This window comes from Lemur catta, chromosome 1 (assembly GCF_020740605.2).
Source record: "Lemur catta isolate mLemCat1 chromosome 1, mLemCat1.pri, whole genome shotgun sequence".
In the NCBI taxonomy this organism is placed as follows: domain Eukaryota; kingdom Metazoa; phylum Chordata; class Mammalia; order Primates; family Lemuridae; genus Lemur; species Lemur catta.
The window spans coordinates 35436665-35580843 of record NC_059128.1 but is presented as its reverse complement, the minus strand read 5'-3'; the positions used below and the strand labels follow the sequence as shown (position 1 = coordinate 35580843).

Sequence of the window (144179 nt, the reverse complement as noted above, 5' to 3'; positions counted from 1 at the left end):
TAAGAACTATATTTCATAAGGCTACTGTTGCCATAGGCGTGATTCCTCTGACAGATCTGGGCAAAGCAAATAAAAAACCTCTTGGAAAGGGTTCACCATTCTAGATGCAATTAAGATAGCTAGAAGTTTTCAAATGCTTCCAGCATAAAGCAGTGATGAATGTTTCAGGTGAATCTTGTCCCAGTTACCCTGATTTGATCATTGTATGTTGTGTGCTTGTATCAAGATGTAACATGTAATCCATGAATGTGTACAATTATTATGTATCAATAAAAAAATTGAAAAAAAATCTATGATTCATGGGAAGGGTCAAAATGTCAATATTAACAAGAGTTTGGAAGAAGTTGATTCCAACTGTCATGTACTTTGAGGGGTTCAAGATTTCAGTGGATGAAGTAACTGCAAATACGGTGAAAATAGCAACAGAACTAGAATAAGAAGAGGAGTCTGAAGATGTGACTGAATTGCTGCAATCAAAACTTGAACAGAAGAGGAGTTGCTTCTTATGGATGAGCAAAGAAAGTGTTTTTTTGATATGGAATCTACTTCTGGTGAAGATGCTGTCATTATTGTTGAAATGACAATGAAGGATTTAGCATAATACGTAAACTTACTTTATAATGCAGCGGCACGGTTTGAGAAGACTGACTCCAATTTTGAAAGAAGTTCTATGGTTGGTTAAATGCTTTCAAAACAGTGTCATGTGCTACAGAGAAATCTTTTGTGAAAGGAAGAGGTGATCAATGCAGAAAACTTCATTGTTGTCTCATTTTAAGAAATTGCCACAGTCACCTCAACTTGCAGCAAACACCACTCTGATCATTCAGCAGCCATCCACGTCCAGGCAGACCCTCCACCAGCAAAGAGTATGACTTGGTGGAGGATCAACTGATTATTAGCATTTTTTTTAGCAATAAAGTATTTTTAATCAAGTTACACACTTTTTAAAGACATAATGCTATTGTATACTTCATAGACTACAATATAGTATAACATATGCACTGGGAAGCCAAATTTGTGTGACTCACTTTATTGCAATATTTTCTTTATTAGTCTGGAACTGAACCCACAATATCTCTGAGGTAGGTCTGTATTTTCAATTCTCTTGAATACATCCTTAGTGGAATTTATGGGCTATATTTGGAATTTTAAACACTTATAAACAGAGTAGTTTGTGTGCAACCCTTGTCAGGCAATTCTTTTTTTAAATTTTTATTATTATAGGAACATAATAGTTCTGTATGTACATTTAAGGGCTGTGGATAGGAAGGTCAGTGGAAATCTGGGTGAGGGATACCAGTGGCTTTGGAGGGAGGTAAGAAAGTGGATATGAGTGTAGGAAATACTTTGGAGGTGGTTGGTTATGAAGGGAAGAAGACAAAGGGATGTGACTGAGGAGCATGGTGCTGATGAGGGGATTTTAAAGGGTGAGAGACATTGGTGCATTTTTAACACAGATGAGAAAGATACTGTATCTACTGGGGGAAGTAGATGAAAATACTAGAGTAAAGGGCCAAAAGCTAGAGAGGGGGAGGGATGGGCTCCAGAGCACAGACGAGTACAAAGCAGCATATCCATCCCACATTTGACGGCTCCTCGATATTTTAACAGCTCTGGAGTGATGGTGATGTTGAGAAAAATGGTTACTCCTATTTAAAGACACTCTGTGTGCCAAGTGCTACATAGATTACTTTCCATATATTACCTTGTTTAATCTTGGATGGAGCTGTATTTATTTTCACCTTTTATAGTTTAGGAAACTGAAGCACAGAGAGGTTAAATAATTTACCCAAGGCCACACAGTAAGGAGTAGAGTATGCTTTCAGCCCAAGCAATGTGACTGCTGAACCCATGCCCCTAACTACTGCTACTGTGTACTGCCTCTGAGGGGAGAGGGCATAATTATTATGTACGTACTTCATTTGTCATGGTGGGTTTTCATTTTGATAGCAAGCACTGTTATCATTTTGCAGACTCCGCAGCTATTATTTTGCTATCTCCGCAGCTACTTTTTATTTTGTTTGTACTTACGTTGGCTTACTACTGGGTCGATTAGGTGAGGCAGTATCATTTATTTCTTTATCTTTTCACGGGGTTGGGATTGGTTCAATTTATCCTTTCTCTATTTGTCTGGATAGTAGAGGGAGGTGAATATTATCTCTTAATATTATTAAGTCTTTATATTATTAAATCATATATTAAACCTGCTCAAGGATTAAATCTGCTCTTAGAAGATTCATTTTCATAAGCTTTCACGTATATCCAACTCTCCTGAATCACTCTTATTGACACTTGCTCTGTAATTGGTCCTTTTGTACAAATTAATTTCTGGGTTTCTTTACTGAATGTTATCTTGCCTCAAATGTCACTTCCTTAGAGGAGTCTTTCCTGGACCCTGAGATAGCTCTGGTCTTCCTGTTAAATGCGCTCATAACTGAACTCAATGGCTGAGGCTCTTTAAGGTATACTGAATAGTACTTAGCCAGGGTCACTTAAAGCTCAGGGTTTTATGGTGATAATGATGATGATATGATGATGAGAAGGAGAAGAAGGAACTGGAATTTTATCTTCCAAAATTCTAAAATATTAGTAGTCAAAAACTATAATTTCTTGTATGTATGACATGGATTAGTAATTTTCTTATTGCCATTGACAACCATCATCATATTACATAGTTGGATTTGTAAAAATGTATCTAGGAAATGACTTTCCTCCAATTGCAAATATTGATAGAAGTATCCATCTGGAAGTTTGTCCCAAGTGATTATTTTGTAAGCTTTAGGCAGCTGTATTTTTAAGAGACTTGCTTTTACAATGGTGATCAACCATTTCCAGCTCAACCCATTTGTTTGAAGTTGAATACTAAGCTGAGGATAAGAGCAAAATGAGTTGTACTCCAGGCAGAAGAAACTACATATGCAGAGGTTGTCATCTGAGGAATCAGCCTGGCAGAATGTACTTGGCAACAGTCCTTTTCCTTTCCCCTCTACACGGTTTTGGGGATGTCAGCCAGAGTCAGGACTTATAGGAGATTTGTCATTTATAATTAATGAAAGTAAGGATTCTGAATAGCCTTGATAATTTGTTAGAACCAAAACTTGGATCACTGTAATAGTGATGATATCTTTTCTTTTGTGTCCTCTTGCCAGTCACTCCTGAGGCCATTGGCTTCTTGTCTGCTGTTGGGGTCTTCATTGTTCTTCTGGCTGTCCTCTTCCTCTTCATCAACAAGAAGCTGTGTTTTGAAACATTAGGAGGCCTGCCATGCCTGGAGCAACGAGGGAAAAGAAAGCACTCAAAAGACAAGACCGGGGTCTGCAAAGGGTTGGGTAAGCATTATGCTTTGAATTCTCCGGAGCTTGACAACTTGCTGTGGTTTGGGTCAGGGAAGGAGTCACTGTTTCCAAGATGGGCCCCATTAAGAAATCACAAATGAGCTGTTTTGCAACCTCTGTGGTGGACATGATGAATGGACATTACTAAAGAATGCATTATCTTTATGAAAGAAATGCTCTCTTTAGTGTCTGAGGAGCAGATGGGAAGAAGCTGATGACCACTTCCTGTCCTCTTAGTTCTTTAGAAGTCTATGTTGAGTTTCCCTCTGACTAATGCTTGAAAGAAGAAAAAGTGTTTTGATTCATAAGAGCCTTGATGTGTTCAGGATCATGATGTCAGAACCATGTTGACATTTTGCTTGTCAGCAGTGAGACCCTGTTGTTACAAAAAATAAAAAGAAATAGTTGAGTGCTATAGCATGCACCTGTAGCCCCAGCTACTTGGGAGGCTGAGACAGGAAGGAGTTCTAGGCTGCAGTGAGCTATGATGATGCCACTGTACTCCAGCCTGGGTGACAGAGTGAGACCCTGTCTCTAAAAAAATAAATAAATAAAGACAGTATTCTGATCTTACAGGTAACAACTTTGCTCTGTCACCCTTCTCTCGCATACCCCACATAGTATGGGGCATGATATAGCTGGTCAAGGAACAACCTTACTTTTTTTTTTTTTTTTTTGAGCAGGGGTAAGGTCCCAAAGAGATCACCTTTTAGGCATCCTGCATTCTGGGTATGTCCTAAGTGCACCTGTATCAAAGAGAATATTTGACTTATTGATGTGGCAGCTTTTGTAGCCACGGATAGTTCAGCTTTTTTGTTTTGTTATAAGAAAGGGCATAATTTAGGAATAAAGATGTATTAATTATCTATTGCTTCATAACAAATTACCCCCAAACTTAGTTTAAAACAGCAAATATTTATTATCTTAAACATTTTAAATAAATGTTTATTTATCTTAAAATATCTTAAATATTTTTAATAAATATTTATTATCTTAAATATTTTTCAAGTTCAGAAATTTAGGAGTAGCTTAGTAGGGTGGTTCTAGATCAGGGGCTTTCATAAGGCTGTGGTTAAGAATGTCAGTGGGGGCTGCAGTCATCTGAAGGCTGACTGTGGCTGATGGAATCTCTTCCAGGATGGCAAAAGGCCTCAGTTCCTGTCCCTGTGGAACATTCCACAAGGCTACTTGAATTCTTTCCAATATGGCGGCTGGCTTCCCCTCAACTGAGAAATCCATGAGAGAGCAAGGAGGAGCCACAGTTCCTCTTATGACCTAGTCTGGGAAGTCACACACTCTCACTTCTGCCATGTTCTGTTCATTCACTGAACACAGCCCAGGCTCAGGGGAAAGGGAATTCAGCTCCACTTTTTGAGGGGAAGAGTATCAAGGAACATTTTGAAAAATCACTATAGAATATAATAATGGGGGAGGTGTAAATTGCAGATTTGGCAATGGATTCAGCATTGCTGCTGCTGCAGTGGCCTTTCTTTTGAACTCTTCATGGGACATATGACTCATCTTCTGAAAATAGGGTGGAATATTTTAAAGAGAGTTTGTTGTGTAAAATCTGGGACTTATGAATGGTTTGGCCACCACTGTCCCAGCTGGGACATAGGGGAGTGGAATGAGCAGATGTCTGCTAGGTCATGGGGTGATATGGAGGGTAGGATTCATAATAATTCTATTTCCCCCCCCTTTGGCAGTTGGCTGCCACGCATTATGTGACCTTGGCAAATTATGGAACCATTATAAACTTCAGTTTCCTCATCTGCATATTAGGATTATCAATACATCTCTTGCAGGATTGATCTAGATTAAGTGAATTAATTTTGCAAAGATGTCAGTATAGTGCCTATGGTAAAGTCCTAACAGAACTTTAGCCATAGCTGTGCAACAATAACAAGTCACAGTAACAGCTGCTGGGAATGATATCACACATTAATACGTTGTATTCATTACTGAAATTGGGAGATTAAAGTTGGTGATGTTTTCTCCTTTGCAAACTATAATGGGTACAAAGAACTAAGGTTAGAGCTATTTAAAATATTTCCTTTTGTCTTGTTTGACATATCTGAATATTTTAAAGACAATTATGAATTATACTTGCAAATAAGTTGAGGTTTGAAGATAATTTTGAGACAGTAACAATAAAGCATGAACCAGAAGCTGTTAGCTCCACAAACACTGAAAAATACATGTCTCAAACTCAGAGTGGGGTCATATGAAGGGAGATAAAAATAGTTTATTCAGGAGAATCTCCAAATTATAATGTCTAAAAAGCAAACACCTTCATTTTGACATTTCTCCCTTTTAAAAGTTTAATTATCATTGATCAGAAGTCTTTGAAAAACACGCTTCTATCCCAGATTTCTTCTAACCTTTGATATTTGCCTTAATTATCATCCTCAGAGCACTGATTTCTCAGTGAAGTTGGGATGTTCTTAACATATTTTGACAAACGTAAAGAAGGCAGGCAGGCGGCCTGGTGTGGTGGAAGGAGCATGGGGCAGACAGTCAGAGCTTAGTATTGCCACTAATTGGCCGTGATATTTTGGGAAACTCACTTCACCTCTCTGGGCCTTAAGTCCTCATTTGCAAATTGATGAGTCTGGACTAGCTTTCTCCCAATTCTCATTTTGTGATCCTGTTTGATTCTTAGGGTTACCATAGCAACTCCTTCTCTAGCTCTCAGTCTATGAATGGAGACTTAATAAAAATGATTATAAGTCAACTAGACCATCCTACTCGTAGATTGAACCATATGAAATTGCCACTTTTGTAGAACAAAAAATCATGGAGTATCAGCAGCCTAATTAATCATTATAATGCAATCTATGTGAAGTTCTGAGGAATAAAAAAATTCTTATGCTTATGTGGTAATATCAGAGAGTAAGCAGTAGCAATTTATTTTCTGAACCTACTGTGCAAAGTAATTTACCTGACAAAAATACCTTGCCTTCCTTTAGGGTATATATTTTTCAAAGTTCAAAGAATTTACACATATCATTCTATCTGGATTTAAGTAAGGGGAGAAAGAAACTGAACAGTTTCTTCCTAATAACATAGGATATAATAATGGAAATATAGATGATGATAATTGATAGCTATCATTTATTTAACACTTATTATTGCCATGCACTTGCTAAGTATTTTGCATGCATTATTTGATTTCTTTATGCAAAGTACTTGTCTTGTTCCTTAGTAGTGTTTGCTTTGGGGGAAGGGTGGATACCACTTGGAACAAAGAAGCCATTGTTCAGCTTTGAGATAAAAAATTGATTAAAAATAAAAATCCCATCGTGAGGTAATAGTTTTTTAAAGAATCCTAGCTTAGAGAGAGAGAAAAAATTTGTTTGCTTTTCATTTTTTTTGTTGTGTTTGTTTCCCCCCAAAGCTTTCTTTACGTATCAAGGGCAAAATTTAGAAATAGGAGCAGTGATATGAGGGCATTTCCTCCCAGTTAGATTCCCAGTTAGAGAGGGAGAGAAAAATGCCCTCCCCTTCTGGAAAGGGCAGACTATGACTTGAAAAGATGACAGGGAAAGAGGTTTGGAGGACTTGGAATGTTTCCTGAGCAGGAGGGCAGGTGCAGATGTGGGACAGAGTTGGAGCAGTTGTGGTAAGAAGATTGGAAGCCCACGTGCCTGAGGAAGGCTCAGAAAGCGGAGCAGTGCACTTCCGGTGTAGAACTGTGGCAGGAGACTGCCTCACGGGAGTCCCACGTGGGCCTGGGTGGCTGCGGTTGGGGGTGCGGGGGACAGGGGTAAAACATAGTGGTGGTGCTGGAGGGAGAAAGAACTTGAGAGGATGCCGCTCCTGCAATTCCTCGGGGGAGCAGTTCATGGCAAACAGGTGTTTTAGAAGTTTCTGCATGACCTTGGGATAGATGGGGGCAGAGCAGATAGCAGAGGAATGAGTTAATAATGTGCCTTCTGGAGAGTTGTTGCAGCTTGCGATGAGACGGGCCCCTATTGGAGAGTGGGGGTGAATAACTCAAGGCCTTTGGAATGAGGGCTGGCTTCCTGGGCGTGCAACCTGTGCAGTCACAGGGAGCCCCGTACTTAGAAGGGCCCCTGTGCTTGGCTTAATGCTCTGCTGTTGCTGTCTGGAAATTCTTAATGATCTCTAAGGGCCCTGCGTTTTCATTTTACACTGGAAGTTATGTAGTTGGTGCTGCCTGGCACGATCACCAAGAGCTACTCCAAGCAGGGACACTTCACGGGGACTGCTGTAAGGGCAGAGGTTGATTGCTCCGGAGGTCAGCAGGAGCCAACAGAAGGGGACAGCTCTTCATGCTAAATAAGCCCGTATACCTATTCCTGCACGCTCCCTGGTGTAAGGGAACATGGGGTGGGAGTGCAAATCCCAAAGACTGATTATCCCAAATGAAATTGAGTTACTTTGAGTGGGCATGTTTAAGTTTAGTTTCTCAGCACTGAGCATAGGAAGTGGGGGGTGCCCTAGAGAAAGATGAGAGTAAGTAAGGAGGCAGCTTTTGTACATTGAAGCAAAGCTGGTGTTCAGCAGGAGCTCAGAGTAGGGCTGTGCCAGCTGGAGCTGAAACGGCAGGTTGTTGAAATGTGACAGTTTCTCCTTCCAGTTCGGAGAAAGGCCCAGCTTCTTGCCCCCACTTCCCTACCTGCAACTAAATGGCTACCTTCTGATCTAGCAATTCTGCTTGGGCCAAAACGGCTGTGGTTGTCAAATATTTTTAATTTCCTATCTGCATTTAGGTGAGAGTTTGTTCAAGTACGGATGCTCTTCGATTTATGAGATAACCCCATCGTAAGCAGAGGAGCATACAGAATGCTTTTGCTTCATCATAAAGCAGAAAAATTCTAAATTGAACTATTGTGGGTTGGGGAGACTATCTGTACAACTTTCCCACTACCCAATTCAATAAATAGGGGCTAGAATCATCTCCATTTTACTATTAAGGAAACCTAGGCTTAGAGAGATGAATTTTTTCCCAGGCTATTAAGTGGCAAAACTGGGACTTAGACTGAAGACTGCCTAACCCCAGAGGCCAACATCTTAATTGCCCTATTTTTTTGCCCACCTAATCTTCCCAGCTCAATCTACTACTTTATGCTTTTAAAATGAAGAAGAACTTCTGGAGTAAAAAAAAAATAGAGGGAAAAGGAGGATTTGGTGGATATGTTAGTTTCCTGTGGCTGCTGTAACAAATAAGCACAAACTTGCCTATCTTAAAACAATATAAATTTATTCTTGCACAATTCTAGAGACCCAAAGTCTGAAATTGAGGTGTCAGTAGGGCCACACTCTCCCTGGAGGCCATAGGGGTAACCTGTTTCATGCCTCTCTCCTAGCCTCTGGTCCTTTTTGGTATTTTCCCTTGGCTTGTGGCTACATCACTCCAATCTCTTCCTCCGTCTTCTCATCCCCTTCTCCTGTGTGTGTGTGTCTGTCCTCTACCTGTCCTTCGTCATTGGGATTAGGTTTCACTCTGATAATCCGGGAAGGCTTTCTCATCTCAAGATCCTTAATTACATCTGCAAAGACCCTTTTTCCAAATAAGGTAACATGCACAGGTTCTGGGCATTAGAACATGGACATATCTTTCTGGGGCTTGAGGGAGGCATCATTCAGCCTATTATAGCAGGAGAGGAGGGCAGAAGCATCACGTGGGAGTGGTTTTCAACCATTCCAAATAGGGACAGTTGATGAAGAATTGGATGCAAAATTCTCTTTCCTCTATTTTCCTCCACCTTTGGCATTCCACACCCCCCAACTGGGGTTAGAATGATTCTTACAAAGAGGTAAAACAAAAGCTTTATGTATAGACTGTAATCAGCAGTCAGGATGTTTTCCCCTGGTAACCCCAGTTGAACTACACTGGATCTCAATCTTGGGAAGCTTTTAAAAACTACCAGTGCCCAAAGCTTCCTGCAAATTAATTAAATTAGAATGGGGAGTGGCAGGGCAAGGTGATTTAAAGGTGGGGCTGGATGGAGTACACACTGGTGGAAGTGGGTAGGTTCATTGCTAAATTCTCTTCTCAAGTCAGGAAGGGAAGCACTTGAGCAGGGTGTTAACACTGGCCCAGCCCACCTTTGTTTCTGCCCACACCACGTATCCGTCTCATGGTTGCCCCACCTAGTTTTCTGCCTCCCACTGCCGCCTGCCCCCGCCTCAGTCCACATTGGTGAGAAAGCCAGGTTTTTCCTTCATGGTCCTTGCCCTTTCCATCACCCCATGTATCATGCCACTACCAGCAGTTTACTTCTGCACAAAGATTAGGAAAATAAGTTATTTGGAAAAGGTGCCTACTTTATAAAATTATTCAAGGTTGTCAAATTACAACTAACTCTAATTAAAATTCAAGATTTTGAGAGTTTTACAAGTTTGCAGTGAATTTGGCCAAAACAGAAGAGTCTGGCTGTCCCATCTATGTATCTTCCAGTGTTTTCTCAATGATTTTGTTAACATTTTATTTTTCTTTTATGGTATTAATCAGGATCTGAAACAGTTGTAAAAATAAAATTATATAGTATAGTGGCAAGCATATAGGGATATACGAATGGTCTGATTATTTTTTTGGCTTTTTAAAATGGAGAGGGACATTTAGCCTTGTGCCCATCTTATATTTGTAAATAACCATCATCAGCTTCCTCACACTTCATATTTATTAATAGTATGGTGGAAACATTAAATATAGGCAGAGGAGGCATTTTTCAGGATAATGTAAAAGCACTATGATTCATGCTCTCTTTTACTTGCAGGTTTTGTTGCCTTCTTAGCACTGAATTCTCTTTTCTCTGCACCCAGAGCCTGGGTTCCTTCACCTGCATGTCTGTGCAGTGGCTTCCCTCTGGGCTTGTACTGCTCAGATGAATTTTAAATGAATCAAATATTTTGAAATCAAGAAAAGACTCAGTATTCCCTTCCTCCCCTTTTTAATAAGATGGTTAAAAACTATAAATGGCACTGAGGTACTTTTTTAATAGTCTACAAACTTCAGATTTGCACAATAATTTGTTTTAGAGTTAAGGATTGGGTAATCTTTAATAAGTTGATATCTTCTACTCTCCTGACCTCTCTACTTTGTGCTTTTTTATCCTAACATAGTGGGATGCATGAAATATCCGCTTTGTACTTCTTGGGTCAACCTTTCCCCACTGGGGCATATGCAAAACAAGACCCAACTTGTAAGGGTGGTATCTAGAGAAGGAAGCACACTTATTAGTAATATTATGCTGCAAGGTATTTTCTGTTCTGATTTTAATACCTTAATTTGCATAGAATATATATTGCTCTAATGATGGGTTATATTAGATTGAGTTCTATGAAATTGTTGTTTTTATAGGCCAGAAATTTCATATGTTTCAACCTAATATATGAGATTAAAATTTTGAGAATTGAGAAACTATAAAAGTTTGTTTGAACATTAGGATGATCCTTGATATATCTCATCGTAGTGTCTAGTTACTGGTTTTGGTGATTTGATTAAGGCACAAATAATTGAGAATTGATGTCAATCTTGTACTAGTGCTTTGAAAAAAATCTATAGGCTTGTAATAATTCCAATGGGCCCATTACCTATTTAGTGGGTGCAAATTCCAAAAATCTCAACGGAGAGGTTAATGGTTTGAGAATATTCATCCATTCAGCATTATTTATTGAGAATTGCCATGCCATACACTGTGCTAAGTGCTGGGGACATAAAATGGGTGAAAAAGAGAGCTATAGTTCTGACTTTCTTGGAAATTACATTCTTATGGTGAAGATAGACAGCCAAAAACAAAATCTAAAGTTAAGAGGTGAATATATAAAATAATTATAGATTGTTATAAACACTGAGGTTTAAAAAAAAGACTAATTCACTGGACGGGGAGATTTACTTTAAATAGAGCTGAGTACAGCTTCCTTATTGCTGGTGTCAGGTGTGGTTAGGGAGAGTTGTCCTGGTTCTTTGGCTTCTTGCTTGGAAGAATCGCAAGCAGGGCTGGTGCTATGGGGTAATGACAGACACAAAGCACTTCCACACAAGTAGCTTTTATTGCAAAGCGAAAGTAAGTTCCAGAGGGAGGAACAGGTCTGTCCCCATGAGTGGAGACAACCCTGAGTTTAAAGACAGAGTATAGAAAGTATAGTATACTTTCAGGGTCAGTAGAGAGTGGACTGCTCCAATAAGGAAGAATGTCATCCCTGAACTAGGGTACATCCTTTATGCTAATCCCTAATAATATGTTAAGCTGGGGGTGGGATATTCATGTTTTTTCAGGGAAGTGGGTAGAGATTCCCACATTCATGTACCCTCCCATTTTCTGCCTTTACATGGCTGGCTCCAGAACTGTCATGGCGCTAGGGCATGTGAGTTTTACTATGTTAATAAGGGAAAGGTTACCTTTGGTCAGAAGCTTCTAGCTTCTGCACATGCTACTGGTTGGGAAAAGTCCCTAACCTTGAGTTCTTGCTGTTGTGGTTTATTTTCTCTGTTTCTATTAGTCCTGACCCTTGGCCCTTGACCACATCCCCTATCACTTGCCCTGCCACCTGCATACTCTCATCCCTACCTAATACTGCGTAGGATAACAAAAACTCTGTAGTGGCCATAGGAACCTTTATTAGTGAGGGTTTTCCAGAGAAGCAGTACTAATATAGTGTGAGTGTGTGTCTGTGTATGTGTGTGTGTGTCTGTAGAGAGAGAGGAAGAGAGAGGGGGGAGGGGGAGATAGAAAGGGGGAAGGAGAAAGAGAGATTGAATTTAGGAATTAGCTCACATCATTATGGAATCTGACAAGTCTAAAATCTGTCAGGTAGGCTGGTGGGCTGCAGACCCAGGGAAGAGCCAATATTGCAGTTCAAGTCCAAGGCCATCTACTGGCAGAATTCCTTCTTCCTTGGGGCAGAGCAGTCCTTGTTCTAGTCAGGCCTTCAACTGATTGGGTGAGGCCCACCGACATTACGGTGGGCAACCTGCTTTACACAAAGTCCACTGATAGAATTGTTAATCTTATCCACAAAAAAAAAAAAAAATCCTCACAGAAACATCCAGAATAACGTTTGACCAAATATCTGGGCAATATGGCCCAGCCATGTTAACATATAAAATTAATCAACACAGGATCTTACCTTCCATCTGTGTTCGTGTTCTTGTTTCCTTCAATGCATTATGGTAGGGCAGTTGGGAAAAAAACTTCATTTTAAAAACTTTTTATTATGGAAATACTCACACATACAAGAAAATGGAGAGAGAATAGCATCATGAGCCCCATGTGCCCATCACACAGCTTCAATAATTATTGACAGAAATGACTCATTTCTAAATTATACCCTCTTGTCTCCATTTCCTTATTTCTCTTGCTTAGGAGAGAATGTCACTTTAAAATCTCCATCTCTTCAGCCAGCAAAGATTTAGATAGGGAAAAAAAAAAGTAAAACCTCCATCTTTTACTATTGTTTTCTTGCAGCTTAGATAATGGGTTATAGTCCCTTGCTCAGGAATTTGACCCCCTAGATGAACATGTTACACAGCCAGCCTATCGCTGGAGATGGAGGCGTTAATTTAGAGGTTAGGAGGAAACAAAAAAGTCATTCTACAGATCTGGGCACGTTTACAGTTGGAATATGAGCAGCTCTGCTTTTTGGGTTATTTACATAATGGTGCATGGTGAGTTTCCTTAGAAACAGATTCTTCTTGGGGCATTTGAGCTTCCTCTGTGATGCTAGGATAGTAATAAAAACAAATCTGAGGCTCTCTTTAAGTATGAATTGCTGTGGGAATGTTTAACACCTAAGTATGAGAGCTCCCTAAACACACATCACTATTTCAAAAGCTGCAGAAGAATTCCTGCATGATTTTTCACTTTCCCAATGACTGTGTAACATATGGGTATGTATATTTAACATATATAGTTCTGAGTCTTATTTTTAGTCCAAGCTCTGGAAACTTTCTGTGTTTGAAATAGTCATAGCATGGAATTTTATGACTGAGAGCTCTAAACAGCCCTCAGTAAACCTTGGTAGTCCACATAGAAACACTTGGTAAATGTTTATTGCTCAGTTGATTGAAGTTCTTTCTTTAGTTCCGCAGCATGGGTCTGCAGGGTGATCTGGGGAGGCCTTAAATGCACGTCCTTTTGAGGGATTTTTGATGTAATGGTGATGAATGTGTCATTTTTAATTATAGCTGGGGAAATTTCTTGTAAGTTTAAAGCTGTGTGTTTGTCCGCACATGCTAAAGAGTGGCATCACTAACAGCAGTTGTTCTGTGACATCTAGAGAAAGCTCTCTTCAAGATACATTCTGTCTGGAGGATATCATAGGTGGTAAAAGTTATTTATCAGAGGAATATTGGAGTTTTGTGCTTCTCTTGTCAGCAAGACGGTAATATTCATTACACTTTAAAGAGACATATGCTTTAAATTAAAAAAAATCAATTGATGGGTGGGCAGAAAGGAAAAGAGATTGTTGTTTGAATAGACTAGAGTTAGTAGCACAGGTCACCATTCCTGCATTGAAGTGGGGGCCCATGAGTTTGTATGCTTAACTAGCTATTTGAGTAATCAGTTTTAAATTGGTTATTAGAGTAATAGGTTAAAAATCTCATCACTTTTCTTAGCCTGACAGATTAAAGTAAAAGAAAGGGCATGTCTATGTTTATACATTTCCATTAAAATATCCGCATTCCTCCAAAAGCCACTTTAAGGAGCAAATGACATATTCATAATAGCTCTTGTAATCATGGCAAGCCTATGTTATTTCAGGCTTTCTGATGCAGGTTTAATGACAAGGTGAAAGGTATTATTTGAAGTGTGTGAATTTAGGAATTCCAGCAAACATTTTTATTCTTATTTTCTTATTGTTTTTCTAGTCTGGATCCCCTGAACAATTACTAATACTTAGGAACAATTAATGTCAGTTTTATAGAATGAAATTACTATCTGCGTATCTTTTTTGTTTCTCTCCAGTAGGCATTGACAATAGAGTGGTAATTTACCGTTGTCATTCCACAAAAATACGGGGCATTTGATGGGAAAGAAGCTGATGGAATAAAACCTCCCTTTAGGACATTAACACGTTGGGTGTTTCTTTTTAAAATTATGTTGAAGCAAAATCCAAATCATGGTAAGACATATTACAAATCATGGTAAGACATATTACAAATCATGGTAAGACATATTACAAAAAGTATGGTGAAGCTGTTCAGTGCCTTACCTTGACTTTTGAGCAGAAAGCTCATTTTTTAAAAGTTGGTCTTTGAGCTTTCCAAATCCCTCCATCACTCTTCTGTCCCTAAACAAGTAAAGCCTATTAAAGCTGTATTTGGTATGTCATTATTCTATGTTGGAAAGATGTCAGGGTCCTTTTAAATTTTTATTTTTCCTATAGTTTGGCTTTGTAGTCAAAGACCTAACCTGGTATTAGTTTTAAGGACATTTTAGGGCGAGAATTCCATTTAGAATTTCCCCAAAGCTGAAATTAACCAAATGTGTATTTTATATGAGACCGTGTTTAGAAAGGGAAGCCAGTGTGATGTATCATTTTCATATCACTTGGAGTATTTTCCTTTACATTAGTTGCTCTATCATGGTACTTATGTGTACATTAAAATTCTTTTTAGAATGAAGTGTTAGTATTTTGCCATCAGAAAGTCGAATGTCATTTGTTATGGGTTATGATCGTAAATCTTAGTTGAATATGAGTTGAACTGTGCTGACAAAAGATTGCAATGTATTTGCTGCTCCTCAGCAAGCAAGATTCTAGGTCTTTTAGTGAGAAATTGGAAGGATTGAAAGAGAAAGAGACAGAAAAAACAGACAGGCCCTGTTGGCTTAAAACACAAATAGAACTAGCATTTTGATTTAACTGAATAGATACAATCTGTATAACTATATATAATGCTATAAAATAGGTCACACGTATGTAAAATTAGTTAAGAAACAGTTTGGTTCCACTACTGTGCTTAGAAAACAGTGCTTCCCAGTTCTTATGTGAAATTCCCTGCCAGTGGAAAGGGAAATGTAAATGGAGTGTTTTCAAATGTTCTTTGATTGGGGCCACTTTGGCTGGGCAGACCTGAGAGCCATCATGTACTACCCACCTAACCTACTTACGCTTGCAGCCGCAAAGATCCCATTAAGGCTGCTGTTTCTGATGGGATCCCAGGGGCATCTGATTATTAATGTTTGCGAGACAAAGAACTATAGATATTGTCATGTTATTACCATTACTATTCTAACAGCCCCGTCATGAAGGACCCCAGGAGACCTCATTTCAATAACCACTAATGAAGAAGATAAAATGTGTAGCAATAGTCATTTTAGTAATGAACAATTTTACTACCTGCTTAGTTTGAAGCTTGTGTAAACAAACAAAAGGAAAACATAAGGGAAAATATCAAACAGTTGTTAGCATTGATTTATATTGAGAATTTCAATTTAAGAGCACTGATGTGTTCATTCATACATGGGAGGGGGCCAGCATAAATAAGAACGTGGCTTAGCAGAAATATGTGCAATGGACAAGTAACTGGTGATGGAATGGTTTTCTGCCTATGAATGAAAATTCCATTAGATGAAAGATGTATATTTCTATCATCACAAACATAGTGGGGACCAGATTAAAACCCGTTAGGTAATTTTTGGTTGCAGGGTATGTATGTTTCAGAGACACAGCAAACTCAGCAATCTGTGCTGTTTATGGAAATGACAGTGGGAAAGAGGGACCCTTTTGAGACTCTGAAAAAGACACGAACATCATCTCCAGGGAAAAGCTCATTCATTCAACATTTTGCCAACAGTTTACAATTTATAAAATCCATCCCTAGATTTTCTAGGCGGTTAGCCTTCTGACTGAGCAAACCTAATTTACAGGGGCCAATCTGAATTCAGTTCAGTTTGATTCAATAAGTGTTTCTTGAGGGATTTCTAGATGCTCGACATGGTTGCTAGATGCCAGAGTTTGTGATGTCTGTATCATAGATATGTTTGAAGCACAATGAATTTTATGTGTGTTGGATACCAACAGTAGTAACAAGTCCAAAGAAGGTGGCTTAGGGAAGCTCCCCCAGATGCTGCTTTAGATTGTTATCTTCAGGTTACCAATTATAATCCTATCATTTTGGGTTTCCAGGATATGGAAACCCAAGGACTTAAACATCTTTCTCAAGGTCATATATAGTTGCAGGGGTGGAACTGGTTCATAGTCTCTCATGTCTATTTTAGTGTCATTCCACTATCTCTCCTAATATCTTAAGGAAAACAATAAGAGTAATTGTAAGTAAATAGTTTTTTGATTTTTTTTTATTATTATCTTGTTTAGCCAGCTATACTTTTTTGTTTTATTTTAATGGAAATTACAGAAGTAAGCCTTAGGCTAGTTCCTGTCAAAAGACTTATAAATGTCAAATTTATGATGTCTGAATTAACATAATTTAACTATACTCTCATTCTGATGGGGAATACTGGGTGTTTTTCTTCAGATGTAAAGGATTACGTATTATTACAAAAATAGGCACTTTCATAGATTTGAATTTGGGAAAATGTATTTAGGCCCTTGAGTAAAAATGGTAAACATAGAAGACTATAGAAACATGAAAGATGTGTTAAAAATAATGAAAGAAACAGTATGTAATATTATATGTGTGTGTGTATGTGTATATACACACAGATATAGGGATATGTGTTCAAATATTCAAAAATATTGATTGCTTATTCTATGGTAGTCAGTCACCCTGCTAGGTGCTGACAACATGGAAAAGACAAAAATTAACTTGCTTTCTGGTCTCATGGAACTTCTAGTTCATCTGTCTTACTAGCCAGATGTTAAAAGAAGTAATTTTATAAGTCACCAATAAGCTACAATTATAAGAAGTGTTAAGAAGTAAGAGATGTTGTGAGAATATTTAAGGGGGGCGTAATTTAGTCTGGATTAAGGCAGGATGAGGGTGGGGTTGCAGGCAAAACTTTCTGAAAAGTGAGGTGTGACCTGGGACCTGAAAGGAGGGGAATGGGCGCTGGTGGGGGTGGGGAGCCTGGAGGGAAAGATGTGGGAAGAGGGAGGAGGGAAGAGGGAGGCGGAAGGAGAAGCTTTCTCAGCCTGTGAGAGGAGCATGGTGAGGTAAGGAGCTGAAAGGAGGAGGTGAAGAGCTCAAGTATAAAGAACAAATATAGAAAGTCCTTAAAGACAAAAAGGTGCCAAACCAGGCATGGCCTTTCCAGTCCTGTTGAGGATTTTTTGACTTTGTCCTAAGAACAATGGGAAGCCATTTTATTTTATTTTATTTTATTTATTTATTTATTTATTTTTTTTTGAGACAGAGTGTCACTTTGTTGCCCGGCTAGAGTGAGTGCCGTGGCATCAGCCTAGCTCACAGCAACCTCAGACTCCTGGGCTTAAGCGATCCTACTGCCTCAGCCTCCCTAGTAGCTGGGACTACAGGCATGAGCCACCATGCCCGGCTAATTTTTTTGTATATATATTTTTTAGTTGGCCAGATAATTTCTTTCTATTTTTAGTAGAGACGGGGTCTCACTCTTGCTCAGGCTGGTCTCGAACTCCTGACCTCGAGCGATCCACCCGCCTCGGCCTCCCAGAGCTAGGATTACAGGCGTGAGCCACCGCGCCCGGCCAAGGGAAGCCATTTTAAACATTGAATGACATGATTAAATATGCAGCTTAGAAAGATCACAACGTTCATTCTGTGGAAACCGGATAGGAGTGAACACAGGGAGATCGTTTAAGAGGCTGTTGAAATGGTTCAGGTGGGAAATAATTGTGACTTGGACTCAAGTGTCACCTGTGTGGGTGGCACAGGCTGATAGAGTCATGAGTTACTGAGAAGGAAGATGTGGTAGGCCTTGGTGATGAATTCTAGATGAAGGAGAAGGGGTTGTCAAAGATAATTATTAGGTTCCTATATAATATGATTACAACTCTGTACAAATTACAAAGGATGATAGAAGGAGCATGCAAAAATAATTGGAGTTGTGTTAAGGTGGAGGGATTATGAATGATTTTTTCCCATCTCTCTTTTTTTTTTTACCAAGTTTTTGTAAGGCTGATATTACTTATATAATTAATAAAAAAACTTAGACCAACACTGAATGATTACTGATATTTAGAGTATTATGTAATCTATCTCAGGAAGGCTACAATTACCTTAGTTTAATCATTTTTGCCTTGTTTTTGAGCCTAGTGAGTTTTCAAGTGATACGAATGATGTTTCTGTCTCTTGGGATAAAAATCAACAGTCTTGTATATCTCTTAGTCTGGGAGTAATTCCTGTTAATTGTGCCTGCGTTTTGCCTTCCTCAATTTCATTACATTATCTCCTAATTATATTACTTTGCACTGTGGATGTTATTTGGGATTTCAGAATTTCCTTTATTGGGGGCCAGTAGATATGTACCAATGACCCTGGAACATAGGTGCTGCCTTGTAGGGGAGTCTGTAGTGATCACTTTGGACAGGATGATGCAAAATGAGATTCTTCTTCATTTTGGTTGGGTTTTTAAAAAGGTAAATATTAATTTAATAAAATTCATTTTTTAGTTCTCCATAAAAATTTTATTATATGTGAGTCTGAAAAGGGTTTCTGTGTAAGAGCAGTGACAGTCTCTTCAGAAAAATTGTGTCATTAAAGCCATGTTAAATAGTCCCCCTGGAGATGCTGAAGAACTTTATGTGTTTATATAACCACTGAGTATTTGTGGAGCATATTTAAATCTCTGCCTTGGATGCAATAGATATTCAAAAATACTCAATGGGCTTATGAAATCTGAAGACTATTTAAAAGGGGCTATTGCTGCAACGGCATACACCTTGAGCGTTGTAAAACTTTTGTTGAGCCTATCCTAGTTTGTTTGAGATCATCATGCTCAAATACATAGCTATCTGTTGGGTAGAGTTTAAAAAACATGCTTAAACATAAAACTCTTTTGACTTAAGCAGGAGTTTGGAATTTTTTTTTTTTTACTTTATTAACTTATTTTGGAAAAGTAATTGCAACCATTTTCCTTATTTAAAGAGTTCCATTAGTGAAATAGGCAGTTGTGGTATAGTAGAAAGAGAAGGAGAATTAACTTCAGAGCCAAACAAGCCTGGCTTTGAACCCCACACTTGCCACTTACTAGGAAAATCTCTTCATGTTTCTGATTTCTAGTGTCTCCACTGTCTTAAAGGCATTTTGTGAAGATTTGAAGTAGTGGTTAAAGCAAGAACTTGGAATTCAACAAAGGAGAATTGAAATACCAGTTCTACTCTGTATTTTAGCTATAAACCTTGGGGCAAGTCCCTTCCTCTTTCTGAGTCTCAGTTTTTTTCCAGCTGTAAAATAGGAAGGCTAATACCTTTCACAAAGAGTTTGTATTTATAAAAGTTGGCAAAAAGCATTGTATACTATAAAGCAGCAGTCCCCAACCTTTTTGGCACTAGGGACCAGTTTCATGGAAGACAATTTTTCCATGGATGGGAGTTGGAGGGGAGGGGAGGAGACGGGGAGTGGCTGTAAACACAGATGAAGCTCAGCTTGCTTGCCCTGCCTGCCACTCCCCTCCTGCCGTGCGGCCCAGGGCCTGACAGGCCACAGATCCATACTGGTCTGCAGCCCTGGGGGTGGGGACCACAGCTGTAAAGTGTTTGGCAAATGTTAGATATAATGATAGTACCATTTTCCTAAGGTATTAGCTCATCAGGGAAAAGATTATAGGAGTTTAATATATTTTTACCTTTTAAAATGTCATAAATTTTAGTTTAATAACGAATACCTGATGCTGTGTGCCTACTATATATTGGGATCTGTTCTAGATGCTTTAAAAACATTGCATAACTTTTTTTCCATGGTGAATTGCAAGATAGGGAGTAGTGATCCTCATACTATAGATGAGAACATTCAGGGCCATCCAGGTTATAGGATTTGCCCCGTGCTATGGAGTAACTGACAAGCAGCTCCAAGATAGCCTTGTTTTGTGTGATTCCAAAGCCATTGCTATTCTTCACACTGTCTACTGATGAAAGTATATTTTGATTATAGGGCAGTTTCACATTCTGCTGTACCTTAACTACCCCCTGCCTGGAAGCCCAATGTTAAAAGGTCTATCACATTGCTTATGCTCAGCCCTGAAAATATGGCTGTGTTATATCCATATTGTTGCTGTAAAGAGTCCTCCGTGTCCATTTTTATATTTGCTAAGATGCCAACATTTAGAATGCATTTTGAACAAATGTTACAGAAGATATTTCATCTCAAAAGCACACATATATATCCACATAACAAATTTGTTCTTAATAGAAAACACCTGTAGACTCTTCTGAATCATGTTAAAGATAAATTGCAGCCCATTGTATAGTTCTTGTTTTGACTCCATGCATTATTCATCTTCCTATGCCTTCTTATTCATATTAGGTATATCCAAAAAGCCTTTCTCCAAAAGGTGTGATAATCATCATAAAAATGATAGAGTTAATTAGCTTCATGACTACTCTAGTAAGTCAATAGTAAATAACCATTTTATAGATGACACAAGGAAATTGACTGACAGCTATGAGAAGACACTTGAAAGAAACCCTGTATTCTTGACTTTTACTTATGGCTGCCCCATGGGTCTTGGTAAAGAATGACAGGAGTGGATTTTCCAAGTGATTTCTCCTTCAAAAAGTGATGAACATCAACACACTTCAGTAGATGAACTTGTATAAGATTTTGATTTGGGCCTTGGTTACCTGGGGACCATATTATTGGAAACATTTTCTTGTCTCTCAGAATGTGTCTGACTTTCTCTAGGAGTTGATAATCCTTTAAAAATCACACAGGCATAAGGCTTCTGCTTTAGCTTTCACCAAAATAACGTAGATTTCTAAGATATAGCTTCTAGAACCTGGTATTTCTTTTTAGGTCGTAATTCTCCCCCTTCCTGCAAGCAGTTGTCAACAGATAGACAATGGGGTTGGACAGATTTAACTAACGGCCTTTAAAGAACTATGCACATTATTGTTCTGAGCATGGAACACTTCTTCTCTGTTCACAGTTACCTTTGGTGAAGATGATCAAAATATATGATAAACCCTATGGCTCAGGAATTTGATAGCTTTTCCTTCTACAGAAACACAGCTCTTTAATGTTTACTGCTCAGTCATTTGTTATGTTTAAAATGATCTTAGTCAAATTAAACACTTTTATAATTATGATATAATTCTGCCTAAAACAAGATTTAAAAAAATATGTATCCCTTAGGTATATACTGATGGCTTTCCTTTCATCTTTATTTATCAATCATTACTAATTCTTTCTTAGATTGCTAGTACTCCGAGTACTTTAAGAGGCTGTAAACCTTCCCAGGTCATGTTTGTGGTAGAAGCTTGCATGATACACACAAACACACACACACACACACACACACGCACAGCACACATGTAATTTTTGTTGTTTTGTTTTATACTTCTCATAATAATGAAGCATCATGAACTATTTTAATAATGAGCTCTCTCAGCTATGACAAGACTATAATGTATTTTTCCTTCTAATCCAGGGCCCTGGACTGTCTTTTTTTCTATTTTTCTTTTCTCATGTATGTGTGTGTGTGTTTCTGTAATATCAGAAGCTACTCTGTCTTCTGATTAGCTATGAGAAGGCACTGAAGAACTAAGATACTAGGCATGTATCTAGTATTACCCTTGGTGTACTCTGCCAATCAAGTTGAAATTTACATTAGCAAAGTTATCTCCATGGTTACTCTGCTAGCACTGAGCTCCATTGGGTTTAGGCTGATTTAGTACAAAATAAAAGGTCTCTACTTTAAACATTTTAATTAGTAACTTCATTCATTCATTCATGAACATGTGGAGTCCCTGTCCCATGTGGATTCTGGAGCTACAAAGTATAAACATAGTCCCAGTTCCTTGGAAGAGGAGGATGACAAATATTTACCATACTGCGTGAAACATTATATCATAAAGGAACATTCAAAGCACCCAAGGCCACACCTTTAGTTGTATTAATAGATGAATTGTTGACAGTGGAAGCAATAAGAGTTTCTTTATTAAAAAAAAAAGTATTTAGCAGGCAGGGTTAGGGAGAGAAGACATCCTCAGCAAGTGTGTTAGCTTGATGGGCACATAAGACTTTACAAGGAGGAGAGGTAAGAAATGGCTGAGTCCCCACTGTATGGCAGTATTGTTAGAGACAGTTCCTACACAGCTGGACATTCACTTAGGACAAAAGGTAGGGCTCTGTGAGTTAATTTATGGAAGTCATTCTAGGCTGGAACAAACTGAGGCTGCCTCCCCTGTCCTGTTTCCCCAGACCACTTCATGCCCAGGGATTCAGCAATTAATGAGTTTATACTTAAGGTCCTCTTTAGCAGTAAACCCAGTCATATGGTACTGATTATTAATTTTTTGAGCATCTTTCCTCTTGCATGCCATAGTAAAGAATTTGAATTTTATCCTATAGGGTAGGGCTTGGAAATTCAAATGCTTCCATGGGTCAGGCAGGACATGTAGCAATGAGTGAAGCAAGTGGATACAAACAACATAGGGGTGAGGATTCTCATAAATTGGAAGCATTCAAATTAATTTTTAAAAAACACTGTAGCAACAAACATAAATGAGTGGTGATTTTGACAGGTGGGCTGCCAGTGCTTAAACTTTGCAATATAAGCAATAGGGAGCCATCGTGGATATTTTTTTAAACAGGAGAGTGATACAAAATTCATTTTTTAGAAAAATCGCCATGGTGGTTTGATGGACGGAGATTACAGAAACAAGGGGATATAAGGCCAAGAATATGGGCTGTACTAATTCAAAGATTGGGCAAGAAGATGCTGGGTCAAAGTCAGAGGTTTTGGGTTGCAACTTGAAAACAAAATTGTCTCTGTATAATAAAACAATAGAAAGGATTATTAAGGGAGACATGTCGTTTCTGTCTTAAAAAGTTACAAGTACAAAAAGGACATTCCTGGAAGCAAAAGCCACTGATGTCTCAGAGAAAACCTTCTAGGCCTGTGATGCCCTGACACATAGTGACTCATACAAAATAATTGTGGATAAAAAAACAAACAAAAAAGCTGTGGGTGTTGAAATGGGGTGGAATAAATGCTGAGGGACTCTTTAATGTTACCAAGCAGGGCATCTGTGTGGATCTTTTCAACAATTCAACAATTCTGGTAGGTTTTATTCACTAACTTAACAAATTTATTGAGGACATAACATATGGGAGGTATTGTTTTATGCATGGTTTTTATCATGCAGGATTTTTTAATTTATTTATTGAGAATTTACTATGTGCTGGGCACACTTGTAGGCATTGGGGATAAAATGGAGACTAAAACAGACACTGTCCTCCATGGAGCCTCCATTCTAGGGGAGGAGAAAGGCGTGAACCTGATACGAGGTCAGGTCATAGTGAGCAAACAGGGAATGGGAAAGACTTAGAAACTGAAACCAACTAGGTATGTAATATCTAAGGGAACCAGAGTGTGAAGAAAGGTGATCGCTACACAAAACATGGTGGAAGAGAGTCTTGTAGGCCAAAACTAACAGAACTGGGAATGGAAGGAAGGCATGTCAGAGAGAAACTCACAATCACTAATGTGAATCTAGAGTGTTGAATGTTTGCAGTAAAGTGATGTATGTGCTAGGTTTGGATGAGCTGAATCTGAGATTTGGTGGGACAGCCAAGTGTAGCTATTTCCTTATGTCAGTATTTCTCAGACTTTGGTGGGTATCAGACTTACCTGGGGAACTTGACAAAAATGCAGATGTTCAGGCCAGGCTCTATTCTTTCAACCAGCCCACAGTTCCTTTGTGTTCTTTATTAGCTCACTCGGTGATTCCAACACACCAAAGTTTGAGAATCACTGGCTTAGATAGCTAGAGATACAAATGTGGAAGGAAGGATTGAGCAAAGGACTGGAGGTATATATTTTGGAGTTTCTAAGAAGGTATTAATTGAAACTTAGGAATGGGCCAACTCTCCCAGCTGAGTATAAAGGGGAAGGAGGAGAAACCACAGGGACAGTGGGTGGTTGTGTACATGTGGTTGGGGTGAGGACAAGCAAAAGCCTGACATAAAGACACATGAATAATTCAGCACAGGGGAAAATGCAGAGAGCTCAGTTTCCCTTTAACTGAAATGTGGGCTCCATGGAGACAGAGCTCTCAGGGTTACCTTATAGCTGGCATTGTGCCCAGTGCTTAATAGGTACTTAATCAATATTTGTTTATTGAGTGAATCAATGCATCTGTGAATGGCTAACCAGAAATTTTTGGAAGAATGTAAGCAGTTCTATCAAATGCAGTAGCCTGAGGGCAAAAGAGCCGAAACCTAAGAGATTGTTAGTAGATTTAGTCAGAAAAAACTATTGCTATAAAAGAGATGGGGTAATTAAGTTCAAGCAGTGAGTTCAGGCTCTGTAGTTATTTATAACATTCATCTTTAGCTGTTGATGAGTAGTGAACAGCAATAAAAATATACATACACACATAATATACATACATATGCATATATATACATATATATATATATATGTTGGTCTGCATGTATACATGTAAAAGTACAGATATTTAGCTCTAGGGTCTTCATAGTGTCCTATTGTTCTGTTGATGTCCTGTGGCTGCTTCCTTCAGGCTGCAAGTCTCCTGGATGCAGTTGTCTCAGGAGTCTCAAAGGTTGTAGAGGGCTATCTTTGGGAGGTTGGAACATAGACAAAAGCAACGAGATGCCAGGGGCATGTCTCCAGTAAGCTAGATAAACCATTTGCTACCCTTAGTTTTTCAGTGATTGCTCCCCAGGAATAGATATAATTTCTAGAAATTGCATAAAAATATAAAATCCTATTTTAAGATTTATTTAAAGCTTTTTAATTCCAGACACACATTTCCTTTGAAAGGATAAACCTTTGTGTTACAAAGCAGAGATGCTTATTAGTCATCTCTGTAGGATCTGCGGATTCATAGATGAAACATCCAACTTTTCATGTATTTTGAAATGTCATGCCTAACTGGATCTTAATGAAGATTCCTTTATCCTTTTCACACTGTTAAGTGTGGTCTGTCGGGGATAGACTTCTCTTGGTCCACGTGAATGGAACCCATTACTGCTAATGGAAGCTTTGCACATGCCTGTGAGGGCGAATAACCTACATCTAGACTTTCACAGTCATTTTTATTTAGCTATCTTAAGATTTCAAAGGTGATCTTTTTGTCCCCAAGTGCTGTTTGAAATTGATTGTAGGTATCTGGTGATGGGCCTGAGGTGGTAACTTTAACAGGTATAAGTATTTCTTTCCTCTGTTTCAGCTGAGAAGTTTTGAGAATGAAATATTCAAAGCCATTAAGAGACCTCCAATTAAATTTCTCATCATGCTTATTCTGTAGTTCGCATTAAGTCCAGAGTACTGAAGGAACTGAACCAGTGGACTCGGTAGACATCAGGTAGCTGGCCATGGTGTTGGCCATGGCGTCTCAGGAGGCTCAGAACTTCTTCCAGCCTTTCTCTTCCTGGATATCTCGGGTTTATGAAGCTCTCCAGCAAGCAGGAGATATATTATCTGCTTCACTGGTTAACATAAGCCAACAAGACTCTAAATTGAGTGACAAGCTAGACCAGGAGTTAGAAGATATTACCATTCAGGAAACTTACTATGGAGATGAAGAACAAGACAATGATTGGAGTCAAGAGGATGAAAATTCCATGTTTCTTGAAGTGGATCATTTCTCATGTTGTAATAGTGATTTGCAGAACTCTGCCCAAAGCCCAAGCCCCAGACTTAGCCAACATGCAAAGGACTCATGTTCCACAATGTCCCAGTGGCCCAATGAGACCCTTGATGACCAAAAGTCACCACATGTGCTTTCTTCTATTGCTGAGGAAGAGCATCACCTCGAAAAGCAAAGAAGTGGCCTTCAACACGGCTTTGACAGTCAGCTCCCTGGTACTTTAGAAACTGTTAATGGAAAAAAACAAGGTAAGTTAGCCGGTCATTTTCTCTGGGTTCTTCCAAAGGGCATTTCTACTTATTTTATTTTTGCTTGTTTTTAGTTCTCACAGGGATTTTATTTTTCCCTCTCTCATACCTTCCCACATACTGGCTTCTGATTTCGGAAGCTCTATGTCTGGGGGCTCCATATTCCAAAACAATAGTTCTGAGCAAGTGAAATGGTGAAAATGAGTCTGTGGCTTCTGTTTGAGAAACCCCTTGTGCACATGTCATGCTTTTTAAAATATCTTTTAAAATGTTCTTTTTTCCTCTAGGTTAGGAATTTCTAGATGTTACTATATTATTCAGTGTGAAATCCTGTGCAAAAAGCCATACTTACTGCAGAATTTTTAGTTGATAACACTCCAAGAACACTTCTCACAGTGTTTTACTGAGATGTGATGTGAGATGACAGGAGATAAGGAAATCTTTGAAATGAGAATAGCTTGCTTTTCTTTTAGCCCTGAATGGTAAAGGACATATTTGATAAAAACTGCCTGTAAAGCTTTATGCATTCAGAACTAAGCACATACTGGGCCTTCAATATATGCATAATGAATATGATGAAAAAGTAATTAACTCTGTAAAAGTAGCTGTAGTGTGTTCCGGCATGAATTCTCATGCTTCTAATCCTCTAACCCTGAAGTAAGTACATTCTACCTAGCTAAGGGAGAGGTAAATGAGAGGCAGGGAAGTGTGCACGTGTGGTTGTAATGCATACATAGCTCATGCAGATTAGTGGATCATTTAAGTGATATAAAGACTAAGTCATTAATTCCCTTTTTGTTGGAGAGAGAATTTTCTAAAATAGTAAAATAGCTCATAGGCTTTTCATCCATTTTCAATGATCCCTCTTAGTTTTATGTTTTTAGGAAATGGTTTCTTTGTTTGTTTGTTTTGAGACATGGTCTCACTCTGTTGCCCAGGCTGAAGTGCAATGGTGTCATTACAGCTCACTGCAACCTCAAACTTCTGGGCTCAAGCAATCCTCCTGCCTCAGCCTCCCAAGTAGCTAGGTAGGACTGCAGGTGCACATCACCACGCCTGGCTAATTTTCTTATTTTTTGTAGAGATGGGATCTTACTATGTCACCCAGTCTGGTTTTGAACTTCTGGGCTCAAGCAATCCTCCCACAGTTCTGGGATTACAGGTGCGAGCCACTGTGCCCAACCTAGGGAAATATTTTATTCAGATGTGTGAAGTCTTGGTATATAAGGAAACATACTTTCATATGCTTCTTATAATGCTTTCTTGGTACTGTTATTCCAATTAAAGTAACATTGAAATGCTAGAATAAATTGGAGGAAATGAGGTAGGCTGATATTCTTTCTGAACCTGATAAACCATAAATAATTGCCATTTTGAGTCTTTAAAAATTATCTATAGAGATAATGCTAGAAATACCTGGGCCAGCAGTAAAATTTCTTAGATTTGAGTTGAAATTTCAACTTCTAGTTTGGAAAATTCTTGCCAAAGTTGAACTATATGTGCAACTGATGTGAATCTGGCTAAATCAATGCTTAACACTAGTTTTGTTAATTTTTGTAGTTGTTGCAAAATCTAATGGCAGTAAAACAATTGTGTTAATTTTGCCATTAAGGGATGCTTGCTTATTCACTAGCTTGTGGCAGGGACCATGCCATAGATTCGTCTCTGTATCCTTAACAGTGAGCACAATGTTAGGTATATAGTAGGATATCAAAAAATAATTAATGATGGAATAGCAACAAGGAAAGCTAACAACTTTAAGGAATGGAATCTATCATTATTCTCACTGTATAATTGAGAAAACTGATGTTAGAGAGTTTGAGAACATATCCAAGATCCACATTTAGCAAGAGGCAGAGCTCAGGCTGTCTGATTCTAGAGTCTGTGTACTCTTTTTTTTTTTTTTTTTTCCTTTTTGAAGGCATAATGTACATATACTAAAATTCATCTTTATTGTACAGTTCTGTGATTTTTGACAAATAGACATAGTCTTGTAACCGCTGCCACAAAGTATAAAATGGTTTTATTATCTCAAAAAATTCCCCCATATCCCTTCATAGTCAATCCTTTCCCCCATCTCCAGCCCCTGGCAAGTGCTAGTACATTTTCTGTCTCTATTGTTTTATCTTTTTCAGAATGTCATATAGATAGAATTATGTAGTTTGTGGCTTTTTGAGTCTGACATCTTGTACTTATAATGTGTTTGAAATTCATCCATGTTGTGTGTTTCAGTAGTTTGCCCTTTTTAATTGCTGAATACTATTCCCTTGCATGAATGATTGATTCGATCACTCATTTTCATTGATTGATTATTGTTGATTTCATCAGTTGAGGGATATTTGGATTGTCTCTAGTTTCATGTCTTTCTTTCCAATATCAATGTATATCTCTTTTTCTTGATTGATTATACTGGATAGAACCTCTATTATCAGGTAAATAAGAGTGATTAGAGTGGATATCCTTGCTTTGATCTTAAACTTGGTGTAAAAGCTTTCAGTCTCTTACTATTACTTAGTAGTTAGGTTCAGGTTTCTGTAGATGGTCTTTATTATGCTGAAGAAGTTCCCTTGCATTCCAATTTGCTGAGAGTTTTTATCAAAAAATGATGTTGAATTCTGTCAAATGTTTTGCATCTATTAAGATGATCATATGATTTTTCTTGTTAAGTATGTTGAAATGCATTACGCTGATAAATTCCTGAATGTTGAACCAGTCTTCATAGCTTAGATAAAATCCACTTGGTTATGGTGTATTATTCTTCTCATATGTTGCTGGATTTGATTTGTTAGTATTTTATTGAGGATTTTTTCCATTTATTTATTTATTTATTTATTTTTGAGACAGAGTCTCGCTTTGTTGCCCAGGCTAGAGTGCCGTGGCGTCAGCCTAGCTCACAGCAACCTCAAACTCCTGGGCTTAAGCGATCCTCCTGCCTCAGCCTCCTGAGTAGCTGGGACTACAGGCATGCGCCACCATGCCCGGCTAATTTTTTCTATATAGATTTTTAGTTGGCCAGATAATTTCTTTCTGTTTTTAGTAGAGACGGGGTCTCGCTCTTGCTCAGGCTGGTCTCGAACTCCTGACCTCAAGCAATCCACCCGCCTCGGTCTCCCAGAGTGCTAGGATTACAGGCGTGAGCCACCGCGCCCGGCCTTTTTCCATTTATTTTAATTAGGGATATTGGTTTGTACTTTTCTTACAATATCTTTGGTTTTGGTATCTAGGTAATGTTGACTGCATAAAATGAGCTGTGAAGTGTTTTTCATTTACTATAGTCTGGACAAATTTGTGTAGAATTACAATTATTTATTTCTTTAAATGTTTGCTAGAATTTTTCAGTGAAGCCTCTGAACCTGGAATTTTCTTTGTGGGCCGGTTTTGAAACACAAATTCAATTTATTTAATAGGTGTATGATTATCTGAGTTATTTATTTATTTTTTCTTAAGTGGTTTTGGTACTTTTTGCTTTTCAAGGAATTTTTTCATTTCATCTATTTTGTTGAATTTATGGACATAGTAGTTCCTGATATTAGTAATTTTTGTCTTTTTTGTTGTTGTTGATATGTCTGGTAGAGGATTTTCTATCTGTCTATTTTTCCCCCCCAAAAAACTAGTTTTTGCTTTCATTATTTTTTCTCTACTGTTTTTCTACTCTTGATTTCATTGACTTCTGCTATTACCTTATTTTTTCTTTCCTTTTTTGGCTTTGGGTATAATTTGTTCTTTTTCCTTTTCTAATATCATTTAATGTATAAATTTCCCTCCAAGTAGTGCTTTATATGCATCAATAAATATTAATATGTTATGTTTTTATTTTTATTTGATTAAAATATTTTCTAATTTCCCTTTTTATTTCCTCCTTCACACATTGGTTATTTAAAAGTGTTTTGAATAAGTTCCAAGTATTGGGAATATTCTAGATACTTTTCTGTTGTTGATTTCTAGTTTAATTCTATTATGACCTGAGCACATACTTTATATTATTTTAGTTTGAAAAAATTAAGAATTGTTTTATAACTCTGAATATGTTCTGACTTTTTAAATGTTTAAAGTGTACTTGAAAAGACTATATTCTGTTACTGGGCAGAGGATTTGATAGATTAAGTTGTTTGAGGCTGTTTTTCAGATTTTCTAATGTTTATTTTTTATACTGATTTTTGCCTACTGATTTTGTTCTGTTGATCACTGAGAGAGGAGTACTGAAGTCTCTGACTCCACTTATGGATTTGACTATTTCTGTTTTTCATTCCTATGAGTTTTTGCTTCATGTTGTCTGAAGCTCTGTTGTTAAGCCCATACACATTTAGAAATATATGTCGTCTTGGTGCATTGACCTCTTTGTCATTATGGAACGTACTGTTTTTATCTCTGGTAATATTTCTTGTCCTAAACTCTACTTTGACATTAATATGGCTACTCCTGCTTTCTTTTGATTTACTGTTGGCATGATATATTCTTTTTCATTCTTTACCTTTAAACCTATTTTATGTCTGTGGTGAGTTGCTTGTATGTAGGGTATAATTGGGTTTTACTTTTTAATCCAATCTGACAATCTTTGACTTTTAATTTAACTGTTTGTATTTAGTGTAATTATTGATATTGTTAAATTAAAGTCATCTTGCTAGATTCATTTGTTTCATCTTTTCTTTTTTTTTTTTTCCTAATTTTTTCCATTTTCTTTTGGATTAAATATTTTTGTGATTCCATTTTATATTCATTCTGGGCTCATTTTTAAAAAAAGTTTAATGGTTATTCTAGGATTTTAGTGTATGTCTTAAATTAAGTCAAGTCTATTTTGAAATAATACTATACTAATTCATACTATACTATACATACAGTATGATGATATTACAATAGTATACTCTCAATGTGTCCTTCCTAGCCTTTGTTTTATTGATGTCCTATATTTTACTTTTATACATGCAATAAACACATACCACACTGATACTGTTTTGCTTTAGACCATTGGTTATCTCTTAGGATGGTCAAAATAAGGAAAAAAATTATATTTACCTAATTTATGCCGTTGAAACACTCTTTAACTTTACTGTGCCTATATGGCACTAATGAATTATCTGAACTTTTCTTTGAAAAATATTTGTCACTTGTTTTAAAAAAATATTTTAGTTATTTTTATTTACCTTTCTTTATTCAACTTGAAGCACTCTTCATTTTTAACATTTCTTATAGTACGTATATGCTGCTAATGCATTATCTCAGCTTTTGTTTGTCTGAAAAATATTTCTCATTTATTTGAAAAATATTTTATCTAGGTATAGAATTTTGTGTTGGCAGTCATTTTCTTTCAGCTTTAAGGTTGCCATTTAACTGCCTTATGGATTGCATAATTTTCACATGAGAAATTGTAATTCTTACCTTTGTTTCTCTGCATGTAATGTGACTTATTTCCACTGGATACCTTCAAGATTTTGCCTTTGTCTTTGGTTTTCAGCAGAATATGTCTAGGAGTGTGTGTGTGTGTATGTGTGTGGGAGGGTGTGTGTGTATGTTCTGGTATTTGTTTTTCTTGGAGTTTTCCAAGCTTGTTGGATCTGTGGGTTTGGAGAGTTTCATTACTGTTGAAAAATTTTTGGCCATCATCTTTTCAAATATTTTTTCTATTCCATTTTCGTTTAAACCTTTTTCTGGTTTTCCAGTTATACAAATGTTATATTATTTGATGTTATCCCACAGCTCTTCAAGGTTCTTTTTTCCAACACTCTTTTTTTCCTTTTTGTGTTTTAGTTTGGGTAGTATCTACTGACATATCTTATTTAAGTTTACTAATATTTTCTTTTACTGGGTCAAGTGTATAAAAGCATTCTTCAAATCTGTAATCATTTTTTTTTCATTTCTAGCATTTTGATTTGATTATGCATTTTTTAATAATTTCAGTCCCTCTGCTGAAATTCCTCATCAATTCATGCACGTTTCCCCCCTTTTCTACTACAGCTTTTAACATATTAGTCATAGTTATTTCACATTCTCTGTCTGATAGTGCCAACATCTGAGTCATGTTTGAGTTTGGCTTTCTTGATTGCTTTGTCTCTTGACAGGGTGTTTTTCTTCCTTGTTTTTTTGTTTGTCTTGTAATTTATGACTGAAAATAGAACATCATATGTAGGGAAAGTATGTAGTATCTCTGCCTGGAAATGAGCAAGTCTTTTCTAACGCGGGGCGTTTAGTGTGAGGGAGTCGAGTCAGTTTAGTCAGAATTTGAGCTGGGTTTGGTTTTGTTGTTATTGTTAATGTCAGCGTAATGCAGACTTCAAAATCGTCTCTGACTACATTGTGTGTAGGGTAGGGGCTTGTTGCTGTGGAGATTTGTCAAGATTGGCTCCATTTTCAGCTTTGTTTCCTCTTTTTTTCCTGTGCTTCAGAGAGAATCTCTCTTTTCAGCCTTTTGTCCTTTTCCCAGAAGGAGCCTGCTGTTCATTCTTAGTGTGGGCTAGTGTGGTATGATTGGGTTGAAACTTGTGTTTTCTGGCTGGGCGTGGTGGCTCAGACCTGTAATCCTAGCACTCTGGGAGGCTGAGGTGGGAGGATTGCTTGAGGTCAGGAGTTCAAGACCAGCCTGAGCAAGAGTGAGACCCCATCGCTACAAAATAAATAAATAAATAAAAAAGAAAACCAGGCATCGTGGCACCTGCCTGTAGTCCCAGCTATTTGGGAGGCCCAGGTAGGAGGGTCACTTGAGCCCAGGAGTTTGAGGTTGCAGTAAGCTATGGTGACAACACCCCACTCTACTTAGGGTGAGAGAGCAAGATTCTGTTTCCAAAAAAAAAAAAAACGAAAAAAGAAAATTGTGTTTTCTGCTGCTCTGGGGCAGCCTCAGTCTTAGGCAGGTGAGTTCTCCACAGTCCTGCCCCTGCCCTAGAGGTAGGGGATCTCTACTGGTCTGATCTCAGAATTCCTTCCTGCCCCTTCCCCAAGGGTAGAAATTTCTATTCTGTTCTATTCACCCATCTTACTATGTCTTTACCTGCGGTCTGAGAGAAACAAGGATTTGCTGCCTTTCCCCAAGTGACTTAAAACTTTTGTTTCATAGGGGAAATATGAGAGAGGAACCTTGATGGGGCTTTATACTTTCCCTGCAGTGGCTGTTCTTCCCTCCCCATGACTGTACCGGTGAGAATAGCTCTCCCTGCTGCTGCTCTGCTCCCGGTCTGGGTCTGTCTTGTGAGCTCCTGGTGACTCCTGTGAAGAAGAGCTTCTAAGTGGACTTGAATTTACCTTGAGTTTGTGGCTACCATAGGTTCTATACTCTTGTGCTACTCTACACTTGACCTTTGGAAATTACTTGAAAATATTAGCTTAATAATTCTTATCAGCTTGTATAAATCCAGTATCTGCCCCTGGCAGGCAAGTGCTCGTGTCTTCTCTCCCTTTGAAAGAAGTTGTCTCTTCTTAACTTCCAAATTAGTTGGTTTCTTTATGACCTTAGCTCTCTGCTGAGTTTAAGACAATATGTCATTTTATTATCTAGATTTTATTGCTGTTGTTTAAAGAGTGGGAACATTATTTACAACTTTCTACATCTTAAGTGGAAGCTAGAACTTAGAGCATATATACTTAAAACTACACCTTGACGTTAAATTGGACATTCTTATTAAATTGGGTAGCGTGTTTGGGCTGAGAGATAAATGTGTAAATAAGATACTGGTCTTCCATTAAAGAATTCTGCAAAACATAAGAGATATATATAACTGGCCCTATAAAAAAAGTCTGTGGAAAGTTATAGTTTTGTACATGGTAACTTTGGAGATGATTTTACCATAGGAGTTGGAATAAAGTTCCACAGAGCAGATGATAAAGGATTGCAAACAGTGAGGATGAGTCAGAATTTAAGAGGGAGTGGAGGGAGAAAGGTATTCCACTTGGAGGAAATGGCACGCACATGACATGTGGATAAGCCTGCCATTTTCAGGGATAGATCATGAGGCTAGAGCTTAGGCTACAGTTAGGTAGGTCTTTGTTTTTCTTGTTAAGAATTTAGCTTTTATCCTATAAACAGTTGGGAATCTCAAAAAGATCTTAAGAGTAACCAACAGAGCTCTGTTTTAGAAGGATAACTCTAGCGTCAGTTTGGAGGCTAAATTGGAGGACAGAATATATATGTTGGGGAGCTTTTGTAGTAGCTTGTGAGAAGAAATCTGTGTAAGACAATATGAACTTACAGATAGATAGTTGTCATTATTTTGTCATTTCTTTGCCACAAAGACATCTTATGAAGATAGTCTTTGACATGACTCTGGCATGCGGTGGGGCACCCCTTCACTACTGCTAGGTGGAGGTAGAAGTCCAGGTTCCCCTCTTGGCCTCCTTCACCCTTGAAGGGGCACTGCTCAGTGATGCTGAGTGGGGACGGGGGTTCCATCTCCTCAGGTCTTCTTACTGAAGTGGAAGTGACCTCATTGCTGCCGAGTCCTGGTAAAAGTCTTGGGTCTCTGTGAGACCTCCTCTGACATCACCTAAATGGGGAGGTAGAGGGGCCCCTCCTTACTTCCAGGTGGAGGTGGGAGACCAGGCTCCCCATGTGGTCTCCACTGACATTGTAGGGGTGGGGGATGATCTTTACTTGTCACCAGGGATGAAAGTTCCGGTTCCCAACTTGGCCTTTTCTGACACCCCTGGTGGGGGAACTGGGGTGCCTCATTACAGACTGGTGAGGATGGAAATCCAGGCTCCCTTGTGTGGCCCGTATTGTGGGTGAAGATGGGGGACACAATTTTTTCTGTGGTGTTTGGCCAGAGTAGAGTAGTTACTCTAAAAATTTTCTGTCTTACTAGGCTGCCCCTTTCATGGTCCTTTGGGCAGAGAGAGCACACTTTTACTGAGGCTTTTTTTTTTTTTTTTTTTTTTGTCTTTGTCTGTTGGCATTTTTGTGTTGCCAGCTTCTTCAGCTTCAAGTCTAGGATATAGGAGGCAAAAGAACTCGGGGAACTCACCTCTGTGACTCTGAAGGAACAACACAGGTCCACTAGGTCTTCCTTGTACTTTTGGCCTTCTTATCTTTGTTTTATATACGATGTCTAGGGCTTTGGGTTGTACTTGCAGAAAGAGGGAAAAATATGCACTCTGTCTTCCTGGAAGTCTTCACTTTAGTCCTTAACTGCATTATGACTTTAAATCCCATTCACTTCTTTCCATTTCACAGGGAAAATGAAAGCAATAGAAAATGCTAAAGGATGGTGTGCATGTGTAGATAGACATAAGGAGGAATGGTTCTCTATAAAGAGAGGTCTTGTACCCTGGCTCCTCTTAACCAATCAAATATGTATCGGATGCCTCCCATGTACAAAGCACTGTGGGGAACAGACAAGTATACACAAGGATAAGCCACAGGCCTCTCCTTCAGACTATTCAAAAGCTTTTATCATTTGTTTAATCGGTTCCAGAGGATGCAAAAATGTTTTTAATGCCCTGGCTCTTTGGTGGCAGTGGGAATTGGGAATGCAACATAGGTTTAGAATGAGACAGTCTCAGCCTAATTCACTCACAACTTTATAGATGGAGGAACTTTGCTAAGTTGCCCCTAGGGAACCCTATTCTTCTCTCTCTCCCTGATGTGATGTAGCTCACTAATTTGCTTCAAATGCCTTATAGCCATTGAACAAAAACTCTTATTTCTCCCTTTCCTTAAAATATTTAAATACCCTGAGGACCCTATGAAAGTAGGATAAGTGACTGGACTCTCGGATGGATGGATGTTAAAACACTTGTTTGTTTTTTTGTTTTTGGATTTTACCTGGGAGCTAACAGTCTTAAAGAATCTTCATGTACTCATTTGTTCCTTTATACCAAGGGGTAATGTGAGCCCTAGTATGTGGGCTGCTGTGCAGTCTGTTGAAGAGAGGTATTTGGAGATAGACTAGGAAAAGGCAGCATTTTAATCAGTGATTTATGTGCACGTTTTAAAAAGCCTTGTCAAGCCCATTTTTCCCATTTAACCTTGAATTCTTTTCATAACATTGTATCTTGATTTTATGTTCCTTAATGTGCCATATTTTTCTCCACAATAGATTTTAAGCTAAATTGGCCCAAAACAAGAGGGATGCTGAATGCTTTTTGTAACCATGGAAACATTTCTGGGCACTTACTGAGGACCTGGTTGCCAATAGTAATGTAACAGAGAAAATAGATACACTTCATTTAGCAGTTGCTGATGATTAAGAGGCAGAGAGACTACTTTTAGTGCCATCCCAAGATAGGCTTTTTGGTTTAAAGACCCAAATCCAAAACACCACCTTCTCAGTAGAGAAGCAGCTATGACACTTTTGATATGTGATGTGAAGGAGTTCTAACTGAGTTTAAAAATCATCTTTGTTTTCAGTTTTTCACCTCATACTTTTTTTTTGAGGCTGTTTTTTAACCACATATATTTGTTTCCAAGAAATATGCTCACTATTTCCTGAAATAGCCTGCTAATGGAATTAATGTGTTCCAAGTACATTGGTATATAGAACTTTAGAAACAATCTCTGTTGGATAGAATGTATTTAAAAAACAGAACAACAGGCTTTGAAATGACGGTGATATAATTTGACTTTTCAGTTGGATTGCTCTATGAGGCTAACGTAACATAGAAGGGAAAACTCTACAGTGTTCTTTGTTGCTGGTTGAGTTTGACCCTTTATAGATTGAAGGTACTTTGTTCTGTCAATACTCTTGGGATTGCTTGTGGCAATTGTGACTAAATGGTATCAGACATTAAAATGCACCTGATTCATAAGTCATACAGGCTTTATTTCTCCTCTATAAGGTATGCTATAGCATATGAGATCTTCCATTCTGCCTTTCCTTCCTTTGCAATACTGGAACTTTGCTTTACCATTGCATGTGTGTTTTCTTGAAAGTAAGCCTACCCCTGGTTAAATTTGTCTTCATTTGTTAGTTCTTCATTTGATAGCATTTGCCATCATGTTCCTTGGTTATCCAGAATTGTCCAGGGAAAAAGATTTAATATTCTACTATAGCTTCAGAATCTATTTTCTAAAAGCTTTATGAGGTTAATTTCCTTGATATTTTGATTTTCATGTTTTAGTAAAGCTAGGCATTAATGAACATGTTAGAAGCTGACATACAGTTTTCAGAGCCTTGATATTTAAGGTAAGATTGTTATTGCCATTGTTACTTATTTTGCAATTTTGTGTCATTTTTAGAGAAAATGTCAGGGATATAATAAAATCCTATAGGGACAGATGTTAGGACGTATAACTTATACAAATAATCAAAACACGGATTTAATCTTTACCTTAATTCTTGGGTGTTATTATGCTAGAGTGATGGAACATTTTTAAGGACACTTTAAGGTTCAAAATGAGAAAATGGAGTCCTTTTTTTGTTTTTCCACTCTTACCCCATTAGGAAAGGATTAGAGGAATTAGAGGCAAGTTATACTCCAAATAAGCTTAAATCTCATTTTAACAGTTCCCAAGGAATCAGAAATTTTTCTTTAATAATGGAATCACTTGATAATAAAAGTTCAGAAATTTCTCTTGCCTTGTAGAAAATAATAGAGCCAGGGGTATCTTTTTTCCAATTATCCAGCCTAAAGGGGAAGAAGCTAGAGCCAAGCAGGAACTACAAACTTGATAAGATCTTTTCTCATTTATTTTATTTCTTCTTGCTGACAGAGATTCTTACCTGTGTGTTGTTTATTAATTTTTAAAAATACTCTGAAGGTATTATCTTTTTCTTTTCTTCCCTTCTTTTTTCTTTGGTAAGTCCCCCTTCTTCCTCCCCTGGCACCCTTTTCCAACATCCACTCTGGGTCTCTCCTCCAGACTCTGAGGGGAGAGAGTCTTGTTTCTGAAAAGGAGCCTTATAAAGGGAGGAGTTTCTGAAATGTGAGCTCCTGTCGATTGTGCTGGGGAGTGGTCGAGGTCATAGCAAATGGAGCTCTTAGTGCCCTTTATGTTTCCTGTTTTTAAATTTATGAAGCAGTTTAAAAAATTTTAAAAAAGTGATATTACAAAGTCACAAACCCACAACTTAACTTTTCCAAATCTTAATATTTTCCCGTATTTAATTCAGATTTATTTTAAAGAAGCCATCTAGGTAACAAGCCATGTGGTGCTTGTTTTTCCATTCTTGTGATACTTCACTTAGTAGAATGGGCTCCATTCTATCTCTATCCAGGACAATACGAGAGGTGCTAGATCACCATTGTTTTTTTGTGGCTGAATAGAACTTCATGGTACACATATACCACATTTTATGAATCCACTCATGTATTGATGGGCACTTGGGTTGTTTCCACATCTTTGCAATTGTGAATTGTGCTGCTATAAACATTTGAGTGCAGTTGTCTTTTTTATAGAATATCTTTTTTTCCTTTGGGTAGCTGCCCAGTAATGGAATTGCTGGATCAAATGTTGGTTCTACTTGTAGCTTCCTGAGGTATCGTAACTGATCAACACTTAAGTGCACATATAGAAATAACATTCCTTGGGTGTCGGGTAGATGGGAATGGGGAGGAAGGGATGGTTATATATACACCTAATGGGAGTGGCGTGTGCTATCTGGGGGATGGACATGCTTGAAGCTCTGACTTGGGCGGGGCAAAGGCAATGTATGTAACCTAAACATTTGTACCCCTGTAATATGCTGAAATAAAGAAAAAAGAAGCCTTCTAGGACAGATAGAGTTGAAGTCCCCCAAAAAGCCCTTTTTGTTTTCTTTCTCTTCTCCACTCAAGAGGGGTAAAACAAACCTAAATTGGGAGGGTGGTTATTCCCGTTGTGTTTTTATTCTTTTGCTGCAAACATGTGTATCTATGTACATATACATACATAGATTTACATGTTTAGAAAATTTATACAAATGATATACTATTGAACATATTGTTCTGCAACTTATTTTTCCTTCCCACTCAATGTTATGCTTTTGAGTTATGCAGATACATGTAAATTTGGTTTAACCTCTACATTGTATTTGACTGTATTAATTAATATACCATTTTTCCATTTTTTATGTTGAACATTTATTTTTCAGATTTTCACTATTAAAAGTAATTCTACAATATAAGTATCTCTTTGAGCACATATACTGGAGTTGATTTAGATGAACTGTGTGAAGAGACAGTCGTGTTTCAAGCCCCTTTCTTAAACTAGGTAATTTTTTCCATAGTTGAGGTCCCTTGAATAAATTCCCTTCCCTTCCCTTACTTTTTCTTAAAGTGGTTTAAATTGACTCCTTTTTCCTGTAACCAAGAGAGTCATAATCATATATATTTAAGGCATTAAAAGAATCAAAGGACTGGAAGTTCTCTGTGTTTTTCATAGCAGGTTTAAATAATGAAATGAGAACATGAGATAGTGATACCAAATTTTAGGAGGGTTATAGTCTTCTTTGACACTTTAATGAAAGTTACAAACCCACTTATCCATAAAGACACATATATAACAGAACAATTTCATAATGAAATTTCATGGATTCATGGACCTCCTGGAGTTCGTCTGTGGTACTTCAGACTCCTGGCTGGCTCGCCAAAATTAAAAAAAAAAAAAAATGTACCAAGTTTACAAAAATAAGCTAGTGATAACACAGTCAAGAGTAAACCATTGTACCATTTCATCTGCAATTTGGCTTTTCTCCTATGACAACAAAATTGGTGGGATGTATTAGGATCTGTGATGGTTCTTAAACTATTGTCTCTCAGCTCAAATCCATTCTTCTATATCCTGTTTTGGATGTTGGGTTTAGAATTCTGCAAACTACAATTCTCCTTTGCCTGGGGACATTCTCCTATCCTGCACTAAAAAGAGCAGTAAAGGAATATTGAAAGATGGGAGGAGGGAAGAAGGGAGTGACTTATTCCTGTTTTACTCACTGTTCTTGTTGTGGGCACCCTAGCACCGCCCTTCAGTTTGGGTTCTAGTCTCCAGCTTCTTTCAGCATTCCAGAACCACTTCATTGCGGCCCCTCAGAGGTAACAGCATGGCCAGGCAGTTTCCCCTCCTCAGATACGTGAGCCATGATTCTGTGGGGCTTCTGGTTTCTGATGACATGACCGCTTCCCTTTGCTTCCTCAGCCCTAGGGGTGGTAGCTGCTTCCTGCATTTACAATCTTTGGGCTATTTCAATGTTTCTTTTTCTATTCATTCAACACCCAAAATCTGTGAAACCAATTCCCTATATTAAGTTCCCTCTGCTGAAATAGTTTCTGCTTCCCTGACTGGGACTTGACCATTATCGTAATTAAAGTATTGTCAAAGGGTTATGTAGATCTTAAAACAGTCTATATTAATTGTGCAAAGGCTAGAATCTGCAGGTAAACTGAGGGTTTCTGGAGATTATAGGTAACTTGTGAAACAGACATCTAAGTCTTACCCATGTCTGATATTCACCAACCAAACAAATGGATATAACATGTCAGGCGATGATAAGTGCCATGTAGAAACATAAAGCAGGATAAGGGGATACACATTAATTGGGTGAGTGCTATTTTATATAGGGTGGTCCTATATTTCATATAGAATGACCTCTCAGATAAGGCAGCATTTAAACAGAGACCTGAATGAAGTGAGGGAGTTAGCTGTGCATATATCTGAAGGAAGAACATTTTGAGTACAGGGAAAAGTAAGAGTACATGTCATGGAGTAGGGTGAGGAGTGTGTTTTGTGTTTGATCGTAACAGTGGCCTTGCCCAAGCTTATCAGTAATACTATCTAGTTGTTACTGTGGAATTTCTGCTGTCCTTGCAGTTTCCTAATGTATAAATTTTCAGTTAAGGATGTCAGGTATGGAATTATCACAGGAGACATTCTTGTTCATGGAAAGACTTCAAGAACTTTTATATCATTTAAAAAATCATTTTGGTGGTGGAGGGAAGAAACAATTACAAGGTTGCACGTAGAGTCTGAGCCAAAGGAATCTCATATTATGTCATATAATTGTGCATGTGACATCCTATCACCTTTGCCATACTCTACTAGTTATAAGCAAATCACAAGTCCCATCACTACTGAAGGGGAGGGGATTATCCCACGTCATGAACACTAGAAAGTGGGGTTCAGAGGGGTCCACCTTAGAGTCTTCCCTTCACAGGATCCTAGATCGTCCATTTAAATAAATAGAGAAATTACACAAAAAGGAGAAGCTACTTATATACTTTCACATATTATTTACTCATATAGACTTTTTTTTTTTTAAATGAGGGAATTGTATTTTTATCTTAAAAGGCAACTGCTGCTTTATCTTGGCTGCTCTACAAATGGTATATCCAGGAACTGTTCTTAAGAAGATTTTGGTTAGAAGCTAAATCTATAGACCTGAATTGATTTTTAAATTGTAAAGAGTGTAGAGGGAGTGCAGACTTCGCAGGAAAACTCACACTGGCATGTGCTTTCTCGTGGAAAGTGCCCAAGACAAGAGACCTTGCCAAGAGTCTCATTGATTTTGTAGCTCACGCTAGGTGAAGAACTTCTCAATTGCTCATATCAGTAATAATAAATATACCAGTGACAGGTACTCAATAAATTGTAACCTTAACTATGTGCTAGATATTCTATATAGATTGTATTTTTTAATCATTATAATCGTGTGAGGTGTGTCCAGGGTGGTGGTGGATTATTATTCTTATTTTTAAAGAAAAGGCCACACCTACTCACTCCTTTCCAGTCACCTTCCTCTGCCCGTCCCTTCAATGTCTGGTTCCCTCTTACATACTCTCCCGTGACTTCCACTGCAAATCTTCCTCTCTAGGCTGGACCTCTCTCTTGAACTCTGAGCTCATATATCCAACTGCTTTTTTGTGGATAGAAGACATCACATAACTCAAATTCAACATGGTTAAAAACATAACTAACATCTTTCTTTCTTATCTCTGTTCTGGAAACCCTGTCATCAAAGTAAGATAGAAGTTCTTCCCTACCCTTATCCTCCACAGCTCCCCTACCCTGCCTGCATTTCTTCAGTATATACCAAATCCTGTTGATTCTGTCTCTGCTACTTCTCTTGTATCTGTCCAACTCCACTCCATCCCTACTAGCTTCATTCAGATATGCATCCTCTTCTGCTAGGTCTATTCCAATGATATCCTAACTGGTTTCTCTATTTTTATGTTATTTCCACCTCTTATCTATCCCCCCAGGTTCCCCTGAGTATGTTCATTTTAAACTCAACATCAGATTTCATATCTTCTCATTCAAAACACCTTTTGGGATGACTTCCTTTGAAAAACACATAGCCTTTAAGGATTTGGGCCTGCCGTCTTCCCACATCCTGAAATACTAAGCACATTTTATACCTAAAACTTTTGGTTTCCTCTCCTTGCCCTTGTGCCTGCCGAGTGAAAACTGCTCATCTCTCGAGAGTCATCTCAAGCGACGTTTCCTGCAGGATGTCCTCCCTGTCTTCCTTCTCCAGCTTCTGTTACTTTCTGCACGTTCGCCCTCCCCACCTTTTTCTGGTAGTTAGCTGCTTCCATTTCTGTGTTCTAACAGCATATTGCATTTCCCAATAATATAGATTTTATATTGTACTTAACTTTTTTAATGAGTGCACACCCCCAAGTTTATAGCCTCTTTGATACAGGGGTTTGTGCTTTTTTTTTTTTTTTTTTTTTTTAATCTTTACATTCCCTGCATTTAGCACAGCATCAAGTTTCCTGAGTGAAAAAAATGAATAACTTAATGAACATAAAGCCTAATCTTAGCTGTCACCACTCTGTCTCATCATCTTCAGAAAAATGATCAGCCTGTAAATATCTTACAAGTAATTATAGTTTACAGATTATTGGAAGAGTCTGGCCAATGACATTCTCCAAGGTTCTTAACATTTTTGACTCTGTGTTTGCCTTATGAAGACAGTATTTTAAGAATTGCTTTGACTCCTCCAGAAGGACATTAAGGAGGACTTAAAAGATAAGTGCTATGCTATGGCTGTTTTTTGTACCGCCCCCCAACAATTCACATGTTGAAACCTAATTGTCAATGTGATGATATTAGGAGGGGGGACCTTTGCAAGATACTTCTTCTACCATGTGAGGACACAGTGAGAGGGCTCTGTCTATGAACCAGAAGTTGGACCTCAACAGATATCAAATCTGCTGCCACCTTGATCTTGGACTTCATAGCCTCCAGAACTCTAAGAAATAAATTTCTGTTGTTTATCAGCCACCCAGTTTATGGCATTTTGTTATAGCAGCCTGAATGGGCTAAAATAAGTGAAAATAAGTTGTGGATATTACTGTGTCAGCCTTCACTTTTAGTTGTTAGTTGTTTCCCTGAGCTATAAGGCAGGACAGGAGAACACTGTCTCTGGGATTGAAGTCCTGGAGCTCCCGCCGTACAGGTGAGGACACTGTGGCATCACCATGCAGAGCAGCTGCGAACGGACTCATCCCAGAAAGTGTGGCAGTAGCAAACCATGACAGCATCTCTTGCACAGCCATTTGATATGTGCTGGCAACAACTGCTGACTATGCACCAGGGACAAAAGATCAAGGGAACAGGAACTCTTCTCTGGCACACCACCTGTGGAAATGAAGTCACGATGTTTCAGTTTCCATGGCACAGTCCCAGGTCAGCTTCACAAGAGGTATCCTCTTGTTAAAAGATTTTCAGCTAAGATGGGTGAGATATTATATATACCAGAGAGGTACTATCATTCAATATTAGTACAGTAGAATATTTATTTTGTTTGTCATCAACTGAGACTTTGAAATATTTCAATTACATTTGTTTCTTTAAAGTTGTGGCATTGATTGTAATGGAGTTCATGTGAAACTATAAGTATCTGACCCTTAACTATGTTTCCAAAACTGCTATGATTTTATCTATGTTAACGTTGTATCATTATTTCTGATGTACATGTCTGAGCTCCCTTGCTAGACTGTAAACTGCTTAGAACAGGGACCATGTATTAATCATCCTTCACCACTACGTGTAACGCTATGACTTACACAGGCTAGATTCACAATAAATATTTCACAAATTAAGTTAGTTGGAAGGTTATGCTTTGCTGAGGATCTGGTATAGCTTTGTCAGGTAAAATAGAAGACTTGGGGAGGACATGTCAAAAGAATTCTTGATGGCGTGCTCTTTTGGCCTGTTCTGTATTAAGGAATTTTTGAATTGTGGGGACTTAAAAAAATTGCAGAAAACTATTATTTGTTAAATATCTGTTTTATTAATAATTCTTTAGAGATCCAAAGTTTCATTGTTGGTTTAGGAAATCAGTGCTTCCTCCTACTTAACTGGTCACTTTCTCTTAGTCTCCTTTGTTTGATCTTCAATATCTTTCTGACCTCTAAATGTCATCATGATCTTGGGCTCGGTCTTAGGATTGGTCTCCCTCCCTAGTATCTCCAAAACCCTAATCTCATTCACATGCTGATGAGTCTCCAACCTACTCTTTAACTATCCAAGTGTCTGCTTTGCAACTCTACTTGGAGGTCTAATGGACATCTCAAACTTAATGTGTTCAAATCTGAATTTCTGATCTCTTCTCAAAATCTTGTACTTCTCTCAGTCTTGCCTATCTCTGCATAGCAACTTCATTCTTCCAGTTTCTCAGGTTAAAAATCTTGGCATCATTATTCACACTTCCCCCTCTTTTTCATCCATATAATCCATCAGCAAATCTGGTCGGGTCTACTAAAAATATATGTAGAATCAACCTGCATATTCCCACCGTCACTGTTATCATGGTGCTTTAAGCAACCATCATCACCTGTGTTATTGAACTTACCTCCTAACTGATTTCTCTGTGTCCACCTTTCCTCTCATATGGTCTGTTTTCAACCTAGCACTGAGAGTGTTTCTTTTAAAACTTAAGAGTGTGTCATTGTTTTGCCATCAATAATTTCTAACTCACTGAAAGTAAAAGCCAAAGTCGTTGCATTGGTTACAGGGTCCTCAGCAATGTACCTCTGGTGCCTGTTTGCCTTCATTCTGCTATTTTCCAGTTGTTCAGTCTGCTTCAATGACTCCGGCCTCCTGAGGTCGTCTTCTAAAACACCAGCTTTGCACTAGCTGTTTCCTCTGCCTGAAATGCCTGACCCCTAGGTGTCTCCAGGGCTTGTTCCCTCACTACCATCAGGTCTTTGCTCAAATGTGCCCTTGTCAGAGGCCTCCCTGACCACATGGATTTAAACTGTACCTTCCTCCACTCTCCTGCTGCCTTTCTGAAATGCCTTATTTTTTTTTCTATAGCACTTTTCACTATTGGACCTGTTTTACTGACTTGTTCATCTGTCTCCATGTGGGCAGGCATTTCCACCCATTTCTTTGACTGGTATATCCCCTGAATCTAGAAGTGCTTGCCTTATGGTGGTAACAAATAAATATTTGTTGAATAAGTTAATGATACTTAAAAAATTTGTATATTGTTTCCAAATAGTTCATTCTGATAGCATTCACAAATTAAGTGGCTGAATTTGCTGTGAGATGCTTTTAGATTTGTGACAAGTGGAACTCTAAGCTATTGAAATATATGGGAAAGTAAAGCTTCTCTTCTCTTCACAATGCATTAGAAAGAAGTAGGCTAAAACTTGGACAGAAGAAACAACACTGTAGGAATACAAAAGGTTTTATTTTGAGACTTGGATTTTAACAGAAAATTAAGAAATAGAATGTGGCTATTTAAAGAATCTTGAAACATGGGAGAAAAACATCCAGATGAAGCTATTTATATCTTTTTCTTCATGGAATGAATCAGTCCCATTTTTGGATTATTACAGTGTGCCATATGAGAAGACCCTGGTCTTTGGAGCCATCTGGGTACAAGTGGTGACACTGCTACTTTCTTGCTGTGTCCATGTAGGAAAATACTTAATCTAAAGAGGCTCTCTTTCCTCATCTGTAACATGAGGATCACAGTATCTGGTTAAATGTGAGAACCTACACAAAAGTAGGCATACAATTAGGCACGCAACAAATACGTTTTCCTTTTCACATATTGCTACTCTTTTTTTGTTTTCTTTCGTTTTGTTTTGTCTTTATGGTTTTTTTACAAAATGAAGGTTGGCCTACAATCAGAGGAGATGCTTCTAGGTATTTCTTTCTTCGTTTGATACATTTGCAAACACTCTGCATGTTCTTTTGCTAGTCAGCTGTATAATCAGGTAGTAGCCAAAGTGGAATCTAAGTCACGGGAAGTCCCTGTTCCACTCTGTGGGCAGTGATCCCAGAGGAGGGGGCACCAGCCCTTTTTCCTGGGGCCCCTATGAAGATGAGCCAGCTGGCTGTCCACTGCATCATCTGAAAGTGCTGATCTGATACCCAGTTCTACCTGGTGGCCTGACCATAGTCCCATTCAACACTAGAATTGCTGTCTGAAGCCCTGCAGACATGCAGCAGTAGGAATTAGTGAAGCGAGTTCTTTTTTTAAATAAGGAAATTCTTTCAGTTTTTTTTCTAACTTATTAGTTAGAGATACACCTGGATTAGCAAAGGCAGTTGATTTTTATCTGGGTCATTGTATAAATTACATTTAATGGTTCCTGAAGAAATGGGATTGACAATCTTGACAGGAGTTCTTACGTTGAATTCCGATCCCTTATTTTGTGGTACCTTATTTTAGTGGGTTGGAAAGAACTTTAGCAATTCTAAAACCTTTAAAACCCTCAACTATTTCATTTTCTTAGAGATTTTTCTCCCCTTCTCAGTAGATGGGGAGAAGTAAATTAACATGCTACCTCACTCAAGTTACTACCTTTATATATATATAATTATACATATATATTTTAAATATATAAATAATTATATTTTATATATATATATTTTCTTTTTTCCCATCCCTGTCACCTTATTTCTTTTTTAGGAGAGCAGCTATAATCCTAACACTTGTACCTCTTTTTCTCCAGCCTTTATTCTTCTATAGCTCTTTGGAGAGAGTTCCTAAAGTTATCTATACATTTGCCCTGTAAATGTTGAACTGAATTTAGAGGGTTCAATTTGGAAGTTTCCCACATTTTCCAAGAAAGGATGGGGACAGGACGTAATGGAGATTCCCTTTCAACTCCCAATAAGCTTCCATATTTTCATTTCCCCCTCCACAGTTTGCTTTCATCAGCCAGTCTGCCTGGCTCTCAGCAGAAAGTGCCCACCTCGGCCTTGCCAGCAGTAGGCTCTGTCCATCTGGCAGTGACTTCGTTTAAACATGAGGTGTCTTAGTGAAGCTTAGCTAAAATTCCTGGTGGAAACGAGGAGACTCCCAGGATCAAGCTGGATGTTTCCAAGTGAGCTTGGAATTTGGTCCTGAGGCTTCAGTGGTGAGCAGGGCCCCTGCACTGGCAGGGAAACCCCTGTTCCCACAGTTTGCACGCGTTGTGTGGCGGTGGCTGCTGGCATGCAAGGCACTTCATCCACGCAGCCAAAGTCTGCTGACTTCTCAGATGCAGGTGGCTTTAGAACGAGAAAAGTTGTGAAGGTTCACAGTCCTGAGTGGTGGCATTTTATTCTTTTTTGGAATGTGAGCTATTTGTGATTTTTAAAGACATGTGTGCTGATGGTCCGTGTAGGAGCCGTTCCTGTGGTTTTAGTCAGCGGTGGGGGTTTTCTTCTTAATCCCCTTCCTAAGAACTCATCTTGTATTATAACTATTAAACCTTTTTGTCATGTTTTGCAATTATTTTTCCAAATATGCTTTTATATAGTGTTAGTTAATCATTTGGGGGAGGGGGTGATTGTTCCATTGGTTTATGTTCAGAATCACTCTAGAAGCAAGAATAAAATCCAAAATCGATTTCATACCAAGTCCTGTTTTCTACGGCATCCTCTGAAGCAGCAGGATGCTATGGTGAAAATGAGCTAGAGAAATTTGGATCTGAGTTCCGGTCCAACCATTTATTTCCTATGTGACCCTTGGCAGGTTGCTTGGACTATCTGGCCCTTAGTTTTCCAATCCATGTTACCTCGTTTTAAGTATTTAGTGAGCGCTGTATGCAAAGCATATGGTGGTGCCTGGCTTATGCTAAATTCTTAATGAACATTAAACATATGAAGTTCTGTCAGTTGAATATTCACCCACTTTTTCCTTTAGATTTTTGCCATGGGGAGGAGAGGAGTGGGAGGGGAGTTGTTTTTACAATTAACTTTTTAATCCCTTAGGAGTTCATTTTGGTGTATGGTATGAGATGAAGTTCTGCCTTGGTTTTTTTTTTTTTTTTTACAATTGGCCATATTTTTTGAAATGCCATTGTTAATCAATTTCTTTCTTCCCCATTGATTTTTGCAAAGCTATAGAGCTTCCTTTATCACTTATCAAGTTATGTCTGTTAATCCGTTTCAGTGATGATGGATATGGTCCATTAGCAGTTGGTCAATACCTGTTCTGGTATGTAGTTGGGTTTTTTTTCCTTCTTTATTGAGGTATAACTTATATCTAGTGAAATAAGTGCAAAGTCTTAAGAGTGCCGCTTTAAGAATGTTTATGTGTATTGCCACTCTTGTAATTATCACCCACATCAAGTTAGAGACCCCAGACAGCTCCCTCCTGTCTGCTCCCTGAGCCAATCACTGTTCTAACTTCTATCATCATAGATTAGGGACATTTCTCTCTATTCCTAGTTTGTTTAGGATTTTTATCACAAACAGGAGATAAAATTTATTATATGCTTCTTCTGCATCTATTGAAATAACCATGTGACTTTTTCCCGTGTTCTTTTAGCTGAGGTGGGTTATGTTGGTTGATGTTTTTCGAATGTTAAACTAAATTTGCATTCTTAGAATAAATCCCACCTGCTAATGATGTGGGTTTTTTTTTTAACGCCATCTTTTTTTTTTAACTTCAGGAAATTATGGGGGTACAAACATTTTGGTTACATGTTATGGCTTTGCCACATCCCAACCATGATTTGAGACATGCCCTTCCCCCCCTACAATGCTAACCATTAGTTGTGAGTTTATCCACCCCCAAACCCCCTACCCGCCAAGAATATTACCACTGTGTGAGCACCTTAGTGTTGATCAAACGATGTGTTCTATTCTTCTGTATCTAGGGATTTGATTTTTAAATATCTTGATAATGATTTCTGCATCTTTGTTCATGGAAGATATTAGGCTGTCATTTCCCTTTCTTGTAATGGCCTTTTCAGATTTCAGATTTTAGTGTCAAGGTTGCAGTTGCCTCATCATGTGATTAAGGGAATGTTTACTTCCTTTTCTATTCTCTTGTTACATAAGTGTGATATTATTTCTTCTTTTAAAATTAGGCAGATTTCACCAGTGAAGCCATCTGAGACTGGATTTTTCTTTGTGAAAAGAAATTAAATAATTGATTTAATTTAATTTAATAGATAATGGATAAGGAAGACTAAGAATTCTTTCAGATTTTCTTCTGTCAGGTCTTTTCTAATGTATTTTTCTCTAATATATATGTTTAAAGCTATACATTTCCTTTAAAACACTACTGTAGCTGCCTCCTACAAGTTTAATATGTTGTGTTTTCATTGTAATTAAGTTCAGTATATTTTTAATTTGATTGTTTTTCTGCTTTTTTTTTTTTTTTAAAAAAATTGATTTCTAGTTTAACTGCGCTGTGGCCAGAGAATACACTCTTGTGATTTCCATCTTTGCAATTTCAAATCTATGATGCTTTTTTATGGCACCCCATATAGTCCATTTTTGGTAAACATTCCATGTTAACTTGAAAAGGGTGCATATCATGAAGCAGTGTGTGTGTGTTTGTATTATATATTTTCTATATATTTCTATATTAGGGCAATTTGGTTAATTACATTCAATTTTTACGTAATCTACTAGTTTAGTTTTAGTTTTAATGTAAGTTTTAGTAGGAAGATTGTTAAAATCTTAAAATATGATTACATTTTTTCCTATTTCTGTATCTAATTTGAAGTTTTACTATTTAGGATTATTATGTCTTCCCACTGAGTTAACCATTTATCATTATGAAATATCCTTCCTTATTTTGAATAATACTTCTTGCCTTAAAGTTTACTTTGGCTGATAATAGAACTACTGTATTACTTTTGATTACTGTTTGCAGGCTAGATCTTTTCTCTTTCCAGTTTTATCATATTTAAAGTGTGTCTCTTATAAAAGATAAAGCTGGTTTTTTTTTTTTACTTTTATCTAGTATGGCAATATTTATATTTTAAGTGGAGTATTCAGTCCATTTACATTTAATGTAGTTATGATATTATTGGGTTTAAGTCATCTTGCTGTTTGTTTTCTATATTCATCCTATATGTTCTTTTTTTTGAAAAATCTCTTTTCTTCCCTTTTGGATTAATAAAACATTTTATTAGTGTTTTTTCTTCTAGTAGCTTTTTGCTATGCATTATTTTATTGTTCTTTAGGTGATTATTCTGGAGATGATAATATTCATCCTTGACTTTTCAAAGTCTATTGTAAGTAAGTACTTTTATTACCTCCTGAAAAATGCAAAAATTTATAATATTTTAATTTAATTACCCACCTCTGTATTTGTATGTTTCTGTTGTCATATCTTTTACTTCTACATATATTTAGAATTCCCAAGGACGTGTAATTTTTGTTTTTTGAGATATAATTTAAATATTTTACCATTTTGTGTAGTGTAAGGACTTTACAACTCAATACTCCTAATTTTTCCCATCCTTTGTTGTCATACATTTTACTTAAACATATGCTCTAAATACACAATATATTGCTATAATTTTTGTTTTAGACAGTTACTTTTTAGTTATAGTTTAGAAAAATTAAAAATAAGAAAATGAATTTTTAAATTTACCTTCATTGATGTCATTTCTAGCATTCTTCATTTTTTAAGTGTGGGTCCAGGCTCCTGTCTGTATTATAGTTCTTCACTTTGAACTACATGACTTGTAGTGCAGGTCTGCTGCAAATGAATTCTGGTTTTGTTTGAAAATGTCTGTTTCTACTTCATATTAAGAAGATATTTTCTTAGTTTTAAAGCAGGGGTGGGGAACCTGTGGCCTTCTAGGTCCTTAAGTATGGCCTTTTGACTGAATCCAACATTTACAGAACAAATTCTTTTATTTCTATTAATACATTTTTAATTTTATTCATTTTTTATATTTTTATTTTATTTTATTTTTAAAATGACCCTATTTAAAACACCAAAGAATAAAATTAGTTTCCACAAAATAATCCTGCCAGATTGACTGGCACAATTAGAATTTAGTAAGTCAGAAGGGCTAACTGCTATGCTCATGAATTTTTAAAAATTTTATTAAAGTTTTTATTTGTTTATTTATTTAATTTAAGAATATTATGGGGATACAAACATTTTGGTTACATGAATAACTTTTGTACAGTTTGAGTCAAAGTTATAAGTGGGTCCATCACCCAGATAGTGTGCATTGTACCTATTAGGTGTGAATTTACCCATCTCCTCCTTCCCCCTCCCACCTGCTTGATTTCCTTTGAATTTTACCACCATCTGTACACATGAGTGTTGATCATTTAGTTCCAATTTAATAGTGAGTACACTCATGATTTAGTTCTAACTTCCCCTGCCTAACTGGCGCCACTACTGCACGAGGCTGCTTGGCGAGAGTTTATGTGGATCAGCTACACCGGTCTGTTACCAGCTTTTGACAACGATGCACTGTGTTTCTGTTTGAAGTGGAATTTGTGAATGGTTGCACAACTCGACAGTATTTTTTCATTCTGTCTGCTTAACAGCCCATCATGTCAAAGAAGACCAAGATAACGCTGAAGAAAGAAAGAAGACTTTTTAATGAGGATTGGGAATTGCAATATTACCTTGTTTCTGCTAAAAATAAGATGATTTTCTTGCTTTGTGATACTGCAACATCAACATTAAAGAAATTCAATGCTCATCAGCATTATAACACTCATAAGGACCACAAATATTTTAATTTAGAGGGAGAGGCACAAAAGGTTATATTGTAGAAATTAAAAGATGAAAAGCAAAAGCAAAGACAGTTCTTTCAAGCTTCAATAAGACCTGGAAATAATGCCACTGAAGCAACTTACAAAGTAGCCTATACACTCAGGGGGAAAAAGGGAAGCCATTCAGTGATGAAGAAATTGTGAAAGAATGCATTGTCAAAGTTGTAGGATGCTTGGACCCTGATAATGTTTCAAAGTACAAACAACTGCCTCTTTCAAGGAGAACTGTAACCGATAGGCAGCATGAATTAGCCTTCAACTTAACAGAACAACTTCATGCAATACTTCAAAAGGAAAATATATACTATTCAATTGCTTTGGATGAATCAACTGATGCTACTGACTTGACAAAGATTTTATACTTCATTTGGGTCACAATAGAAGATTTTCTTTGCTATGAAGAGTTACTCACTTTGGGCACTCTTGTGAACAGAACATGGGGAGTAGATGTCTTCAACTTTCAAGATAAATGTCATGAAGTTGGACTGAATTTGGTAAATTTAGTGAGTGTATTCACAGAAGGTGTACCTTCCATGACAGGAAAACATGAAGGGTTTATTGCACAGATTAAAAAGTATTAATAGATCCGGATGTTCTTATTTCTTTTCATTGTATCTTGCATCAGCAAAATCTCTGTGCTAAATCTACTATTTTAAGTGACGCTTTGCAACAAATTATAAATATTATTAACTATATTTGTGCAAATGCAACACAGCATCATCAGTTTTGTAACATGCTCAAGTTGAACAATGAGGTATTCAGTGTGAATTTGCTGTATCATTCCAAAGTGTGTTGGCTATCCCAGGGACAGGTATTAGCCAAAATTTTATCTCTGCAGGGGCAAATGTAAGCCAAAATTTTATCTCTGTGAGAACAGGTAGTTAAATTTTATGAAGAACAGAATCAGCAATGTGAATTATTGAAAGAAAATTTCTGTAGGAATCCAGCATTTCTGTGTGAGATCATGTCAAATCAAAATGACTTTAATATTTATTTGCAAGTTAAAACTAAGTCTGTATATGATATGTGGCAAAAAATCCAAGCATTTCGAAAAAAAGCTACCATTTTTCAAAACACTTCTCCTTCAAAAGGAAATTTCAGATGAACATTTTCCCCTGTTAGCAAAGGTCATTGATGAACAGGATGATATATGTGAATCATTTGAAGAATATGCAACTGTTATAGACCTATTAATTGGAGAATACAATGCAAGGTTCACTGACTTTGAGAATCATGACATCACTCTCAAATTAGCATTTCAGTTTCACCTAGTTGATATCACCAAGGCACCTAAAGAAATACAAATGAAATTAATTGAGTTCTCAGTAGATGACATTTTAAAGGCATTGTTTGATGCTGAGAAAGATTCAGTTTAAATATGGAAAAATGCAGTAGAATACCCACGCCTTCAGCAACTTGCCCAAAAAATGCTTTCTTGCTTTTCAACCACTTATTGCTGCCAATCTGCATTCTCCTGCCTAAACCAAATCAAGATGGCCTTAAGGTCACAAATGACTGATACACATTTAGAGGACCAGCTGAAACTGGGGACCTCCATGTTGCAACCAAATATTCAAATGCTTTCCAACAAAAGGCAGATATGACAAAAATCATCAAAAATTTAGTTAACTTTAAAATTAACAAATAGTTTTCATTTTTTTGAAATTATTAAGTACATAATAGATTTTTACAAAATAAGGTACACTTTTAAGTATATCTAATTGAAGTTTCTTGAATGTGGCGTTGTTTGATTATAGCTATTAATAAATTAATGTAGCCTTCCACCATGAAAATGTTCTCCATCTCTGGTTTATAGGTTTTTTTTTCCCCTTTAGCACTTTAAAGATATCATTTCAATTGTCTTTGGTGTACAGAGTTTTTTGACAAAAAGTCTGCCATAATTTTTTGTTCCTCTGTTTCTAATGTGTCCATTTTTCTCTTGCTGCCTTCAAGATTCTTTTTTACATTGTTCTTATGCAGTTTGAATATAGAGTGTATATGTGTTTAATTCATCTGGATTTGTGTTCTCTAAATTTATTAGATCAGTGTTTTACTGTCTATTAATGTTGGAAATTGTGTTCTCCAAATTTATTAGATCAGTGTTTTACTGTCTATTAATTTTGGAAAATTCTTGGCCATTGCTTCAAATATTCAAAAATATTATAATAATTCTATTACAGGGATTCTTCATTTCTTATAGTGTTTTTCATTTCTGGCATCTCCATCTGATTCTTTGCCATTGTTTCCATCTCTGAAATACCTCATCTGATAGTACATGTTATCTACCTTTTCTGTTAGTCTTTAACATATTCATCATTGTTATTTTAATTTCCACGTCTCATAGTTCTGGCATCTATGTCAAATCTGAGTCTGATGTTCTTGATTGCTTTGTCTATTGATAGGTACTTTTTTTCCCCCTTATTTGTATATTGGCTCTTGTGTGCTTGCTTTCTTTGTTAATTTGTTTCTGAAATTTAGACATTTTTGTATAGGATAAATAGATTGAGAACTAAGTTGAATATTCTTTATAGTTGAAAATAGGTACACTTTGTATTTTGCTAGGCTTTTTACAGTTTTTTGTCTTGAAATCTATTTTATGTGATAGAAGTATAGCTACTCCTGCTCTTTTTTGGTTTTTTTTGGTGGCATGGAATATCTTTTTCCATCCATTTATTTTCGGTCTATGTGTGTGTTTATAGGTGAAATGTATTTCTTGTAGACAACGTATAGTTTGGCCTTGATTTTTTAATCCATTCAGCCACTCAGCATCTTTTGATTGGAGAGGTTAGTCCATTCACCTTCAATGTTATTATTGATAGGTAAGAACTTATTACTGCTATGTTGTTATTTGATTTCTGGTTGTTTTGTGATCCTCTCCTTATTTCTTCCTTCCCTCCTGTCTTCCTTTGTTAAAAGTGGTTTTCTGTGGTAGTGTTTTAATTTTTTGCTTTTTATTTTTTGTGTTACCTGTTGTAGATTTTTTGATTTGAGGTTAGCGTGAAGCTTGCAAATAACATTTTATAACCAATTATTAACATATGATAACTCTGCTTACAAACAAAAAAAAAAACAAAGAGAAATTTAATAGAAATTCTACCCTTTAATTCCAGCCCTTTCTCACTATTTTTTTTCCTTCTTTTTTTTTTATTCTTATTTCAGCATATTGTGGGGGTACAAAAGTTTAGATTACATATATTGCCCTTTCCCCCCACCCCCCTTCTCACTATTAACTTTTTGTTTTTTTCATCAATATCTTTTTATATTATCTCTCAAAAAATTATTGTAGCTATTTTTGATAAGTTTGTCCTTTAGTCTTCCTGCTCAAGATGTAAGTGGTTTATATAGCACAATTACAGCAACAGAGTATTCTGTATTTGTGTACTTACTGTTACCAGTGAGTCTTATACCTTCAGATGATTTCTTATTGTTAATTAACATCCTTTTCTTTCAGATTGAAGAACTTTTAGTATTTCTTGTAGGACAGGTCTGGTGTCAATGCAGTCCCTCAGCTTTTGTTTGTCTGGGAAAATCTTTATTTCTCTTTCATGTTTGAAGGATATTTTTGCAGGATATAATATTATGTATAGGATTAAGGTTTTTCATCTTCAGCGCTTGGATACATCATGCCACTCTCTCCTGGCCTATAAGGTTTCCCTGAGAAGTCCTCTGCCAGATGCATAAGAGCTCCTTTATATATATGTTTTTCCTTTTTTCTTGCTTCCCTTAGGACCTTCTCTTTATTTGTGACCTTTCCGAGCTTGATTATTAAATGCCTTGAGGTAACCTTGTTTGGGTTAAATCTGCTTGGTGTTCTATGACCTTCCTTATCTGAATATTGATATCTTTCTCTAGGTTTGGAAAGTTCTCTTTTATTATTTCTTTGAATAAACTTTCTACCCCAATCTCTCTCTACCTCCTCTTTAAAACCAGTATCTCTTAGATTTGCTCTTTTGAGGCTATTTTTTAGATCTTGTAGCCATGTTTCATTCTTATTTATTCTTCTCTTCTGACTATGTATTTTCAAATAGCCTGTCATCAAGCTCACCAATTCTTTCTTCTGTTTGGTCATTTCTTCTGTTGAGAGAGTTTGTCCATTGAATTCTTAAGCTCCAGAATTTCTGCTTGAATTTTTTTTTATTTCAATGTCTTTTTAAAATTTCTGTAATAGGCTTCTGAATTCCTTCTCTATATTGTCTTGAAGTTCATTGAGCTTCTTCAGGACAGCTATTTTGAATTCATTGTCTAAAGGTTACCTATCTCCATAACTCCAGGATTGGTCACTGGTATCTTATTCAGTTCCTTTGCTGAGGTCATGTCTTCCTGGATGTTCTTGATGCTTGTCTTGTAGATGTTCATTGGTGCCTTGGCATTGAAGAGTTAGGTATTTGTTTTAATCTTCGCAGTCTGGCCTTGTTTGAACCCGTCCTTATTGAGAAGGCTTTTCAGATACTCAAAGGAAAGTGAGTATTGTGGTCTAAGTCTCTGGTTACTGCAGCCATATCAGCACTGGGAGTGCCCCAGGCCCAGTAATACTGTGGCTCTTGCAGACTCCTGGTGATACTCCCCTAGTGGACTTGCATAAGATGTGGGAGAATTCCCTGGATTACCAGTGAGAGGCAAAGTCTCTCACTCTTTTCCCTTACTTTCTGTGCTGGGCTGCTGGAGTTGGGGGAGGAGCAATGTGGGCACTCTCTTGTGGCCACCAGCACCAGGTCTCACCTGAGGCCAGCCCAGTCTTACCCAAAGTCTGTGGTGACTTTTGCCTGGCTACCTGTGATGTTTATTCAAGCCCAAGCACTCTTTAGTCAGAATGTGGTGAATTCTGGCAGGACTGGGTCCTTCTCTTCAAGGCAGCATGTTTCCTTCCAGCCCAGGGTGGGTCCAGAAATGCTTTTTAGGAACTAAGGCCTGGAAGGCCTGGACTCAGGGGCTTTAGGAGTCTGCTTGGTACTTTATTTTACTTTGGCTGAGCTGGTACCTACGTTGCAAAACAGAGTCCTCTGAGCTCTTCCCTTTTCTTTCCTCAAGTGTAAGAAGACCCTCCCTGAGCCATGCTGCCTATAGTTGGGGGAGAGGTGACATAAGCACTGGCTTAGTTACCGCTGCTGGAGTCTCACTGGGTCACGTGCACCCCGAGTCCACTGATTCTGAGCTATCACAGCCACAGGAATTGCCCAAGGACTGCAGCCTTTGTGGCCCAACTGCCTTATGAATCTAGTCCAGGTCCCACTCTGCTTTTTTCAGCCAGTGGTGGGCCTAGCTATAACTCAGAATTTGGGACGGAGGATTTCCCTCTAGCTGGGCTGGTCTAAATGCTCCCTCTGTGGGCACCAGCAGAATTCTGTCCTGTGCTGTGTTCTCCTGTGGCTCTGAGTTTCAATGCAAAGTCCCACAGTCACTTTACTTTCTCTCCCTGGGACACACAGATTCTCTCTCCACCTGGCGGGGTGCCTCTTTCCTTGATATAATCTTAAAACCAGGTAGTGTGATTGCTCACCTGATTTTTGGTTCTTCTGAAGGTGCTTGCTTGTGTGGATAATTGTTGAATTTGTAGTTCGTGTGAGGGGACAATCGCTAGAGGTTTCTATTCAGCCATCTTGCTCTGTCTACTCCTCTCCAGCTGCTAGCTTTTTAAAGCACGTGTACAGATTAGGAACTGGTCAACAACTTGAGGGAAATTTTTACTCAGATTTTTAGTTTCACTTTTCTGTACTGTGGTTTTGCCCTAGAGCCTCAGCTACTTTGACTAATCTCAATTCTTACCATTTTTCCTCATCTCTAGTTTGCCATGCTGGGATTTTGAAAAATGCCCTCAAGGGAAATAGTTGAGGTATATGTATAGTTCACCCTAAATGCTTCCCTTCTTTCAAGGATCATAGATCCTGAAGTCCTACCTATTTCACTTCTTGAATAGTTTCAAACTTTTGTTCAAACAATTTTCATGTATTATTTTTGTTCAGGCTTAAGTAGTTTTGTGCAATGGTTATTCTGATAAGAGCTATTCCATCCTTAGTTTTTTAATAGTATTCTCTTGCTACCTCATAAAACATCATAATTATTTTGTTTTCAGCTAAACATTGTACTATATTTTCAAAAATGTATTACTCTTGCCTGTTTTATTCTAAAGTTCATACGGGAAAGTATTTTACCAAATTCCAATGAAAATTTTATTGTGTTAATTCTGTATAAACATTAGAGGAAGAAATGATATCTTAAAAATAAGCCTTTCCATTTAGAAATGTGGAATATTTTCCCTTTTTTTTCCTGTTGCCCTTTTATAAATATTGGGAAACTAGCTCAAATATGAATAATACTTTTATGGCCATAATATAAACACCAACTTTTGACTTAAAAAATTTACATATGATTTTGGATAAAGGAGGAAGAGATTGTGAGTAGTGGTGCAAAATAGCTAGATCATCTGCCATAGGAATTCTGTCATGTCTAAACTTGATAAGTAAAAAATAGCAGTGTAAATATACTTAGAAAAATGGAGGCAAATGCCAGAAGAATTAGCTTGAAGAGTTTAAAGTGTTTGCCTCTGAGGAGCAGCACTGAGAGGTGTGACAAAAGACTGCTATTTTTATTACTCACTACTCTTGGATCTAAAAAAAGTGATGTATATGTATTATCCTTAAAATAAATTACAGAAAATGCAGATACCTTTTAATTTAATAGAATACTTCTAGAGCAGTTCTAAGTTTACATAAAATTGATTGGAAAGTACACAGAGTTCCTATATACTCCATGCTCCTTCCCCCTGCCTTCTTCCCCCCACTATCAGCTTCTTCTACTGGAGCAGTGCACTCATTGCAATCAATGAACCTGCCTTGATGCATTGTTATCACTCAAAGTCCATAGTTTACATTAGAGTTCACTCTTGGTGTTGTACTTTCTATGGGTTTTGACAGGTGTATCATGACATGTATCTACGATTATACCATAATAATTATACCGTAATAATTTCACTGGCCGAAAAAATCCTCCCTCCTCACTAACCCCTGGTGACCACTGATCTTTTTACTCTCTCCATAGGTTTTCTTTTCCAGAATGTCATGTAGTTGGAACCATAGAGTATGTGGTCTTTTTAGATTGTCTTCTATCGCTTAATAATATATATTTGAGTTTCCTCCATATCTTTTCCTGACTTGATTGCTCATTTCTTTTTAGTGATGTATAATATTCCATTGTCTGAATGAATCAGTTTATTAATCCATTCACTTGCTGAAGGACATGTTGGTTGCTTCCAAATTATGGCAATTTAGGAATAAAGCTGCTGTAAACATTCACGTGCAGGTTTTTGTGTGGACATTAGTTTTCCACTCCTTTGGGTTAATACGTGATTGCTGGATTATATAGTAAAATCTTCCTTTTATAAGAAACCACAAGCTGTCTTTCAAAGTGGCTATACCATTTTGCATTCCTTCCAGCGATGAATGAGCATTCCTGCTGCTCCACATCCTTGCCAGCATTCACCATTCTAATAGGTATGTAGTGGTATCTCATTGTTGTTTTAATTTGCAATTCCTTAATGACATATGATGTCGAGCATATTTTCATATGCTTATTTTCCATTTGGATATCTTCCTTGGGGGGTGTCTGTTCAGATATTTTGCTCATTTTTTAAATTAAGTTGTTCATTTTCTTATTTTTTTCAAAATTCTTTGTATACTTTGGAAAACAATCTTTTATCAGATATGCCTTTTGCAAATATTTTCTCCAAGTCTGTGGCATTTCTTGTGATTCTCTTAACAGTGTCTTTTGTGGACTAGAAGTTTTTAGTTTAATGAAGTCCAATTTATCAGTTATTTCTTTTATGGATTGTGTCTTTGGTGAAATATTTTTAAGTATTTCATTTGGGGGGATGCTAATATAAATGGTATTCTATTTTTAATTTCAATTTTATTGCTGGTATATTTTAATTTTATTGCTGGTAAATAGGAAAACAATTGACTTGTATATTAAACTTGTATTCTGCAACCTTGCCAAAGGCACTTGCGGATCACTTTTTAAGAGACAACAATAAAATATTCTCTAGTTGTATTTTTCCATTGGATCAAATTATAAGAGATACATTAATTCCTAATATCAAAATATCCCTGAATTCTTGAAATAAACAATATTTGGTTATAGGTGGTGATTCTACAGATTTGATACATTTTTGCAGTCTTCATAAAAAATTGGGTAGCTTTTCTTCTTTTATATGCCTTAGGGTAAATTATTACAGGTCACGTAGTATCTGAACTCTCAACATGTGGAGGAACTCTTTGTTCCTGTCCTTTCATTTGATTAGCAAACTGCTTTTTTACCTTCAGTATCACATGGATCACATGGGTGTGCGGAAAGTCTTCTCTGAACGCTGTATTTCTCATTTCAAAGTCTATTTCAAACTGTGCTGTAATTACCCACTATCTTAGACTGCTTGTGCTGCTCTAACAAAATACCTGAGACTAGTTTATAAAGAAGACAAGCTTATTTCTCAGTTCTGGAGGCTGGGAAGTCCAAGATCAAGGTGCTGCCATCTTGTGTCTTGTGGGGGCCTTCTTGCTGGGGGTAGAAGGCAAGAGAGCAAGCTCTCTGAACACTGCGTGGAACCTCTTTTATAAAGGTCTTAAACTCATTCATGTCAGAGGAACCCTCATGGCCTAATCACCTCTGAAAGGCCCTGCCTCTTAAGACTATTACGTAGGCAACACCTGAAATCCGGAGGGGTCGCATTCAAACTGTAAGACCCATTTTCTTTTTCTCTCCCTAGCTTCTAAACTCTGTGGAGACAGCAGCGTATCTGTCTTGGTAACTACTGTAACACCAAAACCAGTACACAGCCTGGCATGTAGAAGGTGCTCAGAAAACACTTGAGAATAAATGAATAATGGTTTTTCCTTTGAATAATGTGTTGGGTTTTCCTTTAAGACCAAGTTATAAGTACTTTGACACTTTAAAATTAGGTGTCTTCTTTGGTTTTAAGGGATAGAGTTCTATGTACATGTAGCTATTAATTATATTCTTACTTTCAACTACTTTTTTGCCTCCTTGATCTGTCAGAGACTTAAAAGTGTGTTTTATGCATCTCTTAAAATATTTATTACACATTTAAATGCTGTGTATCTTTACAAAATTGTTCATGATGGTGATGTCTTCATGGTGAATTTTCTGTTTTATCATTTGTAGAACTAATTTCTCTGTTCATTTACTGCTCTTTGCCTTAAATTTATTTTTTTTCTGAAATTAGCTTGTAAGTTGTTTCATTGAAAATATGTGAGGAAAACAGGGAAAATTTCTCTGAGGGAACATTGAGCTTCTTACTTTTCCCTTTCCCTCCCCTAGCATGTGACTTTATCCCTAAGATGCAGTGCATGGCTTCACATCCTAATTCAGCCTTGACCAGTTACATCTCTGCTAGCTTTCCACAATGAATCTAGATCTAATGGTGTCATTGTGGGAGCAGGGAAGAGAAATGGCTGTAGCCGTCTTAAAACTAGAGCCCAAGAAGGGGGGCTGTGGTCTGGATGCAGAGGAACCTCACTTTCTGGTTGGGGGCTTTAGACCTAGGTCTCTGTAAGGGCACTTGAAAGGGGATGAGCATAACAAAGCTTCCATATCCAGAAGCTATTCAGATTGGCTGGTGCCTGTGTCTCAATGGCTGTTAAAAATGTTTAATATCATCCTTCTCTCACTATATTATTCCATTTTTGAGATTGAAGCACGAGTTGGCCATGCATTGTATTTCAATCCAGCCTTACATGCTCTGCAGTAATACTCTCAGAGGTGACACGTCACTGACCTCTATGCTTTGGTTCCTGCAGCGTCACGACCTTGCACGTTTTATGTTATGTTGGGAGTTTCACATTCCTTGACTTGCCCATTGATGCAAGTTTCCTAATTGGAAACACACCTCAGAAGTCTCCGGTCAGCCATGTTTAATTTGTCTTCTGTTCTCCTTTTTGCCTTCCCCAAACTGCTTAAAAAGAGTCTTTTTATTTCAGAGGGAACTTTATACTTTGTGCAGTTGGTATATTTCTGAAAAGTTGCTCATTTTTATTGCAGGCTTCTTCAGTGCTGGGGGTTGTGCCAAATGTGGGATTTGGTTCCTTAGGAAGGAGAAACCTCTGAGTTTCATGCACCAGAAAGAGCTGTTAGCCTTATCCTTCTTATCACTGAAAGCTTTGATGTTGCAGCTGAAGTTCTCATTATTGAGAAGCCATCACTGTGCCCTTCCTGACCTGGCTGGGTTTTGGAAGGCGGAATTTGCTCAGTTGTGTTGTGCCACTATATAACGCACTGCATACGCATTTATGTTTGGCCTCTGCCTTCAAAGGGCTGTTTTGCAACTGCTTGATTAGAGCCTCAAACACAATAGGTTGTGCACTTATTAGGTTATATTTTGAACAGGATGGTGGTGGTGGTGTGGTGGTGGTGGTGGTGGTGAATATAATTGCTGTAATTTCCTGAAAGCCTGCTCACTGTGTACCAAGGTTCCAAGTGCAGTTCTAAGTCCTTTTTGTGCATTAAATCATTTAATCCCCCAACAATTCTGTAAGTACTATTATTAACTCCTTTTTATAAAAAGAAAACTGAGGCATAGAGCATTTCAATCCCAAGGTCACACGGCTCATACTTGACAGAGCAGGATTTGAGTATAGGCAGTCTGACTCTTAACAACAATGATATGCCACCTCTGTAAATTATGTAATTAACCATGGAATCTCTCTATTTGTTTAAACTTTTAGGTGAGTTGGAGAATTTTTTATATAAATTTCTGTATTAATTATAGTTGTCAAAATAGGATTAGGAATTACTTGAAAGGATTGATTAAGGAGAGCAGGTTTATAACTGAATAGGAAAAATCATCAAAATGTTAGCTGAAAAGCTCAAGTCTTATGTTATTTGCTAGTACAGCTGTTCTTGGAATATATATATCTATACCTTTTCGGTAAACTCCACTGCCATTTTAGATTGGGCTTAAGAGATCATTTTCAAAGAGAACTTTAGAATTAATATATAAATATGAACTTGAAAGTAGTGAGTATACCAACAGTACCTTGAAGTGTAATCAAGAAAAAGAAGTAGGAGAAACAGAGTGGAATTTATCAGGTATAATCAAAGGCAAATATAGAACATTTCAATATCAAATTCTGGAAACTGTTTCTTAAAAGAGAAAGTAGCTCTCTCTATTCCTCAGTGTCAAATTCAGTCTGAGGCCAGAGTGTCAAGTGGTGTGTGATGCTTTGCACAATTCCCTTTCATCTGAGTGGTTCCCATAGGGCCAGTCTGAGCCTCACAATTAGGAACGAAGTGGTCCCTTTGGAGCAAAGTCTGGGGTGAATGTGAGGTGAAAAGGAGATAGAAAGAGCATTCATTTTCTTCCAACACTGGGGACAGCCATGCTACACATTGGGAACAGGCGTTGGGTTTTCCACTGCACCTGAGTGACAAATAGCGATGCCCACTGGTGGTTTTCTCTTGATTGTGAAGATTGTTGATGAGTGTATGGAGATCATGTGGAGCTCTAAAAATGATATGTTACACTTCCTTTTGGGAACTCTATTCCGAGAATAGCACAGTTCTTTGAAATCCTCATTTAAATGAGCTTCATGATTTGTGGAAGGTGAGAATGCTCACACCTGCTTTGCAAATTGATAAACTACGCCCTAAATTTGTAACAGGTGGTTTGCTTGAAGTCGAGTAGTGAGTCAGCAGTGGGGCTATCAATAGAATCCAGCTATTCCATCATTCCCTCACTCCCTGACCTCCCTTTCCTGTGAATCTAGTTGGAAAAAAAGTTTAGTAGTGGGAAGGGACTGATGGTTTTATCAGCTTGAGGCCATTCCATTTCTCTGTGTGTATGTGTGTGTACACATAGATGTGTTTGTGTGTGTTTCTGTGTTTGCCGAAACATTTTTGCCAAGTGGTATCTTCTTCCTACTTCCCAGATGGTAGTTCTGATTTTTTTCCTTTTGGAAATTGCTCACAATCGGGAGGCTTCACTTGCCAGTTGACAGATTTTAACAGCAGCTGGTAGGTGACCACCATTCCCCACCCGTTCCCCCCACCTTCTTCCGTGGCCTGACATCCCCAGGGAGTGCAGATAAGCCATAGGATTACTTTAGGTTTGTTGAGGAGGTTAGGACAGTAGGAAAGGTTGACCGTTTGCCAGAAAGGTTCAATACAGAGCCGAATTGAAATACATCTTTCTGCTCAGATTAGAGCCATTTTTTGCCAATGTTTTTCTGACTCCTGACTTTGATCAGTTCCTTTTCAATGTAATGGTAGCTTTGCCCACTAATCTGGTGCTGCCAAGAAAAAAAAATTTAGTGTTGAAAATGTTATAAACAGAACTTACTTGTAGAATATTGAAAATTTGACCATTGTAAAAAATAATGAATTGCCTACGTGGAAATCATTTTGAAATGTCTTTGAATGATGAGTTGTACTGAGATAAGTGTGGCCCTGATTTACTTTAATTTGGTGGAAAATAAAAGATACATAAAGGCCATGTCCACACCAGTCCAGATCCTGTCTAGTTTTGTGCTATAAATTCTGTTGATTTCTCTCACTCTCTTTCACACTGTTACGCACCGTTACCTGGTGAACTACTGGGTGTCACTTCTTGACAAAAGCAGAATGTAGCTTTGATCAGTCTGCAGCACAGCATTTCAGTTTTCATTTGGTTATTTGTTAATCACATTCACAGGTGGCATTAACCTTTCTCTCAATTAGCCAAGAGTGTATTATTGTTGACTGACTCCAAGTATTGATGAAACAAAATGGATTTTTAGACAGTGGCCTTTTATATTTATAAAATAAAAAGCTGCAAAGAAAGGAAATCAAGGCCACAATTTATCTATTGCATTTAGTTATTAATAAGCATCAGAGATGCCATATCATTTGATTGCAAGTTGGATAACATGTTCTCTGGAACCAGGCTATCTGGGATTGAAGCCTAGGTGATTTTGGATGTGTTAGCTGCCTCAGTTTCCTTACATATTATATAAAATGAGGAAATAATAGTACCTGCCTCAAAAAATTGTTGTGAGGATTACATGAGGTGTTTATAAAGCATATAAGCTATATGACATGGATTTTCTTTAACTATTATAATCTACTTAGTTTAATATTGTTGCAAGTTTATTTTAAAGCCCCGTTGAAAATGTATGCAATGTGTTAAATAATAACGGGTCAGAAAGCACAAATAAATACAGGCCTCCTCCCTATATGAAACACAACCATGCCTTCAAGACTGACTCGTGTTTGGTTGATTTCAGAGAAAGAGACTTGCCAATCTGGATTTCGAGTGAGCTAAACTGAATTAATTTGCAGGTCTATTCACATTTAGCACAAACACTATAGTTAGAAAAACACTGTGGAGCTGTTCAGAAATGGAGATGATGTTCACAGTATATTTTAAAGGTGGAAGAAAATAGTTCAACCTCATTTGAAAGGCAAATAGTTACTAATCTACATGAACAGGTAGTTAACTTTTGGGCATCTTTTCACTTCTATTAATCATGAAAACAAGAAAGGCAAATGTGAGCCTGGAAATGAGAAGAATGATAGAGTTTTAGGGCTAAAAGTAATGGAGAAACCAAGAGTCCCCTCATGTTATTGCTGAGGAAACTAAGACCTGAGTGAACTTGCTCTACGTCAATGAATAGGTGGCCACAGGGGACATATATTATGACTTGTGCAATGATTCAATACAGACTCACCTCCCTGGGTAAATTAAAAAATCTTGATAAAGTGGTGACTTCTAATTGATTAATCCTTGATACTAGGGAGACAAACCTTGTACCAGAAGCAATAGTGGTATCTAAGTGTGTCAGAGTTTGTCCCAAAGAGGAAGGCTTCAGATTTTTCTGCCACTGAAATACTGTTGGGACATAGGAAGGTCCTAACAGGAAAGATGGGCTTCCTCTGAGCCCTACAAGCTATAGACACTAAAATCTAAAAATGGCAGCAGCATAATTTTCAAAATACAGAAATGGAAGGGAATTTAATAGAGTATAGAATACCAGGTGAATTGCTTTGATAATGGCTAGAGAGGTTAGAAGGAAATTCGGTGGCTTGGATGACTAAAAAAGAAAAGTTGAGATAGATGATGCAGTAAATTGAATGAAAAAGAAACACGTGATGTGAAAGGAAAGTCAAGTTATAGAAGAAGGATGATAGAAACTTAGAGGGTGAATGCTGGCATTATTGCTAGCAACTGAACATCCTAATAAAATATAAAATTACATAGAAATGTAGGATGCTGTTAAGATAATTTTTGTCATTTTATTCGTTATGGAAAAACCATAGTCTTTCTGGCTTTTAATTCCTTTCTCTGCAAGATAAGAATTGTAATAACATATTATTCTAAAAGTCTGTTAGCCTATGACATTTAAAAGAATCAAGGATCATTTACTTAAAGATTCCTACAAGTAGTGACAATTTTGAATCTATTATTTTGTAATATCCATTAGCTTAAGATGATTTTATTTACCTAATACACAGAAAATTATTTGAATTTGTAAATATTTGAGTTTATAAAAGTGAATTCACATAGGGTAATGATTCTGAATAATGACAATGATCTTTTAGCTCTAAATGCCTAATTAGTTTTCATCCGGAAAGTTTTGGAACTCTGATTAAACATAATATTGATAGATTGTGGAGTTTCTAAACTTAGTAAAAAAAAAAAACCCATTAAGGTAAATTTAACAAATTTTTAAAAGCTTATTTAATTGAGGGTTGAGGGTGGGGGGTTGAGGATCATCTCAGGAGTAGAATATTTTGATAAATAGATTTTTTGTTTGTTTCAACCCGTTTACCTAATGAAAGTATCATTGCAATGGATGAAAGAAATTTTTATTTCTAATTACTTTGGGTGTAAATCCATCTAAATTGGTTTATTTTTAATTTTGCAGTTTTAGAAATATACCAGCTACTAAATGTAAGTCCAATACTAGATCATAAATTACAGTATCAACAACCTTTGAAAGATTTTATGAAATTAAATGCATTAATATCACTGTTAAGTTAGCATAATAAACTTAAGAAAAATATATTTTCCTGTAAATATTTCAGAAAAAATATATAGAAGGCTAAATATTTAATTTGATTTTAAAATATTAGGGCAAAAGTACATCTCAAAAACCACAGGACAGGTGGCTCATGACTATAATCCCAGCACTTTGGGAAGCCGAGGCAAGAGGATTGCTTGAGCCCAGGAGTTTGTGGCTACAGTGAGCTATGATCACTCCATTGCACTCAGGCCTGGGTGACAGAGTGAGACTCCAGTTCTAAGAAAAGCAGACAAACTATAGGACCATTGATAAGTAGGTGCTATACATATTTTATAAGTCAAAGATAAAAAGGTACTTTTCGATTATGTTATAAATGAAATAAACTGAACGTTTTTCTCCTGCAGGTCAAAGGGGATAAAGAATGTTTGACAATATGACAAACAAATGCACTAAGAATAAATCTTGGTTATAACACAAGGGGTATCCCTCCTCCTCTGCCCAATGCATAAAGCGCAGAAACTGACATAGCGTGTCTCACAGTTTTATTTTCAATGCAAGGGCACATGTTCTGGAAAATATTTAACAATCATGAATAAACTGAGTTGTTTCACAGGGACAAGTTCATGAGCCAGTGTGAAGAAAGAGAGTATATGAGAGCATGAGTAAGGTAGAGAGGAGGGGCAAGGAGTTAGTACCATGCAGGAAAGTGAAAGATATGAGACATGCTGTGTAATTTATGAATATGTAACTAACATCCAATTAAGAAACAGAGCCTGCTTACACCTTACACAAAAATAAACTTGAAATGGATTAAAGATATAAATATAAAAGTTAAAATAATAAAATTTTCAGAATAAAATCTGGGAGTAAATCTTCATGACCTTAAGTTTAGGCAATGCCTTATTAGATAGAACACTAAAAGCACAAGTGAAAAAAGAAAAATAGATACATTGGATTTCATCAAAATTCGAAACTTTGGTACTCTAAATGATAGCACCAGCAAAGTGGAAAGATAACCTAAAGAATGGGAGAAAGAACTTGCAAATATTATATCTTATAAGGGACTTGTATCCAGAATATATAAAGAGCTCTTACAACTCAGTAATAAAAAAGATCATAACCCAATTAAAAATTGGTAGAGGACTTGAACAGACATTTTTCTAAAGAAGATTTATAAATGGCCAATAAACACATGAAAAGATACTCAACATCATTAGCCATAAGGAAAAAGCAAATTGAACCACAATGAGATACCACCTCACACCCACCAGCATGATTATAATCAAGAAGAGAGATAATAACAAGTATTGGTGAGGATGTGGAGAAACTGGAACCTTCCTATACTGCTGGTGGGAATGTTACATAGTGTAGCTCTTTGGAAAACAATACAGCAATAACATAGAGAAATGATATGACCCAGCAACGCTGCTCTTAGGCATATATCTAAGAGAAATGAAAACATGTGCTTAAACAAAATCTTGTATATAAATGTTCATAGCAGCATCATTCATAATAGCCAAAAAGTGAAAACAACCCAAATATCCAGCAGCTGATGAATTGATAAGCAAAATGTGGTATATCCATACAATGGAACATTATTTGACTATAAAAAGAATGAACTGCTGACACATGTTACAACACAGATGAAGCTTAAAAACATTATGCTAAATGGAAGAAGTCAATAACAAAAGACCACATATTTCATGACTCATTTTATATGAAATGTCCACAGTAGACCATTCTAAACAGACAGAAAGTAACGTAATGGCTGGTGAGGGCTGGGGGAAGGAGGGGATTTCAGGGTAGGTGGGGGAAAAGTGGGTTAGTGATGGGTAAGAGATAAGGATTTTTGCAGGGGGCAGTGATGAAAATGTTTTAAATTTGATTGTGGTAATGGATGATAGTTCTGGACACCATTGAATTATATACTTAAAATTGATGAATTGTTTGTTATGTGATAATATCTCAATAAAGCTATTAAAAAATAACCTTCTTCCCAAAGAAAATCACTGTTCCACCTGATCATGTTCCAGAAAATGACTAATGTTTTGCTCTTCTGAGGATGGACTTGATGAACTGTCCTACCCGTGGGCCACAAGTTCCTTAGTTTGCCTTGTGGCTTTGATGGGGATGACAGATACACTGTCCTTTTACGTGACTTTGAGTGCTTGTGTGTGTGTCTGTCTTCCTGGTGCATTTGGAGGGGTAATTTTCAAGTATAGAGTATCATATCTTCTAGGCACAGCTTGCCTCTAGAGCACTGTTAATTTCCCATGTGAAGGTTACTTGATGCTGTTGCTAGACACTGTAGCCCCCTTAAATCCCATTTGCATCATGATCATTTTTAGCGTATATTCCAGAACTCAGCATGAAGTAGTTCCAAGGACACATAGCCCAGTTGTTTGGTGTCTTATTTTTGAAAATATGAATTGTTTCTATTTGTGCTGTATACTGCTTTGATTTTTTTTGCCTTGTCCTAATTGTTTAGACTATCTGTTCATCTTTTTATCTTATTATAATAGCTCTTAACAATGTGGAATCCATTTAATTAAGAGAAAAAAAGAACATGAAGATAAAGAAAGGAAGGATAGAATACAGGGAGAAAATAATGAGGGAATATATATGTAATTCCATTAAAGAGAGAGGTAGATATCAATTTACAGGCTTAGGGAAAAGAAAATAGATTAATAGAAGCTACATTTGATAAACAGTGTTTCACTGTTGTACACACAGCCCCTGCTCATCAACCGGTTGTGTTCCAAGCATTGCTTTATAAGTCATTTGGAACTTGAAAGGCATTTTCCTATAAAAGTTGTAAAAATCCGGAGCACAAAAGCCCATTTAATCCATGTGTATCTGTAGAACAAGATGAAGAGTCCTACAAAGGGTGATGAAATATGTAATTGATTCATTCAACAGATCCATGTTAAGCGCCCACTCTGTGCCTGGTTATGGTGACGGGTGCTTTTCCATGTTAGATGCTTTTGGAGTTCCAACTCCTCCAACTACAGGAGCATGGGGCTAACTCATTACTGCCTTCATGTGATAAATATTTGCCAAGCAGCTGCTGTGGTGCTGACACTATGCTTAGCTAGGTGGGCTCTGAGGATGCAGAGAGCAGGACTTTGCTCCCACTTTTGAGGAGCTGTCAGTCTGGTGGGGAGGGGCATGCACAAGCAAACGGAGAGTTTCAGATTACTTAGGTGAGTACTTCCATGGGGTAAGCCCAGAGTACAAGGGGAATGAGACTAAGGGAAAGGAACCCAAGCCCAGGTTTGGTTTTGCAGGGAGGTGGAAAACAGATTCTGAGGAAGGTGAAACTGGAAGCATTTTGAAGAATGAGGTTGAAGTTGGGAATGGTAGTGTAGGAGCAGAGGTCATTCTAGGCACAGAAACAAGAAGATCTGAACAAAGGAAAAAAGTAACCACGCATACATAGCTTGGGTAGAGCCGGAAGGAGAGATGGGCAGGGAAGGGGTGTGTGGAGAAAGTCGGGGCTAGAGGCAGATGTCCAATGCATCAGTCTAGAGTCAGGAAAGAGGGACAGAGAAGCTGCTCTGCTGGTCGTCATTGTGGACGTGATACTAGAAGCTGTGGGCTGTTTCAGATTTGTGGGTCTCCTCGCTGTAGATCCCTGAGGAACACTGGTGCCAAGAGGTGGTAGAAAAAATAAATTGGCTGTGGAGGCTGGAGAGATGAGTAGACAGAACAGAGGGAAATGAGGGTGTGTTGTCATGGAGGACAAGGGAAGGAACGGCGTCAGTGGCACCCTGTTCTGCTGAGACGATTGCAAATGGGGACTGAAAAGCATCCGTTGTGTGTAGCAACAAAGAGCGAGTCATTGCGTTTCTCAGACACTTCTGCCTCTGAGCTGCTGGCTGAGGGCTCAGATCCTCTGAGAACACTGGTCCCCACGTGAAGTGAGTGCCAGACGCGTGAGCTTTTTGCCCCTTCAGCTTAGTTATGGCAGGGGCCCCGACCGCAAGGTGCTTCAGTTTCTAGTCTTTCTTGTGTTTGTGTAATTTCCTTGCCTACTCTATTGTCCCCAGGCCCTGTCCTGCATCTTAAAACTATCTTAATTTATCAGTTAATCTCTCAGGGAAAAAGTTTACATGGCTTTATTAAATACCAGCCTGTGGTGTGGGATGTCTCTTCTAGAAATCAGATACATATAATTAGCTTTTATCTTAAATTGATATTTTCAACATCAGTACAGGTGTACAAACCCTTATCTGGAATTCCAAAACCCAAAACATCTAAAACTGGAATGTTTTCCATGAAGTTAGGGTGGTTTGAATTGAGATGAGGTTATTTAGAGCTTTTACTTATCTGTTAGTGTGAACGTTCATGTTTCCATTATTTAATGTGTTTTATTACAAAGTGTTTCCTCAGACTCCACTGAGGTATTAAATAATATATGGTATGCATACCATACTGCCTTTTTTTTTTTTTCTTGAGACAGAGTCTTGCTCTGTTGCCCGGCTAGAGTGAGTGCCATGGCGTCAGCCTAGCTCACAGCAACCTCAAACTCCTGGGCTTAAGCGATCCTACTGCCTCAGCCTCCCGGGTAGCTGGGACTACAGGCATGCACCACCATGCCTGGCTAATTTTTTCTATGTATATTTTCAGTTGGCCAGATAGTTTCTTTCTATTTTTAGTAGAGACGGGGTCTCACTCTTGCTCAGGCTGGTCTTGAACTCCTGAGCTCGAGCGATCCACCCACCTCGGCCTCCCAGAGTGCTAGGATTACAGGCGTGAGCCACTGCGCCCGGCCCCATATTGCATTTTTAAGATCCAGAAGAACCCCAATTCTGAAACATACCTTGGCCCAAGTATTCCAACAATGGACTTCACAGTGTCTAAGTTACGGACCCATCTAGGCCGTTTCTTAAGTGATCCTAACTGTCCTGCCCTCTTTGTAGCCCTCCAGAGCCTTTCAGTGTCATAGAAGAGAGGGTTGGCAGTATTGTAATTGCTTGTTGGTTACCTGTGGAGGGCGGGGGTCTGCTTTTGCTCACCATTGTATGCCTGCATGACGCATACACCTGGCATGTCATAGGGTCAGTGCTGGTTTTTAAGCAGATAGACTTGTAAGTCAGTGAATTTCCCTCCATTCTCCGTCTTTTTCCTACCCTGCTTCCAGGCTTGGATATAGCCCCACTCTGCCATCTCTAAACAGGGTGTAGGCAGAATTTTCATCTCACAGGCAGCTCCAAGTGGTGGATTGGTGCAGTTTAAGGATTTTGGGGCCACACCCAGGCTGGTCTGGAAGGAGCACCATGACCAGTCAGCATAATCTGCTTTGGCTATAGAAGAGAAAAACTGTAGTGCATGTGTTCCATGATTTTGTCAAGGACTCCCTGGGTCTCATGTTGATTCTTGTTTGTTCTTTGCCATTTTGGTTTCGAAGCTCAGCTCATTGTCTGGCCTTCAGAGGACCCTGGAACCTAAGGAATGGAACACCTGGCATTGGGACTTTGTGTTTACCAAGGAGAATAGTGTGATGGAAGGAATATGTACTTCAGAGTCAGAAAGAGCCTACATGTTACTTAACTTTTCTGGGCTTCAGTAACTTTGTCTGTTGAGTGAGGGTACGACAGCTACCCCTCAAGATATTAAGTTTTATATGGGATACTATATGATGCATACATCATAGTGCCTAGTAAATGTTGCTTGGAGTTCTTCTTCGCCTATTAATTATTTCTTTTATTTCTCACAATAACCTTATAATGCAAGGCAAGGATTATTATTTCCATTTATATATGAAGAAATTGAACCTCAGAGAAGTTAAGTAACAAATGGCAAGTTACACAGCTAATAAGTGGCAGAACAAGGACTATAACTTAGGCTTTTCAATTTCAAACCCTTTTCTTTTCAATTCTGTTCTTCAGTGAAGAAAAATATTTCTGGATGTAAAAGAAGAAAAAAATTCAATGTAGCTCAGTATAATTCAGCAATGCATTCAGTATACTGGCAGTGCTCCGTCTTGGGGTTGTAAAGCCTTAGGGCAGACTCTGCTTCAGGGAACTCTTGTCAAGGCATGAGTTGGCCTGGTCAATATGAATAAAATACTGTGGAATCAGGTAACAGTCATGATATTTGGGGCCATGGTATTACAGATTCATAAAACTTTCTAAGCTGAGAGGGCCGTAAAAGATCAGCTTTCTCATATTGTGTGCACTAGGTGTGTGTTGGGGTGAGGAGGGCAGTGTCAGCTGTGTGTGAGGATACAAGGACATATGTACAGTCTGGGGAAATAGGACATTAAGTGAATAAAATGTTAATAAAGATTTAAATAGCTATTCAATATAGAAGACATCACAAGGCAGTACATATTTATATACTTAATGAATTTAATGCATTTTTAATGCACTAAAAATGGAGATAGCATTTATTGTAGGAATTCAGAGGAGAGAGCAATACAAAGTTCCTTGGCTGAGATTTCATAATTACATGTTGACAGAGGCAGATCTAGAATGGAGATCCCTTAGCTCTTACCTGTGATACCCTTTGCTCTGTACTACTGTATCTGTCAGAATCCTTCTGGACTCAAGGGACAGGAACCAAATTCAAAGGGGCCTAGGCCCTTTTGGGTCTCATGTTGATTCTTGTTTGTTATTTGCCATTTTGGTTTCGAAGCTCAGCTCATTGTCTGGCCTTCAGAGCCCCCTGGAACCTTAGGAATGGCACACCTGGCGTTGGTACTTTGTGTTTACCAAGGAGAATAGTGTGATGGAAGGAATATGCACTTCAGAGTCAGAAAGAGCCTACATGTTACACACACACACACACACACACACACACATGCATGCACACACACACAATTTTTTTTGGCTCACGTAAGTGAAAAGTCCAGTGGGTGCTGGACACAAGAATGATTAGTTCCAGTTCACAGAGGATATTAGTATAAGGAATCCACAATTCTTGGTTCTGTGTTTTTTTCTGTGTTAGCTTTCCCCAGGCGATGGCAGATACAGGTTTATGTCCCACCATCCCTGCAGGGGTGAGGGAGCTCTTTCTTAATACTTCCAGCAAAGTCCCCAGGCTGCCTGTCATTGGCCAGGCTTGAGTTTTGCCTAAAATGAAAGTACGTGGGGTCAGTCTCACCCAAACCTCACGGAGTGAGATTTGGAAAGTGATGGTTACCAAAAAGAAAATCAGGATGTTGTTACTAAAAGAGAGAAAAATGCTAGATGTCAAATTTAATATCTGTCTGCTACAACACATACATAAAACTTGGGACATTTAAAAAAGAGATTTAAATAATAAGAACCCAAGTATTTATGTATTTATACACACAGTGATTTCAGGTGCTCTTCATTTCTTTGTATAGCTCCAGATTTATATGTGGTATTTTTGTTTTTATTGTAGGACATCCTTTAACATTTCTTGTTTTGCAGGTCTGACAGTGATGAATTCTTTCTGAAAAAGTCTATTTTGCCTTTGTTCATTTTTGGAATATATTTTCTCTGGGTATAGGATTCTGTCAGTTTTTTTCTTTCAGCACTTAAAAAATATTGCTTCACTGTGAGATTTCACATTGAGAAATCAGCTGTCATCCTTATCCATGTTCCTATATACATAAAGTATCTTTTTTTCCCTCTGGCTACTTAAAAAAAATAATAGACTATTTTTAGAGCAGTTTTAGGTTTACAGAAATAGTATGCAGAAAGCACCAAGAGTTCCCATAAACTCTGTCTCCTCCTGTCTTATTTCCCCTACATTTTAGACTGGTGTGGTGCATTTGTTATAACAGATGAACCTACATTTTTGTTGTTGTTGTTGTAATTTTGTTTTTTTGTTTTTTTGAGACAGGGTCTTCTCTGTTGCTTGGGGTAGAGTGCAGTGGTATCATCGTAACTCACTGCAACCTCAAACTCCTGGGTTCAAGCAGTCCTCCTGCCGCAGCCTTCTGAGTAGCTGGGACTTACAAGCATGCACCACTATGCCTGGCTAATTTTTTTTATTTTTTGTAAAGACAAGGTTTCACTGTGTTGCTCAGGCTGGTCTCAAACTCCTGGCTTCAAGTGATCCTCCCAACTCAGCCTCCCAAAGTGCTAGGATTACAAACATGAGCCACTGTGCCCACCTAATGAACTGATGTTGATACATTATTATTAACTAAAGTCCATAGTTTGTTTGTATTAGTGTTTACTCTTTGTGTTGTTTTGTTCCTGGCTACTTTTGACTGGTTTTGAGGCATTTATGATGTATTGTAGTATACTTTTCACCATTTCTCTTGAGCTTAGGCTTTGTTGAGCTTCTTGAATTGGTGAGTTTATAATTTTCATGAAATACAGACAACTTTGGGCCATTATTTTTTTATTTTTTTCTGTCTCTTCTCTCCTTCAGGGTCTGCCATTACATGTATATTATGCTCTCATTGCTCCCTGGTGCTCTCTTCATGTTTTTTACAGTGATTATTTTTCTCTGCATTACATTTTGGATGGTTTCTATTGCTATGTTTTTAAGCTCACTAGTTTTTTCTTCTGCATTGCCCAAATCTGTTACCAACCTCAATCAGTATATTTTACACTATTTAGATTTCATCTCTATAAACTTCATTTGAAACTTTATTTATCATCATGGTCAATCTTTCTTCTAGCTTTTTGGACATATGGAATACAGGTGTATTAACTATTTTAATGTCCTTGCCTCCTAATTATTCCCTCTGTAATTTCTAATTCCATTTCCATCGATTTACTTTTTCCAAAGTCAAATATTAATATTTTCTTGCTTCTCTGCATGCCTAGAAATTTTGGATTGGATTTCATACATTGTCAATTTTACCTTGTTGCATGTTAGGGGTGGTGTGTGTGTGTGTGTGTGTGTTTGTGTGTTTGAGCTTTTTTCCTGGGATGTGGTTAGTTATGTGGTGGCAATTTGATCTTCTTTCAGGTCTTGCTTTAAGCTTTGTTAAGAAGGGCTGAAATAACATTTTATTTAGGACTAATTGTTCCTCACTAATGAGGCAAAATCCTTCTGAGTAGTTTACCCAATGCCCCATTAATTATGAGGTTTCCATTCTAGCTGGTTGGAATAAGCCCTGTTCCTGTCTGTCTGTGGGCTCTGGGTACTGTTTCTTCCAGTCATTTCAAGTGGTTCTTTCCATGGCTTTGAATAGTTTCCTCACATGCATGAGGAAATCAGTATTCAGCTAAATAAATACTACAGATCTCTGGAGTTCTCTCTGTGTGTAGCTCTCCTCTTCAATACTGTTTTTGTGATCTCTCACATTTTTGACCTCCCTTGACACTTAGCTTCATCTCTTCAAATCTGGGCTCCCACCAGCTTTTTTTGGGGTCCCCTTCTCTGAGCCGTGGCCTGGAAATTTTCTCCAGGCAGTCAGCTTGGGCAATCATAGGACCTATTTACTTATCTCTTATGTATCAGGAATCCCTGTTTTTTGTTGCCTAATGTTCAGTATCTTGAGAACCATTGTTTATGTCCAAGTTTTTACCAGTTTCATGTGGGAGGGTAAATTTGGTACTGATTATTCCAGTTTGATCAGAGGCAGAAGTCCCCTTGATGAACCCATAACAGTTTTAAAGGTTGCCTGTGGTTTCTCTTGGATTTATTTATTTATTTTAACATAGAAAGTCCTATTTTTGAAAGTTTACTTCTTTCTTTCTAATCCATGTACTTCACTTATTTTTCTTGTCCTATAATACTTCCAAGACCTCCAGTATAGTATTAAAAGTAAGTGATAAAAGCAAATATTCTTTTCTTAAACTGTCTCTGAGATATGCTAAAGTTTCACCGTCAGGTTTGGTGCTTTGTACATTTTCAGATTGAGAAGGTTTCCTCTATTCCTAGTTCATTAGGAGTTTTTATCAGGAATGGGTGTTGAAATTTTAAAAAAATGATTTTCCACATCTGTTGAGATGATTATATGTTTTTCATCTTTAACCTATTAATGAGATTAGTTACATTTAAGGGACCTTCCTAATATTTAAACTTCTTTGCATGTCTGCTGTAAGCTCTTATTCTTGATGTGTAGTTGATCCTTTAACAAACAACATGGGTTTGAACTGCATGGGTCCACATATACACAGGTTTTTTCAACCAAATACTGATTGAAAATACAGTATTCTTGGGATTTGAAACCCACATGTAGGAAGGGCTGACTTTTTGTACATGCCGGTTCTGCAGGGCCAACTGTAGGACTTGAGTATTTGGGGATTTGGGTATTAGGGTGTCCTGGATCCAATCCCCTGCATATACCAAGGGAAAATTTGTTTGTTTTTAATACATTATAAATTTTGTTTGCTGATGTTTAGTTTAGGATATTGGCAACTAGAATCATATTGAGATTAATCTACTGTATAAATTACATATCTTGAGTTTATACCATCCTCATAAAATGAAATGGGAAGTTTTTCCTCGTAAAACAGCTTACATAAAGGAGTAGTTACTTATTCTTTGAAGGTTGGAAAAAAATCACGTAAAACCATCTGAATGTGATGAGTCGTTTTTGGAATATGTTTTCTAAATTTTATTTCTTTAATTTGGTTATTGATCTATATGTTTTCTATTTTCTTTTTAAAATTATTCAAACTTATTTGTCTCCTTTTATGATTTTTAAATGTCCACTGCATCTGTAGTTCTATTCTCTGTCTCAATCTTGTCATTGGCTTATCTTTAAATGCAGTTTTTATCTTCTCTAGTTTTTTAGTGCTTTCTTCCTATATTTTTATTAATATCTGCTTTTATCCTTTATATTTCTTCCTTGTGTTTTGCTTTGGTTTAAACTATTGGTTGATACCATCTTGAGTTGATCACTTATCATATTAATTTTTCCATCTGTTTCTTGCTTTCTAATATATACATTAAATTAATCCATGAATTTCCTTTAAGTACCACTTTAACTATATCCCACAAGTGTAAAATATGTCATGTGTTCATTATTTTTCAGTTGTAAATATTTTATCATTCCAATTATGATTTCTTCTTGGACCCATCAATTATTTAAAAAATGTGGTTTCTGGTTTTCAAAAGCATTTTTATAATTTTTAAAGAGTCTTTTGTTTCATTTCTAAAGGTATTGAAGTTAGAACATGTTCTAATTGTATTTTTAAAGCTTCTTTTGTGGCCTAATACATGGTTAATTTTTGTAAATCCTCCACATATACTTGAAATTACTGTGTATTGTTTGATTGTTTTCCATCCCTCTTCATGCTAGTTTAGTCCCTCTTGTGTATTGTCTTCTGTGTGTTTTGGGGTATTATAGACTAAATAAATGTTTACATTCCCCCAAAACTTGTTATAACCCTAATCCTGATGTATTGATATTTAGAAGTGGGGTCTTTGGGAAATAATTAGGTCATGGAGGTGGAGCTCTCATGAGTGGGATTAGTGTCTTTGTAAGAAAAGGCAGAAGAGCTAGTGAACTCACTTTCTGCAAGTATAAATAGGAAGTCAGCTCTCTGCAGCCCAGGAGAGAGCCCTCACCAGAACCTGACAATGTTAGTATCCTGATTTTTGACTTCCAGCCTCCAGAACTGTAGGAAATAAACTGTTGTTTATGAAGTACCTAGTCTATGGTACTTTGATGTAGCAGCATGGTACTGAGAAGTGGGGTGCTGCTGTAATAAAATACCTAAAAATGTGAAAGCAGCTTTGGAGCTGGATAATGGGTAGAGGCTGGAAGAATTTTGAAGTACATGGTAGAAGCAGCCAAGATTGTCGTGAAGGAACTTTTAAAGGTGATTCTAATAGAGGCTCAGAAAGAAAAGAAGAGAGCTATAGAGAAAACATCAATCTTTTCAGAGAATTCATAAATAATCATGTACAGATTGTTGGTAGAAAAGCAAAATCCATTCTGATGAGGTCTCAGATGGAAATAAGGAAGATGTTATTGGACAGTAGAAAAAAGGTGATCTTTTCCTGCCCTTGGACTGGAACTTACACCACTGGCTCCCTGGTTCTCAGACCTTCAGTGTCAGACTGGAACTACACCACTGGCTCTCTTGGGTATCCAGCTTGCTGACTGCAGATCTTGGGACTTCTCAGCTTCCATACTTGCATAAGCTAATTCCTCATAATAAATTTCTTTCCATATATGTGTATATCCCATTGGTTCTGTTTCTCTGGAGAACCCTAATACAGTATTTTACTAATTCTTAAGTTCCTCTGTTCATTCACTATTGAAGCATTTGCTTTATTGCTAATAGTATATTAAACACTAAGGGTGCAGACTAAAGAAGTATGAATTAAGACTGCAAATTCCTTGAAGACGTTAGGGGAGTCACAACTACATAAACCCATTTGGAAAATGTAAGTTAGGAAAATAATAGATGGGAAACTCTGCATGGCAGTTAAGGAAATGGATGGGACAAGGGATACTATTACACCAACAGCAATTTCTAATTCAATGGTGCCAGACCTGTTTAGGTGGTTGAATGCCTAAAAATGGAGGTGCTTTTTGTGGGACCCCATGAAATTTTAATGTATTTATTTTCATCATGAATCAGGAACCATTTTACCAGTGGAAAATATGACTAGATTACAGAAGCCATATAATAGTCACAGCCATGAATATGCATGTCCGTGACAAAATAAGCCAAAGAAAGAAGCATGATTAGCTATTTCCAAGTTTCTTTGTTAATATTCACTGGTTTTATTACCTACCTGTTCTTGTCAGCGTGTATGTGATAACAGGCATCCAAGGCATAAAAACCTTACGGGGAAAACTGAACATTTAGAAAGCCCTTTCTGTGAAATTTCTGCAAATGTAGAAAAGTTATTCATTACTAGATTTTATCAGGGACATCATTTGGGGGCTTGCTATTCTGTGTATGCACACTACCACTGACTATCTGATACAGGGACTGTATGACTTTTGGGGAAATATGGCTTTTATTTTTCTTCTAAAAAAGCTGTTACTTATTTAAGTGAGTCTTTTCTTAATATTCAGTCTATTTCTTTTCAGTTGTTATGATGTATTTGGATATATTTACTATAGATTTAGTGCTGAGGAGACTTTGAAATTGCCTAATAGAAATCATCACTGTAGTTTGATTTGGCTCTTTTGCAAGATAAAACAGTAACTTTGGAAATTGCCTTGAGGGTGATTTACAGCCATGGGTTGGGAACACTAGTGAATGAACTGAACAGCTAGAAAGTCAGAAACTCACAACACTTGCAAATCAAAAGAGCTGTCCATTATCTTTCTCAGCCTTGGTTACACATCCCAGGCCCTTCATTTTAATATCCATGGCAATGAGATTTTTAAAAAAATCTTCCTAATCAGAGCATTTGCAAATTAAAATGTTGACTCACATTTGCTTGCAAGGATTTGTTGGACTGATAGAGAAATATTGGGGGTTGGGGAAAAAAGCAAGAACAACCATTCTGGTTTTGTGTTTTCTCTGCCTGTGCAGAAATTTAATTATCAGGTCACCTCAGTTCTCAGCAGAGTAAATTATAGTCTTGGCCATTAATTTGTATGTAAATTCCACCATAGTAGGAAAACAACATAACACTTGGGTCCTATCAAGAAATTCCCTTGTACGGAGCATACAAATTAGAGAGCAGAGCTTAGAAGAGTAGGGGAGGCTGACAGTTCAGTGCTTGCTCTTGTCCAGGTGAGTCTTGTGGCAGTGATGAAACAGCTTAGAGTCATTGTCAAAGTCAAACATTCAGAAAGCATTGGTACATGAGAGAGTCCTGGTAGTGAGAAATGAGGGCCTAGTGAATCCGAGTACAGCTGTGGATCTGTTCAGAATACTACCTATGGTTTAGGTTTTTGTGATCCCCACAGTCAGAACCAATCACCCCACTCCTCAATACTTTCATGATGCCTCTTATCTGGGATGAGTTTGGCCTGGTGGGGAAGGGAAATAAGCTTCAAAGAGGCTGGAGGAGGCCTTGATAAAGGGCTGATCCCTTAGGTGCATAATCAGCAACACATATTCCTGTCCAGAGATGCAAGGACAACTTGGGGCAAACAACTTTTTCTCAAGGGCATAGATACGGTGGGCTGAATATGACAATAGGAGGGCCCAGGATGTGGCAGCATTGTCTGTATTAGTCAGGTTTGACTTTAGTTAGTGGCCGTGGGGTCCAATAACTAGAGACACGGGGGTGAGGTCACATAAGAGCTAAACTGTGGGCTGGGTTTCAAGGCTGATCTAGAAACTCAGAATAGAAATTGGAAAGCCAGAAGAACTTCCCAGGTAGATACAGTGGGGATTACAGAAATGCTCCATTTGGTAGGTTCTTGAGCCCTTGAACTTCTTTCCTAGGTTTAAAGCAGGAAGAGAAATTCTAGACCTCATTGGCTTATAGATTTGAGCCGTCTCGACTGCACAGAAATGGCCCCATGTTGGGAATATTTGAGTCAGGCAGGGGAGGTCATTGGTGCCTTGCAGCAGGGGAGAGGTATGGCTGCTATGAGATAGAGCTTTACTTCAATCCAATCCACTTTTTAAAAACTTTGTTGAGGCACAATTGAAATGTAAGAAACTGCACACACTTAAAAGTGTATAATTTGATGAATTTTGACATATTATACTTGTGAAATAATCACCACCATCAAGAAAACAAACATTTACGTCACTCCAAAAATTTTCTTATGTCTCTTTGTAATCCATCCCTCTCTCTAACCCCATCCTAGGTAACCACTGATCTGTTTTCTATCACTATATATTATTTTTAATTTTTTAGAATATTATATACATGGAGTTATGCCATTGTAGTGATATACCATAATTGGTATATCAATTGTTTATCTATTTACGTGTTGCAGGAGGCAACTTTGGGTTGCTTCCAGATTTTGACTATTACAAATAAAGCTTCTGTGAACATTTGTGTAAAAGTCTTTGTGAGGACATGTGTTTTTGTTTCTCTTGGGAGAATTTCTAGGGCGTCTGGGTTATATGGTCGAATGTATGTTTGCATTTTTAAGAAACTGCCAAACAGTGTTTAAAAGTACAATTGTACACTTTCACCAAGAGTGTATGAGGGCTCCAGGTGCTTTACTTTCTTTGATATGTTCAGTTTTTAAACATTTTATTGCTATCTCATTGTGGTTTTAGTTGTATTATCCTGATGATTACTCATGTTGAACATCTTTCATTTGTTTATAGGCTATTTGTACTATTAGTTTGTGAAGTGTCTGTTTGGAATTTTTTTATTGGGTTGTTTGTAGTGAGTTATATTATTACAGAGTTGTAAAAGATCTTTATGTAGTCTGGATAGAAGTTCTTTATCTGACGTGTGCATTTTCCTTCAGTCTTTGGCTTGCATTTTCATTTCTTAATGATACCATTCAAAGAGCAAAAGTTTTTAATTTTGATGCAGTCCAACTTCTCAACTTTTTTTCTGGTATGGCTCATGCTTTTATCTATCCTAAGGTAGCAAAAAATTTTCCTATGTCTTTTTCCCCAGGAGTTTTAGAGTTTAAGGTTTTACTGTTCTGAAAATATGAATATAGACTGAAAAAGGAAAAAAAAAAGGTTTTATGGTTCAATTTATGATTAATTTATTCATGTACACACACAGAATATAAGGATTGATGCTGCTTTTTCCCATATAGATACCTATATGTTCAAGCATCATGTTTTAAAAAGACTTTAATTTCCTCCATTGAATTACTTTGGCAGTGTTGTGAAAATAATTGACTATACTTGTGTGGAGCTATTTCTGGACTCTCCATTCTGTTTCATTGATTTATTGGTCTATCCTTTTGCCAATAGCAAATTGTCTTGATTTAATGTCACTATGTATTAAGTCTTGAAATCAGGTAGGTTGGTCCTCCCACTTTGTTCTTTTCAAAAATTATTTTGACTATTCTAGGTCCTTTATTTTTTTCTTATATATTTTAAAGTCTGCTTGTCAAATCTGACAGAAATGATCTGTTTGGATTTTGGTTTGGAGTGCATTAAATTAATTTGGGGAAATTAACATCTTAATGATACTGAGCTTTTTCTATTTTCTCTCAGTAATATTGTATTGCTTTTATCATGGGAGTTTTGAATGCCTTCTGTTAAATTTATTCCTAACTGTTAGTGCATTTTGATGATCTTCTAAATAGAATTTTTAAAAATTTCATTTTTAATTTGTTGTTAGAATATAGAAATGGAATTGATTTTTATATAATGATGTTGCTAAACTCACTAAGTAGTTCTCATAGATGATATTAGCTATAGGGTTTTAGCGAATCCCTATCCGCCTTTTTTTTTTACAGCTTGAGGAATGTTGCTACTATGTTGAGATTTTTGTTTTTATCAGAAATTGACATTAAAGTCTGTAAGCAACTTTTCCTGTAAGTGTTGAGATGATTATTTGGTTTTTCTTTTTAATTGTGTTAATTTGGTGAATTATATCAATTGATTTTAGTATCTTAAACCAACCTTGCATTTCTAGGATAAGCCTTATGTGGTTATAATGTATCATCCTTTTAATACATTATTGGATTTCATTTTTTAATATTTGGCTAAGGATTTTTTATAACTACAATCATAAGGGATATTGACACATACTTTTTATATTTTTCTATACTTATAATGTCTTTATCAAAGGTGTTTATAATAGGATTATGCTGGCCTCATAAAATGAGTTGAGAAATATTCTCTTGTCCTCTGCTTTCTGTACAAGTTGTGTAAAGATTAATGTTATTTGATATTTATAGAACTCGGCATCCAATAACTGCAGAACACTCTTTTCAAGTACACATTGTCATGTACAAGCTACAGAGATAATCACAGATGTAATATTGCATTGTGGAGTTGAAAAGTGTGAAGTGAAATATGAGGTAACAGTAACACAAAGGAGAGGGGAGGTAAATGATTTATACTGTCGTAATGTGTAAGTCATTCTAAAGTGGTATAATGTGATAGAATGCAAAGTATAAGTGTTGCGAAGTAGTACACTAACTCGAAATAGACTGTGATAAACCGAGGACATAAATGTAATCTCTAGACCAACCACTGACAAAAGAAAATGCAAATATGTATAGCTAAAAATTTAGTAGTGGAATTAAAATTGAATACTAAGAAAGTAGGTGATTCACACATACCTAAACCTGTAGGAGCAACTGAAGATGAAAAGACAGATGCAACAAGTTGAAAACAAAAGAACAATGACATACCTAAACCCAATAATGTTCAGACATTAAATGCAAATGAAATAAATATCCCATTTGAAAGTGAAGATTGTTAAACTGAATAAAAAAGCAAGCCCCAAGTATATGGTGGCTATAAGAAGCATAGTTTAAATATAAACACACAGACAGATTGGAAGTAATAAAAGGATTATAGAATATAAGTTATACAAACTGTAAGCATAAAGAATCTAGTGCAGTTATATTAATACTAGGCAAAGTTAACTTTAAGACAAGGAATATTGTGAGAAATAAAGAATTGTTTTATAATAAAGTGGTCAATTCATCAAGAAGACTAAAATAATTATAAATGTATATGCACCTATTAGTATTACTTCAAAATACATGAAAGCAAAGTAATAAAGGAGAAACAAAATTCAAAATAAAAGAGCTGTTAACACCCCCTTGTCAGTAGCTGCTAGAGCAACTAAAAAAACTAGTAGGTGTAAAAGTGTGTGTGTGTGTGTGTATTTGTGTTCTCTTTTTTCAAAAAGTGGATCCCCTCCAGTTTCTGACTACTCTTTCTCACTCTCCATGCCTTCAAATAGTTGGTTTACAATTTTTTTCTTGTGAATTTATAATTTTTATTTGTAGAAGGGTTAGTTTGAATCACTCTGCAATTAGCAGAACTGAAATTCTCAATATTGTAACTTACTTATTTCCAATACTATAGTGCTTTGTATGTTACTAATTTAAGGAAAGATTTTCTATTTGACTCACTCCTATTTAACTATTACAAGTGCCATCTCTTTGTTCATATATAAAATGGAGTTGTCAAAACATCTTATACAAGGTTTGGGGTGGCAAAACAGGTGTTCGCAGGAGAACCAAATGCTGATCCTTTCTCTGCCACTGACTAGCTATTTGACTATAGGTCTCTTAAGTAGTCTTGGCTTAAGTTTCTGCTCTGTAGATTGAGGGAGTTGGGTTATATCAATGTTTTCCAACTTCTTTAAAGCGTTAGACTCCTCCATTTCTCCCAGTATAATTTCATAAAAATATAAACCATATTAAAACAAAATAGCCCTGACTATAGAGGGTGCAGAGCATCCACCCACAGTGGCGTTGAAGCTCCTTTGGGGAACTGTACACCTCTATAGGGCATAGTCTGAAAAATAATCAAGACTGGATGATTATAAAAGTCTTTTCCTAACCTGTGTGAGTCCAAGAATGGCTGAATTGTGCTTTTAGAAATGTGGCCATTTTCCCTAGGATCTGACTTGGACATTTGTCACCTTTGACCTCTCTTCTGCTTTTTCACTTTAACCGAATTCTTATCCTTATTTCTATACTTATCCAGCCACCGCAGGCAGAGATTTGCTGTGGGTATTGAGAGATCTCATTTCTGAGGGATTTCCTGTAGTTGTAGTTAAAAGCTGCACCCGGGTACTGCACCACTGAGCACAACTCACCCCCACCTGTCTCCACTTCCCGTCTATAAGATGTGAACGATACTTACCTCCGCCTGATTGCTCCTATGTGGGTGGGAAGGAATTAATAAGCTCGGAGCTTCACAGATCGCTTATAATATTTTTCTCCATCTGTAAAGTAGCAGCAGATAGGCTCAAGAAATCCTCCCATTGCCTCACCAGTTGGTAGTTTTGTAGCTTAAAAGAAGCTACAAGATGAGCAGATGTTATGCACTGCCCACTTCCAGGCAGTGTTGTTAACTCCTACGGAGCACTCCACCTCCAGGCTGGGGAAGAATCGTAAGGTAAGGTGGGAAATACAACTCACACTATCGGCTTAATCTTCTCCTGTCCCAGCCCTTGTTTTTTCCAACCTTCCCCTACAATCATCCTGATGGGGAGTTCTCAAGCACAGGCTTTCCTTTGCTGTAAATGCCAGGCTGCATACAAGGGTTTCCACACAGGGCAATGACATGATGGGGGATGATAATAATAACAGTTAAACAGGTTTTGAGTATATCATATGCCAGACCTGTGCTGAGTACGTTTACATGGTTTATCTCATGTAGTCCTCTCAACAATGTTAAAGATAAGGAATATCGCAGTGAGGACACTGAAGCTTAGCGAGATTAAGGAACTTGCTTGGATCACAAACTATAATAACAGATGGAAGATCCCAGGTTTAAACTCTGGCAGCTTGACTCCACTTTCTCCTCTCTTAACCGCTGTAGCATTGACTGATGCTACATCCAACAGCTTCTGTCACGCTGAGGCTCCCCTTGCTGTCTATTTGGAAGATGAAGATGGAATTTGCTCCGTCCCTCCTTAAACTAGAAAAAAATTGGTTAAAAATTAGAGAGAGGGTCACTCTGGTTCCATTGCAGTAGGGCGTCCGTATTGATGGGCCGTTGTCTGATTCCTCTCCCTGCCTGTCATGTGAACTCCCTGGCAGGGCAAGAAGCCCACAGCAGCCCCTGGGCATAAAGGGATGAAGCTAGGGGGCCACATATCAGCTAGACTGCAAAAGAGTCTGATTTCTCTTTGGTGGTAAAGGTTTAGGTGGTATCTAAGATCTGTCTGAGTTCCGTGATTGAGTGAAATGAACGATCTTTCAACTTCAAGATGGATCTATACTTATGATAATTGTGTAACTTTTTTTCTGTCATATTAGCAAGTTAATTGGATGAAGAGGTGATGATTTTAATAAAAATTTCAACTGAACTATTTCCTAGGTACGTAGCTTGAAAGAGTTTTGAAGTTGGTATTTATATGGTGCTTCATAAAAATACTATCTTATCTCTGAAATAAGTGCCACAACTTAGATGAGACCTTGTGATTTTCAAAGATTAAGTGGAATGAAATCCAGATCAGCTACTTAGTTTTTACGTAGACACGTTACTAGGCAAGTAGCTGGGCTCTTTCAAAGTGGTAAGAGCGAAAATTTAAATTTGAAAAAAACAAAAAGAAACAAAAAACCACTTGAGAGAGAGAGTCTGGAAAATGATTTGGCAAAGCCATTGACTTGGAACACTGGAGAACTGGGATTGGTTCTGGCTTGGTATGACCATGAGCAAATCACTTTACCTCTTTGTGCTGTGGTTTCTGTATGTGAAAGTTATGTGCTCATGAAAAATTCTTTCCAGCCCCACGTATGAGATTTTATTTTCCTAACGGTAAGATACAGTTGCATCAATTTTGTCCAAGATTTAAGAAGCTTTTCCTTGAGGAAGCAGATGGTAGAGGGAGTATAATGGGTTATCAATAACATGGATTTTGGAGTTTGGAGCAAGACAGCCTGGGTTTGAATTTTGGTCCACTGCCTTTAAACTCTTATGACTGTGGCAAGTTACTAAACTTGTTGTGCCTTAGTTTCCTCATCCATAGAATAGGGATAATAATAGCACCTATTTCATTGGTTCATTGTGAGGAGTAGATAAGTTAACATATATCAAGTTCTAGAACAATGCCTGGCATGTGATAAATGCTGTATAAGGGATTGCTTGTATTATTGTAATAGTGCCACTATTGACTTCTATTGCTGCTCAGTGGCTTTTGGGAGAGATCGCAGATTTGCTTTTTATACTGAGAATTCCCGGAGGGCCCTGGGGAGTGAGGCTTAGAATAGAATGGGCAGTTGAGTTTATAATCCCATGGGAAGCTGTCGGCCAGTTATACTGTAGCCTGCTTTTGTACGTTCACATCCACAGGACCAACTTCCCTTCTCGCTGCTCTACTCTTCTCCATTACAAAGGAAGAAGCCTCCTGGAAGGTTTCAGAGTGGAAGGAGCAGAGCCCTCTCACTTTACTCTGAAGAACAAGCTAGATTGGGCTCTAGTTTCCTGATGCAATGATATCTGATGATATGCATGGTGGTGATTAAGGACATAGGTGCTATGTTCAAGTTCTAGTTTTGTTCATTTCCTAAATTTGTTGCCTTATGGCAAGTTACTTAACCTTTCTGTTTCCTATCTGTATAATGGGAATAATAATAATTCCTACTTCATGGTATCACTGTGATGATTAAATGGGTTTATGCAAAGTTCCAAGAAGGTACCTGGCATACAATATATGTTTAGTATATGGGAAATGTTATAATTCCTATATGATTATTATATCAAGTGAGGAGAATTTGTGCTCTGTGGTTGATCGACTCACTGGAAAAAAGTCAAGGACCATATGCTAGTAAATTAATTAATTCTAATTTTTAATTTTATAGATGGGGAAATATCCATGCATTGACTCACTCATTTGAAATGGAAGACTTATGACTACTTAATTTTTAACTGACCTAAAAATATAAATTAGAATGAAATATCAGAGTTGGAAAGAGCTCCAATGGGTTTCTAATCCAACGAACCCTCCTGTGTATGTATCCTCCTGACTACCTCTAAGGTGCTTAGCTGGTCCTATTTTCTAAAGGTGGGGGAAGTTTAAATTTGTTCCCATTGTCTCTGGATCTCTCTCATATGCGATGGGCCATACTATACCACAGTGCTGTGCCCAACACATGGAGGCATGAAGAGACTGCTCATTGTGGTGGTTTTCTGATGGGATGGTATTTGTGCAGCTTATTGGAGTATTAATGAGAAATCTAGTCTCTTCTGACACTGAGGTTTTCAGGTCTTACCACAGTGCTGGATATAGCCAATAGAATTGAGTAAGATGACAAAGATGTGCTCTTATTTTCTCAGACTAACTGTTCCGTAAAAGATCAGTGAGAAACATATTGGATATTGATGCCTGTCAGGAAGGAAGTTTAGAGTTGAAGAATTTTAGAGCTAGGAAAAAGTCAGGAAATAATTTAGACCTTTAAAATGATCCCCAAACCAGGAAACAGTGCCAGAGAGGTTGAAGGACTTGGCCACAGGAGCTCAGCTGGTTAGTGTGAATATACAGAGTACAAGTTCTTTCCACCACCCCTCTCTGGTTCTCCGACATCGTGATTAGAAACTTGGGCTCCAGAGATAGGCTGCTTTGATTTAAATCTTGGTTCTACCCCTTATTAGCAAAATGATCTTCAGCCAGTTGTATACTTCTCTCTGCCTCAATTTTCTTACTTGGAAAATGGAAATACCATAGCAGTTTTGGGTAGAAGGCACCTAGGACAGTGCCTGACAGATAGCGTGCTCAGTAAGTATGTGTTATTATTACCAGTCTTCCAAAGAACTGCAGGAAGCTAGCTCTTAACTAAGCCTGAGAATAAATGTTTTTTGACCAGGCTGGTGTTTAGAAATATTTTCTCTCACTTGAAATATGGCTTTTTACTTCTTCTTAGCTTCTGATTCAGAAGTGATCTTCAGGACCCATCTGTGAACGAGCAACCATATTCTTCTCTGGAATCACTGTGTGACTTTTGGACAGATGGAGGAAGTGATTTAAAAATTATTCCTCATTATTTATAGTTTCCAATTCACATTCAGCAAATATTTACAGAGTAGTCTGCTGTGTGTCTGGCACAGAGGCAGGGCCCAATGGTGGGCAGTCTGAGGTACCCCTTACCCTCGTGGTGTGTGCAGGTTGGGTGGGACGATTGGCAATTAGGTAGATAAATGCCACCACAATGTGGGCTGGAGCACAGACAAGGGAGAAAAGAGAACTATTTTACAGCACATGGAAGGAGCCCTTATCCTGATTTAAAGGATCAAGGAAGGACTTCATGGAAGAAGTGATGTCTAGGCTGAGACCTCAATGATGAGTTAGGTTCTTCCTAGTTTATAGGGGCTAGAGAAGAGTATTCCAAACACAGGGAACATTGTGTGCGTGTGTGTGTGTGTGTGTGTGTGTGTGTGTGTGTGTGTGTGTGTGAGAGAGAGAGAGAGAGAGAAAGAGAGAGAGAGACAGGCTTGAGAGAACACTGGGTTTTCACCAATTCATTCAACATTTTAAAAGAATTCATTAAGCACCTACTATGCAATAGGCATTGTTTCACATAACAGGGAGACTGTCAGTTAATAAAAATATGAAAATATCTTTATTTTCATGGAAGTCACAGGAGAGAATACAGAAATGAAGATTGGTGCTATGAAGAAAGCTACTTAGGGGAGGGTGATCAGGGAAGCCTTTAGGATGAGGTAACAGTCAAACAGACCTGAGTGATATGAAGGAACCAGCCATGAAGACATCGGGGGAGGCAGGAGGAACAAGGAAGACAAAGAGGTCAAATGCAGGAACAATCCCAGCATGTTGGAGAAACCGAAAGAGGGCCAGTGTGCTGGTGTGTGGAGGCCTTGGGGAAAATATCTGAATAATTCAAAGGGTGTTCCATTATGATGGCAATTATCAAAAAGACAAAGATAACACATGTTAGCAAGAGTGTAGAGAAAAGGAACCCCTAGAACACTGTTGGCAGGAATGTAGATTGGTGCAGCCATTATGGAAAACACTGTGGAGGTTCCTAAGGAAAGTAACACTAGAACTAACATAGGACCCAGCAGTCCTTCTTCTAAAGGAGATGAAATCACCACCTCATAAAGATATCTGCACTCCCATGGTCATGGAAGCTTTAGTCACAATAGCCAAGATATGGAAACAACCTAAGTGTCTGTCAATGGGCCAATGGATAAAGAAATGTGGTATATAAATATACAATGGAATATCATTCGGCCTTAGAAAAGTAGCAGATCCTGCCATTTGCCCCAACATGGATGGACCTGGAGTACATCATGCTTAGTGAAATAAGCCAGACACAGAAGAAACATAGTGTATGATCTTAACTTATATGTGGAATCTAAAAAAAAAAGAAAAAATCAAACATACAGAAACAAAAAGTGTCAGGTTTGAGCAGGAGGCAGAAATAGGGAAATGTATGTCAAAGAATACAAAGTAGTGGATATGTAGGATAAACAGGCCTAGATGTCTAATCTGAGGGCTACAGTTAATGTTGTATTCTATTAGGGACTTTTGTTGAGTAAATAGATTTCAGTTGCTCTTGTCACACAAGAAAAGTGACTATGTGAGATGATATATATGTTAATTTATTTCTCTGTAGTAGCTGTTTTACTCTTTCTGTGGATCCTATGACATCATGCTGTAAACCTCAAAGATACACCAATAATTCCAAGGGTGTTTGGGTTGTGTTGTGGATGCTGAGAAAGACTCAGAAAATTTCTAGTATAAACTAGTTAAAGCACACAGAAAGAGTCTCTTTTCAAACCCAGAAAGTTTCTGGAAAATCTTAGTGGCAAATTTCTTTTCTCTAAAGTGGGGCTTGGCTCTATGTGTTTTAATAAATGAGGTGTGAGGAGGAGCATGTATCCCATCGTCATTGCCTAGCACTGCACATAAGGCAGCTGTGCTGATACACGTTGTGGTCCCAGTTGTGAGCACATTTGAGCAGCGTAACAGATCAGCTGGGCTGCCTGGCTCGACACGAGGGCTCATTATGTTGACTATCGGTGTTCCAGTGATTTCTCCTGGGTTCTAGCCATATACTGTATTTCTAATTACCTTCGTGAGCTTTCTTTTCCTGTTTCATCCCTTCGGACTCGCATTTGTGTTTCAAAAGTGCTTTAAATTTTTTCCATCCAGTTTGAGTGTGCTTTGATCCAAACTAATTGTCCATGTTCTTCTCTTCTGTTCTCCCGGATTGTCTATCTCTGTGTTGGAGCACATGGGCCACACGGGAGACTCATGGCTCTTGTTTGCTCCCAGTTAACAGCTTTGGGGATGATGAAGAGCTATCCACGTCTTCTGACAGCGATGAGGAGGTGATCAAACAATTTGAGATTTCCGTGTCCCGGTCCCAGAGTTTCCGTGCAGGAGCATCTGAGCAAGGAAAGCAGACCGGATTGGAGCAGAAACTGAAATTCAGCCGTTTGCTGTCTACCTGTGAAGAAGATAGCACGGAAGTATCTGCCTGTGAAGGTATTCTTTGCCCAACACCCTTTCTTTGTCTAGAGGCACTGGACCCCTGCACTCTGGATCTGTGAGTCCAGAGAGGAAAGAATGAGACTCTTCTCATCCCAGGCAGCAGCTGGGATGGGGCACAGGGGCTGCCTTAACACCCCCAGGGGGGCTGTCGTGCAGGAGGTTGGGAGAGGGAATGGATCGAAAGCGGGCAATTCCTGACCCTGGTCTGTGGGGCCCCTGCCTTCCTTGTATGTCATTGCTCTGAACATTTGAACACTAAAGACTAGAACAGGATTTATCGAGCTTTGTAAAATCTTGTTCCCTTTTGATAAACTCAAAAATTTCACATGCCTGTCCACTGACACTGAGATTTTGTGCCCTTTCTTCCATTTGGAATCCTACAGAGTTAATTTTCCATATACCTGTATAACTCAGAAGATATTTTGAAGCATTTCTTCTACTTACTTTATATTATTAAAGCAATAGGTACTTTTTACCTTCCAAATAAAAATATGTAGTACAATAATAATGAGTAACCTTTTTCAAATAACACACGCCCCCGCATCCTTCCTCTCAGTCCCTGCAGTTTCTGACATACCCACCTGCATGAGAATTACATAAGCATCAAGTCTTATGTCATCTTCTAGTATCATCACCATAAGTTTACTTTTCACAAAGGGGAGAGGGGCTCCTCCAAGGTCGCGGAGGCCCAGCGTGTGACGGTGGCTGGGCCTTGTTAAGGATCCTCCTCTCTTTCCAACACTAGCACAAAACAACCTGGAGAGAGGATGTAAATAGATGTACAATATTTCTGAGTGCAAAGGGCAAGGCATCTCCCTGACTCCTTTATGCCCAGAACCCTGAATAGACACAGACATTGGAACAGGGAAGGGTCTGTGAAGTATATTTGGTACAAAGCTAGAGAAAATGTTGCAATGTCTGCCTTCATGACCTGATCTCAGTAACTTGAATTCTCTAATCTTTTCCTGCTTTCCTTTTGGGTATGTGGTCAGTCAAACCCGTGGGGACAGAGTTGGTAGATAGTCCATGTTTTCAACACTAGACAAAGCAAAAGTGCAGACATTGAGAAGAGATAAAAGAGAAGAAATTTTGATTTGAGGGTGAGGACAGGACAAGGAGAAAAAGAACAAAGGAAAAGGTGACATTGACAAAGAGAAGCCTAATTTTCGGCGGTACTAACTTGCTATCCATCACATAGTTTGACTTACTGACATAGGCCACATAACATATTTTATTGCTGTTCTTTTTATCCCACGGTAAGCTAATAAATAAAGGCCTTATGTAACCAAACCACAACATCAGTGGCTGCTGGCCCTCTGTCATTTCCTCACTCCCTCTCTTGGCTTTTCTTTCTCTGGTGTTACATCACAGCATTGTTTTCTCTCCACCGACAGGGTAAATGTTAGCTAATGAAAGTTATTAGCAGTTGATTCCCTGAGAATAGCTTGTTTAATCCTAAAGCTAATGGCTCCATTTCCCAGAAGTCCAAGTGTCTGGTTTCTGATTTATACAATTGGCTGATGTTCTGACAACCATTCTCACCCTTCCCCTTCCTGGAATGAACAGTAACTTATCTCTTGTCCTAACTGGTAATTCTGAATTTTTCAGAGATGGTGATAGAAAAGGTAAATTTTTCTCCATCTGAGAAAGGAAAAAGTCTGCCATATTGAATGAATTACCTGTAGATTTTGAAGAAAATCAGCAGGATTTTCATAAAAATAGCTACATGGCAAATTTTAGGTTATTAAATGTCATGGCAAACGTTAATGTAGTTTTTATTGCTTGATGTTTTTCTGTCATTATTTTTGTTCATCTTTACATCAGTGGACTTACTTCAGTGATAAAGAATGATGAAAATATTAAACATTCACCCCAGAGAGGATTTTTTTGGCCTGTTCTTTCTTTATGTAGCTATTTTGTTTTACTATAAACATAGTTTTCTAAGATCAGATTTAATTGTAGACAATTCTTCCACTTTAAAAATGCATTCAGAAGTGTTAGTGAAATTAGAGGTCCAAATCCAATTAAAATCTGAAACATGAATGAGCTACTGGTTGGTTATCTCATGTTTCATTTTAAGTGAGATTCTTCATTCTAGATTCAATGGTGAGGTTATTAGAGCCACAATCCAAGCAAGTTCTCTTTTGTCCTGTGTATCTGATTTAGTGTTATTGGACATTAATTATCACTATGTTCCTGATAACATCAATGAGAGTTTGATCTAAGTGGTCTGGGTCAGAGGCTGAGGGTGAGGTCTTTAGGCATGAAAGATACACTACATAATAATAGGTCATTAAATATGAAATGTCCGATTTCAAATCAAAAGTGTAGTTTATATCTCAAACAACAAGCAGTACAATTAATCAAAGTATGCGCCTAAACTATCCACACAGTTTTGCCATCTTACCAGTAGCTTGTTTATGCCAGCAGCAAAGAAGCCTAGAAAGCGAGGGGCAATGAAATCTCGAAAGGCGTTTTCCACAGCTTGTTGAGAATTGAATATTTTTCCTTGCAAGAAGTGGTCCAAAGCCTGGAAGAAAGCAATTAGATAATAGTTGTTTTTTTTTTTTTTTTTTGAGACAGAGTCTTGCTCTGTCACTCCAGCTAGAGTGAGTGCAGTGGTGTCATCGCAGCTCACTGCAACCTCAAACTCATGGGCTCGAGCAATTCTTCTGCCTCAGCCTCCCAAGTTGCTGGAACTATAGGCTTGCACCACTAAGTCCAGCTATTTTTTTTTTATTTTTTGCAGAGACGAGGTCTCACTGTTGCTCAGGATGGTCTTGAACTCCTGGCCTCAAGCAATCCTCCCGTCTCAGCCTCCCAGAGTGCTAGGATTATAGGTGTGAGCCACTGCACCTGGCTGATTATAGGGTTTTACTCTGTCATAGTGGGATATGGACTACACAAGTTGAACAATTTCCCTGTTAAAATAAATTTGGTTGATGTGAAATAATTATGGCCTATTATTTCTAAGAAGCCAGGATATGTTTCGCTGACAACAGGCAGTTACTTCTGTGCATGTGTTTAAGGTGACATGATTTTCTGTAATTCAAAGGCATAAGAAGACTGTTTAATGTGAAGGTGAATCACCTTTCACTTTTCTTCTCCTTGCAACATGCACCCCAGATTTGCTTTCCAAATTCGTTCCGTGCTTGTCTGTCATGGAAAATGGTTTGTTACATTAATGTAGTTCTTATGTTTTTCAGTTATGAATAGCTTTTCAAGGCTTAATGTAGCTTTTGGAAATTCTCTTATTACTGATCTAGGTATTATCACTGTAGGAGTTAAAGTCATGAGACGATTTTATGGGGATAATTTCTCGGCAAAGTTAGGTTTTGTGGTGAAATCCTGCTGGATGCTACCCACATTGATGGATGACCCACTGTTTAATAGGACATTTTACTGTTCGTGTATGTAAAGATTGGGTGTGCTAATTAGAAACTTGGAAGAAAATTCTGCTTTATGTTGTAGGTTTTTGCATGTGGATTTTTTTCCTTGTTCTGTCATTTTGTGTGTCCTATTTTTAGTGTGTTTGCCAAATAACTGAAAGTGTGAATGCAAAAATTTTGTGGTGTCCAGTGAAAGTGTCCAAGGGACCTGAACTGAATTATTAAGGATAACAAGGCAGATAGGGGAACTTCTCAATGGCCTGCTGTAGTCTTGCAGATCCAAAACCAGGAGTCTGAAGTTGTGCCCCATGGACCACATCTGCCTACAGAGGTTTTTTGTATGGTCTGCATAGGGTGATAATACATTTTTTTAAGTTTGGATGCTCACTATAGATGGGTTATGTACTCTCTGATAAATCACTGTCACCACCTCCACTCCTATCGCTGCACATCTGACTGCTTCCAATGTTTGTTACCTGCCTAGACTTTAAAGTTATTTGAAGGTTTAGTGAGAACCCACTGGGAGGTAAAGACTATGCGGTAGATGTATGTGGCTGAGTGCCTTCAAGAAGCCTATGTTCTAGCTGAGGTTATAAGGCTAACAGGGAAACACTTGCTGCCATGTAGTGTGTAGGTAAGAGCTGAATTTATGACATACGCCTTGTCATCCCACTCACTCGTCCTATCTAAATCTTTCATTTTCTGTCATCCTGGGACAGGAGCTGCTGGAGGAGACAGGAGGCCCAAGAGATGAGAGATCCTTAGCTGCTCTTTGGGTGTGGGGGTCAAATCGTGGTGAAGGCTATTGCTCAGGAAGATCTGCCAGTTTTCCTTACCATATGAGGGCTATCTTGACATGCAAGGAGAGGAAAGGGGTACATGGGGGTTGGGGATACCAAGAGAGAAAGCATTGAGTCTGAAGGAGTCAGGGAAGGTTCAGGAGTTGTTGGGGCTTTGTATGGACTGGAAGGAAAGGACAGGAGGGAGGGTGTGAGGGGCACTGTGAACTGGAATACACAGTTGGCATTTTCATGAGCCTGATGGTGACTTGGGAAGCAGTGGGAAATGGAGTTTGATGGGTTGGATGAGGCTAGTGCAGGCCAGGCAGGTAAGCAAGGCTATTATTTATGGAAGGCCTGCTATCTGCTGGGTGGATATTATTTCATGGGTCCACAATGACCCTCTGATGGCTTTTATTATCTTTTAGGTAAGGAAACAAAGATTCAGGGAGTCTGAATATTGTTCAAGTTCTTAAGGTAGAGACAGGATTTAAATGCAGATTATCTGACTCCAAGTCCAGTGTTCTTACCATGAATCAAGTAGAAAACTTTTTACTTGGAAGGACCACTGAAGCCTTCTGAGCAGAAAGTAATATAGTGAGTGTGGAAGAGAGAAGGAAGAATGGTAGAGTTAGGAGACCATACAGTTTCCATATTAGATGACTCCTTTTGCTTTCTAGATCTATTCCTGAAGTCTTGAGGTCATTAGCTCCAACAAAATTCTCTTGTGGTTATCCTTATGACATAAATATACATTATTTATACTCATGAGAAAGTATTAGACTTTCTCGCACCTCAGATAATGAATTTTAGTGGCCTTCTTGATTATATGGACCAGATTTTCCACTGTATGGGTGGAATTATGTTTCTGCAGGTGTTATTGACATAGGTTTTGTTTTTGTGGTCTTGATTGTTGTGATAGCCATTGCTCAATTTCTCTACCAAAAAAAGGTGTTTAAAAACAATGCATTTGAAACAGTTTCCTTATTGCAAATTTAGATTTGGATGGAGCCAGCCCAGAAAGTTATTCTGAGAATCTGTCTCACTGTGAAGATGACCCCGTCCATGCTCATGCACCGTCCCCATGCGAGAGAGTGGGTACCAGGCACCATGGCGCATCTCACCAAGAGTCCAGTGAGGCCCGAAGCCTCAGTCGCCAGTCCACAGAGGGCAGCTTGGAGATGGAGACAGCTTTTAATAACCGGGGATTTGAAGATTCCTACGCCACAGACAGTTCCTCCATGTGGAGTCCAGAGGCAAGTTATTTGCTTTTCATTCTCTCCCTGTTTTAGTGGTGTGCATTCACAGGCTCGCTCGCTCCATTCTTCCTTCTCCCGCTCCTTCCTCTCTGTTTTTCTTCCCCTCCCCCGAAAAACTTTTCCTTAAAAAACAAAAACCTAAAAAAACATTTATTTGAAACAAATTTTTGTTCAGATGACTAAAGCCCCTATGTGTGTCAATAAAAGAATCATAAATAAATGTCTTTTAAAATAGAAAAAAAAAGAAGAAGAATGGAAAAAAAGAAAGTAGAACAAGAATGGTGGCAGAATAGACCCAGGGACAGTCAGGCTTTTCTTTTCTATAAAGGCTTTATACAGGCTTAATTTTAAATAATAGAAATTTTAGTTCTTTAGAGAGACTGGTTTCTTTCCTTCGTGGTTTCAATTAAATGGAGGCTATTTTTATTTACCCTAAACCTTGAGTTGTGATTATTTGAATACGAAAATTATTTGAAAATTGAACTAAAATGAAGTAGCCCTCCAAAGGAAATTATACAAGATGTTATGATGAGGATCTTGCAGTGTGAGTATATTTGTTAGCTTTGAATTTAATAAAAAATCTAGGAGACAGGATTAATCTGCAGTGACCCTCTGGCCATTGGCGTTGGTTTGTGGAATAAATCTCTGACAAAAGATGCTTCTTTTAAATTTCTTCTGCAATTAATGCTTAGTCCAGAGTAAGCCTAACGATGCAGAGATATGACTGGAAGTGATGCTGGTAGTAGCTACCATTAATTGAGCAGTTACTTTATGCCAGGTATTATGATAAGGATTTTGCCAGCATTGCTTTATCTTATAGGCATTTATAGTTGTTCTTCATCTATAGGTAGATCCCTCCTATTATGATTTATGACGTTGAAAGGTTTAAACAGTAGTGTTTAATACCTAATTTGAAATTAATTTTGATGGAATAAGTCATATAAGTATATGAAAATTTAATATAATTTGTGGGGATGGAAGGAGGAGGAGAAGGGTGAATGGGTTTTATTAGCATTAGTCTAAGAAAATAAACGGGGTGAATCTCTTATTAGGACTTGGACTGTCACGCACACTAAATACTCAGGACAAAAAAAAAATCACAGAAAATTACGCTCCAAAGCCTTACAGCTAACACATTGGAGCGTGTGGGGAGTGTATACAAAGGTGTAGGCATGCGCATCCGTGCCCGTGTGGTGTTGGTGTTTCTGCTGAGGACGAGAAATGGTAACTCAGATATGTGGTTTGTGGTTTGTTAAAAGCAGCCTTTCATGTAGCGGCATCCAAAGCAATTAACTTTATAAGTTTTGTAAAAAAAAAAAAAAAAAAAAAAGTCTGCTTGAGTTTACTACTGAGTCATATCAAAGCCCACACAATAACATTTAAAAATACTTTTGCTCTCTCACCACAAAAACAAAACAGAGCTATTCACCTGCCTATTGATACTCTGTCTCTTGATAACTGCCATTTGGCCTGGAATTGCCTTCTGCAGGTAATCTGCCATTTCCCTGCCTGCTGGAGCTGTAGTGGGAGACTTGGTGTTGAGAGGGGACTAAATGTTCTGAGACTCCAAAAATACCCAGACATCTCTGTATGCTCCATTCAACCTCCTATCTATTTTGAGACAAAAACTGTAATTTGGTGCTCCTACGGTAGAGCTTCAAATCCAACCCAGAGGCGGTTCCCGTAACTGCCTGCTTTGCAGGCTTAGCTTGCCTTTTCAGAATTGATTTATTTGCCTCTTAGTGGTATTAAGAACTCTGTCTTCCCCCATGTGTCTGGCCTCGGGAACATACTGTGGGTCTGTTTACTCTGGGCCACACAGATGACATCAACACTATCTTACTAAAACAGAAAGGCTTTCAATTTGACAGAAAATCTTTAAACCTACATGGATTTTGACAATTTGACACAAGTGTTCCCATCTTAGAGAAAAACCCAGGATATTAGAACTCAAGGCATCATTTGTTTTGCCTCAGAAGGATACTGGTCATGCAGTGTGGCTACCTGTTAGGCTGATGGATTTTCGAGCTCTGTTCTCTGCTGGCAGAAGCCATTGACTTTTTCCTGCAGACCCAGGGCTGGGCAGGGAAGACAACAGGAGGGTGGCTGGCGATTTTGAGCACACAGGGAGACAGGTGTCCTACTTTTCATCTCTGCTTTCCCCTGATTAATTGGTTGGCCTTGAGAAGTTAATTAAAATCTGCCAAATGGGGATAAGAATGAAGAGATTTCTACCTTGCAGGAAGGTCAGATGGATTAGTGGTATTAACAGTACCCACATGAGGAGCCCTTCAGTTGCCTGGTGATAGGTGAAGTGTGTTGAAATAATTAATTGCTGTGAAAATACCAACCTTTGCAAATCTTTTTCTCAAATCAACCCAGAAAGGGGCTGCAAGGCCCAGTTTTCGTGAGCCACAGCTTGGTTTGGCCCATGCAGAGCCTGGCTGTTGCCTGGAGCTGAGCCTTAGAGTACTTAGGAAAGTTAAGAGCCCTACCCGGGACTCCCCCCAAAACCTGCAGGTACGATGAGCATTTATCTGAATAGGTAGCCTGATAGCTAGGTGGAGAGTGCCTCATTTGGATAGTTTTACCTTGGAATTAAAGTTGATGACAAAATTAGGGACTGTTAACTAATATTAAGAGCAGAGGCCTAAAAAGATGTGAAATTCACAATATTACGTGCTTTCAGCCCCTGCTCCCCCCCTCCCAGTCTTCTTCCCTCTTCATCTCACACACTCAATATACATGTAAATAGCTGTGGTGAAAGGTTTGGGGGAGAGGAAGGCAGACCTTATGGTTCAAAATAAGATTTGGGATTTTGTGTGTTGCGTACTGGTTAAAGCAAGCTCTGGACTCAGACTGCCAGGGTATGAACCCTGAGTAATCTTGTCTGGGCATATGATCTTGGCATAGGGGGAGGGGGAGTATTAGTTATTTAGCCTTTTTAAGCTTTAGTTTTGTCCTCCATAAAGTGAGGATATTAAAATACCTACCTACTTAGGTTGATATAAATATTTAAAAAGATAATGTTTATTAATTAGGTTCCCCCCAAAATCAGAGCCTAAGGCAAAGGCTTTTGTTCTTTACTTTGTTAGGGAGCACAATTCCGGGGAACAAGAGTGAAAGACAAGGAGAGCAAGGCAGGGAAGAAGGGAAGTCCGGTATGGGAATGTGCAATTGAGTTGGCCACCTCAGTATGACTAATTGCTGGATCTGGTGGGACCACGCTCCAAGGAGCTGTATAAACTGATCTCAGGACATTTTTCCAAGGGGAGAAAAGTTTACTACATAGGATGTTAATCCCTGCACACTCTGGAATTTATATACATGGGTATCAAGCAGAGTTATGCAGCTTTCTAAGCCTTGGCATCCACAGAGAGTCCCATGGTAAGAGCTGAGAATTATATTGTATGAGTAGAAAGCAAGACTTTATTGAGTTGTGCCAAGCTGAAGCCACTTAGAGCTCAGACAGGCGGTGCCTGTAGGGGAAGATGGAACACAAAGTGAGGCCAAGAAGGTCTGAAGTGTATGAGAGCTGAATTTTATAGTCTATAAAGGATTGGGTATAGTATCTGGCATAAAGAATGGCTTAGGAGATGTTAGATGTTATTACTTATGGTCAGAAAAGCAATATAGAGACGGTTGAGAGTAAACTAAAATAGATGGGAGTTTTAAGAAGAGACAAGGGAGTTTGAGAGAAGGCTCTGACTTGATTTTTGAGTTGGCCTGACTCCTTGGAGACTTGCTTCTAATATTATCTACACACTAGTCAGTTGTATTCAGAAGTCTCTATAGCAACTACTTTTATCACTTGAAACTAAGTACCTCTGAATAGAAATCACACATGATTTCATGCTCAGAAGAAAGAATATGAGAAGCTTCCCTTATTTTACAAGAAATCTAAATTTTCTTGGTAGGCTAATTTGAATCTTAAAAGACAAGGGTGTTTATTAGATATCTACTGTATGTCAAGTCCTTACTTTTCACAACAACCCTGCACCGTAGGTATCGTCCCCATTTTACTATTGAGGAGAAAAGAATGTGGAAAGGATTAGATAACTTGCCCAATGTCATAGAGCTAGTACGTGGTAGGCCTGGGCTTCCTAAGGATGTTTGATTCCAGAGAACCATGTACTTTTTTTTGTCTGAACTCTGAAGGAAAATTTCATTGATGAATGCACATTTTGAGGTGTCTTATTATAGTTTTTAAAATCAAGAGATCTCTAAATTAGTGAAGTCTGGTGTTCAGTTGTGCAAATAAGAACTGATTGGCAATAAGAATCAAAGTTTAGTTACAGGTAAAGGTCATGCCTTCAGAGGAAAAAGAGAATTATGTTGACATTATTTACAATTTGTTGATGGGGTAGTTCATTACAGTAAATGCAGTTCAGCTCAGTTTTCCCAGTGAGGTCATCGGATCTGAGTGGCTACAAGTGAGTTGCTGTGCAAGGGTGAGAGTCCGTAAGGAGAGAGCTGTGTTGGAGAATGGCTAGCACCCGTCCAGTGGCGGGAATAGATATTTACGAAGTCTGATTCGAGCCAGTATTTTCACATCTATTAAAATGCCACAACACCACTCTATCAAGCAGACATATTAATGTGCATTTTTCAGCTAGAGTACAGAGAGGCTGGGCTATTTGGCCAGGGCCAAAAAGCTCATCAATGGTAGTGTTATAACTTCCATCCAGGTGTCCTTGCTCCAGGTCTGGTATTGCTGTTTACTAAATGGTTGTTATAGATGCCCACCTAAGCCTTTGCTACTCAAAGTGTGATCTGAGACCAGCAGCACCAACTTCCCTTGTGAGCTTCTTAGAAATGCAAAACCTCAGACTCCAGCCCAGACCCAGTGAATCAGAATCCTCAGGTGAGTCAGGTCCACATTAAAGGTTGAGAAGCTCAGGCCTAAACCTTTTCTCCCACATAGACTGAAAATTTACTGAAGGATCACCTTCCCCAAATGCTCATTAGGATTCTTGTCTGTGGGAAGTTCTTACCAGTAGATAACAGGCCCAGGCTCAACCATTTCTACTGGGGACTTAAGAAAACATCACCTATTGGCAATTGCATGGTTGACTTAATTTTAGACTTAGCATCTCAGGTTTCAATGATCCTGGGCAGTTGTGATTTTTGAGAAGCAATATATATGAAAACACTTTTCAAGATATGAAAGTTTTATTTATTCGTTCCAGAAACATTCATGGAGGCTCACCATATGCTAGGCACTGTGCCATCAAAGAATCACAGTCTAATGGAGAGAGAAACCCGTAAAGAGATCCGCCTAATGGCCAGGGCTATGCACTGGTGATCAGAAGGCATGAAATTTGGGAAGAGCTCAGAGGGGCACCCACTCACCAAAATGTAACTGGGCATGATCATTTCCATTCCTAATCTTTTCCTCTGCCTGCAACAGGAACAGGACGGGACCAGTTTGCAGGTGCCATCTGGGATTTCGGAGCCCATCTCAAAGTGTGGTGACCTAGATGTCATCTTTGAATATAGAGCTGCGAGCCAGAAGCTCACAGTAACGACTGTGAGAGCACAGGGCCTTCCAGATAAGGACCGAAGCGGCGTCAACTCCTGGCAAGTTCACATGGTGCTGCTGCCCAGTAAGAAGCAGAGGGGCAGGACGAGCATACAGAGAGGGCCGAACCCCATCTTCAAGGAGAAGGTCACTTTCACCAAGCTGGAGCCCAGAGACGTGGCTGCCTGTGCTGTCCGCTTCCGCCTGTATGCTGCCCGGAAAATGACCCGAGAGAGAATGATGGGAGAGAAACTATTCTATCTCAGCCACCTGCACGCGGAAGGGGAAATGAAAGTAACTCTGGTTCTGGAGCCAAGGAGTAATATAAGTGTGAGTATGTTAAATGGTGCTGCCAATGACATGGTGTGTTCGAAGACCTGGCATTGGCAGCCCTTGATTTAGTACATTTAGCCTGTGAATTCAGAGACTTTAATTTAATTTTCCCTTTGGCTCTTCTCATCCTTATAAGCCACAATTTGCACACATTGCTTCACGGTACAATGGGCCTTTCATGCCTGTCTTCCCGATAACCTGGTGGATAAATTCCCTGTCCATTTTAGGAAATGACAGCAGTGGTGTGATAGAGGGCGTGGGAAAACCAGGGAAGGCGGCTTGACCTTCTGGTTCATGGATAAGTGGTTCTACTCCTCTCACCTCCAATATGCATTATGAGGAATCTCGGAGATGGGACTTTCTAGGCAAGGCCCTTCACAAGTATGCTGGGGCAGGCTGTGACAGCAGCCCTGAACTCCAGCCACTTCTGAGACCTCCCATTTGTATCACTGTACTACTTTAATGTGCCTGCATCTCCCTGCTTGCCCAGAGTTTCAAGGAGAGACACCATAGCTTGTATGTCTACAGGACGGGCAGTGCACTATTGCTATGGCTTGTGTGTCACCTAGTGTGAAGATCTCCTTTTAAAGAAAACACGTAAAAAGATTAGGTAGCCATGTTGAACTGTTGGGCCAACCAGCCATTAATTCAAAGATGTTTACTATCAAGTACTGAGGCAAAGCGGATGCAGGAAAGAACTAAACAGGTGATGCCTCTGCCCTTGCAGGACTTGTAGTCCAGTGGAGGAGGGCAAGGATAGACCAACCAAGGTGGGCAAGGTAGAGAGTGACAGAGGCTGCTGTTTGTTTACAGGGGTCAGAGGAGGTTTCTTGAGCTGGTGATAAAACACAGAACTCAAGGTATTGAAGGAGCAAGGATCCCAGGCAAGGGAATGGTACCTGCAGGCATCGGGGTAGGGAGGGGGGAGGAGCTGGTCCTGTGTGAGGAAGAGCTAAGGCACCGGAAAGGCCGGAGTATAGTGGTGGGAGCTCTGTCCACTCGACTGTCTTATGATACCTCAGAATTAACATCGCCAGACTTAAAATCCTGATTTTTGCCTCCCCAGATCTATTGCACCCACAGTCTTCCCCATCTTGCCTAAAAGCAATTTCATCCTTCCAGTTGCTAAGGTCAAAAATCTTAGCCATGATTTGTGACTTTTCTTTTACCCACCTGAAATCCTGTTGGCTCTATCTTCAGATATAGCCAGGCCTGGGGTCTCTGCTGGGCTATTGAGCAGCCTCCTGGTGATGGTCTCTCTGCTTCTGCCTTTGCCCACTATAGACTCCTCCTGACCCAGGGGGCTGGAATGAGTCTTTTTAAACATAAGCCAGATCATGTCTCATCTGTTTTTCCCAAAGCCCTCTCTTTTCCTAAGCTCTGGGTAAAGTGTATCTGAAATCATGGAAAACAGAATCCACAGAGGTCAGAAGAGATCCTGGCCTGTAAGGCACAGAACAGGCACGATCACACCCATATTTCTCTGTGCCAGGCCTGTGCTGTGTGCTGGGGGCAGAGTTGAATGGGGAAAATGAGCTTGTGTGAATGAACTTTGAAGGAGAAAATGTTTTCAGTTACTAGTTATTTGTTGAGCATCATTATCCATGCACTAGGGGCTGAGATTTATATGCATCCAGAATTTGAGAGTGAGAGGGGCCATAGCAGAAGCTTCTGTAGAAGCACAGGGGTGGGTGTGATCCTTACCCAAAGGTGAGCAAAAATATTTCATTGTTGGATTCTTATCTTCTAACTGTAGGGGCTATAAAACCCTTATCACAACCACCTAGCCCTGTAGTTTACACATTGTGTTCCAGGAAAGCCTGGAAATGATTTCAGATGTTGAGAAGAAGGGTTTAAGCCAAGTTCAGTGCACTTGCTTCTGGTGGAGGGGTGGTGTTTCAGGGGCAGGCCTGATCCCGGCTCCCATTCCTTGAGTGAGAATCGGCATCCGGCTCTGCTTTGTTCTCCTCCTCCTGACATGTCTGGTGCATAAAGGTGGGTGATCAGGAGGAGAGTGCACATGAATAAACATGACAAAAAGCTTAGGCTCTCTCCTGAGCTCGCTAGGTCACTGAGATCCACAACCCAGGTGTTGGCTTCCTTACCAAACAGTTGTAAAGTGCTCATTTTGAGTGTAATCCATTTCCTTAAAAGGCAAAGTTTAGCACCTGGCTTGTACCTAACAGCCTTAAGCAGAAGTAGCTGCCAAGTGTTCTATGTGGTGGTAGACGTCAGTGGTCATTTCTTTTACAGTTAAGACAGAATGCCTCCTGTCTTGCTACGTTCATCAAGAAGCTGCAGAGAACAGAAACAACACGCAGGCCTGGAGTGGATGGGTTCCATAGAAACCTTCAAGCACAAATTACACAGGAGGGAATTTTGGTTTATATTGAAAGTATTATTAGCTCTCCATGTATCTTAAAGGGTTTGATTTATACTAGTAATAACATCTTTGTCCGTTGTGTCTTTAGACAGGAAATAGTGAATGGAGACAGCTCTTGGAACAAACATGTCAGTTAATAATACAGGGGATCTCACCCATGACTGTGCCCCCTGGGCCATTGTAATTCACACGGAGTGCGCCCTTAGTCATCTTTGGCAGTCGTGGGGATTGGGTCAGTTTTACCAAACATAATATCGGCTTTCTCTGAAAGAGAGTCATGCAGCGTGGGCCAATGGATTCTTTGTTGTTTTTCCCCTCCAGAGTGGAGGGTCTCCGCTCAGCCCATCTGCAGTTTCTCACAGTGATAGTGCTTCATCCACGCAGTCACTGTCTCATGGAGGGGCGCCAGAGCTGTTGGTGGGGCTGTCCTACAACGCCACAACGGGCCGATTATCTGTGGAAATGATCAAAGGCAGCCATTTCCGAAACCTCGCTGTTAACCGAGCGCCTGGTAAGTGTGTGTCTGCTCCCCCGGCTCTGGTCCTTCCAGAGGCAAGTGGAAGGCCATGTCTGCTTTCATCTTAATTCTTTAATTTTTACTGTAAAAATGATCTTGTTAAGGCTTAGGCAAGCTTTCACAAGGAGATACCTCTGGATTTCTAAGTGGCTTTCTATTTAATTAGACTTCTTCAATATCTAGATGCATCTTGATATGAAATGGACTGGCCTATGTGTCTATATTGTTTAAAGGAAGAGACTGATGTCTTTTCAGCAACCTAATGTATATGAGCAATGAAAATCTGCTAATATATCCCAGACCCTCAACTTTAAAGAGGCAGAGCTCTGGCTTTGTAGTGAGTCAGATCTGGGATCAGATTCCCGCTGTACCTGCTACTTACCTACTAGCTTTGCTCTGATCCTGTACAATTTATCCCTTTTTGGAACCTCTACTAACTCATCTGAAAAAAAAAAAAAAAAAAAAGAGATACTAATAGTACCTTCCTGGGGAGGTTGTTTTGGAGTTTAAATAAAGTAATTTATGTAAAGCATTTAGCATGGTGCCTACCACACAGTGAGCACAGAAGAAGTGTTCATGATTATGGTGACGATGGAGAAGGAAGTGAAGGAGGCAGATCTGGGGCAATGCACCTCCTGAGGCTCACCAGGAGAGCTACCACTTTTGAGATCCACAGTGGAAAGAGTGCTTCAAGACGTACCTCCAGAGCTGCAGTCTAGGGTGCGGGAAGCCAGACTCAAAAGGCTGCTGCTGCCACCTCCCTCCATGGTCTCTCAACATCCAGAAAGTTAGAGATTGAACATTTGAATAATGCTGATAAAAAATTAGCTCACCTTTTTATAATTTTACTTGTCAGCAGTAGAACTTGAAAAGTGGCAGGAAGATGGTATCTCCTTCACTTCTGCCTTTTGGACCTCATGCAGATACATCTATTCAAGGGGACCTAGTTTGTATCTGGAATGCTAGCTGCAAGAGAGTCTGAAAACTCTTGTTGAATTTCTAGTCCCTCAAGTACAGGAAGGTAAACTAGAAGGGAATAGAGTGGGTGACAAGAGAGCTGCCCACCTCGGGCACCAAAGTGTGATTAAACGAAGGATGAAATCAGTACATACGTGGCAGGCTGAAAGAATCAGTGGACTTTGCCTCAGATATCAGCATCAAGTGAAGAGTCAGGGAGCCAGTAGAAAAAGGTCAGCTCCTACAATTGAATCTGGGCACTCTCTTTTTTGCCCTTACCTCTGATGCAGCCCACGAAGGCTTTCTTGAATGGGGGCATCTTGTTAGTCAACCTGTATTGAATAATTAGAGCAAGGTGGTAAGGAAAGCCTGGGCACTCTGGGTAACAGAATAGGCCAAGTGCATAAGCCATATTCTGTATTGACACTCAGAGCCAGGTGACAGGTATTTAGAATGCATAATGGATGCTGATTATTAATTGCACCGATCGAGTCTTTTGCTAGATACACACTTCATTCTCCAAATTAGCTCTGAATTTACTAAAGATCTGGATTTACTACTTCTCCTTCAGAACTTTTGCCAGTCTCTCTTCCTGTCCTTCTGAGATTTGGTAAAGTCTGAACAGTTTTTTATGAACATGGTGGAGATGCAGAGAATGATGGGGTATGGATCACTCAGTCATGGCCTATTCAGGTCCATGCTGAGAAGCTTTACTTTGTATATTGGGTGGTACCACGTGATACAGAGAAGACGTACAGCATGGTGGTTGAGAAAATACCAGCTGGAGGTATTTAAACCAAGGCATGAATTCAGACTGTGCCACCTATTAGCTGTGAGTCACTAAACTGTTCTGCACCTCAGTTTCCTCAGCTGGAAAAAAGGGTGCATGATAATAAATGCCTTATAGGTAGGGATAATACATACTGTGACATTGAGGATGGAGCTATTGTATCTTCATAAATTTCTATATGAAAGAAAATATGTCAAAGATGGAATTCTTACAACAAATATTTAAAACCAAATAGAAAAAAAAAAGAAAGAAACAAGTCCTAATTTAGAAATTGATTTTATTCCAGAAGTTTAAGTCAGCTTGGCATTTAGTACGTGATTTGTCATAGGCAAATGTTGCAATTTAGCTTAAAATGTAACTGGCATGCTGTACCTTTGCAACCAAAGTAATAGAAAACAATGCTGTTGCGATGCTATTAATTAAAACAGAAACCCAACAGTGAAGACAAAAGTTTTTTGTCTCTGTAGAATGCTGGTACTTGAGGAAAAGCCAGTTTAATTAGGAGGGGATGAGAAAGTAGAAGTTTCCTTTGTGGAGCTTCTGAAAGGGACCCCTTGGTACTTTCAAGGGCTTTAGATGTTGACGGCATTGGTTCTTTATTATGTGTCGCTTCGTTACGGCGCTTGTGCTACTTGGACGGTTATGAGGCAAGCTTGGGAGACATTTTTAGTTCCCATATGGAAGAGAATGAGGGAACGTGAGTTTTGTGAGGCAACTGAGCAGAGCTGGAAGAAAGAGGGGGAGAAGGCGAGAGGACGTGAGCCAGGAGATGAATGGAGCTGTGCCTGGGGTGTGGTGGCGAGGCTGTGCCAAGTGCACTGCTCTCCCGGCGGAGCGGAGGGCGGACGGGCGGCGCGGCCCGAGCCCAGCTTCAGAGGCCACCACGGGGGCTGCCTGCCAGGGGGACTTGTATGACCCAGGGTCACACAGTCCTTTGCTCGAGGCTGTCAGTGCAAGTGCAGTTACTTCTGTAAAACAGGGACCTTTCTCCTGCCTGACAGGGTGGTTACGATCTTGTGAAGAATGGTTCTGAGGAGAACGTGAGGGCAAATAGGTTGAACCTAAGTCGTGGGGACTTTTCCTCTCTAGAATATTACTTAGATTTCACATTTTGCTAGACGCAGAGACGAAGGTTAGGATTTAGAAGTGAGATTCTTTTGCCTCAGAATATATCACGAAACAAAAGATAACTGAACTCTTGAACAAATTTTCTGTATCTTTGAAATTTTGAGTTACAAACTATTGGAGAAAACAAGCTAGTCTGGTCTGGAATAGGTCAGCTGGGTCAAGTGGGTAAACATGAAACACAAGTCTTAGCCACAGAGAGGGAATTCTGTAGTTGGCAATACTTTTTAATTAGGATGACATCTTCAGATGCAACCCTAGTCCCCTGGCTTAACCTTGGACAGGACATACGGAGTACCAAACAGCTGAACCTGGGGCGCCTTCCGCAGCGTCCTCCATAAACCACATCCATCTCAAGAAAAAGTATATGGCTGGGCATTTCTTCATTTCTAACGTTAACCATTTTCTCTACTCATCTAATACAGATAGATATAGGTAGATTTTTTTAAATCTATATTTATGTATACATAAGTGTATATATGTCTGTATGTATGTATCTATATCTATTAATCATCTTGTGAAAATGCCCGTATTATAAAATGATTTTTTAATCATATAGGTGGGCTAGGGAAGATAAAATACACTATTTGAAAATTACTAAAACTAGCCCATAGAACCTATTCATAGACAGTATATAGATGAGGTAACAACATGAATGAATCTCATCCCAGTCAAGTAATGATGTGCCAAGCATCCTTCCAGCCACTTTAAAGATAATGTCTTATTTAGTAAATGTGGTCAGTGTTCAAAAGTATTGTCATTATTGCTTTAAGATGGTGTAGGCTGGTCTGCAAATCTTCTGATGGCAAAAGATAGTCTCCAGGTCTGTACGTGGCTGGTAGCCCAGGTGAAAAAGCAGCATACAGTGTCTAGTAGGCATCTGAAACCCTGATGTGTATTTACAAATGCTTTTGAAAAAGTAAGCATTAAGAATTAGAAGCATTTGATTATCTTTTGAATTTGGCTTCATGGGAAAGCAATTCAATGACAATTTAGCAGCTCTATTCTGTTCTTATCCTAGGCCTGCCACCCAATTACTGCATGGCCTCTCCATTTGATTCTCTGAATTTCATTTCCTTCTCTATTAAATGAAGTTAACAAGCTAAGTTACGTATACATGTTAAAAAAAATTTTGCTATTATATTGGCAGGTTCTCTTTCTCCATGTTCATCTTTGCTATGTCTCCTTCTACAGTGTGTTACTACATTGTGTATATATGTGTATATATACACATATAATGGTCCTTGTCAAAAACTATCATTAAGATGTTCCCTCCAGTTAAAAACAGCAAGTTCCCCAGCTTCTCAGCATGTGCATGATTAGCCACATGTGATAATTACATCCCAAATGATAATACTTAACAGCAGCAGCACATTAACCTTGTTAGGCACTCACAATAGCAGAGACCGGAGGAAAAAAAATAAGCAAACCCAGCTGCCTCATGTCTAGCGTGAAGAACAAGTGGGATTCAGAGGGAGCTCTACAAATGGAGTGCCAGGGAAAAAAGGACTCCATGAAAATGAATAGGTATGAGACATACGACCTTCTTTGAAAATCCTGGTGCAGTTTTCAGTTAAATATAGCATATGAATTCCTCTATGTGCTCAGAATTATGGCCATTTCATATGATGATTTAGATGTAGCACTAACTTATTGAGTGCATATGTTATATTCCTTTTTCTACATCAACTCATTTAATTCTCACAATAATCAAAGTTAGAAAATATTAAAAGCAATAGGGATAAAAGAAGTTCATATACTATGGTATATGAACTATATATCAATAAAGATGTTTTTTAAAAAATCCCAGTTGCCTACAGGGGAATGACAGTGAGACTGAGGACAGACTTTTCAACAGCAATGATGGAAGCCAGAAGACAATGGGATACAAATATTAAAATCTCAAGAGAAAAACACTCAACTTAGCATTTTGTTCCCTGAGTGAAGGAAAAATAAAGATACTTCCCACAGAATTTGAAAGAGTTTATCACTGGGAAAATGACTAAATGATGTATTTCAGGAATAAATAAGTTGAAATTAGAAGAAAGTAATGAGATGAAAGAAGGAATAAGGAACAAAGAAATTGGTTGACATAGAAGTAAATATAAACCTGCATGGACTGCACAAAACCAAAACAGGAGAGTAGCGAAAATAACTAATATTGGTAGTACAGCTACAACGTGGAAATAAAATTCTAGGCAGCAATAACATGAATTAGAAGGGCCAATGGAAATCAAATAATTCTAAGGTCCTTATATTGCTTAATAGGAGAGTAGAGACTCCAAATGATTTTTGACAAGGCTGCCAAGACCTTGCAATGGGAAAAGGATAGTCTTTTCAATAAATGGTGGTAGGAAAAGTGTATGTCAACCTGCAAAAGAATGAGGTTGGATCTTTATGTAACACCGTATTCCAAAAATTTACTCAAAACGGATCAAGCAGCTAAATGTAAGACCTAAAACTATAAAATTCTTTGAAGAAAACATAGGGCAAAGCTTTTTGACATTGGGTTTGGCAATTAATTTCTTGACTATGACACCAAAGGCACAGGCAAAAAAATATATATAGACAAATTGCACTTCATGAAAGTTGAAAAATTTTGTGCATCAGAAGATGAAAACAGAGTAAGTAGACAACCTACAGAATGGGGGAAGATATTTGCAAATAATATATCTGATAAGGAATTAATATCCAGAATACACGGAAAACTCCTAAAACTCAACAACAACAAAAAATCTGATTAAAAGTGGGTAAAAGACTTGATTAGATATTTCTCCAAAGAAAATATACAGATGGCCAACAGGAATATGAAAAGATGCTCAATATCACTAATCATCAGGCAAACACAAATCAAAAGTACAGTGAGATACCACCTCATACCCATTAGGATGGCTGCTATCAAAAAACCCTGAAGAATACCAGGTGTTAGTAAGTGTGGAGAAATTGGAGCCCTTGTGCATTGCTGGTGGGAATATAAAATGGTGTAGCTCCTATGGAACACGGTATGGCAGTTCCTCAAAAATTAAAAATAGAATTACCATATGACCCAGCAATTCCACTTGTAGGTGTATGTTCCAAAGAATTGAAAGCAGGGTCTTAAAGAGGTATTTGTACACCCATGTTCATAGCAACATGATTCTGTCTTCAGAATGTAGTTAAATGTGTCTAATAGCTGAAATGTGGAAGCCGCCTAAGTGTTTTTGATGGATTAATGGATAAGCAAAATGTGTTATACACATACAAGGAATACTATACTATTTAGCCTTAAAAAAGGAAGGAAATTCTGACATATGGCACAACATGGATGAAACTTGAGGACATTATGCCAAGTGAAATAAGCCAGTCAGTCAGAAAAAGACAAATACTGTATGATTCTACTTATTATGAGGTAGTTAGAAAAAATCATAAAGACAGACACCAGTAGAATGGTGGTTGCCAGGGACTGGGGGGAGAGGACAATGGGGAGTTGTTGTTTAATGGGTATAGAGTTTCAGTTTTCACAAGATGAAAAGAATTCTGGAGGTGGATGGTGTTAATGGTTGCCCATTAAGAATGTGTTTAATACCACTCAACTGTACACTTAAAAGTGGCTAAAATGGTAAATTTAATTATATGTCTTTTAACACAATTTTTAAAAATTAGAAAAAATATATTGGAGATAAGAGAGTATTGTAAAAGCAGATTGTGAATAACCCCTATAAGAGCTGGTTATTTATATTGATATTTTTTCAAGGAAAAAATTATACTAGTATTAAAATTAAGAGATTAGGGGCTCTATGTATGTGGGAGCAGGGAGTGTATGGGAAATCTCTGTACCTTCTGCTCAGTTTTATGAACCTAAAACTGCTCTAAAAAATAAAGTATATTAAAAAATTATGAGATTTCTTTTTAAAAAGAGGAGGGCAGAGATATTAATTTTAGACATTAAACCAAATATACATGTTAAAATTTCAACTTTCAAACCAATAAAGGGAAAAAGAAAATGTAATCAGTCCCATAGAAAGTAGAGAAAAATATTTTTTAAAGCATAGAAAATGCAGGATAAATGGAAAACACAAACCAAAACAGTAACTATAAATCAAAATGTATCAGTAGTCATAATAAATATAAAGGGACAAAAATTGATATGTAAAAGCTAGACATAAGATTAGATTACGATCTCTCTCTTCTTCCCAGTCTCTTCCTGTCCCCTTTCCTCACACTTTCTCATGCACACTGCAGTTTGTTTTGGGTCCACCTAGCTATATAATGTATAAAGAAAAAAAATATTACCAACAAATTTGGCTTAGTTCAGGAATGCAAGAATGATTAAATGTTAGGAAAATATGCCAGTGTCATTCACTGTATTAACTGATTTGTGAGAAAACATTATTATCATCTCAATAGATAAGAATAGAAGCTTTTAAAAATGTATATAAATTTATGGAGTACAAGTACAATTTCATTACATGCATAGACTGTGTAATGGTCAAGTCAAAGCCTTTTGAGTATCCATCACCCAAATAACATACATTGTACCCATTAAGTAATTTCTCATCCTCCACCCCCTGCCACCCCCTCACCCTTCTGACTCTCAGTTGCCTATCCACTCTCTATGTCCATGTGTACACATTTTTTAGCACCCATTTATGAGTGAAAACATGTATTAATAGTATTTGTGTTTCTGTGTCTGGCTTGTTTCACTTAAGATAATGACCTCTAGTTCCCATCCATTTTGCTGCAAAAAACAAGATTTTATTATTTTTCATTGCTGAATAGTATTCCATTGTGTATATATGCCACTTTTTAAATTCAACATTCCATTGATAGACACTTAGGTTGACTTCATATCTTTGCTATCGTGCATAGTGCTGTGATAAACATATGAATACACTTATCATTTTGACATATTTATTTCTTTTCCTCTGGGTAGCTACCCAGTAGTGGGATTGCTGGATCAAATAGTAGTTCTATTTTTAGTTCTTTGCAAAATCTCCATACGGTTTTCCATAGAGGTTGTACTAATTTACATTCCTACCAGCAATGTATAAGGGTTCCCTTTCTCTGCATCGTTACCAATATCTGTTGTTTTTTGTCTTTTTAATAGCCATTCTGATTGGTGTAGGATGGTACCTCATTGTGGTTTTAGGCAAATAGAAACTGGATAAAAAACTAAAATGTTTGAAAAAATTATGATTACCTCAATAGATGCCAATAGATGCTTTTGATAAAATGCACTATTCATTATTGATAAAAATCTTAGCAGTTGTGTAATAGATGTGTTAATGTAGACTAGCCTATGATACAATAGCAAATAAACCCTGCTGTCTCAGTGGCTCAGCACAGCAAAAGTTTATTTCCCTTTTGTGTCACAGTCCAAAGTGAATCATGTGACTCTCCTCTGAGCTATGAGTAAGGCATATAGGCTCTTTCCATTTAATGAGGCAACAATATTATATTTGAAATGTGGCCTCCATTGTTGCCATGGAAGGGGAAGAGACAGCATGGGAGGCTCCTTGTTTGGGTGGGTGTGGTTGAATATAGCCATGGTTGAAGGTAGTATTTATCACTTCTCATATTCTGTTTTTCAGAACTCAGTCACGTGGCCCGGCCAACTCAAATCTAGTGGGAAAGCCACACCCTTAATTTGATATTTGACCTGAATTAAATATCACTTTATTCACTTGAGAAGGTTTACTGGGCCTTTGTGGCTCAGAGCCTTTTAAAATCTGTCTCTTACTGTTTGGAAGTCTGGAAGCAGTCAGCTTCTCCAACCATGAAAAGGTCTGAATTTCCGTATTTTCTCAGTTTCCTTGCACATTGGTCAGTTCTTGCCCAAGCTTACCTTTTCCCCTTTCCTCTCAAATGAAGCCAATAGTACTAAATACACACTTCTAACATTCTGTTTTTCAATCTGTTTCCCTAGAGCAACAAAATCATTAGGCATATGTTCTCTCTTCCAAGTTATGGCAGATGGCAGTCTTACCATCACATAACAAGGATTATAGATCTCCGCTGTTCTTTGATATTAGTTTCTTCATTACCTGGAACCCAACTTCTAGGCCAATACTCATTCTTATTTATTTATTTTTTTAATGATAGCAACATTGCAGTTCAGATTACCAATTACTATATCAGTCATATTTTGTCAGGAAAATAGAAAATACGCTAGGGTATTTGGATCGGAAGTTGTTTACCATGGTGTTTAAGCATTGGAGGCTGGGGGGTAAAGATCAGGAAGACTGTTTTCAGGAAATTCAGAGGTGCAGGCGAGATGCCAATATGGTGTGAACTGCATGCACAGAGAAGGGTGATTCCCTTAAGGAACTTTGAACACTATGGGCAAAACTTCTCCATTGTCATCTGCTAATGCCTGCACATTCCTGCAACTGGTTCTAGAGAGCTGTGGCTCCCTTTCCTTCTACTTTCCTGTCTCATACTAGTAGCTTTCATTAGTGGAGTCTAACTGGAACTTTACTGGCAAGAGATTCAGGGGAATGTAGTTTTGAGGCTTTATGCTCCTTTAATTCAAATATAGGAAAGAGCTTAGAAAGGTGGAAATGGTATTGATCCTCAACAACATGTATGTGGCCCAGAAAGGAACTTGCTTAACTTGATAGTGGACATTTTAAGGAAATCTACACTGACCATTGTTCTTAATCCTAAAATCCCTTTAAAGTCAGGAGCAAAATAAGGATCCCCACCAGTACCACTTTTATTTAATATTAGACTGGAGGCTCAAGGCAGTAGTTTTGTAAAATAAGAAAAAGAAATTAAAAAATTAAAGACTGAAAGGAAAAAATGAAACTGCCATTATTTGTAGAAAATTTATCTGCATTAAAAATATAAGAAAACCTATAAATTTAAAGTGATATTTCTTATATAAAATTAATTATGTTCTAATACATCAGCAACAATTAGAAATTAGAGTTTTAAAACATTAGTGTTTGCCACAACAGCAAAATATCTAAGACACCAAAAGATAATATTAATAAAAGATAAGCAAATTATAGAAGAAATTATGAAAGTTTTTAAAATGCATAAAAGGAAACTAAATGGATAGATATAATATGTTTATTGATGAGAATATTCCATATTGTGAAAACAATGAATGGCTTTTCCCAAATCTTTATGTCCAGTACAATCCCAGTCAAAATCCCAACAATTTTTTTTGGTATGTTTTACTTTGTATGTTTTTTTTTTTAATTTTATTTTTTTTTTATAGAAAGTGACAAACTGATTATAAAATTTTTATGCAAGAGCCAATTAAACTAAGCAGGAGCTGAGAGTAACTAAGACAGATTTTAAAAAACATGATAGCAGGATTATTTTTAGCAGATTCAAGACATACTATAAAATGATGATAATAAATATTGTAAGACTTAGGGAAAGTCTTAGAAGCTTGATATCTGACAGACATAGTATTATAAATTAATGGGGAGATAATAGATTACTTAATGAATAATGCTTCCCATATAGAAAAAAAAATAATTAGATCCCTACCTCACACCATGTGCAAAGACCAATTCCAGCTGGATTAAAGATCAAATGTGAAAAACAAGTTTTTAAGACTCATAAAAGACGATACGAGAGATTATTGAGTTTGGGTAAGATTTCTTTAAAACATCAACTGAAAAGAGAGATACTAATAAATTTGACTCCACAAAAATTTAAATCATTTATACTATAAAAGTTACTATAAACCAAGAGAAGAGATTATCAATAAACATGACAGGCAAGGATTTTGTATCTAAATTTATAAAGAGCACTCCTAGATATATGCTAGAGAAATTCTTGAATATTGGTACAATACAAAATGGATAAAAATGTTGACTGAAATCTTTTTGATTCTTGGTTGTTATAAACAAATGTCCACTAATTAAGAGAATGGATAACTGAATTGTGGTTTATTAATATACTGGAACATTATACATACAAGATAAAATAAATGAAGCATAGCTGTATGTACATATATAAAAATTTAATACCGAATAAAAAAGTTTCATAAAGGCATACATTATAATGTTAAATATTTTTTAATGAGCAAAATACTGTTAAATATATCTTACACATCTGTATTTATGTCTACTTATATATATTAAAAGTCTGAAATCATACATGGAATTGATGAATTCCAGATCTAAGATAGTAGTTACCTTTGGTGAGAGAAGTTGGACAGGATCAATAATGGATACTAAATAATCTTCCATTGTAATGTTTTATTTCTTAAAAATCAAACAAAAGGCAAAAACAGCAGTAGCATATATGGCAAATGCTGTGTTCCAAGTCAGTATGTGTGATATTATTTTATATTCTCTTATATATGTTTAAAATCCTTTATAAATATTAATAAATTAAAAGAGAAGGGAAAGTCAAGTGGCCAAATTCTTTTCCCTTGCTCTGTGTCCCAGAGAATCTTTGTTCCTCTTACCTCCACCCTGAGGCTCAGTCTGTACAATTAATAGAATATCATGCTGCAAATGCACAGGTATTTTGTGTGGGATATACAGCTAACCACTGGGTACCATGTTGTTTCTTTGGAAAAATGCCTTTTGAGTTCCAAATGACATATTTTTGTGCCATAATAAATTAGTGATTATGTACTATTGTTAATATTTTAGAACAAGTGACATCTTCTTTTAGTAAGAAAGAGGCAAGTGACTATCGAGGGATTATGACCCATTTAGCCTTTTGATAATGGTTCTGAGTTACTGAAGAAACTGTAAAGCTTTCTGAATGATCATTAGATGATAAAATATTGCTCAGTACTATTTTGTAGCTACTGTTATCAATTTCCAAAGATTAAGACAGAGCTCATTTAAAGTGGATATTTACTTAGCTGGACTCTTTCTCCATCCATTCTGGCTGGTGCTCATCAGAGTAAGTCACCAAACCCCAAAGATCACAGTCATACTCCCCCGCTATTCCACATGAGTACAATTTTCTGGGCACAGCCTCTACTCTAGACATTAAGAAGTAAGCACATTGTTACTGTTGATAAAGCTTCCCTTTTGAACTGAAGCAATAAGCAACATTTGCCTTCCTTTGGTCCCTATCCTCAGACTGGATTGTTTATAAAATTATTATTTTTCCTCTGTGTCATACACATACAATCCAACTTCAGTGATGACGGTTCAGCAGTAAGTGGCCTTTCTCATAGTTAGAAAATGATCTTGTGACAGGATGAAGCTCGAAATTGCTCTCTTTGTGAAATGAGCATGTCTTTGTTTGCAAGATTAACTCAATTCCCACTGCTATAACTGGCAGCAGAATTGCCTGAGCAGTTTGGTGAGTGGATTGGACTTTTCCTATAGGAATTATGTAGTACAGTTGCAGAAACACACATTCGCTCCCCCATTGTCGGTTTTCTGACAGCCTTTTCCATTGAACAGTTTGAAGAGTGGAGAGCCCTGTTTCTGAGACAGAGAAGTGTTTTCACACCTGAAGTGTAATTTCACACCTTGTGTTTCTCAGCAGATAAGTGCATAAAATAACACATCAAACCAGAATAGAAAAAGATCAACATAGAAAGAAAACTGCATGTTGTAATTTGTTTCCTATCTTACAATGCTCTCGGAGAGAATAGTAAATGACAGAGATCTGGGTTTACGCTTTAAAAAAGTTTGACTGGTCGTTAGGTGGGAAAATGAGTGGTAAACACTAGTCATCTTGCTGCCTGCATTGAACAGAATGTATAGAGTGATAGAATTTAGGAAACGCCTTAACATTTTGATTTTTTAAAGAATAGTATGCACATAGTAGTAAAACTTGTAGTTAAAAGTCAATACATTGATAAACTAAGTGATTTTAATAAAATATAATTGTATGAGGAGATTTGTAATGATCCATTCAGTAATTTTAGCAAAAGTAGATCATATTGGTAAAATTTGAATGTTTTCTTTCCTTTCTATAAATGACTAAACGTAATGTTAGTTATAGCATTTTAGTGCAGGGGTTATAAAATGAGGGGTTTAACATCATTTTACAAGTTTGAAAACTTGAGACCAAAAGAAAAAGGAAAGTTGAGCTTCTTGGCTAGTCATGAATATTCATTACAAAATAATTATTGAAGGTCTACTCCTCATTAAGCACAAGGCCAGGCATCCAGGATGCAATGGTAAAAAAGGCAATCCCTCTCTCTACCATTGGGGAACTGGCAATATTTGCAGACAAATAAACAGGCAGATAATCCTGGGTAGCAAGTGCTGAGATAGGCTAAAACTAGGTTTTGGTGGCAGCCACTGGAGGGTTCTCTGACCCAGAGCTGGTGGGAGTGGGGAAAAGAGGTCAGCAAAGATTCCTGGATAAAGTGATGTCCAAACTGAACTTAATGAATAGAAGTTACATGAGGGTGACTATCAGTTGCGATATTAGGGCATGGAGAGCATGTATGGAAGTGAAAGGGAAAGAGAACAGGTGGGTGGGCAGAAAGGAAGAAGTTCAGTACAATAGAAATGCAGTATGCAATGGCAGCCATGGTGAGCAATGAGGCTGGAAGCTAAATAGAGCCAAAGTGCAGAGACTGCACCAAGAAATCGAGCTTTTATCCAGAGACTAGTAGGAAGTACTGAAGGCTAGGTTTTTGTTTATTAGTGAGAGTGACACAACCAGATCTGCACTTTGCAGAGATTGCTCTGGTGATCCACCGACTAGATCAGTGAGGCAACGTGAGGTGATACAGGTGAGAGATGCTGGTGACCTGAGCTTACGAAATACTCTGAGTGTTCAGTGGCATTGAGGATGGAAAGAAATGAGTGGATTTGGGAACTATTTAGGAAGTAGAATCAACAGTACTCAGTGACTGATTGAGTGGAGTGGAGGTAAGGAAGCCAGTCTTGTCAACAATGAAGCTCTGATTTCTGACTTGGACATTTGAGTGAATAATGCTACTATTCCCAGAGATGGGGAACACTGAAGCAGCAGAGTTTTAGTGTTGGGGGCATGTTGAGTGTGAGACGTGTGCGGGATGTCTGAGAGAAGAAGTGTGGTATTCAGTTGGGAGAAACGTCTAGGCCAGACCTGTGGACTTGGTAGTTGTCATTGAAACCATGGAGTAGATGAGATGGTCCAGAGAATATGTAGAGAGTGAGAAGGGAAGAGATTCTCTAACTCAGGCATAAAACAATAAAATGACTATGAAAAAAAATGCATGGACAGTAAAATGTGTATATTTATCTTGTTATGTAAATAAAATATGAATGAGGAACTCAGCATGTCCACAAACAATTGCACACAAGCCTGTGCATGGAGAGGTTCTGATGAGCATCAGCAGTGTGCCAGACAGTGAGCTGCATGAAACATCAGGCATTCCAGGTAATGACCCCTCTTAATAATTCATGTAAGATGTGTTGCCCCAATAGCAAGAACCAGGCCTAAATATACTAATTAGTATGTTGAAAGGAGAAATATGCAGCCCATGTAAATGTTATAACTAAACTAGCAAAACAGAGTGCACTGATGTTTTCTCTTCCCTCCCCCCACTTTTTGTCTTAGATACATATGGAAAACTCTTTCTTCTCAATTCTGTGGGCCAAGAGATGTCCCGCTGCAAGACGTCCATTCGACGTGGTCAGCCCAATCCTGTGTATAAGGAGACCTTTGTTTTCCAGGTGGCGCTCTTTCAGCTCTCTGACGTCACGCTGATGATTTCCGTTTATAACAGGCGTACTATGAAGCGCAAGGAGATGATTGGCTGGATTGCTCTGGGCCAAAACAGCAGTGGAGAGGAGGAACAAGATCACTGGGAGGAAATGAAGGAAACCAAAGGCCAGCAGATCTGCAGGTGGCACACTTTGCTGGAATCCTAGGTTTGCCAACTGGTGTTTGTGTACTGTGTCCACGTTGGTCACCCATGTTGCTGACTACTGACACTAAGTCAGTGCATTCTGGCAAGGTTTTCAGGCTTTCCAACAGAGATTCCATTAACCCCTAGGACATCCTGAGTGGGAGCTTTGGGTTTTTCAAAGTTTTATTTGTATTTAAATATTATAATTAAAAAAAACCCCACATGTGAAGCCAAGTGTACTGTATGGAAAATGTTACCACAGTTAAGACCACTGATGATGAGTCAATTTGTGCTGATAGATCATTGAATTGTGGTTCAGACTATGGGATGAAGCTTCTCCTGCTTTCTCTGTTTGCTTAACAAGTAACCTGAGATTGCAAGGGGGCTGTAAAATTCAACCACTTAGGTGTACGAATCAGAATTTTCTTAATATGGTGCAACAAACTCCCAAATACAGAAATGAATCAGAGTCTGAGGCTCATAGAAGAATGTAACTATAACCCCTAATCCCTTATTTCACATTTTTCTCTTTATCAAAAAAACCCCATTTACCTAACAAGTAAATATTGTGAACTTGCACTGATAAAATAAATTTGTATTAATTAAATACCTCTTTTATCTCACATATATTATGGTTTCTATGAGATTTGATTAGATGAATCATTTTGAAGCTAGAAAAGAATTCAAAAACTACTGTTGTAAGACAACTTGTCTACTTTTGAATATGTAAGATTTCAAACTTGTAACTTTCAAGGTTTTTATGCTTTTTCACCTAATAAATTCTTACAGAATGAGATAAAATCCAAAAAACCGATTTCAGTCATAGACTTATTGAGTTTTCTGGTGTTCTTTTGGATTATACTTTTTCTATATTCAATTATATATACTCATACGTGTATTTTGAATGTACTCCTGCATGTAAACCATGCTCTTTTTCTTAATGCAGTGTTTTCTATCATTAGAGCATAGTAAATTGCATACAATGGGTCTTTAATAAATATTGATTTGATTGATTCTTCAAATTAACATGTTATAATACCTGTGAATGAAGAAATATTTCCAGTTTGTATGGAATGACAGTAAATTTTTCTTTGAGCATTTGAAGTGCCTATAACTGTCATTTTTTATGGCATTTGCAGCGAGATATATTAGTCACTATTTGCATTCTGGGCATGTGCCATTCAGAACACTGATCTTGTGTGGTTATAAGCATGGGATTTTACTTATGGCTTGCTTTAGACATTTATGCAATGCATGTTTGCTTTTGTTTTTCTTAGGTGTGAGCCCTTAATTTCAATTACTTTAAATTGGCAGTAATTAAAAAAAAAGGGAAGGAGCGTGTGTACATTTAACCCTGTGCCCAATGTGCAGCTCTTCTGAGCAATTGCTCAGTCACTTATTTTTAGCTTCTATGCTTCATTGTTGACTTTTTCCTGTCTGTGAGAAGAGTGATAGCTAGTGATGGCTGTATACAGTTAAAAACACATAACTCCTCCTCAGCTCTGCATTTTGACAGATTGTAAGCGTAGGCTGTAACACTTGAAGAACATATTTATTCTTTACAGTGTGTAATGGTTATCCTGACAAGACCAGACTAGGGCACAGGATAGCTTTACTATGATTTCAGGGTTCAGTCTTTCAGAGAAATGACTTTATATGGAAGAATCAGAATTTGCAAAATAAATGAGTATCTTAATTTCTTTTCAGGTCATGAGAGTTTCATATATGCTGCTCAGTTATTAGGAATAAGACTTGAAACCCTGCTCCTTTGGGTTTTTACCCTACCTTTCTTCGGGAGACCTCAAAGTGCTTTTCCAGCATTATATCCATTAGCTGCTGAGTGGTCTTTGCAGTGTGTCTAAGTCATTGAGTAGAACTGAGTGCGATTGATTAAGTAGTGGCACAAAGAATTGGCTTTTCACATCCCCTACTCTCTTTATGCCTTGTGTTTAAAGGGAAGTGGAGCAGCCTCGTTATGCTTTCCTTTATGCAGTAACATAATAGCAGCATTCACTTTCAAATTTACATTTGAAAAAAATCTGTATATATTGTACAGACAGCCCTGTATTTCCCCCCTCATATTTTCCTGCTCTGCATGTTGCTGCTTCCCTTGATTCATGGTACCCAATAATCACCTATACTTCATTTTTTGCTCCCTTGACCCAGCCATTTTTAAGGTTTTCTGCTGGTGTAGTGAAGATATCCTTGTGTGCTTGATCTGCTTCCCAATGGTCTACTTGTGACACAGCTTACAGGAATGTACAGCATTTTAAGGGAAGGGATACCTGAAAGACATTTTTTGAAAAATAATTTTACTATGTTGGTGCCGCTCCCTGTATAGCCTGCATGTACATCTTGAAATACAGCAACATTCACCCTCAGCTGATTGTATAAACATAAAATGCTGAAGACAAGATATATTAAAATATGGGGCTGATTTTTTTTTACCCTGATTTGAAATTCTAGTTTAGTAAGATCTTTTGATTTTGTGCACTTAAACTCCCTTATTTTCTTGGCAAAGTCTAGACACAAATGCATTTAGCATGTTTTTCACTTGAGCTTTTACATCTACATTTGCTTTTCAAAAGAGTTATGAAAGATAATTAGTTGGTTCTGCAGTGAAAAAACTGCTTTTGCCTATTTCATCTAGCTAATGATTAATACCTCGCAAGGAGATCTGACATTGAAGCAGCACCAATTTTTGTTGCATGAGTAGTTCTTTCAGTGATTTTTCCTGAAGAGCATGCTTTTTAAATAATACTGTTGAAAGCAAATGATGCACTAGGTTTATGGAAATCTGCTTTATGGTGTGCCTTCTTTCAGGGCATAAGTTTACACTGAATTGAGAAGTGCTGGTTTCACCAGTCTCGGTGGTAGCTGTTGTACTCCCTGCTCCCTTCTGACTATTGTTGAATTTTTAAATGGACCATTCACCAGGCAGCTGAGCACCTGCTCTCAGTTCCCTCTCCTTCACTGGCTCCCAGTGTGATGCACAGTTGCTTTGGACTCTGTTTTTGCTGATGCTGCATAACTGTTGGGCGGTGGGGCAGGGTGGGGGGGGGTCTTGCCTTCCCTAACATAAGAAGAATTTGTAATGCCTTTGGCTGTATTATACTTGGCATGTCACTTGCACAAAGTCTGAAAAAGAATCATCACCATGTTTGCAAGGGGTAAAGAGAGTATGATATTGCATTCTTGTTCAGTTTTGGCATATTAACTCTAACATCCTTCAGTGACAGTTAACTGATTTCAGACATTGATATTCTCCATAGTGCTAGGTGCTAGTGTGCCTGAAACACAGCTTCTGCTTTTTCAGTGTGTAGATCTTGTAATATTTTATAAATTATGGTTACCACTTGGTCGGTCACTGTGCATTATTACATCATGACTGTACTGGATGATCTTCTCTGGGAACCAAAACTCTTCTGTTTCCAAGTAAGTATTGCTTAAGTAGAAACTACCTTCAGGTTAAGTAAGAGTGCTTCCCTGATAGACATTAAATTGATTTAATTGATGATTCAGTGTGGACATCAAACTGTGGGTTTCCCGAAAACCTGGCTGTCCTTTTGTAGCAGAGGACTGTATATGAAGAGCACAAAAATGAGTAGGAAGAGATTATTTGTAAATGACATAAAACCAAATGAAGGCATATTCTTTACTGATAAGCAGGACTAGAAAACACATGTGATATCTCCTCTTTTAAGGAAACTGTGGCTAAAGAATATTCTATTCTATTTAATTCAAGACAAAAGCAAATGATAATTCTGAAATGGCAAAAATATTTTATATTTTTATTGTCTTAAAAATAATCATTCATTTAGGCAAAACTATTAAAAAACAAACAAAAAAAAACCCCAAAAGTGATACAGCATGTATACAGAAGTAATAAATGTGCTGAATACATTTAGCATCTACCATTGTATAGTATTAAAGAAGAGTAAACAAACCAAAAGACATTTCAGATTAATTAGCTTTCATTTTTTCCAAAACTTGTAGAATTTTGGAAAATATTTAAAGGGGAAATGAAACTGGCCTAACACAATGAAGTTGGCACAACTCCGTGACGTTGGCATAGGCTATGGTCTTATCTTGAGTTTGGAGAGAACTCTGCTAACTGTGTGGCCTTAAGAAGATTACTTAGCCAGCCTGCATCCCAGTTTTTTCAACTGGAAAATGGAAATAATATCTACCTCATAAAGTTTTTTAAAAGATATCAGTGAAATCACAGATGTCATGTGCCTAGCATAGAACCTGGTGTATAGTTAGCATCCAATATTTCCTTCTCATGATCGTGCTTGAAAAAGAAAACATTTCAGATTTATTTCTTTTCCTAGCAAAGGTAATTATAATACTAGAGAAAAATTAAAAACAATTTTCAGATACTTTAAAAAGGATAGGCTCAGGATGCCAGCCTGGATTTGTTAAAAAAAAAAAAAAAAGTAAGTCCCATCAGGACAAACTAATCAGAGATAAGCCGAGTATGTGGAGGAAATTGAGTCTTAATAGATGCCAACTAAGGTACAGCCAGTCTTTGTTTTTTAGCCCCTGAGTTTGGAGGGAGTGCAAAACCTTGGTGCTTGTGGGTCCATCTTGATAAATCACACACAAGGCCTCTCCTCACCCCAACTCTACTGTTTATACATGGACAGGGCCCCTTGTTGTCCCCAGGGCAATTTGACTATATATTTCAACTTTGATCTGAAAAAGTAAAATAAATGGTGTGGCATTATGCCGACATGCTTTTAAAAATGGACAACATATTGTTTTTAACCTACATCAGATACCCATTTTATATCCATATAGTAAAAATTTTTAAATGGTCCAATAACATACCTATCAAAACTTGTCTAACTCTTTGACTGGAAAGTTCTATTCAGAACCATTTATCACTATTGCCCTTACGAGATCATAAATGAAAGACATTCTGTCAGTTGATACTCTTTTTTAAGATGGTTTTTAAGAGTGACTTATTGATATAATAGAAAGCATGTTCATTTGTTCTCAAGTCATTCAAGCCTTGAGTAGAGAGGGGAGTTTCCTGAGGATTTAGAAAAACCTTTGCCAACGACATTTGATCTACAGAAGTAGTCAGGAACAAACCACCTCAAGTTTAGCGTAACCAGATGCCATGAACCAGTCATGTGCTACTTGTGGTTTTAAACTTAACATGATTCTGGGATAGGAAACTGTGAGACTGTACTCCCAGTTTCAACACATTGCCAAAGAGCTGTCTCAAGTTCTAGGTTTCTCAATTTAGGAGAAGAATCACTTAGCGTGGGGCTTTTAGTTGGGAACAATTCAACATGGAGGGAAGTTAAAGAGTTAGATGGGAGGTGAGAAGGTGGTGGGATGATTTCTATTATAGTAACAATTATCCAGAATGTAGAGTTCTAACCAAGAGGATGGTGTGCACTTTCTCTTCTTGACCATATGGGTAGATTCAGAGCATCCACCTAAATCAAGTCGGGAGAATTTAACTTAGATATAAGGAGAACTATATGAAGATTGTTTCTCATTAATTCAAAATGTATTCATTGGATTTCCTTTTGTCTAGCCCTGTTCCAATTGGGATAGCAAAGAATTTCTTCCTGGAGTGTTATGGCCACACATTGAAGTAGTCAGTCATCATAAAAACAAGAATGCTTACCAATATATGGTTGTTAAATTGGTCTAATTACATGCCATAAAAAGTAGAGTTCTTTTTTATGGGTTCTTAGAAGAAGGTGAAACACATTGGCTGAACTTACTGTGGAAAGCTTCTAAGGAAGCCCCAGATTTGCAGTGAGCCTTGGTTACATTAGAGGGGGGCTGGCCAAGGGAGGTCACAGAATCATCATCTTTGGAAGTCTTTTATAATAGAAAAATCTGCTTGAAATGCGGCTCTGTCTGAAGAATGGAAGAGCACCCAGGAATATAGCCTTTATAAGGTCCCTTCCAAGTCTAATATTTTGTGTATAACCTTAAAACAGAAACAACAATAACAACACTCCAGGCTTGTCCTATTCCCCTTTGGACATTTTGTTCACATTGATTTTTCTCTGCACTGCAGAAGATTTTCTCCGAGGAGTTCCTGTTTGGGTTTTGTTTAGTTGACTTTGGGGATGCCTGCAGGCTCAGAGTGAGTTTCCTCTCCTGTGGTGGTGCTTTGACTATTTTTGTTTCCCTGGGGTCACAAAGCAGTATCCTAGACACACAGACAATCATTACCTATATTAATAGCCACGGTGGAACCTGTGACACAGCTTGAGGCTTTCTAGAACAAACTCACAGGCAGTCATGGAGGTCTGTGGCCATTGTTAGAATAAAACCACTGGACGTTGCTAACTGCTTTCTACTGCTCCCTAATGCTGCCTTGAGGTCTCTGTGGGAGTTTTTGCCTCATGCTTTTAGTGACAGTTACCAATTCTCCTTTGAGGATGATGAGAAGGCTGACTTCCCATTGGTATTGCTGTATTTATACATTATTTTTGTTTACTTCATTGTCCTCTTAAAGTATCTACTTGCTGTTTTTTATTATTTTAGTTTACACAAAATTTATTCACTCAAAAAGGTCTTTATTGAGTGTAATGTGTCCCAGACTCTGGGCTAGGGGCTGGAGAATAGCAGATGAGAAAAACAGTTTAAGTTCAGCACTTGTTTTTGTTTCTAAATATTCTGTTTTTTTGTTTTGTTTTTTTAAAAAAAAACTAGATTCTGATAAGAACTCTGGGTAAACAATAAGATATTTTATTATCCTTTAATTTTTGGCTTAATGTATTTCTGTCATGTTCTCTTTACCCCTCTGAAAAGCAGAAGATTTACAGAAGGTGGAAGTTATTACTTGGTCTCTAGTTAAGAAATAAATGTACTTGTTTGTCAGTCTGTGCTTCCCTTGGAAAGAAATGGATATATTTTATATCTGAGGGAAGACTTTTATAATTGAATATTGAATGCCCTTTGCAAGGCAGTAAGTTAGACCCTGGCATGCTATGTCTGTACAAATAAATGTGGTACGGTTTTTATAAGCTCTGTGCTTTAATAGTCAAAGGTGTTGCTACCCTTTACTTTTCAGAAGAATGAACTGGAAATAGTAGCTGCCAAATAAAGGGTGGCTGTGTAAACCAAAAGCCCTACTTAGCTCTCTGTTTTTGATTAAAACTTGTCTTAGTTATTAACAACTAAACCCATTTAGGGCATCCTTATGAAATGGGTAAAGGTTGATATTCGGAGTGTCCCTACCTTGGTAGATGAACTGAAAATTGTTTTCTAGTCTCAAAGCATTTTTGAATTATTCTGAATCTAACTCTTGATGCTTTCAATTTCATAGCAGGAGACAAACAGGAGTTTTCCCAATGGACTTATTACTTGTAATTCTTAGCATCATCAAAGCTCATCTCAAATGTCTACTAAACATGTCTCAGGCCACGCAAGTTAAGTCTAAGTCTTTGATGGCCTAAAAATTCTTACTGAAGATAATTTTTTAGTGTTGCCCAGTTAATTGTTCATAATTAAAAACATGCACAGTTTTTATTTGAGAAAAACCTTAATGTTTGAGAAAAGATATCAGAAGTCTGCCAGTAAAACTTCTGACTAGGTGAGGAACAATGTACGCTAAAAGAAAGATATTTTCCTATAAGTTATTTTGTATAATATAGTCACATTCTAGGGCCACATTTCTTTCTTAAGATTGCTTCTTTGTCAAGTTCCTTGAGCAAAGTTTACTAATTTTGCCATATTTCCCTGTGGACCATGATAATGTTTATTAATTCACAGCTCTACCAAATGATAATGCAGTCTTTTATTATGCCACCGTACTAATGCAGCCACAAATTAGATTTTATTATTATGAAATACTAAGTCCTTTTCAGAATTTGAAAATTTAATTTTATAGTAGATTTTGTTCTTTTAAATTTGTGAATAAGAAATTAGTATTTGTATACTTCATTGTGACAGAGATTTCTGTTATAATATTTGTTGGAATAAGATTTGACCTGTATTTTCAGGAAAAAGCATAATGGTGTTTGTAATCTATTTTGTTGTTTTAGAAATTAATAAACTTTATTTTTTAGAGCAGTTTTAGGTTCACAGCAAAACTGAGCAGAAAATACAGGCAGTTCCTATATACCTCATCCCCACTCACACACAACCTTTTCTCCCTATAAACCTCCCACTCCACGATGGTACATTTGTTACAATCAATGAGCCTACATTGACACATCATTATTATCCAAAGTGCATAGTTGACATCAGGGTTCACTCTTGATGTTGTACATTCTATGGATTTTGACCAATGTATCGTACAGAAGATTTTCACTGCCCTAAAAATCCTCTGGGCTCTGTCTATTCACTCCTCCCTTCTCCCTAAGCCCTGGCAACTACCGTTCTTTTTACTGTACCCGTAGTTTTGCCTTTTTCAGAGTGTCATATAGTTGGAATCGTACAGTATGTACCCTTTTCAGGTTGGCTTTTTTCACTTAGTAATATGCGTTTAAGTATCCCCCATGTCTTTTCATGGCTTGATAGCTCATTTCTTTTAAGTGCTGAATAATAATTCCATTGTTTAGAAATATCACGGTTTATGACCTATTCACTTTTATTTCTAGGTGCAATTCCTATGGCAAATTTTGTTAATGTGCATGCTCTCAGGAAAAATAAATGGATAATTTCGTATGATCCATCACATAAACTGTAGCAACTTCCAGTCTGGAATCAATTTCATCTATATGATATTGGGCTTGTTTTACATTATGAAAAATATCACATATTTTCATAATTTATGTTAACCTATCTAAGGATTTTCCCCCCTCCACTGGAATCTAAATAGAGAAGGTCCTGAAGGCTATGAGGATCTGATCCCAAGTTTTGTGATTCTGTAGTGGTTTCTTTTGTGGAGCAATGATTTAAATATACATTGATAAAAAGTGCTAATTATGTTATTACTGATTCATGATAGAAAACTACCTTCTGTTACTCATTTATATGACTTTGTATTTACCACTGCTGCCAAGAGAAAGGAAGCTTTGTGACTGTTCCCTGTTGTAGTTAATTGTACAAATTAATGAAACATGGTATGTAAGCATCTGGATCACACAGCAGTTCTGGATTCTGAATGGAAGGATGACCCATGATAATGCAAAGGCTCAATGAACAAGTAGATAGATGTTGGAAAGATAACACTGATAATCACACTGGGTGGATGGAGAGGCCTGACTGATAATCAATATCTGATGAACATTCTGAGATTATTTATATGTGCACTGACTGTCCTTTTGGTTTTGTATAGCAACTTGTGGAATCTGGCATCATTGCAGAGATGAAGGTGTAGTCATGCAGAGAACATTGAATTAAAATTAATGCACTAGGGCCATATATATGACAATGTAATAATGGGAAAACACAGAATTTTTGAAGACTTGCAGTGTTTTTGAAGACTGCAACATATTTTATTTTTATATTAAGGTCAGATTAACTCTTTATGTCGATATGTCAAAGTAATTGACAATTTCAGATCTCTGTAAATCATTAAACTATATTCATAGATTGTCAGTAATTTGTCTGACTACAAGTTACACTGGAATGGTTTTTAGCCATTCTACCTCTGAGAAGATAGAAATAAATTATTGTGTTTTAAGTTTTTTGTTCAAACACTGACCACACAACAAATTGTAAATATATCTTTTCTGCACGTTTTCCAGCCTTTTAGTTGAACACTGACCTTTCTTTAGAACAATTTAACTTTGAGTACAGGCAAAGTATTAAATTGAATAGCTTTTTCCCTCACGTAATGGTATTTGAATACAGTACTTAGAAAAATTCTTTCCCCACCAAATAATAATACATTATTATTTTTCTTTTGAAAAAATCAGCCTTGTCCCTCTCTCTCCTCCCAAGTGACCTTCCTCACCCACATAATCATTTTCTTCCTAAATACCCATTGTTATCTCCCAGAAAAAGTAAAGACTAAAAAAATAACTTTTAAGGTACATCCAAGATTTCATAGCAATATTTTATTTGTGTTCACAGTACAAGATAAATCTGACTCTTTCTCAATTTTTTTGTCTTCATATGGCTTCTGAAACAGTTGTTCACATTCACACATTTATGTTTCACCATATGCATACTGTGTGCAGCTCTGTTGTTTTAAAATATTTTATTGGTTTTCCTTTATATCTCAACTTTTGATGGGTGTCCTTGAAGAACTTTCATGAAAAAAATGTAAATGTGAATGATTCATTCATTTTGAACATATGTTACTATTTTAGGAGATTTTCAGGAGATTTTACCCTACATGGAGTACACTGTTCTTAGCAGGGTATGTGCTTTATATTACTATTCTACTCACAGCTGGATGCTGCAGATGTATTAACACTACAAACCTATACTTTTTCTATTCCATATTTATTTTAATACATTATATGTGCTAGACTGTCCTGAGTTTTTGGTGGTTGTCAATGGTGGTCAGTAGTTTTATGAATTTCACTTTTGGAGGTAGTTTAGTATAACATGGTTTAGTATAAAATCTGGTCTTCCTGTAGATTTCTAAGTCACTAGAAGAATTCCTTGGCAAATTGATTGTTCAAGGACAGATTTGATAGTTTTAAGGTAGGAGATGCTCCAAATCTCTTCCAGTGCTTCATGGGCATTTTCAGACCTAGCTGCTATCGTATTTCCTCCGGTGTTCCAGCAGAGAATTCCTAGGTGGCCCAGCGGTTCAAAAGAGAAAAAATATATTTTCTCCTCCAAAGGGTTGAACCCTCCTTTTGGAAACTTGAGAAAATCTTCAGAACATTCCATATAGGTGTGCTTGTGTTTCTCATAGTATGACTTATTGATTTATGCTGTCTCCTGTTAAAAGCATGAATGTATCTCTAGCTATTAGAACAAACAGCTATAGAATGTAATGATCCAATTCCATTTCTAAATTTACTTCTATGAGTGAATAATATGTGTACAAGGAAAAGGTTTGGAAATTTTTTAATTATTAAACTTAAAAACTAGAATACCTTTCTAGTTTTTGTAATCTCCAAGATTTCATAACAATGGTTTTCAAGTATTACTGTTCTACTGTTATGTCTTGTGTTTTAACTAGGCAAATCAGTGAAATATTTAGTGTCAATACTCTTGTGTTAGAAACACCCTTTGAAAATGTTAGAAAATATAAAATTGTTTACCTGTGACAAAGAATAAGTTCACGATTAGAAGAATTATACTGTTTTTCTTGTATAAATAATGCTTAAGGCAGATGTTCCAGTTTCACAGTGATGTTTGAAAGCATATTTTATGCAGCCTAAACACTATTTCTGTATTAGATATTTAAATGCATGAGGATAAATTCTAATTGCTTTTTGTTTAAAACAGAAACATAGAAGAAGCATTAGCTCCAGTTGGTACAAAATGTCTGCTGCAACTGAATTCATGATAGTTCATGAAAACTGAAACTCATTCCAATTTTGTAAAACTGCTGCTACTGGTTTTATCAATAAAGTTTTAGCAGATGGCTTATATGTACATGTGTGAAAATTTTTTATGTCAGAAAAAGATACCGTTTTGCAGCATCAACATGCAAATTTTATGGGCCTGAATGATATTGCTTATTTTAGTATATACAAAAACCATTAACTTCAAAACCATACCAACTGCAGACATATATATTAGAACTCTAAGCATTACATTTATGATCTATATAATTTATTTGGTTTCAGGGTGCTGTAGGCTTTTATGGTAAACACATATACAAGTCAACATATATCGACTCAAGTGCTAGCTTAAAGTATTGTATTTGAAATAAGAATATCAGATAAGTAAGGAGCTATATAAATGTGAAGATCACCTGAATTAACTAAATTGCATCTGAAGAGGATTCTGAGAAGGCAAAATGTAAGTGTTCATGTACAAAAGTGTAGGTAATTCCTCATCAGAGAAGTTCTTGTCCAGAATGCTTTCCCCTCTCTCTATGCCCAGTTCTAATAAGCTTACTTATTAGACTCAGATGCAATAAGCTGGAAGTAGAGGGAGCCGGGCTGTTGTCATCAGATGCCTACACTAAAATAGAAACATGGCTGACAATGCCCCAAACAAAAAAGAATATAGAAAAATATTCTATAGATGTTTCAGGGTCAATTTATTTTTACCGTTTTTCCATACTGTATTAGTTAAGGCAATTAATGCCACCTATTGTAATAACCCTAAATGTCAGTGGTTTAGCATGAGAAAGGTGTACTTCTCCCTAATCTGGGTTGTTTTTTTGCCTGTGCAGCTTTCACTGTAGCAGCATCTAAGGGATTAGGCTCCTCTTTTGACATGGCCATCTCAGGGTCCTGATGGATTCCAAAGGAATATATTGCCATGCAATTGGGGGAGGAAGGCAAAGCATGAGAACCAAATGATATGTTTTAGGGGCCAGGCATAGAAGTAGTGATCTTCACATCTGTCCAAACTCCATTGACCAGAACTAGTCACGTGGCTCCACCTATATTAAAAGAAGCCTGGAGATTGTGTGTCTAGAAAATAAGCATTGGCAAGAATCTTCTAAATCAGTATGTACCACACTTACATCTTTTTCTTCTTTTAATTATCTTATTTCCAATGCTATGGTAGTGGTGATTATATATGGAAAGTTTGCTAATGGCTAGCTTATTTGTTGCTTAGTTCTTCCTAACTCATGATGGCACTAGAATATTATAGGCTGATTAAAGGTTCTACTTGCTCACCCATAGTCATCTTAGATTTAGAGCATTTCAACACTGTTAAGGTGGAACTGTTGCAAATGAAAACCATTTGAGTTCACATTTACAAAGGCACAGGAGCTAGTAGGCTAAGCAAGGTTGAGTTTTTCTGTATGTATATACCCACTAGTAAATACATACATATATGACATATTGAAAACATCAAAACAGATATAAAACTAGAAGCAAAAGAAAAATAGTGCAGAGGGAACAAATTTTTTCCATGTATTAATCTTAGAGTACTTCATCTGCAGAACCTAAAACTTGACAAATGATTGCTGTCTTCTGACATTGCTTCAAGACAGGCTTACCCATCCTCAAATGTTAATTGAGACAGCCATCTATGACTCTGGTTCTTTTGTTCTTTGAGTTTCTTTCTTTCTTTCTTTCTTTCTTTTTTTTGGTCTTGTGTAGTAATTAAAAAAATGTTACCCATCTTGAGTAGCATTTTATTGATAAATCAAATCACATTATATGTCTTGTAAGCTTCATAGTCTCCTTACAGTTTCCTTGGGGTGTCTCCAGAAAGATTCAGAAATGTGACTCAAGGGGAAGCTTGGGTGACATTTCAGAGTGCTTATGAATTTTAATGTGCATTCCACTACATAATAAAATATCTCATTCTTTTCAGCAAACAGATAAGAAATAGGAGACAGGATTAGCATTACATCAATGGTCATCTTAAGGAGGGACAAGATTCAGTGGTGAGAAGGTTAGAATTTGGATAAATTCTAAGGCAGATTTTTATGGTATTTTAATATTTAATTTAAAATACAAAATTGTTTAGTGAAAGATTTGTTCTAATCACAGACCAGGAGAATTGCAGAATTTATAAAATTATATCTGCAGGCATAAATAGCCCAGTAAAGGTTAAAATTATATCTGTGTTCTATTTCCAGTTTTGCTACCAAGCAATTCTGTGATCTTGAGATTATCTTGACCTTTCCTTCATGTCTTCTAACATCTGTTATATTTCTTGAGGTAGTCCCAGAGGAAGAGATTTGGCAATTATTTGGTGAGTTAGACTGACAACAGAAAAGGTTTCCTAGTCTATTTGGATAAAGTATAATACTAGAAGTACTGTCCATACTGGTCAAGTTAGCTAGTTGCTCCCAAGTAGATATATATATTTTTTGCTCCATAAGATACAGTTTGTGATTATGGAGGCTGCTTTTATCTGAGGTAGAGGGGAATATTTTAAGGAAAGATAAAATAGTTCATCTCAGAGGACTCACAACCACTTTGGAAGACATGGAGCAAAGACAATTAGGAAAATATGTAAATGATGTTAGATTGAGTATTTCCCAATGCTATTAAAACCCAGGTAGTGACCTTTATAAGATGCTTTGAGAAGGAAAAAAAGTTGCTTTAATAGACATGATGTCTCATTAAAGGCAGAAAACTATTTTCTGTACATTTAGGCTTTCCTCCAACCTCAGTCTTCTGCTTAAATAATGAAAAAGACAGCAACTAGTGGCTGCCTTCATGTTTTGTGTAAGTTCACTGACAGCTACATAGCTAAGGTAAAAACAGGGACAATGACAGGCACGGTGGATCCATTTACTCTCCCACGTGCTCTTGATTACCCTTGATGTACCAGGTACCAGTATGCTAGACACTGGGGACACAGTGTTAACCAGGTAGAACTAGCTTAAAATCCAACGTGATGAATATTGTGAAATGGGATCGGTAGAGTGATTTGAGAACATAATTAGGGGGCTAATCTAGCCTGTGGGAGGCTGTCAGGGGAAGCCGCTGTGAGGAAGTGGTATTTAAGCTGCGACTTGAAGGCTGAGTAGGAGTAAGCCAGGTGAAAGGGAGGCACATTAAGGAAGAAGAAACAGCATGTACAAAATACCTCAGGCAAGTGAGAACCTTCCTCATTCAAGGAAACTGAAAAAAAGTTCAATGTGACTAGACCTTGAAGAACAAGGAGTGGGGGAGTCTCTTGAGATGATCTGGACAAGAAGGCAAGGCTGACTGAGATATCTGCTTCATTCTTCCCTTACTGCGAATGACAAAGAAGTAGCAGTGGTGTCATTCTGGCTGTGGCCATCTCCTGGATTTGAAGTGTACCAATCTGAAAGCCTCCTTTCATACCTGATAGCTGAAATCAGATCTTCAACCCACTGTGGCTTGTTATCATTTTTTCAGACAGTTCAATTTTAGGTTATCAGCCTTTTATATCTTAGGGCTAAAAAACTGTTAAGTTTTGCCATAGGCATTAAGTAGGTAGTAGGTGTCTAAAAGAGCAGAGGTCCCTGAGAATTGTAGGGCCACTTTGCCTAGCCCTTCAGCCTTGCAGAATGCCTGCCACCTCAGTAATCCACATACAGCAGTCCTGCCTGGGCTCCAAAGACAGCAACTTTTCTTTTTAACTGATTCCCAGTGGTGCTCTCTTCCTTCCAGGGCCTGGCCGGACACTATAGGGAACCAGGGAAGTGGCATATCTCCTTCTTCAGTGAGATTCTCTCTGAGGATAGCTTTGAGCAACATTTTTCTGCTAGGGTTTCCATCTTCTCTTCTTTAATTTGACTCACTGGCTACCCAAATTTGCCCACTTTGATGTTCTAATCATCCTCTCCCCCAGGAAAATAGCCCTATTTAACAATAACAGAAAAGCAATGGTAAAAAATAAAAATATAGCTTGAATGAGATATCAGAATGATATCATTTGGGGTAAATTTATACTAAAGTGTAAGCGAGTGAAACATGCATACACCTTCTCCAGTTTCCTTTGTGAAAAATACCTTTCCTTTTGTGCATTTTTATTTTAAAGAAGTTTACATATTAGCCTGAGGTTTTAATTAGCAGTTGAATCAAACTGAAGCCTTTCCAATGTGTAAAGGAGGTATTTTAGACCGCAGGAACATTTTTTTTTTCTAAAATCATAGGCACCGTGCCAGTAGGCAGCCACAGACAGCGCCAAAAGTAATTAGACTCTGGGCTGATTTTCATGGATTAGCTTGTATATGCCTCTTCAAAGTCTATCAACTGCTCAGCCCTGCAGACACAAACACAAACACACTGGGGAGGAGAGTCCCAGAAGGCAGAAGATCCTATACTGCTCATCCCCAACCTCCTCACCCCCGGTCACACATACACACTCATCCATCTCGTCTCTTCCCTTCTCAGTCCTATACTCCAAGGCGAAATATATCCCAGCGGAAGTATCTGGGTCTAAAAATCACCAACTCCTGCTGTTTCTTCAGCCACTGAAAGTGCCGCCCCACTTCTGTCCCCAAACCCGGCGGCCTCCACAGGGGACTCTCAGCCGGGGCCTACAACAAATGACCCGGGCCTGGGAGGCGCGGCGCCCGCGCCCCGCCTGCCCCGCCCCGCGGCCCTCAGCCTCCCGCAGCTCCCCAGTTCGCTCTCCCGGACCCAATTTAGCGGGGCGCAGCCGGGGGCTCCTGTGTTTGGGGCCCTTTGTTCGCCGCCCCTCCGCGTTCCTGCTCACACCCTTGCTCCCGGCAGCCCCCGCCAGCGCACCTGACCTACAGGAAAGTTGCTCCAGAGCTGTGGAGGGGCGTCATCGCCTCCTAGCAACGCTCCTAGCAACCGGGTAACATCTGCTCCCTGTGGTCCAATGCGAGCCGAGAACAGCTGCGCGCCCGCCTAGCGTTCCGAGCCCGGAGTGAGACGCGCTTCAGAGACTGGAGGGACGGACCTGCAGGAGCCAGCGCTGCCCGCCGAGCTGCAGTTGCCGCCGCCGCCGCTGTCAGCGCCCGTCTGAAGAGTGACAGCGCCGCAAAAACAGGAGTGAGCACCGAACCCCGCGCCTGTACCAAACAGGTGCACGCGCCGATCTCCTGGTGAGTGGACCCAGCTCGCAAGGTATGTGTGGACTCACCCAGCCAGGTGTCTCCCTCTGAGGCTCAAACAGACTCGTTTCATTGAGGGGGAGGACAGGGACGTGTTCCGGGATCCCACCCCGCCCCCAGCCATTGAAAAGTGGCCAGTTGCTGGTCCTAAAGAACCTGATTAGATTTTTTTTTTTTTTTTAAATCTTGGGACTGGTTCTTGGGGATTGCCCTACTCATCGCCGTTGGGTTAGTGTTCGGAAGTTTTCAATCCGCCTTGTCTTTCCTTTGACTCTGCTGCCTATCCGCTGCCTATGCGCGTGGAAGCAGCAAGCGCCCACAGAAAGCCTGTGGTTAAGGCTAAAATGACATAGTGTAGTCTCAACTAATAGAATCAACACGTATGGAGAGCAACATTCTTTTTAGGCCCTCTTCTGGAAAGGGTCCATTTGGCCAGGAGCAGCCGTTCACTGTTATTCACCCCCCTGAAAAGTAACCATAGTAACTCACCTCTCTTTTGATGGGATCCTCCTTATTGGTTGCCTGTCTTCCTTTGGAAAGCTCATCTCTCTAAATATAGAATATGATGAGATCTGTAAGCATACATCCATGCAGAAAAGGTGCAGTTCAACATGGCCCTTTAAAGAAAAACTGTCTCCAAAGAAAAAGTAGCGTTTGGCTATTTCACATCTTGTGAGAATGAATGTGTATTCCAGAGAAAGACTGAGTTAGTCTGTTTTGAGTTAACTGCTGGTTTGTTACTTTAGAGGGAATGCTTTCTGAAATTATACTAAATCTGGCATGAAAAATTAAGAATAACTGACTCTGATTTTCTTAAATCAACCTACTGATAATCTTCCAAAAATAATCTCCCAAGTAAACAACTGGTGAGATCAGTTATTCAGGTATTTCCAAATTTCTTAGGATAGTTAAGATTCCTCAGGTTTAAACTTAAATATGGAGAACATTGAAGTGATTGTGTATGTTTGAAGGTTTATCTATCTATCTACCTCACCTCAAACATCTTAGATTGTATCTTCCTATTGCATGCTTTCTCCTGACTTGATAACCAGTTCATGTCAGTGCAGTCCTGACTCGTCCGATGTTATTTGTGTCTGTCTCCTTGTTTCAAGATCTCAGGTAACCATTCATGAGCCTGAGGCTGTGAGAAATGCTTGCTGTGCAAAGGGGAACTCTCACCAGATTTTCTGAAGCTGTTCTAGAAATACACTTTTCAGATTGATTCAGCATAACCAGGTAATCACTAGCTTAAAAGAAATTACTGTTTAAATATGTATCCAGAGAAATAAATGCTAATGTAGCATTACCATAACTTACAAGATCAATATAAGGGGTTGTTTACATAGATCGTTGCTGGGTAGAAGTCAATAGAGGTTTTCTGTAAAAAGGACATTTGTGGGCTGGCATATTTTCCTCTCTGAGAGCCATGTGATTAGGGTGGGCCAAATTAGGTAGCCTGGCTCTGGGAACAAGTCAAGCGGAAGCCTTCTGAGCACAAGGGTGCATGTCTGAATGAAGGAAATGAAGAGAATATTCCAAGTTGCAAAAAGAGATTGTGGTGATGTTTTAAATTTAATCTGCATTAAGGTCATGATGACAGAAACTTATGAGGGTTAAACATTTTAAACTCCAAACTGAATACAGTCTTTGAATGAGTGTTCAGCCCTCCAGCATTGTGTAACTTTCACATGTACTGAGTTATCCATATGTCATTCCTGTAGGTAATCAGCCTCTTAAATTACAATCAAATTCATCAAAATATAGCATGCTGCATTTTGTCCCATCCCTTTCCTCCCTTTATAAAAATAAGTAATTGAAAACTTCTGTTCAGAAACCTATTTGAAAAATTTTCTGGTCTAGTGGTCTAGATTTATGAATATCATGAGACTTTAAAATTATTGGCCTCTGTAGTCACTTATTGAAATATCTGTAGTTAGCATTAAAGATGAGCATTTGAACCATCAAAATTGTTGGTTTGTTAGCCCTTATCACCACCCATCCTTCTTCCTTTCTCTATCATAATGACTATTTTTCTATGGTGAGAAACAAATCTGAGGAGACCAATAAGATTTACTATCCTCTGCCATGACATGTGTACAGAGTTCTAGTCATGCTATCAAACTGAAGAAAGTTTGAGTAAAGCAGCCACAATTATTGGTTCATCTATATGCATTAGTCATGTATATTAGTAACTTATATACATCCTATCTCTTATGTCACATGCATAAAAGTTGAAAGATCATTCAGTGCCCTTTGATTTATGTGAACTAGTGTTCCCTTTCATTGAGACCATGCTCATAATCAAAAAGGCCAGATGAAAGGGGTTCTTAAATTTTAATGTAGATTTTATCATAAATCTGTAATATGAAGAATATATACTGTGCAGTTTTGATAAATGTATCTGTTAAAAAGTCATTCACCAGAAAATGTTACCATAGTATTTAGCTTTAAATAAATAAATAAATAATAAATCAAATGGTATAATAATAATATAAACATTTAATCCTAGAAAAATTGGTGGGTCTAAAGTATAAAAAAAAAAATTCCACTAATTTGTATTTAAGAATCTAGTCACCCTCCTCAATTCGAGAGCCACCTGTCCTTGTACATACGGTTTATAACGAGGGCAGGTACTTAGGAGTATGAGGCATGGATAAGGCTGAGATCAGGCAGATTACAACTGAAACCAAGCTCTAATTTCAGAATTCTTTTCTCATGTACTCTATTTGGAAGTTTTTAGGTGTATGTGAAATTTCTTTGTTCAATTTTATGTCATGTAACCTTCATGGAATTTAGAAGATGCCTTGAAACACAGAGAGTTGTTGAAAACTTTTATCGAGTGGATGAGGGCCTTCCTTCCACACCTGGGCTCCCTACTGATGACTCATGCCAGCCGCTTTAGCAGTGAAAACACTGACATCCCAACAATGCCTCTAAAACCAAGGAATAATCAGTTCAGATTGTTCTATTTATCAAAGCAACATGCTTCACAAACCTACAAAAAGCTAAAATAAAATATTATCTCTGAAGCAGAGGTAGGAGTAAATTGACCAAAACCATTCAGCACTAAAATGAAGGAAGAAGGATACCTTTGGGTTTGGGGAGGAGCCAATCTTTGTCACTTTTTTTCTTTTTTATAAAAAAATAAGTCCATCTAAATAGTTTTAACACATTAATGTTTCCCTTTTTAAATCTAACACAAATATTTTTGATATTTTCCTTTTTCCTAATTAAATTTATACAAACAGGCTAATAACAGAGTCATCCAGTATATGGGATGGTGGGATAATTAAAGCACTAAGAGTGTACTAGTGTTTGTTCGGTATTGTAATATAGCCTTATATTTAGAAAAAAAACTATAGAATGTAAAGTGCAACAAAAAGCCTTCTTGTTAGAAATACAAGAGTCTTCTAAATATCAGTGGTGCTTAGAAGGAAAGGAGGGATCAGTTTGAGGCTGGGAAATCCCCTCAGCAGATGTATATCAGGGTATGTATTATTTTTTAAGTGCTCATCAAAAAGAAGCATGGGTTAGGGATGAGGAGAAAAGTTGGGAATATTGTAAGAGAGCCAGGACTCCCAAGCCTACAGTCTCAATTCTACTTCCATGGGCTACTTGTTTTACTGCTTTATGGCTCACTGTCTCCACATGTAATGTGAGAGCTAAGCCCAGCTACTAGCTTACATGGATTGCTTGAACTTTATTTAGCACAATGCAATTTAATGAAGCACCTATAGCTCTTTAGAAGAAAGGTACCTTGTGAATGATGATTATTTCATCACTAGAGCGACTCCAGGTGGAGACACAAATCGGCTACCATATGAGTGAGGGCAGAGAGTCACCCAACTCCAGGCAAATTCTCAGATATTTTTAGTGAATAAAGTCAATGATTTGTTCTATCCTATGTTTTTATACAAGCCTTCTGGGATACCAGAAGCAACATTGGGCTGGACAGATATTTTTGTTGATAATACCCACACATGGGGTGCTGGTGCTGGTGATATCAAAGTGGAAGACAATGTGGGTGATGTAGATCCGGTACTTTCCAAAAGGCCACTGTTGTCCATAGGTCAGGGATTAAAATTCTCCTCTTGGAGTACCAGTCCTATGTATCTAAGGAAGTTACAGCATTTCTCTAGGTATCATTGGTAAGACATTTCTTGGAACCCATATACAACAATGTGTTTTTCCAAGGTGAAAGGTGGAATGAAAGGGAGCATCATTCCTCAAAACAAGGAATGCACTTCTGGGGGGCAAGGGTAAACCACACAGTTTACCCAAGAAGCCTAGTGCACTTGGCCTCTATCATCAATAGGGCCAGATCGTGGCTGAAGTTGGCTTTGGTGCAGCAACTAAGATAACTTCATGATTGCTTGGCTGGTCATATCCCACTTAACTATGCTCTCCTTGCTTCAGAGATCATCACCAATGGAACAAGACAGGCTTGTGGAATTAGTGGGGATTTATTTAACATTCCATGCCTGTGCTTGGGGTTATCCCAAGGGACGTGGAATCGAGTACCAGACAATGCTGCTGCTGCTATCTTGAGAAACCCTTCTAACTCATTAGATCTCAGTATCCCTGGAAGTTCCTAAGAAGGTCTTCCAGAGCTGCAACTAGTTGTTAATTCTAAACTGCCAGTAAAGTCAATATTGTGCTTGAGGTGGATGATAAATCCAAAGAAACAGATTGCTCCTATGATTCAGAGCTAAAAACTGGGACTGAATTCTGCTACCATAGACCATATTATCCAGAAAGGTGCTAGACAAGGGGTTATGAGAGAGAAGAAAGATGGCTGATGGAATATTGTTAAACATCACCAAGGCTAAAGGTCTCTAGAAGGTGCAGCCTTGAACTTTGCACCCCTATATCTTCTTGAATACACTCATGAATGTTCCATGCAACCTGTGATTAACACTAAAGAGAGGACAAATATCCTATTATAACATAATGCTGCTGAGTAGGATATGTATTTATAGTTTCAAGAGTGAAGTAATTGTAATAATAACATGTAACATTTATTGAGCAGAAAATAGGAGCATGTGTGACAGGCACTAAGTGCTTTTTACAGATCATCTCTTCCTTTTTATTTTTAAATTTTTAATTATTATGGGTGCCTAATAGTTGTATATTTTTATAGTGTACATGGGATGTTTTGATAGAGGCATACAATGTGAATTAATCAAATCAGGATAATTGGGGTATCTATCCCCTCAGGCATTTATCATTTCTTTGTGTTAGGAACATTCCAATTCTTTTATTTATTTTAAAGAATGCCCTAACTTAGTGTTGATTATAGTCATTTTGTTGTGCTATCTAATATTGTTGATTCTATTTAAATTTTTGTACCCATTAACCATTCCCATCCTTTGGTAACCATCATTCTACTCTTTGTCTCCATTACATCAATTGTTTTTAATATTTAGCTCCCACATATGAGTGAGAACATGTGAGATTTGTCTTTCTGTGCTTAGCTTATTTCACTTAACATAATGTTCTCCAGTTCCATCCATGTTGTTGCAGATGGCAGGATTTCATTCTTTTTTTGTGGCTATATAGTGTTCCATTGTGTATGTGTACCACAATTTCTTTATCCATTCATCCATTGATGGACAGTACAGTTAGGTTGATTCCAAATTTTGGCTATTGTGAATAGTGCTGCAATAAACATGGAAGTGCAGGTACCTATTCAATATACTGAATTTCCCTCCTTAAAACATCAACGCTTCTAATTCACATACAACTCAGTGAGTTTGATATTGTTCCCCCACTTAATAGATGAGGAAACTTAGGCTCTTTGAGGTTAAATATCTTGCCCAAAGTCAGGGAGCAAATAAACTATAGAGCTGGTATTTGAACTAGTGCTGTCAGACAGAACTCAACAGTTATGTTAAGTATTTTAAGCCATGCAGCAAGATTGCAGAATGTGGCTAACAGTGACAAAAGGGGTAACTCTTTCTGAACAAATGTGGCCATGGCCCTTAAGGAAGGATGTCCAGTAGCTTTGCCACCAGCAAAGCATTATTTAGATAGATAGGGACACTTGTACTTATCAAGACTCATGCCAGGCAAACAACATACAAAGAGAAATCAGTGAGAGATTGTGAAGCCGAGGGAGGCATGTGCTTTGTCTACAACACAGCTCAGTTGTTGATCTGAGACAGAACCCACCTTCTTTCTCCTCATTGGTCAGCCTCCACCCTTATGTCTATAGCGAGGATGCATATATCTAATAGGATGGTTTCAACTCTGGTTCTGCAATGTGTTGATTAAAATGTTGTGGGGGAGAAAATAAAAACCCTGCTAAAATTACATTAAACTAATCACTTCTCTACCACATCTGAGGCTTTTCAGTCCTGGACAAAGAATGGGTTACTATGACAGGAGTTGTTCTTTTTCTGTGGTCTGTTCTCTCAAAGTGTTTGTAAATTAATTTGCTGATGATGTTTCCTTAATGTACTGTCCCTGGGCCACGTACCAAATGAAATCACTTGTACAATAATAGGATTTTAGTTGTCTGGAGGCAGAAGCAGAACGGTAAGGAAGAGCATTTGAGCAATCATTTGTAATTACATTTTAAACATTTATTTAAAGAAATATGTATAAATTGTACTGCCAGAACTCTAATGACAGGAATGATCATTCTCTTCTGTGACTTTTAATTTGTTGCTTACTGAAGTTTTATGCTACGAAATGCACTGAGCCTGGCACAGATATTTTATGTGCCCACAGGTTACAGTATTAAAAACAGTTTGAATATTTGGGCCAGCATTAGCCGTTTCACCTTCAGAGATAAATTTAGGCTCAGACGAATTCAGTTTTATAATTTATATACTGTTCTCAGAGCTTA

At 38.0% G+C, this 144179-nt stretch overlaps 1 protein-coding gene across 1 annotated transcript; it reads left to right on the top strand.

Annotated features, from left to right (window-relative positions):
- Positions 1 to 25548: 25548 nt before the first annotated feature.
- On the top strand, positions 25549 to 121819 carry SYT16 (synaptotagmin 16). The gene is made up of 6 exons (XM_045554856.1): positions 25549 to 26269; positions 91766 to 91978; positions 97152 to 97408; positions 102822 to 103262; positions 105970 to 106159; positions 120510 to 121819. Exons 1-6 carry the CDS (start codon positions 25747 to 25749, stop codon positions 120821 to 120823), a joined length of 1938 nt encoding a protein of 645 aa, XP_045410812.1. The 5' UTR covers positions 25549 to 25746; the 3' UTR covers positions 120824 to 121819.
- Positions 121820 to 144179: the final 22360 nt, after the last annotated feature.

What these genes read in the sequence shown, in the direction of transcription:
- SYT16 (XM_045554856.1), top strand. Translation starts at nt 25,747, where the DNA reads ATGGTGTTGGCCATGGCGTCTCAGGAGGCTCAGAACTTCTTCCAGCCT. An exon ending in AGCCAAGGAGTAATATAAGT is followed by an intron (nt 103,263 to 105,969) that starts GTGAGTATGTTA and finishes TTTCCCCTCCAG; the next exon opens with AGTGGAGGGTCTCCGCTCAG. An exon ending in CGCTGTTAACCGAGCGCCTG is followed by an intron (nt 106,160 to 120,509) that starts GTAAGTGTGTGT and finishes TTTTTGTCTTAG; the next exon opens with ATACATATGGAAAACTCTTT.